This window comes from Medicago sativa, chromosome 1, assembly GCF_051527215.1.
Source record: "Medicago sativa cultivar Bolivia chromosome 1, Bolivia_mono, whole genome shotgun sequence".
Lineage (NCBI taxonomy): Eukaryota > Viridiplantae > Streptophyta > Magnoliopsida > Fabales > Fabaceae > Medicago > Medicago sativa.
Genome location: NC_140749.1, coordinates 94,787,652 through 94,908,883, shown reverse-complemented (window position 1 = coordinate 94,908,883; position 121,232 = coordinate 94,787,652). Strand labels below are relative to the sequence as shown.

The 121,232-nt window shown below is 34.3% G+C and overlaps 15 protein-coding genes, 2 long non-coding RNA genes and 2 pseudogenes across 26 annotated transcripts; 10 read left to right on the top strand and 9 right to left on the bottom strand.

Annotated features, from left to right (window-relative positions):
* Positions 1 to 5,725: 5,725 nt before the first annotated feature.
* Positions 5,726 to 6,435, bottom strand: LOC146959486 (uncharacterized; annotated as a pseudogene).
* Positions 6,436 to 21,820: 15,385 nt separating this feature from the next.
* On the top strand, positions 21,821 to 26,900 carry LOC146959485 (uncharacterized). Of its 4 annotated transcripts, none has more exons than XM_085741401.1 (4): positions 21,821 to 22,245; positions 22,363 to 23,235; positions 23,756 to 26,412; positions 26,498 to 26,900. In XM_085741401.1, the coding sequence occupies exons 1-3, from the start codon at positions 21,933 to 21,935 to the stop codon at positions 26,374 to 26,376; spliced, it is 3,807 nt and encodes a 1,268-aa protein (XP_085597527.1). In that variant the 5' UTR covers positions 21,821 to 21,932; the 3' UTR covers positions 26,377 to 26,412; positions 26,498 to 26,900. The 4 variants fall into 4 exon arrangements, with proteins under 4 accessions (XP_085597527.1, XP_085597525.1, XP_085597526.1 ...); XM_085741399.1 differs by having other exon boundaries at positions 21,821 to 23,235; positions 23,756 to 24,679; positions 24,716 to 26,412; XM_085741400.1 differs by having other exon boundaries at positions 21,821 to 23,235; positions 23,756 to 24,931; positions 24,968 to 26,412.
* A 1,819-nt stretch (positions 26,901 to 28,719) lies between these two features.
* Positions 28,720 to 31,219, top strand: LOC146959484 (zinc finger CCCH domain-containing protein 14-like). The gene is made up of 2 exons (XM_085741402.1): positions 28,720 to 28,877; positions 30,313 to 31,219. The coding sequence occupies exons 1-2, from the start codon at positions 28,792 to 28,794 to the stop codon at positions 30,923 to 30,925; spliced, it is 699 nt and encodes a 232-aa protein (XP_085597528.1). The 5' UTR covers positions 28,720 to 28,791; the 3' UTR covers positions 30,926 to 31,219.
* LOC146959483 (uncharacterized) lies at positions 30,102 to 31,829 on the bottom strand. Its single transcript, XR_015025018.1, has 2 exons — positions 31,605 to 31,829; positions 30,102 to 31,067 (listed from the first exon to the last, which is right to left on the bottom strand). It is a non-coding gene; the product is annotated as an uncharacterized LOC146959483 (long non-coding RNA).
* LOC146959482 (protein NRT1/ PTR FAMILY 7.1-like) lies at positions 31,082 to 36,018 on the top strand (annotated as a pseudogene). Its single transcript, XR_015025017.1, has 5 exons — positions 31,082 to 31,220; positions 32,548 to 32,659; positions 32,745 to 32,962; positions 33,062 to 33,618; positions 35,148 to 36,018. The product of XR_015025017.1 is annotated as a protein NRT1/ PTR FAMILY 7.1-like (transcript).
* A 5,512-nt stretch (positions 36,019 to 41,530) lies between these two features.
* LOC146959481 (AP2/ERF and B3 domain-containing transcription factor At1g51120-like) lies at positions 41,531 to 42,779 on the top strand. The gene is made up of 2 exons (XM_085741396.1): positions 41,531 to 42,384; positions 42,505 to 42,779. Exons 1-2 carry the CDS (start codon positions 41,531 to 41,533, stop codon positions 42,542 to 42,544), a joined length of 894 nt encoding a protein of 297 aa, XP_085597522.1. The 3' UTR covers positions 42,545 to 42,779.
* Positions 42,780 to 44,174: 1,395 nt separating this feature from the next.
* LOC146959480 (Nse4, component of Smc5/6 DNA repair complex) lies at positions 44,175 to 46,053 on the top strand. Its single transcript, XM_085741395.1, has 5 exons — positions 44,175 to 44,423; positions 44,513 to 44,928; positions 45,030 to 45,246; positions 45,325 to 45,416; positions 45,612 to 46,053. The coding sequence occupies exons 1-5, from the start codon at positions 44,240 to 44,242 to the stop codon at positions 45,870 to 45,872; spliced, it is 1,170 nt and encodes a 389-aa protein (XP_085597521.1). The 5' UTR covers positions 44,175 to 44,239; the 3' UTR covers positions 45,873 to 46,053.
* Positions 46,054 to 46,710: 657 nt separating this feature from the next.
* On the bottom strand, positions 46,711 to 48,826 carry LOC146959479 (cytochrome P450 76A1-like). Its single transcript, XM_085741394.1, has 2 exons — positions 47,884 to 48,826; positions 46,711 to 47,513 (listed from the first exon to the last, which is right to left on the bottom strand). Exons 1-2 carry the CDS (start codon positions 48,796 to 48,798, stop codon positions 46,869 to 46,871), a joined length of 1,560 nt encoding a protein of 519 aa, XP_085597520.1. The 5' UTR covers positions 48,799 to 48,826; the 3' UTR covers positions 46,711 to 46,868.
* Positions 48,827 to 51,957: 3,131 nt separating this feature from the next.
* Positions 51,958 to 53,941, bottom strand: LOC146959478 (uncharacterized). Its single transcript, XR_015025016.1, has 2 exons — positions 53,311 to 53,941; positions 51,958 to 52,652 (listed from the first exon to the last, which is right to left on the bottom strand). It is a non-coding gene; the product is annotated as an uncharacterized LOC146959478 (long non-coding RNA).
* Positions 53,942 to 59,341: 5,400 nt separating this feature from the next.
* On the top strand, positions 59,342 to 65,561 carry LOC146959477 (selenoprotein O). Its single transcript, XM_085741392.1, has 7 exons — positions 59,342 to 59,774; positions 59,879 to 59,988; positions 60,072 to 60,428; positions 60,693 to 60,943; positions 63,853 to 64,159; positions 64,239 to 64,512; positions 64,978 to 65,561. The coding sequence occupies exons 1-7, from the start codon at positions 59,457 to 59,459 to the stop codon at positions 65,230 to 65,232; spliced, it is 1,872 nt and encodes a 623-aa protein (XP_085597518.1). The 5' UTR covers positions 59,342 to 59,456; the 3' UTR covers positions 65,233 to 65,561.
* Positions 65,562 to 65,597: 36 nt separating this feature from the next.
* Positions 65,598 to 67,902, top strand: LOC146959476 (uncharacterized). Its single transcript, XM_085741393.1, has 3 exons — positions 65,598 to 66,254; positions 66,575 to 67,594; positions 67,691 to 67,902. The coding sequence occupies exons 1-3, from the start codon at positions 66,173 to 66,175 to the stop codon at positions 67,720 to 67,722; spliced, it is 1,134 nt and encodes a 377-aa protein (XP_085597519.1). The 5' UTR covers positions 65,598 to 66,172; the 3' UTR covers positions 67,723 to 67,902.
* Positions 67,903 to 71,137: 3,235 nt separating this feature from the next.
* LOC146959475 (inositol transporter 1-like) lies at positions 71,138 to 73,472 on the top strand. The gene is made up of 2 exons (XM_085741391.1): positions 71,138 to 71,705; positions 71,962 to 73,472. Exons 1-2 carry the CDS (start codon positions 71,552 to 71,554, stop codon positions 73,335 to 73,337), a joined length of 1,530 nt encoding a protein of 509 aa, XP_085597517.1. The 5' UTR covers positions 71,138 to 71,551; the 3' UTR covers positions 73,338 to 73,472.
* A 924-nt stretch (positions 73,473 to 74,396) lies between these two features.
* On the top strand, positions 74,397 to 77,560 carry LOC146959474 (inositol transporter 1-like). 2 transcript variants are annotated; one of them, XM_085741025.1, is made up of 6 exons: positions 74,397 to 74,569; positions 74,650 to 74,720; positions 75,303 to 75,624; positions 75,933 to 76,040; positions 76,111 to 76,296; positions 76,823 to 77,560. In XM_085741025.1, exons 2-6 carry the CDS (start codon positions 74,683 to 74,685, stop codon positions 77,483 to 77,485), a joined length of 1,317 nt encoding a protein of 438 aa, XP_085597151.1. In that variant the 5' UTR covers positions 74,397 to 74,569; positions 74,650 to 74,682; the 3' UTR covers positions 77,486 to 77,560. The 2 variants fall into 2 exon arrangements, with proteins under 2 accessions (XP_085597151.1, XP_085597150.1); XM_085741024.1 differs by having other exon boundaries at positions 75,289 to 75,624.
* Positions 77,561 to 85,967: 8,407 nt separating this feature from the next.
* Positions 85,968 to 87,623, top strand: LOC146959473 (uncharacterized). Of its 2 annotated transcripts, none has more exons than XM_085741021.1 (3): positions 85,968 to 86,569; positions 86,842 to 86,924; positions 87,066 to 87,623. In XM_085741021.1, the coding sequence occupies exon 1, from the start codon at positions 86,040 to 86,042 to the stop codon at positions 86,427 to 86,429; it is 390 nt and encodes a 129-aa protein (XP_085597147.1). In that variant the 5' UTR covers positions 85,968 to 86,039; the 3' UTR covers positions 86,430 to 86,569; positions 86,842 to 86,924; positions 87,066 to 87,623. The 2 variants fall into 2 exon arrangements, with proteins under 2 accessions (XP_085597147.1, XP_085597148.1); XM_085741022.1 differs by having other exon boundaries at positions 85,968 to 86,573.
* LOC146959472 (uncharacterized) lies at positions 87,562 to 89,452 on the bottom strand. The gene is made up of 2 exons (XM_085741020.1): positions 88,562 to 89,452; positions 87,562 to 87,988 (listed from the first exon to the last, which is right to left on the bottom strand). The coding sequence occupies exons 1-2, from the start codon at positions 89,002 to 89,004 to the stop codon at positions 87,706 to 87,708; spliced, it is 726 nt and encodes a 241-aa protein (XP_085597146.1). The 5' UTR covers positions 89,005 to 89,452; the 3' UTR covers positions 87,562 to 87,705.
* A 7,668-nt stretch (positions 89,453 to 97,120) lies between these two features.
* On the bottom strand, positions 97,121 to 101,979 carry LOC146959471 (CMP-sialic acid transporter 3-like). Its single transcript, XM_085741019.1, has 14 exons — positions 101,743 to 101,979; positions 101,242 to 101,627; positions 101,059 to 101,136; positions 100,851 to 100,895; positions 100,496 to 100,555; positions 100,207 to 100,329; positions 100,006 to 100,083; positions 99,382 to 99,451; positions 98,801 to 98,908; positions 98,540 to 98,673; positions 98,329 to 98,405; positions 97,970 to 98,015; positions 97,812 to 97,873; positions 97,121 to 97,556 (listed from the first exon to the last, which is right to left on the bottom strand). The coding sequence occupies exons 2-13, from the start codon at positions 101,602 to 101,604 to the stop codon at positions 97,823 to 97,825; spliced, it is 1,233 nt and encodes a 410-aa protein (XP_085597145.1). The 5' UTR covers positions 101,605 to 101,627; positions 101,743 to 101,979; the 3' UTR covers positions 97,121 to 97,556; positions 97,812 to 97,822.
* A 2,915-nt stretch (positions 101,980 to 104,894) lies between these two features.
* LOC146959470 (phosphoribosylformylglycinamidine synthase) lies at positions 104,895 to 109,297 on the bottom strand. 2 transcript variants are annotated; one of them, XM_085741389.1, is made up of 7 exons: positions 108,511 to 109,297; positions 108,051 to 108,106; positions 107,425 to 107,581; positions 107,205 to 107,341; positions 106,652 to 106,744; positions 105,827 to 105,958; positions 104,895 to 105,097 (listed from the first exon to the last, which is right to left on the bottom strand). In XM_085741389.1, exons 1-7 carry the CDS (start codon positions 109,217 to 109,219, stop codon positions 105,044 to 105,046), a joined length of 1,338 nt encoding a protein of 445 aa, XP_085597515.1. In that variant the 5' UTR covers positions 109,220 to 109,297; the 3' UTR covers positions 104,895 to 105,043. The 2 variants fall into 2 exon arrangements, with proteins under 2 accessions (XP_085597515.1, XP_085597516.1); XM_085741390.1 differs by having other exon boundaries at positions 107,205 to 107,364; positions 107,472 to 107,581.
* A 1,382-nt stretch (positions 109,298 to 110,679) lies between these two features.
* On the bottom strand, positions 110,680 to 113,496 carry LOC146959469 (uncharacterized). Its single transcript, XM_085741385.1, has 4 exons — positions 112,843 to 113,496; positions 111,854 to 112,121; positions 111,490 to 111,667; positions 110,680 to 111,380 (listed from the first exon to the last, which is right to left on the bottom strand). The coding sequence occupies exons 1-4, from the start codon at positions 113,417 to 113,419 to the stop codon at positions 110,838 to 110,840; spliced, it is 1,566 nt and encodes a 521-aa protein (XP_085597511.1). The 5' UTR covers positions 113,420 to 113,496; the 3' UTR covers positions 110,680 to 110,837.
* Positions 113,497 to 115,368: 1,872 nt separating this feature from the next.
* LOC146959468 (protein CYTOSOLIC ABA RECEPTOR KINASE 6-like) lies at positions 115,369 to 119,645 on the bottom strand. Of its 3 annotated transcripts, XM_085741388.1 has the most exons (9): positions 119,573 to 119,645; positions 119,321 to 119,346; positions 118,544 to 118,718; positions 117,783 to 118,036; positions 117,541 to 117,667; positions 117,187 to 117,460; positions 116,154 to 116,286; positions 115,964 to 116,050; positions 115,369 to 115,845 (listed from the first exon to the last, which is right to left on the bottom strand). In XM_085741388.1, the coding sequence occupies exons 3-9, from the start codon at positions 118,635 to 118,637 to the stop codon at positions 115,726 to 115,728; spliced, it is 1,089 nt and encodes a 362-aa protein (XP_085597514.1). In that variant the 5' UTR covers positions 118,638 to 118,718; positions 119,321 to 119,346; positions 119,573 to 119,645; the 3' UTR covers positions 115,369 to 115,725. The 3 variants fall into 3 exon arrangements, with proteins under 3 accessions (XP_085597514.1, XP_085597512.1, XP_085597513.1); XM_085741386.1 differs by having other exon boundaries at positions 119,321 to 119,645; XM_085741387.1 differs by lacking the exon at positions 119,321 to 119,346.
* Positions 119,646 to 121,232: the final 1,587 nt, after the last annotated feature.

The window sequence follows — 121,232 nt, the reverse complement described above, 5'->3', positions numbered from 1 at the left end:
TGGTATTATAAAGTGGCAATTATTTTTAGACATAGAAAAAATGTTAAAGAGAAAATTATTTTAAGACGGGGGGAGTAGCAAACTTGAAATTAAGAATAAGCTTGATTGTAGTATACACTTATTTTATTCTGTTTCATACAACATTGTAGGTCTAACAACTGTTCGATAAAATTTTCCCTTCAACCTGACTGGTTCCTTCGTATCATAAAACCCCTGAGATTCTTCTCCATTTTAAATACTCACACACTTTGCTAAAATTACACTCGCTACACTTGCCTAGCTTTTACTCAGACGGAAGTCATGCGCTTCGAAGACTTCTCTCCAACCTTTCATTTAATTCCTCCATAGACTCTCCAAGCACGACTATTTGAAAGAGAGAAAAAAACATGTATCCTTTTAGATGTGTTTCAAAATACATTCAAACCTAAAATAAAAAGATAAGGGCTTAAGGTTGATCCTATGTGTAATCATGTTGTTATGAGAAAATTGTCGGAGACCCCGTCCTGCGTCCTCTCACTAGTCAAAACTACCTCATAAATATATTTGATAGCTTGAATTAAGCATTCTGAACTTCTTTCTTCTATAGGACTTTTCACAAAATATCTCTTGTTACTCAATCACACGTCTTCTCTAAATCAATAAAAACTAAATGCAGGTAGTTTTTATCTATTTGATATCGCTCAATCATACTGCTTAATAAATATATTGTTTTCATGGTTGGTTGACTTCCCATGCATAAAATCAAATTGATGATCAATAACTCTAGTGTCTTTTCTTAGTGTCCATTTAATTACTCTTTATCATAACTTCATAATTTTAATTCCAACATAATTTGCTCAATTTTGTATATCCCTCTTGTTATAAACCATAATTAAAATATTTATTTTCCACTCATTTGGCATTTGCTTTGTCCTCATAGTTTCATTAATAAGGTTTGTGAGCCACCCAATGATCTATCTATAATACTTTTTCAAACTTCAATAAGTATATTGTCTGACCCAATTGTCTTGCCATTACTTATCCTTTTTTTTTGAAGAAGCAATACTCATCATTTTCATCTCTTATTTTACCTCGAATTCTTGGATTCGACGATAGTAATTAAGTTTTGATCATCCTCTATAATGTTTATCCTATTAGATTTCAGTAAGATTTCATATCCTTTGTTAAATAAGTTGTGAAGATACTTCTTTCATCCATCCTTTATATCTTCTTTCATTCACTTGATCCAAGTCTCATGTCTTTCTTTCATGTCTAAGGATTGGTAACCTATAAAAAGCTTGAGTTCTTTCTTGTTTCCCCACCTTCTTGGTCTGTCTTTGATCACTCTTGTAATTTTTTCAAGTTTCTAACATTTTTACATCTCTTCTTGATAAATCTTTAAAACATTCATTTTTCATTCTAACTTTACATTGAATACTTTCGTTCCACGACCAGAACTTTTTTACCTCCAGGTCCATAACCTCTTGATTCTTACATCTCTTTTGCTGCTTTTATACTCTCATGTGTCATCTTATCCCACATATAATTTGCGCTTCCTTGGGACTTCTTGAAATCTCCTTCTAAAATCTTGTGTTGGAAAATCATTTTATTTTCAACCTTTAAATTCCACCGCTTGATCCGTTGGAGTCCATTGCAGCTTCTGTTCTTGTCTCTCCTCTAAACAACCCTTACATCCATAACTAATAATTTATGTTGGGCAATCGAGTTTTCTCTCCATGTCTGACTTTCAGTCCAAAAAAATCTTTATGTGTCATTTCCAAATAAGAAAGAAATCTATCTGAGAAGAAGACATCATATTCTTGTATGTGATAAGATGATCATCTTTTTAATTCATTTTAAATCACGTATTAGTTGTAGTGAGATCAAAAGTTGGCGAAAACTCTAAGATGGGTTTATACTCCCACCCCACTCTCAATGAAATCCCTTAAAACCTCTTGATCACCTCATAGAAAAATATTTTCTCCTTGTGATATATCATCAATTAAGCCTTCTAAATCCTTTGAAAACATTATTTTAAGGTGTTTTTGTAACCCTGCTAGATGTAAGTAAGCAGTAACAACATTAAAGGTGTCTTATTCCAATATAAATTTTAAGGGCTATGACTTGATCTTCTATCATTTTTGCAACCACAATATCCTTCTTCCACTCCTTGCCCATAATAATGCCTACCTCATCTCCCGATCTAACTTTTCCAGTGTACCAAAGCTGAAATCATGAACTATATCTATTTTGTTTTTGTCTTTTCACCCACCCACTTAGCTTTTTGTAGGCACATATATAAAAATAATCTTTCTCCTAGTCATAGTGTTCATTATCTCCATAAATTTCTTCCAACGGTGCTTATATTCCAAAACAAATTGTACTCTCATAGACTAACTTCTTTATCCACATCCATTCATGAAGATGTGAAATCCTTGCTTATTTTCACTTCATCCACACATTGATGCATGGAATCTTCCTTATTTGACATTGTACCAAACTATACTTAGGGGTGTTCGTGGTGCGGTTTGGTTCGGTTTTGAGGTTAAAAGTCATCCGAACCTCAAGATAAATAAATATGTTGTTTGGTTTGGTTCGGTTCGCCTTTGAAATAAAATCCGAACCAAACCAAATCAATGTGGTTTGGATTGGATTGATTTGTGCGGTTTTTTTAGACAATAATTTTTTTTTTGTTTCCAACATTAAAATCAAATTAAAAAACTAAAACACAACATATTTTCAGCAATGTTTTAAATTTCATCCAACATTACAATTTTATTTTCATCCAACAATGTTTCCAACTACGTAGACCAAATTTAAATGCGGACAAAAAGTAATCATATTTCGTAAGAAATACAAAAGATTAAAATTTTTATCATTGTCTAAGAGTTTAAGTAGTACATAAATACATTTTTGAGAGAAAAAGTAAAGAAGAAACTTAACAAGAGAAAAAATATATCATTTTATTAAAGTTTCCATTGAGTTTCTATGAGTATTGGTTCAAGTGATATATATTTAATTAATGTTTTTCTTATATTGCAGTTTGGTTTGGTTTGGTTCAGTTGGTAAAATCAAAACCGTAAACCGAACAAACCATGCGGTTAAGTAAAAAATTGATCCGAATATATCTGAACCAAATGCGGTTTTTTGCGGTTTCGGTTTGGATTTGTCCGGTTTACGATTTCTCTATTGAATTAGTTCGGTTTTGAACACCCCTAACTATACTAGTTGTTGCTTCCGGACAAGGACCTAACGTTCATGTTATTACGTATTTAGTCAATGACATAGAAATTCAACAAAATTTTGCGGTGGCTATTGAGGCACAACATAACTCTCAGTTTATCCGAGCTTAAAATCAACCATGCATAACAAGGTCGACATATGCAAAATTCAGCTTTAATACGTTTAATATATAATTATAACAAATTTTATGATTAATTATTAAAAATATAATAATTAATTTATAATTACTATCCATTTCTGGGTTTCATGGTGAAGTTAAATTACCTAGTGCACAACAATTTCAAATTTATAGAAAAATGATCGAGCTGATCTAATTCAAACTTTGAAATATATATGCTGACACTTGTATATGTATATCTAAATATTATACTACTATTAGTATTAGTTCCTTAACCAGGACTTCTTAAATGGACCCACGTGACACATCACTTATTTATAAATTTTTAATAAAAGTATCTATTAAGGACTCAATGACTCCAATGGTAATACAATAATAAGGACTCAACGAAAAATACTTAAATATGTCTCACTATCTTTACATATTAAACAAAAATAATTTATATATTACTCATTTTTACAAGTGGGACCAAGTAGTACACATTTTATTATTCCTTTAAGCAAGTGAGATCAAGTAGTACACATTTTATTACTTTTTTAAACGTGGGACCCGTTAGTTACCCAGGAGAGAGAGGGTTCTTATATAGTTGCTCGTTCCTTAACGGGGACTCATTTTTTCTTCCTCCAATAGAGGGTCATTAACGGGGAGTGGTCCTTGTTAAGTAAGGACCCCCATTGGAGATGCTCTAAGGAAGTGGCAGGGCACGTGGGGGAAAGAGTAGTGAACACATGGGAAGGGAAGCTATACACATAAATATAAGAGAAATGATATCTGTACAACCACTTTATTACAATTTTTTGACAACTTTATCTCTCATACTCACATTATATTATTATTCCCACTCTTCCTTTTTCTCTCTCTATTGTTTTTGATCAGTAGAAAAAAAAAAAATTAAAGTTGTCAACAAAATTGTACCAAATGGATGTACATGTATCACTCCTCAAAATATAATGGAGGATTGAGGACCCATTGTGTTTGTGTAAGACATGGTCTTTAATAATATAATGAAATGCAAAAGATAAACCAAGTTGGCAATTGGTGGGCCAGGCGGCTCCAACCAAAGGAGAGACATATTAATATTATGTTCTTATTCATCTTGCATTGCATGTGGTCCATCACTCAAAATTACAATAATTATAAACAAAAGTTTCTAATTAACACAATTATTGACTGCCTATTTTGGCGTTTTCTACTCTCTCCTCCTCCCCATGTCTTGTCATTCTCATCTTCCAATCTGTTTGTCTTTTCATATAAATAAATATTACCAGATGACGAAATACCATGATTAATTAAACAGTGTAAAGCCTTTTTGTGTATTATTATGGATACAGTCTCATTTCTAAACACGATTCATCGAAAACCTTTATTTATGCATAATGATAAACTTAAAATAAAAAATTATGCATGTTTATTGTGATAAGAATTTTCCTTCAAAATTCTTGTGAAATCCCACTCCCCTACGCCGGAAAAAAGGCAATTCAATGATTAGAATAGATGACAATCGGATACTGCTTATGCAAATGCAAAGTGCGTATGTCACCTCTAATCAGCATTGATTTTAAGTCTCTAATTTTGACCAATCTATCAATTTTTCTTAAAATTAATCGAAATATGTAGTTAGAACATTCCTCAATGTTATGGATGTCTATCAAATCGATCTCTCCGTCAAATTTTGTCGTTGGAAGAGTTGTTGTGCGACATTAACCAACTTCATTGTATACAAGACGAATTTGATTGAAATTTTTTACACAGGGATTTTTTTATAGAAAATTTTGAATGTAATAAAAAAAAAATCATCATGTTACAAATTTATTCACACTCGGAAACTCTTCAATATTCATACATTTTACACCACCGTTTTTATCTGAAAACTCACTCTTTATACTATTGAACTCCCTTCCTCCATCAAAATCACCACAATGGGAATTTTTTTTACTGCCCTACTTTTTGCCAAAAAACACAAAATTGTCCTACTTTTTCGAAAAATTGCATAACTACCATATTTTTTTTCAGATGTCTCTGGTACAACTACACCCCAAGTTGCGTCGTACCCTAAAAAGTGACGAAAATTTTGTCCTTATTATACCACTCAACTCCAAGTTGCATGGTAGTTTCTTTTTTTATTTTCGAATTTTTCTAAATACCCCTCCATCTTGACTTGCGTTGTATTTACTGGTTTTTTTTTTTAAAATTTTTTTAAATACCATGCAACTTGGAGTTGAGTGGTATAATAAGGACAAATTTTCAGCTGCATAGATTTCCGTTCTTGCATGCATAATATATAAAAAAATAATTAAAAAGTAATTATAATAATTTAGGCATTAATAAAAAAGTAATTATAATAATAATCATAATATTTATAAAATAAAAAACATACCAAATACAATAAATATGAAATAAAGACTAGATTGCTACTGATGTCTAATATTAATGCAATCTTTGCGGGAATGACCAGGCATCCTACACACGCCGCATCTTCTCTCAGTTTCCACATCGTCCATCTTGGTCCTAATGCGAGTAATTGGTGGACGACCTTTCTTTGCCCTACGCATGGACTTGTTGGGAACCACCTTTAGTCCTACATAATCAGGCCAATATGTTTGGTGGTGAACCACGTCGAAGTGGATGTTGTATACGGCGTATACACACTCATTCGTGAACTTGTTATCGACAAAATTCTTGTAGTCGTGACAAAAGCTAGAACATACGGCAATGACCCAAACCAAGCTAGTACGTCCAACAACTACTTCTCCTATAATGACCCAAACCAAACTGGACCGTCCAACACCAATTACCCCTCTACAACAACCCACAATACCCAATGTACACCAACGAAAACTACAACCACCCGCCAACACCAACAAACCTACTATCTCACTTCTCTCCAGCTTCGTTTAACTCCAATGAACAATTTCTGGATATGGGATGGCCAGCAAGCGAACACGATGTGTCGTTGTCGTTGGGTTATGGTAGTCAGATACAATCAACTATAGATAACAACGACGAAGACCAACATGACCCTCAAGTAAATCATGGAAGAAATCATCGAAGACGAGGGTGTGGGACAACAGGGCATTTATAATAATTGTAGATTTTATGGTAATTTTATTTGTTATATAATTTTTATTAGTTTATTAAAATTAAGTTATTTTAATTATTTTTTTATATATTATGCATGCAAGAACGGAAATCTATGCAGCTGAAAATTTGTCCTTGTTATTATACCACTCAACTCCAAGTTGCATGGTATTTAAAAAAAATTTTAAAAAAAAACCAGTAAATACAACGCAAGTCAAGATGAAGGGGTATTTAAAAAAATTCAAAAATAAAAAAAGAAACTACCATGCAACTTGGATTTGAGTGGTATAACAAGGACAAAAATTTCGTCACTTTTTAGGGTACCACGCAACTTGGAGTGTAGTTGTACGAGACTTCTGAAAAAGTAGGGTAGTTATGCAATTTTTCAAAAAAATAGGGTAGTTTTGTGTTACAAATTTATTCACACTCGGAAACTCTTCAATGTTCATACATTTTACACCACCGTCTTTATCTGAAAACTCACTCTTTATACTATTGAACTCCATTCCTCCATCAAAATCACCACAATTCCCACATGCATCAACACCAGTTGAGATGAATTAAAATAATTCATTAAAAACTAAGAAACTTTTTTGATACATTACCATCGCTCTTCCCATTTTTACTCCGTAAAACAGGTTTTACATGCACCAATTTTCTCCCAATTTATGGCAGGAACTTTTGATTATCAGTATTCAAAACTAGACTTTTAGATTTGTTTCCTCTCTTCCTCCTTCTCATTACCACAACAAAGCCTTTAGAAAACCTTATTCTAGCGACATTGAGAGCTTGGAGTTAATCAAGAACAACAAAATGAAACAACAACAAAAACTATTGAGATAATTAACTACATATCAGCATGACAGCATGTGATTGCATATCACATTTACCTCCTAGAAGCTTTCCTGAACATATTTAGCTCCTGTAATATCTCTTGTACATAATTAGCTCCTAGAATATCTCATGTGCATAATTACCTCCTGATTCTTTGTAACGGTAGTATGTGTACACTGTGTATAAATGACTCTGCTCACTGTCAATGAAAAACACAACTTTGCCTTCTACCAATTTGTTATGGCATTAGAGCGGGTTACAAAAACCCCAAATTGATTTCTATCCAAAAAAAACCCCCAATTTTGTTTTCTTTTCCGCTGCTATATTTCTTTCTGCCGGTATCTAACAACATACCATGGCTGGGAATAAAGAGGAAAACGAGAACGAGAAGAACCATATCGATGATACAGAGAATGGGTCGAAGAAGCCAAATGATGATTCAAACGGAAAGAAGCATGTCGGTATCGATCCGACCTCACCATTCTATCTGCATCCTTCCGATCATCCTGGTATGAATATTTTTCCTGTTACATTGAAGGGTGATAATTATTAGGAATGGGAGACTAGTATGCGTAATGCTTTTCGTGCAAACCGCAAATTGGGCTTCTTGAATGGTACTGTGACACAACCAGATGCAAGCGAGATCGAGGATTGGTGGAGTGTTAACTCCATGCTCGTAGCTTGGATTTTTCAATCTATTGAATCTTCCCTTCGCTCTACTATTACATACTATGATACGGTAAAAGAGTTGTGGGATGACCTACAACAACACTTTTCTATTGGCAACGGGCCACGAATCCTTCAATTGAGGTCAAAATTGGCTCGTTGTAACCAAAGTGGTCATAGTGTTGCTGCTTACTATGGAAACCTAAAGAAGATTTGGGATGAGTTGTCTACATATATAACAAGTAGAGCTTGCACTTGTGGGAAGTGTACTTGCAACTGGGCTGCTGATTTGAGCAAGGAACGTCAAGACGAACGAGTTCATCAATTTTTGATGGGATTGGATGATGATTTGTATGGGACGCTTCGTTCCAGCATTATTGCTCAAGATCTGCTTCCTTCGCTGAACCGAATTTATGCATTGGTCGTTCAGGAGGAACATCACAAGAACATGACCAAAGAACGTGACGCACGAACTGAGGCGGTTGCTTTTGCTGTCTATGGCAGTCCTTCAACTTACAATGGAACGAAAGCAAGAAGCGATAAATCTATCTGCTCAAGTTGTGGAAGAACCGGACATGATGTAACTTCTTGCTTCAAGATCATTGGCTATCCGGAGTGGTGGAATAATGGACGAGGGAGTGGCAAAGGTAACAACAAAGGTAAAGGTGTTGATTCTAGTGCAGGACGTGGGTGTGGCAAAGGCTCCTTTTGGTGTTGCCAATGCTGCTCATTTTGCACCAAATTCGGTCTTGACACACCATGACAGAAATGTTGTTGGTCCGACCTTGACAGATGATCAACGGGGAACAATCATGAATATGTTCAAGAGTTTAAAAAATAATAACTTCACTTCAAATGAAAAGCTGACGGGTAAGTCTTTTTCTCCATGGATATTGGATACAGGGGCATCTTACCATATGACTGGTGACAAGAGATTGCTCAAAGATCTCTCAAATATTTTTCCTTCTCCTGTTGTGTTGCCTGATGGAACACATACAAATGTTGTCCAAGAAGGGACAATAGCTCTTGGTGAAAATATGACTATTAAGCATGTTTTATATGTTCCTCGATTGACTTGCAATTTAATATCTCTTGCACAACTGATCAAAGATTTAAATTGTGTAGTCACTTTAACTGACAAGTTGTGTGTGATACAGGACCGCACTTCAAGGATGGTGATTGGACTGGGTGAACAGAGGGATGGGCTCTATTGGTTTCGTGCAATGTTGCCGAATACTCACCTATGTCACATGACTGAAGTTGATTCCTATCAAGTGTGGCATCGACGACTTGGTCATCCGTCTCCACAAATAGTTAGTTTACTTCCTTTGGTTAGCATTAGTGATTGTCGAAAAAATAAAGATGAGTCATGTGATATTTGCTTTAAAGCAAAACAAACTCATGTATCATTTCCTGTTAGTTCAAGTAATGAAAAATGAATTATTTGAGTTGATTCATTGTGATGTGTAGGGTCCATATAGTGTGTCTTCTTCATCTGGTGCTTCTTATTTCTTAACTATTGTTGATGATTGCTCCAGAGGCATTTGGATTTACTTGATGGCTAATAAGTTAGAAGTTGCAAAATTAATTAAGAACTTTTGTGCAATGACTAAAACCCAATTCAATAAGATAGTAAAATGTATTCGAAGTGATAATGAGACAGAATTCACATGCCTCCAACATTATTTTGCTGAACAGGGTATTTTGTTTGAGACATCTTGTGTTGGAACCCCCCAACAAAATGGATGAGTAGAACGAAAACACCGACATATTCTCAATGTTGCTCGTGCCCTTCGGTTTCAAGCCAACTTACCTATTGAGTTTTGGGGTGAATGCATTCTTACAGCCGGTTATCTTATCAACTGTACTCCTACCACCATACTACAAGGTAAAACCCCATATGAAATTATCTTTGGTCACCCTCCTATCTATGATCATATTAAAACTTTTGGATGTCTCTGCCTTGCTTCCAAGATTCCTCGTGACCGAAACAAGTTTGCAGCTCGTAGTCGGAAGTGTATCTTTGTTGGGTACCCTCATGGCAAGAAGGGATGGAGATTATACGACATTGAAAATCGAGATTTCTTTGTTTCTCGAGATGTTGTTTTTTATGAGAATCATTTTCCCTATAGTGAGCCTTCTACATCTAACCCCAATGTTATAGATTCTATGAACCCTGCTATTTATGAAATGGATTCTGTAACTCCCACAACATCATTGGAAGCTCCTAATACACATGTTGAACCAACATCTCCTATGAACTCATCATCTAGGGGGACAAATGAGTTGTTAGCTTCTGCACCTATCAAAGAAAGAGGGAGTGATCCTATTACATTAGAAGCATCAACTACTATTTCTCTTGATGACACTAATCGTCCAGTTGCACCATCTGAAAGTGAAATTCGGCGTAGTTCACGAGAACGTCAACCATCAGTGCTTTTGAGAGATTTTGTTTGTCATACGACACGCTGCTTAGACCCCCCATCTGCTTCATCTGCTCAATCCATGTCCTCAGGTACACCTTATCCTATAGCTAATTATGTCACTTGCCAACATTTTTCTACTTCCCATGCTCGTTTTCTAGCTGTAGTAACTGTCGGACATGAGCCAACATGTTTTTCTGAAGCTGTCCAAGATCCTCAATGGCGTGGTGCCATGCGCAAGGAGATAGAAGCACTTTAAAATAATGGTACATGGACCATTGAAGATTTACCCCCTGGAAAGAAGGTTATCGGGTGTAAGTGGGTGTACAAAATCAAGTACAACTCTGATGGCACTATAGAACGTCATAAAGCATGACTCGTTGTTCTTGGTAACAATCAAGTTGAAGGTATCGATTACAATGAGATTTTTGCTCCTGTTGCTAAGATGGTTTCTATTCGAGCTTTCCTTGCAGTAGCTGTTGTGGGTGGATGGGAACTCCATCAAATGGATGTTCACAATGCTTTCCTACACGGTGATTTGGATGAGGAGGTTTACATGTCTCTTCCTCCTGGTTTTTCTGGTGCTTCTCACGGAAGAGGATGTCGTCTTCGAAAATCGCTTTATGGTCTTTGTCAAGCCCCTCGTAACTGGTTTTCTAAACTCTCTTCTGCCTTGAAGTCCTTTGGATTTGTTCAGTCTTATGCTAATTACTCGTTGTTCTCCTATGAAAGAGACAGTCACATTCTTCATATTCTGGTATATGTGGATGACTTGATCATTGCAGGAAATGATTCTGGCGTAATTTCTAATTTCAAGGCTTATTTGAGCACTTGCTTTCAGATGAAAGATCTTGGTGTGCTGAAGTACTTTCCTGGTATTGAGGTAGCTAGGGGACCAGATAGCTTGTTTCTTTCTCAGCGTAAATATGCGCTTGATATAATTTCTGAATCTGGTTTACTTGGAGCAAAACCTTGTGATTTTCCCATGGAACAGAACCATCAGCTGCCTCTTGCTGCATGCCCTATTTTTGCTCATCCTGATCGTTACAGACGACTTGTTGGTCGCTTGATTTATCTCACTATTTCTCGCCCAGAACTTTGTTATGATGTTCATACTCTTGCACAATTTATGCAAACGCCAAAAGAAGACCATTGGAATGTTGCACTTCATGTCCTTCGCTACTTAAAAAGCCATCCGAGCCAAGGTCTTGTTTTTTCTAAGGACATTGCTTTACGTCTTACTGCTTATTGTGATTCAGATTGGGCGACTTGTCCTTTGACTCGCCGCTCTCTTACCGGCTATTTTATTATGTTAGGGGCCTCTCCGGTTTCTTGGAAAACTAAGAAACAACCAACTGTTTCTCGGTCTTCTGCTGAGGCTGAATATCGCTCTGTGGCTACTGCTAGTTGTGGGCTTATTTGGCTCAAATCATTGTTAAAATCTCTTGGTGTTCATCATTCGATGCCAATGCGATTGTTCTGTGATAGTCAAGCGGCACTTCATATTGCTGCAAATCCTGTGTATCATGAACGTACCAAACACATAGAGGTTAATTGTCACTTTGTGCGAGATCAAATCCAAGCAGGCAACATTGTCACTTTTCATGTTCGCACACATGAGCAGCTAGCGGATATCTTCACAAAGGCCCTCGGGAAGCAACAATTTCAATTTCTTCTTCGCAAGTTGGGCATTCGAGATCCTCATGCTCCAACTTGAGGGGGAGTATTGAGATAATTAACTACATATCAGCATGACAGCATGTGATTGCATATCACATTTACCTCCTAGAAGCTTTCCTGAACATATTTAGCTCCTGTAATATCTCTTGTACATAATTAGCTCCTAGAATATCTCTTGTGCATAATTACCTCCTGATTCTTTGTAACGGTAGTATGTGTACACTGTGTGTAAATGACTCTGCTCACTGTCAATGAAAAACACAACTTTGCCTTCTACCAATTTGTTAAAAACAATCAAGCCTTATCCTACTAAACAGGATCGACTATATGGATCAAATTACGTCATAATGTTCTATCTAAAACCATATTTGGATTCAACTTATGAACCTCTAAATCTTTTCTAATAGTTTCTCTTATGGTTTTTCTAGGTATTCCTCTACCTATTCTAATATGACTCTCCTCCATCTTATCTACTCTTTGTACTACAACATCTATCGGTCTTCTCTCAACATGGTCAAACCACCTAACCCTATTTTGTATCATCTTTTCTACTGTAGCTACTACCCCAACTCTCTCTAACTACTGTAGCTACTACCCCAACTCTCTCTAATGGTGTCTATTCGAATCCTATCTCATTAAATCTTACCACTTATCCAACACAACATTCTCATCGCTGTAATTTTTTTGGTAGGTGTTGGTGTTGTTTTGAAAAAAAAGGGGGATATGTGTTACCCATTTTTTCCTTGTCCTTCCTCTCCTCTCTCTCTCCCTCTCATGGAAAAAAATAAAATAAAATCAGTCTCAATTAAAAATGGATTTTTCATCTACTCTTTTGCTATAAACTAGATATTATTCATAGATAATTTGCTATCAACATGTTATTTCCTCTTTTGAAAAATAATGATGACAATAGTATATATTGCTTTGGACCATGTTTTTAAAGAAGAACGAGATTGTGATTTGAGACCGTAAAAATGATGATCCAAATGACAATATTTTTTGAGTTTTTGACTCTTTAAAATTTATAATTAATTTTTTCTTTGTTAAAAAATTCTAATTTTATGTGAAAAGCCATATTTTAGCCATATTTAAAAAGATGTTTATGATGACCAGGAACAATGTTTCAGGAATTTTTCTTTAACACTGTTTAGGAATGATAGATTTTGCAAAATTAGGGTTTTTCAATTTAGACATTTGACTTCTCATATTTTTTTAAAAAAATTATAATTATTAAAATTGTCAATTTAATTTAGTATTAATGACGTGAAAATGAAAGTACTACCTCCGTCCCTAATTATAAGACCCTTTTGAGAAAATTTTTTGTCCCTTTTTATAAGACCCCTTTGATATTTCCAAGTACATTAATTAATTCTTTACCAACATACCTTTATTTATTTTGCATCTTTTTCTTCAATCAACAATAAATATTATGTTGAAAACATAAATTAACTCTCTCTCTTAAGGATAAAATTGTAAAAACAATAGTAATTATATACACATTTAATACTACAACCAATTTTCTTAATCTCCGTAATTTTTGCAAAAGGCTCCTATATTTAGGGACGGAGGTAGTATGATGATGGTTTCATATCAGCAATGCAATGCACGATTCTTATCATTAATGAGAGTGTCACATCTTCAAAGAGGAGGGAGACTAAAAAATTTCGTTGACTTTTTAAGTAGACGGACCAAAAAACTGGTTTTCGAAAGGAGAGTATCAAAAGTTAACAAAACTGAAAAATAGAGGAACCAAAATTACATTTTAGCCTGTATTTTTTAAAATAATTGTATTAATTTTATTTAGTAATAAGGTGATATTAAACTCTTAGAAATGGATAATTGTGTACATTTTTTTTATAACAAATGAGAATGTCAAAATATTGTTTTCATATTTCTAAAAATACATTGTCTAATTAGTATTTCATTCTTTTTTTTTTTCATTACAATTGTTTATTTCAAGAATCTCACATTTTTCATTAGCAAATTAAAATGAATACCTACTTGAAGAAAATGAGAGAGAGACTTTTTTATGTCGTTATATATGATCGCCAGCGGTACCGTGGTATAGTTGCTTGCTTACTAGTACTACGCTCTAATATATATATATAGAAATGATATTTGTACATCCACTTTATTACAACTTTTTGACAACTTTCTCTCTCATACTCACATTATATTCTTATTCCCACTATTCCTTTTTTTTTCTCTCTCTATTGTTTTGGACCAATGAGAAGAGAACAAATGAAAGTTGTCAACAAAGTTGTACCAAATGATTGTACATATATAGCTGCTCATATATATATATTCTAAGACATCCTTTGGGATGAAAGGTATCCTATCTCTAGCCACCAACCAGCTGACCATGCATGTAATACAATCAATGTACCTTAATTGTCCAAGCAACAAAAGATCAGAATATATACAATATACAATACAATACACTTCACCTATACCTTCCCAGACACGGCAAAATCGGTTAAAACATCCCTATTATTCTGTAAGCTATTGATATTATAAATAGCCATTTCTAACATTAATAATGGTGTGTCAACATTAACAAAATAAAGTACACGGGGAAAAACTAATAAAAGTTTATCCGTGACTTTATTTTTATTTTGAATATATTAAATACACTAGAAAAACTAAAGTAAAATACACTCTTCTTCCCCTCAAAGAGATAAATATTACACTCATCGTCCTTGTTGTTCCAAAACACGCATTCTCCTCCCGCAGCACATGAAATTTTTTAATACAACAGGATTTTTTTAAAATTTTCCTTCAACCTCTCTTAACATCTATGAAATGAATTTCTTTTATGACCAAAATACCCATTTCATTTCTTTTCTTATTGTTTCCTTCTTTTTTTCGACCGCGCCAGATCAATTTGTCGATTGATCAAACATAAATGTACAATGGAAAAACCTCATAATCGACAAGGTCTTTTTTTGTTCAGTATGAGGTATTAATTCTGTTTATAAGGTATTAATTCAAAACGGTAGATTGCAACGAAAACAATATATATTACATGTCGTTAAAAATGACGAATTTTTGAACAAAGAGTCACAACATTCAAGTTAATAGCATAAAAAGACAAAATTCAAATAAAATTGAAAAATTAAAAGTCACTGAAATACCATGTATCTATATATGTAGCATTGATGCCCAAGTCATTATTGGTTGAATCTAGGGGTGTTCAAAACCGAACCAATTCAATAGAAAAATCGCAAAAAACCGCATTTAGTTTGGATGTATTCGGATCATTTTTTACTCAACCGCATGGTTTGGTTCGGTTTGCAGTTTTTATTTTACCAACTGAACCAAACCGCAACATAAGAAAAATGTCAATTGTAGCTATGTCACATAAACCAATACTCATAGAAACTTTTAAAAATTGACATATTTTTTTCTCTTGTTAAGTTTCTTCTTTGTTTTTTTATCTCAAAAATATATTTATGTACTCCTTGAAATTTTATAAAATGATAAAATCTTAGTGTTTTACATTTCTTACATAATATAATTACTTTTCGTCCATATTTTTAATTTTGTCTATGTAGTTTGATGAAAATAAAATTGTAATGTTGGATGAAATTTAAAATATTGTCGGAAATATGTTGTGTTATAGCTTTTTAACTCGATTTTAATGTTGGAAACAAAAAAAAAAGTATTGTCTCGAAAAAAACCGCATCAACCGATTCAACTCAAACCGTATTGGTTTGGTTCAGATTTTATTTTAAAAGTCAACCGAACCAAACCAAACCACATGCTTTTTTATCTTGCGGTTCAGATGACTTTTAATCTTAAAACCGAACCAAACCACATTGCGAACACCCCTAGTTGAATCTATAATGAGTTAAAGCTGACTTGTCAATCTGAACATAACATGTATCACAACAAAACGAAAAATCAAACTACATCGCACCAATACAAGGAAAATCAAACAACAACGCATTCAAACGATGAAACAACAACAACAACAACAAAATCATGTGTATGTGAATATTAACTTATTTAGACAAGAGATAAAAACGATGCATACGAGTCATTCGTAAAAGCGACACAAAACCAAAGATTAGAGAGAGAGTGAAACTTCTCTGTGGAAGAAAAAAAAAACAAGGGTTGGCTTAAATGACTGTAAACAATGTATTTTAAGCTTAAATGCACTTTTGATCCATTATTTTTAAAAAAAAAGAAGTATAAGGCCATATTTTAAAAACATTTTTTTTGTCCTCAATTGCACTATTTTTACTTTTCACTTCTCATCTCATTTTTTAGGTCATTATTGTGTTATTTGACGATGCTTATACGACCACACAGACTTTCCTTGTCAACAAAAATATCTATTAAACATTGTCGCATCTATAAATTTACAGTTACAATATAAACAGTTTTACATTATCGATAAATTACAATTATTTATATGATTGATTTTAAAAGTAGTTACGACTAAAGTCAATCAATTTTATGATCAAATGATTATTATGACTATTTGCTCAAAAAAAATTATTATTATGACTAAAATCTTTACCTACTGTGTGTAGGCACGTGTAACACCGGTGCAAAATGCTTCGAATTATGCGAAATCTTGAATTATAAGAGCATCTTCAATGACATCTTGAACTAACTCATTTGTTTTCAACTCCAATGGTAAACTCTAAAAAACTCATATCGGTCCCACAACTTTATCTCAAATATTAATATTATTTTCATATTTAATTTTATTACAACTTAAAATATTAATTTAATTATATTGAATTAATATCAATACGAAAAAATGCAGTAAAAAAAAATTCAATACGAAAAAATAAAAATAAAGCAAAACTTAAATTTTAAAAATAATAATTAAAAATTAACATTAAAATCATCACATACATAATTAAAAACAATTAAAAATAGACTACCATCACAATTTATAAACATTACAAACAATGAAATGATAAAAAAAAACATTATAAACAATGAAAGAATTAATAAAAACATGGATGTGTACTTAAATGGCAGAGCAGCTACTTTTTAATTGATTTTATAATCAAAATAACCGTTACCTTCTACGGTTATTCCAAAGTGGCGTACTCCAGCCAAAAAATACCCAATTTGTAATATTCCAGCTGGCGGACAATTGATTTATGTCAGCTGGAGATGCTCTAAGGAACTTCGGTTAAAATTTTACTTAATAGGTAATTTTGACATTTTGCATTGGAATACATTATCAATAAATTTAATTTTTAAATGAAATAATATTTTATCAGATTTATTTACAGTTCAATCGAATTTAGGATTATGAGGACGCTTCTCTTAAAAAATGAAGGTTAACACAATTGTTTTTTTTTATCAATTTAATCTTAAAACTGTATTGTCTTTTTGATTTAACTTCTAAAATATATAAATATAAAAATTAAGCTTTAAATTATATAAAATCGATCAATTTAGCCGCTGTTATAAATATATTATAGACCAAAATTGATAAATTTTCAAATATTTTAAAAATTAAATTGACGAATTTATCATACGTTAACTAATTATTATATAATAATTGAAATATAACCAGCTTCCTATCATAAGAAAAAAACCAGGCACGTTAGGAACACTGGAAATTTCCGGGAACAGATAAGATTTTGTTTTGCTGCATAATTAAAATGTGGCATATGCCTCAAATCTCCGTTTCTATAATTTTTATCAAGTTCCCTTGAATAAATGTGAAAAGAGACAAAGTGTGTAGGCTGTTGTAGCTACTTTTCGTTTTTTTCCCTCAAACAGAAGATACATAATTCAAGGAGTCAATAGAGTGCAGAGGGAAAAAGAAGGCAAGTAATTGTTCTTCTAAGGAATCACATTGACAACAACAAAGAAATCACATGTAAAAGGCTAAATTATACTTTTTATAAGTTATATTTTTGTGTAAGTTATACCAAATATTATGATTAAAAATAAAATAATTTCCTTTCTTAAATGATAAATTTATAACTCAATATTACTTACCAATAAATATAAATTAAATATACTGAAATTTTTTTTAGTACATTATTTTATATATAATATTATATTCCCTATGTTTTAAAATGATTGTCGTTTTAGCCAAAAAATTATCTTAAAATGAATGCCACTTTCATTTTCCAATACAATAATAACTTTTTCTTTTCGACTGTACCCTTCAATTAATCTTATACACACTACCTGTGACAAAAAACCATGACTTTCTTCTCTCTCACTAGCAAGCATTTTTTGTCATTTTGCACACTTATGATATTGTAGTTGACTAATATCACATATCACATGGCATTGACACCACAATGTCACTAAAGTGCTACCCCTGATGCTTCCATATACTAGCAGCAGCCTTATGCTCATTGAGCTTATGTAACACTTGAATGGATAAAGGATATGATATGAGTATTATTACTACATTTTCACGAGAATTTATGTAAGGGGATGTTGGAAAGGATCACCGGTAATATGAGTTGTAACAACCACCCACTACACCTAATTACATGAGAATGTAAGAACCAAAAGTGGTCCTCCAAATGACTTTAACACGAGAATTAGCTGCTAAAAAGAAAAGTCGTTATTATTTGATTTGATGATTGTCTTTGTGATTTAATCTTACTCTTATCATTCATACATTATTATTAATTTATAAACATTGAAAGGGACTCACGTTTATAATAAATATTGGGAGATTAGTCACTTTAGTCCCTGAAAAGAAAAATGAGTCGTCACTTTAGTACCCGAATGCTGATAAATTGCAGAATAGTCCTTGAATGTAGACTCTGTTAGTCAATTTAGTCCTTGAATGCAAACTCCGTTAGTCAATTTAGTCCCTGAATTTATACTCCATTAATCACTTTAGTCCATGAAATTAACTAACAGAGTCTACATTCAGGGATTGTTTTGCAATTTCTCTACATTCAGGGACTAAAGTGATTACTCATTTTCCATTCAGGGACTAAAGTGACTAATTTCCCAATAAATATTCCATTCCAAACTCTCTGCCATTCCTTGACTGTTTCTAGCTTTTTCACCCCACTATTGTCTATTGCTACCGCGCGCTCTTCCTCTTCCTTGTGGAACCACAACCATTATCCATCTAATTTATCTCTCAAATTTACCTAATCAAATTTGTGTTTGAAACGAAGATTATTTGTTTATGGGAAATGTTAACTTGTGTCAATAAGACACAAGTTTAGAAGTCAAATGTAGAAATAATGTATTGGAATGCGTGCATTAAATTTAATCTTTAATGTTTTAATGAATTGAATGCACAAAATTTAAGAAAATGTTTCTTTTTTTTTGAATTTCTTAACATGTACCCTAAGGGCACAAGTTAACACTATCCTTTGTTTATTTATTTATGTTCTCTTCTTAGATTCAACTACCATCAATAATTTGATGTTCTATTTGCACTATAATTAAGAGACTTTCTATTACACGCCATTGACTAGCATAAACAATGATGAATAAGAGAAAGAGAGAGGTGCACGTTGCTACTAAAATTTAAGTATTATTAGTAGGTTCACATGGAAACACAGTTAAGTTAAGACACACATTCTATGAAATTTCTGATTGATGATCAGGCACACATACATTAAAATAACTAAAATGACGCACACACTGCCAGCTTTATTTTTTTGACAAAACACTGCCAGCTTATTATTAACCTTAAAACAGCAGTAAACAAAACCAAAAAGTTACTATGTTTCCTTAAAAAGTAAAGGGCGCATCGAATACGATGAGGACCTTTTTCTTTTTTTCATTGCCAGATAAAGACAGATATTTGTTCAAAACATCTATCATATTATAGAGAAAGAACTGTTTGTATGTATGTACCCGATTCCTCCACCACTTGGTCAGTGGGGGCACTAATATTTTTATTTTAATTGGAAAAAACATAATTGAACAGAACCAATAAATAATGTGCACATTTCATTTGTTTATTGACGTCATTATTTTATCTTAGGGCCTACAATGATCAGTTGCTAAAAACTATGTGCTGAGCAAAAAGTACTACTAGTATTATTACTAGAAAATTCATTCATTAGGAAGGTACAGTATATACAGAACAAATAAATCAAACCAATTCCCAGTTAAGTTAATATACCACATGACATGATATTAACACAATTTCACATATAAGTCGTGTGTTATGATTAAAAATAAATAAATATATATTAACGTTAGCGTTGGCATTCGAATATTTCTATTCTGTGTGCAAAATTCACTTTCTGAAATAATTCAGCTCTGTGTTACCAAAATAATTCAAGCAATTGATATTGAAATGTTTTCATTATGAATATGAATGAACATTTCATTTTCTAGAATGATTTCTTCCTTAATTAGTTGGCGAAATAATCCATCCTAAAACGAGACAAGTAGATAGCAAATTGATTTGTGTCCAAACACAAACCGAGAAACATTAATTAGAAAGGTTTTATATAGTTTTCTTTTCTGCAAAATTTGTCCTCGTCTAGAGACTAAGACATTACTAGAGTTCAATGCCGAAGAAAACAATACTCCCTCCGTCCCATATTACTTGACCTAGTTGACTCTGTCACGTATGCCAATGCACAATTTTAAACTTAAATTTCTTTAATAATCTAGTAGAAAAAATTACGAAAATTTGATATTTTGAAAATATTAATCGAGACGAATCTAACAACATCTTATATGCTATATTTTGTTTTTATATATTAGTAAAAAAATAGAGTCAAAGCATGGTATATGAATAGTGCAAATATTCTAAATAGGTCAAGTAATATGGGACGGAGGGAGTAATTATTATTTCATTCACAAAATTTGATTAAGAATAATTTTGTCCTGCTTTTTCTCCCTCTAAAGTTTGTGTGTCTCGAATAACCTGCAAAAGCTCCAAGGTGCACTTTGGAATTCATGCATGTGTTGACAACAATCACGTGTTAATATCATTATTGAAAGATCACATGGCTGAGAAAATTCAAAAAGAAAAAGTGAAAGTAATAGCAGGTGAACTAAAGTGGAAATGAATTTGTACACTTCCTGTATAGGCCATTATACGTATTTCCTGGGAGAGGGATACATACATGTGGAATAAATAAAATAAATGATGATTTTGTAATATTATACTAATATTGGTTTTAGATTATCATGATGATCTATATCGTACCTAACGGACACGTGGACGTGTAGCAAATATATGAGGCATATTTGGGTTATTCTGTATTACAAACTGCCAAAAGCTTGTGTTCAAAACTTGCAAAAAGAAATAAAGAAAAGTCAAATATCTTCCCATTATTATTAACCAAAAATAAAATATATGCGATCCAAAACTTGTAATAGCTGCCACCCATTAAGGACTTGAACAAAAATAACGAATCAGTGATGCAAATTATATCTCTGCTAAATAGTAGAAAAGAAAAGGAAAGTAAAGCATTTTGGAGTTACTACTACTTTATCGACAAGTCAAGATAGGCAACTCAGCAAGGCAGCCAGGAGGGATAAAAAAATAGGAAGTTACGGTAACTTTTGTGTGTTGGATACTACTATACTGAGAAGTAGAGATGCTCTAATTATTAGTAGTACTAGTAGTTGTTGGAATTTTGATTGTGACTGCTTCTATTGTATGGCCATTTGGGGGAAAACTAATTGGAAAGAGATCGTTTGAAAAACAGTCCTTAAAAAAAGTCACAAGGCCAGCTGGGTAAACTTAGTTTAAAGCATTAAAATCAAACAAAAGCCAAATGAATATTTTGAATTAGTCCCTCATGACAGCTCCCCTTTAACGACTCATTACTCTCACTATAAAGTATACTTATTCCATGTAGCTTTTATCAGTCATCACTAACACCAAACCTCTTTCTCCTCTCTATCTCAATCTTGATCCACCTCTAATAATTTTGGTGACTATCTGATCCCAAACATTGGCCAGCAATTGCCTTCTGCCCATGACTGCTAGGGGCAGTGACCCCATAAGGGGTCGTTTTCGGCCGGAAATGGCCATGGCATTGGCCATTGTTCTGATTTCTACTACAGTGGTTTCTGTTGCTGCTGATGGTTACCCATACAATTCTCCTCCACCACCAACTTATGAGTACAAGTCACCCCCTCCACCGTCTCCTTCACCGCCACCTCCTTACATTTACAAATCACCCCCTCCACCACCTTATGAACATAAAGCTCCACCTTACGAGTACAAGTCACCACCGCCACCGTCACCTTCACCACCACCGCCTTACGAGTACAAGTCTCCACCTCCACCTTCCCCATCCCCTCCACCTCCTTATGTATACAAGTCACCACCTCCCCCACCGTATGAGCACAAAGCTCCACCATATGAGTACAAGTCTCCACCTCCACCTTCCCCATCCCCTCCACCTCCTTATGTATACAAGTCACCACCTCCCCCACCGTATGAGCACAAAGCGCCACCATATGAGTACAAGTCACCCCCACCACCATCTCCCTCACCCCCACCTCCTTACTACTATAAATCTCCACCACCACCCTCTCCCTCACCTCCACCACCTTACTACTACAAGTCACCTCCACCACCCTCTCCCTCACCTCCACCTCCTTACTACTACAAGTCACCTCCACCACCTTCACCTTCACCTCCTCCACCTTACTACTATAAATCTCCTCCTCCACCCTCTCCCTCCCCTCCACCTTACTATTACAAGTCTCCCCCACCACCATATGAGCACAAAGCTCCGCCATACTATTACAAGTCTCCCCCTCCACCTTCTCCCTCACCTCCACCACCTTACTACTACAAGTCTCCTCCACCACCCTCTCCCTCACCTCCACCTCCTTACTACTACAAGTCTCCCCCACCACCCTCACTCTCCCCTCCTCCATATTATTACAAGTCCCCACCACCTCCTTCACCGTCCCCTCCACCACCATATTATTATAAATCTCCTCCACCACCTTCACCATCTCCTCCACCACCCTATTATTACAAGTCTCCTCCTCCTCCATCTCCGGTACCTCATCCACCTTACTACTACAATTCACCACCACCTCCTGTAAAATCTCCACCTCCACCAACACCGTACTACTATCAGTCTCCACCACCACCCAAGTACACTCCACCTCCATACTACTATAATTCTCCTCCTCCACCAGTTGTATATCCCCCTCCTTACCACCACCCATTGATTGTGAAGGTAGTGGGTAAAGTCTACAGCTACAAGTGCTATAATTGGGAGTATCCCGAAAAGTCTCATGACAAGAAACATCTCAAAGGTATATTACATTCATTTCTTAATTGATACATTTTAATCTCTCTTCTCTACATCAATATTCAATATTGTTTTATAGTCAAATTTTTGGCGGTTAATTTTAAATTTTTGGATGAGGTTCATATGTTCGATATATCAAGTTTAGCTATTCATTTTTCAAACAACATATACAAAGCATTTTATCTTCTGCATATACCCGTCACCTTTGAGAACCTATATCTATTAATAAAAACCAACTTATTTTTGACTCATTAATAAAACCAACTTAATTCCTACACAACATACAATATTTATTTAGAACCAAATGCATGATGCAATAAAGAAAATGGACATGGCAGATAATTTGACTCGAACTTCAGAACTGGTTAATGCCTAGTAAAAATTAACATGCTTAGGACACATATAGCTAAACTTGCCCTTCTTTTAGTAAGATTTTGTAACGTTTTTTATATTCTATCATTATTTATATTTCACTTTGTTGTATCACATGTGTGACTTATGAATTTTAAATGATTATGGGATAGGTGCTGTTGTTGAGGTCAAATGCAAAGCTGGAAGGAACATCATCAAGGCGTATGGTAAAACTAAGAGTAATGGAAAGTATGCCATCACAATTCCTAACTTTAACTATGTCAAATATGGTTCCGTGGTGTGCAAAGCCAAGCTATATGCTCCACCTAAAGACTCTCCCTTCAACATACCTACTAAGCTCAATGAGGGAACTGACTTGAAGGTAAAATCTAAAGACAAGTATGAAGTTGTGCTCAAGGCTAAGCCATTCGCGTATGCTTCTAAGAAGCATTATGAAGAATGTGAAAAACCTAAGCCTTCACCAACTCCTTACTACTACAAGTCACCTCCTCCTCCTTCACCAGTTTATATATACAAGTCACCACCTCCACCATCACCTACTTATAAGTACACGTCACCACCTCCACCTGTCCATCAATATTCTCCTCCATATTATTACAAGTCACCACCCCCACCATCACCTGTTTACAAACCCCCATACTACTACAAGTCACCTCCTCCTCCCACACCAATTTACAAGTACAATTCACCACCTCCACCATCACCAACTTACGTGTACAAGTCTCCACCCCCACCATCACCTGTATATAAACCCCCATACTATTACAAGTCACCTCCTCCACCATCACCTGTATACCAGCCCCCATACTACTACAAGTCACCTCCTCCTCCATCACCAGTTTACTACTACAAGTCACCACCCCCACCATCACCTGCATACAAACCCCCGTACTACTACAAGTCACCTCCTCCTCCGACACCAATTTACAAGTACAATTCACCACCTCCACCATCACCAACTTACGTGTACAAGTCTCCACCCCCACCATCACCTGTGTATAAACCCCCATACTATTACAAGTCACCTCCTCCACCATCACCTGCATACAAGCCCCCATACTACTACAAGTCACCACCTCCTCCAACCCCAGTTTACTACTACAAGTCACCACCTCCACCATCACCTGTATACAAACCCCCATACTACTACAAGTCACCTCCTCCTCCAACACCGATTTACAAGTACAATTCACCACCTCCACCTTCACCAACTTACGTGTACAAGTCTCCACCCCCACCATCACCTGTGTATAAACCACCATACTATTACAAGTCACCTCCTCCACCATCACCTGCATACAAGCCCCCATACTACTACAAGTCACCACCTCCTCCAACACCAGTTTACTACTACAAGTCACCACCTCCACCATCACCTGTATACAAACCCCCGTACTACTACAAGTCACCTCCTCCTCCAACACCGGTTTACAAGTACAATTCACCACCTCCACCTTCACCAACATACGTGTACAAGTCTCCACCCCCACCATCACCTGTGTATAAACCACCATACTATTACAAGTCACCTCCTCCACCATCACCTGTATACAAGCCCCCATACTACTACAAGTCACCTCCTCCTCGAACACCAGTTTACTACTATAAGTCTCCACCTCCACCATCACCTGCATACAAACCCCCGTACTACTACAAGTCACCTCCTCCTCCAACACCAGTTTACAAATACAATTCACCACCTCCACCATCACCAACTTATGTGTACAAGTCACCACCCCCACCATCACCTGTATACAAACCACCGTATTACTACAAGTCACCTCCTCCTCCAACACCAGTTTACAAGTACAATTCACCACCTCCGCCATCACCTACTTACGTGTACAAATCTCCTCCTCCTCCAACACCAGTTTACAAGTACAAGTCACCACCTCCACCTGTCCATTATTATTCTCCACCATACTACTATAAGTCACCACCTCCACCATCCCCATCACCTCCCCCTCCATACTATTACAAATCTCCCCCACCGCCATCACCATCCCCGCCTCCACCATACTATTATCATTCTCCACCCCCACCTAAAGAATTACCAAATCCTCCATACTACTATAAGTCACCACCACCACCATCACCATCCCCTCCTCCACCATACTATTATAAGTCACCACCTCCACCATCACCATCCCCTCCCCCTCCATACTATTATAAATCTCCTCCACCACCCTCACCATCCCCACCTCCACCATACTATTACCAATCCCCTCCACCACCATCTCCACCACCTCCATACTACTACAAAAGTCCCCCTCCACCCTCTCCCTCTCCTCCATCTCCATACTATTACAAGAGTCCCCCTCCACCCTCTCCCTCCCCCCCTCCTCCATACTACTATCATTCCCCACCACCACCATCGCCTTCTTCACCACCTCCCTACTACTACAAATCCCCTCCACCACCATCCCCGTCACCTCCACCTCCTTACTATTACAAGTCACCTCCACCACCATCTCCATCTCCACCACCTCCTTATCACTATCAAAGTCCTCCTCCACCATCTCCCACTCCTCATACTCCCTACTACTACAAATCCCCTCCACCACCAACGGCATCTCCTCCACCTCCTTACCATTATGTGAGTCCTCCCCCACCTACATCATCTCCTCCACCACCATACCACTACACATCACCACCTCCTCCCTCCCCAGCTCCCGCTCCCACATACATATACAAATCACCTCCCCCACCAGTGAAATCACCTCCCCCGCCAGTTTACATTTATGCTTCCCCACCACCACCTATCTACAAGTAAGCTCAGAATGCAACAACAGTGTTCCTTATAAATCATGTAAGTTTATAATCTTACATCCATAAATATACATATATTACAGCTGCATGCATAAATCTTAATAATGCAAATTATTTCTTTTCAGGTTTTAGTTTTCATCAAGGAATAAATGCAACCTCCATTGGGAACAAAGTGCAACATTTATCTTCCTATCGAAGTTCTTTGAATAAAAGTCTGAAAGCGTCATCTCTAAGCAACAATATTTGTGATTCAGACGTGGTCGAGTCAATTTCTTTGGTGGCCATCTTGCACGTCCTGGTCTTGTTGTACTCAAGTGACATACAAATCAAAATGAGGAAGCAATATTTGAATGTAAATGTCAAGTGAAAGTCATAAGTACAGTCCACTTTTAGTGATCTCTTTAATTTATTTGTGCATAGATGAATATGGTCGTGTATGATTGCTTTTATATTTATTGTGGCATTTTTGTATTGTGTTTGAAATAAGAGTGTTAGTAACCAAGGAGAACATTAGATTTCTATCCACAACTTAATTTGTGTTTATTTCCAATAGCATTTGCATGATTGTCGCAATTTCAAATAGCTTCAATGATTCAAAAAAAACATGGTTCACATTTCTCCCAAAGAAAAAGTAACTCGTTTTAAACTTTTCCACTATTGACGTTTGAAGAGTTATGTCAGTGGCTATGTGTATATAGACACACTCGTGCGTGCTCAATCAATTCTGCTTGATTCGTATAAAAATTCTAAACACTTGGCAGATGTTTTTTGGGAACAAGATATTATTTTAATAATTAAACAAGCTCCCCCATTCAATTTAGCCGCATTACCAACTAATTTCCTCAACCGATGGTGGTTAAAAATGCCGGCATGAATATTTGGGTTACATACCCGCCAAAAACAAATTGTATAACTAGCAATGTTATAGTTTTAAAAGATAAAAGATGAGTTCACCTCAAGGGAGGTTGGATGTAAATCAGCCAGTGCTGATAATCTATGTGGTGGTGGTTCAGTCTGAGGGGAGGAATCTACAGAGGCAGTCTAATGTCCAAGTCAGAATTAATATCTAGTAATAGTAAATAGTGAATGGGAGGTAACTTCTACCTTGTATATAGTTGTTAAATGGGCTCCATAGAGGGCTTTATACTTTGGACTCATATAGGTAGTTCATTGGGCAAAGGCCGACTCCAGCATGGATGATCGAATGACATCTGCAGACTGATAGCTCATGAGTGTATGCCCTCAATATTTATGATCGATCTCTTTTGAAGTCAGCTTAGTACCCCAAATATAACCATAAAGTCCACAGCTAGATGCTATAATAATATGGAGAGTGTGCGGGTAAGTTAACCTCAACTCATCTTTATCTAGCTCGATTATCTGCACATCTAAACAACAGAGTATTTAATGCTAAAAACTTTTGTAGTTACTACATAAAATTATAACCTCCTTTGTTTTTCATCTTGAGGTAATGAAATATGTCCAATTTAGTTACTCTAGATATTTTAATTAAATTTATTTTAAAATCGTAACCTATATACTATGATAAAATTTGTGTTTTATGTCCTAGTGAACTTAACTCAGTTGGTATGGACAAATGAAAATATGCAAGGTCCGGGGTTCGAACTCCGACCACCACAAAAAAAAAATTTGTGTTTTATACTTTAAAAAGAGTTGAGTATTAACTGTGATATTTTTGGTAACTCTGATTTTGTCCCTAATAATAACTCTAGACTAGGGCTTCAATTTTTTAAAACAAGGGTCATGTCATGGTCACGATCTAGAATGCAATGCAGCATCACTATTTGATTATGATTCTCTTAATTATAAAATATCTACCTAACTAACAAGTGTGTGTGCGAGCGCGTCGGAATAGATATAATAAATGTTTGCAAGGAAGTAAAAAGAGGTTAATTGAATCTCATGTTAGAAGCAGCAAGCAGAAAAGTATTACTACTATTGGACTTTGAATCAAACACCTTACAGACGCCGCGATAAAAAAACAAATTAGAATGGTTGAAAATGCATACCTACGGCTACGGGCAGTGCAATAACGTTTAATTACTTACAGCCACCAACATCACTCACTCACACTCAGTGAGTTTGTAGAATCAACAACACTGCATGCATGTTTCGAATGAGAATGAAAGTTATGGGTGGGGTGATAGTTGCTCAGAATAAATGAAAAGGTTCAAACTCACTCAACGGGTGTTTGTTATGCGGTGTTTAATTGAGTTAAGTACACAAGGGAGAATTATAAGGAGTTTGAAGTGGTTTTATTTAAACTTAACCCGAAAAATGAAGATTAGTAAATAAATAAATAAATAAAGGTGAAGTGACTAATGAGCGTCGCACGCACGCACGCACGCGTGTCTTCACTCCGCACATTAATTAACATATAAAAGCAAATCAATCGGTAATGTATGTAGTTGGAAGAAGCTTTTTGAATGGATCGTCATCATCATCGCAAGAGGGGAACCACCTTCAATGGCAATGCTTCCCCGGGTTTGTCTTTTTCCTTCTTATTACTCTTCGTTTTAGCTTTATCACTTTCTTCTTTTTGCGTTTGCCAATTAACAATCATTAATTAATTAATTAATAATAAAAAACATTCAATTCAATATTCTTTCTTACTTAAAACTCACATCAAATCAAAGATACCATACATTCAATTTTAATAATGTTAGTGCAACAGAAATGGCAATGAAGTCTTTTCAACATGCTTTAGGGTTTAGGGTTCAGGTTCAAATCTTCTTTTACTTTTCTAAAATCAATTCGGTAATTAAATGCTACACCTTTACTGCTAATCACTTCTCTTAAGGTCAATATATATATTGGTTATGTACAAATTTCTCCAATCAATTAAATATCACTGATGCTCGGAAGCGTTATTCATAACGTACTTTGTTCAGGATTATGTTTTGAAATTTTGACACTATCTGGCATTCAAAATATATACATTACATGATCTGTGAGGATAATATTAACGTGTGTTGACTATTAGATTATATCGTTTATTTCTTATATGTGCTCTTGATATGCCTGTTGTTTATATTGTGAGTATTTTTGCCAAATGAATTATCTTGTCTTGTATCGAAGACTGTCATGAATTATCCCGTCCCCACCCCGCCCCATTGCCATGCCTAGGGTTAAGGCTTGGTTGTTTTTGTTGCAGGTTTAAGACAGTGTAGTGAATGTTGATATTAGGGTTTTACTTTTAGGTTGTGAATATAATGGTTTGAGCTGAAATAAACCATTGGCACTCTTCTACTGAGCAAACCCATCTTATGTTGATGCTGAATCTTATCTTGATTGTTGCAATATCTTTAACCTTTCTTTGCTAGGAAGTTTCCCTTGCAGGCCGAGGGCCAAATATATGATACTAATACTATTTTCACAATCTTTTACGATTCATATTCTGTGACCACTTTTCTGTTCAATTGGTCACTTTCTGTATTGTTCTTTATCATTTTTATCTGCATATGTTCTGATTTTCAACAAGCTATTTCTATTGTTATTAGGATTTTGGGATACACACTGCACATTTATACATCACCGAGAATTACTATAAGTTGAGATACCTAATTTGCATTAATTCACATTTTCATACTCCTCGTCCATCTTCTTGTCGCTTCTGTTTATATTGGGGATAATCTTTACTTTTTGTGGATGAAATAATGCTGATATTAGAATATATTGACGGATTATAAGTTGCACTGGGGCCATCTCTTTGTAACCATCTTGTACGTTAGAAGACACTGATGTATTATGCATCATGTGTTCGATAACTGTTTTTGTTACACCCCTGCACTCATCTGGTTTCGATCAAAAATGATTTGTGAATTGCAGAGACCATTCAAATATTTACTAATTTTTTAGTCTGAACAGATGGTTTATATGTATGTTAGTTTAATATTATATGCTTTCATCTATTATGCAGCACCTCTGGATGTCCATTTGGCGAGGGATGCCATTTCCTGCATTATGTTCCTGGGGGCTTTAAAGCTGTCTCTCAGATGATCAATGTCGGTAGCAGTCCTGCTATTCCACCAATTGGTAGAAATCCAAATGTTCCACCATCCTTCCCAGACGGTTCTTCTCCACCAGTTGCTAAGACCCGGTTGTGCAACAAGTTCAATACAGCTGAAGGTCGCAAATTTGGGGATAAATGTCACTTTGCCCATGGTGAGTGGGAGCGTGGCAGGCCCACGGTCCCTGCATATGAAGATACTCGCGCCATGGGACAAATGCAAAGCAGCAGTGTTGATGGGAGAATTGAGCCCCCACCTCCAGCTCATGGAGCTGCTGCCGGTTTTGGAGTGTCGGCCACTGCAAAAGTTAATATTAATGCTACCCTTGCTAGAGCTATCATTGGAAAAAATGGTGTTAACTCCAAGCAAATCTATCACATAACAGGTGCTAAACTTTCCATTAGGGAACATGACTCAGATCCTAACCTTAGAAATATTGAGCTTGAAGGCAGTTTTGATCAGATCAAACAAGCCAGTGCCATGGTCCATGACCTTATTCTAAATGTGAGTTCGGTCTCTTGACCTCCAGGAAAAAACATTACTTCACAGACTTCTGCCCCTGCAAACAACTTCAAGACCAAGCTGTGTGAAAACTTTACCAAAGGATCCTGCACTTTTGGGGAAAGGTGCCACTTCGCGCATGGAACAGATGAATTATGCAAGCCTGGAATGTGATAGAAATTTTAGTTTGCATTGTTTTTAGTGAGGATTGAACTGTGCAGAATTTTGTAGTTATCTATAATTTTGCCAACCACCTTTTCTATTTTGCGATATGGTAACTAATGGGTATTGGAGAGCTTTACCCCAGCTTCAAAAGGTCAGTTGCTTTCCTTTGTCACCATTTTTTAATTTTTATTGTTTCCGAAGAATCGAGCCAAGATGTGGTTTCAGTTTTGATTTTCATGTTTCTGTTATTTTTGTATTTTTAGTTTGAATATATTGGTTGTTCGCCAACATGATTAATGCAAGAGTCTCATGTCTATATATAAGGGTAGGATTCGAGGTTGCACAATTCATAAATTCAAATCGAAAGTGGAATTAAAAAAAAAAAAAAAAACTAGCTTCTATTAACTAACTTGACAGGGATTGGGTAGATTGAAAAGTTCACTGAAAGAGAAGACACGACAATGGGCATAATATATGTAATGTCATGGTTAAGATCATGAATGAAATATCAGATACAGAAATGACGAATACTTACCACAAAAGTGAAAATGGAATCAAATAATTAAAGAAACAGAAAGCTTGAAAATGACTATAGAAGATGTTAAGATTCATTTAATTAGGTGGCTGAAGTGACAAATTTATATGATTGAACTAAGCAGAGACTCATGTAGTACCGTTTCTTGTTCAGTATTCAGCATGCGCTATTTTTTTCCTATTTGTTTCTTGTTTGGTATATACTCTCTTTTTATAAAATAGTCTTTGGTAATTCTACAAGTCATCCTATAAAGCTTATAAAAATAAATCGAAAAAACCTTTAAACATACAAATCAGTTTTTTTTTAAGGAAATGATACATAAAAGTATAATTGACAAAGACATTGTTATTAGCGAGAGTTTTATTTTAGGAAGAAGTTGTTTTTTTATTTTTGAAAGTTTAGGAAGAAGTTGTTATTAAAAATTCCTTTTTCTTTAAAAAAAATAAATAAAAATTCCTTTAAAAAAAATTGAAATTTGAGAAGAATATTTATAATAAATGAAAAATGGACGATTAAGAATGAACGAAGGAGAATATTTTTTATGATAGTGAGTACAATATTGACTCCAAAGCTCTGGTCTAGTTGCAAAAATACAGCTTTGAATTTAAAAGATAATTACACCCCTAACAAACGCTACGCACCTTTGGAACAATGGCAGGGCAGGGTCTCTCATTTATCTATGCCCATTTGCAATTGCCTATGAGTCATACTCAACTATTATAAAAAATGAAAAATAGTTTTGAATGTAATTACGTATCTCCATTTAGCTGCACCGTAAACCTTTCGCATCAACTAGCATTTTTATAATAAAATTTAATTTATTTTCCCTTCTTTTGCTTTAAAAGTTTTAAGACATGGTGAAAAGGCAAATGATTACAAATATGTGGCAAGATGTTAAGTAAGCATATAGTAAATAATATAGATTTGCTTTACAAACAAATAGGTAGGTAAAATGGAAGGAAATGAGAATTACAGAGAAGAGGCTGTTATGGAAGAAAGTGGCAGAGCGAATGAGAATAGAAAAGGAGGAACCAAAGTTGCAACCCTCTTGTTAGGTACTACTACTACTTAACAAATGATTGTTAACTCTTTTTATTTGTTAGTTTTATTGATGAGTTTTTGAAGAATGAATGAATGCAGTGAATCAAGCACTGGCCACTTTAGCTTTTTTCGGAGTTGGAGTGAACTTGGTTCTGTTCCTAACTAGAGTTCTTGGTCAAGACAATGCCGAAGCTGCTAATAATGTGAGCAAGTGGACAGGAACCGTTTACATGTTCTCATTGGTTGGAGCATTTCTTAGTGACTCTTATTGGGGTCGATACTTAACCTGCACAATCTTTCAACTTTTCTTTGTTCTCGTATGTATACTATTAATTCATTGTAACTAACAATATTTTGAATTTTCTATATATCTTGTCCATTTCATATATGTGTATTTTTCTTATCAAATTGAATAGGGATTGGCACTGTCCTGTTTGTCATCATGGCGTTTCTTGATCAACCCAAGTGGATGTGGTAATGGACATATTCCTTGTAAGCCATCATCAATTGGAGTTAGCATTTTCTACTTTTCAATATATCTAGTTGCATTTGGTTATGGAGGACACCAACCAACCTTAGCAACCTTTGGAGCAGACCAATATGATGAGAAGAATCCAAAAGAGAGGAGTTTAAAAGTAGCTTTCTTCTGTTATTTTTACTTTTCCCTCAACGTTGGATCTTTGTTCTCCAATACTGTATTGGTGTATTATGAGGACACAGGGAAGTGGACAATGGGTTTCTTTATATCATTGATCTCTGCTATCATTGCCCTTTTGACCTTCTTATCGGGATCTCCTAAATATAGATACTTGAAGCCATCAGGAAACCCTGTGGTAAGGGTTGCTCAGGTTTTTACTGCTGCTGCTAGGAAATGGGCTGTTGCTCCAGCCAAGGCAGACAAACTTTTTGAGGTTGAGGGTTCTAGATCTGCCATCAAAGGTTGTAGAAAGATTCTGCACAGTGATGATTTACGGTAAGCTAGCTCTCAGATAAAACATTATTAACTTGAACCAAACAATGGGATATATATATATATATATATATATATATATATATATATATATATATAGGACATATCCTATGAGAATGCATTTCTTATATGAGAATGGTGAGAATAATTATGGACCCTTGGATCAAAAACAGATGACTGAGATTAAAAGCCTCATATGTGCCTCTCCTTATTCTATTCCTTCTCATAAACCCATTCAACTTCATCTTCTCCATATGAAGATGAAGATGAAGTTTGTTGGAGAAGATGAAGTTGAATGGGTTTATGAGAAGGAATAGAATAAGGAGAGGCACATATGAGGCTTTTAATCTCAGTCATCTGTTTTTGATCCAAGGGTCCATAATTATTCTCACCATTCTCATATAAGAAATGCATTCTCATAGGATATGTCCTCTATATATATAGGGTTATGTTACAAGACACCTTCATAAAAAGTAGTGTGGTGTCTTTTATCAAGTCACACCTTAAGGTGTGATTTTCACTTTTTTAGTTATAACTTTGATAAAAGACACCTTCATAAAAAGTAGTTGGTGTCTTTTAACAAATGCTCATAGAGTAACTTGATAAAAGACACCTTCACAAAAGGTGTCTTCTATCATAACCCATATATATATATATATATATATATATATATATATATATATAGGGATTTGCTAGAACACACCCACTAGTTTTTATGTGGGAGTGTTTTAGCAAGCTACACCTTAGGGTGTATTTAACTATTTTTTAGTTATAACTTGCTAAAACACACCTTCTAAAAAATAAGTGGGTGTATTTTAGCAAATGCCTATAGGAGTTGCTAACATACACCCACTTATTTATTAGAAGGAGTGTTTTAGCATCATTCACCTTAAGGTGTATTTAACAACTTTTTAGTTATATCTTTGCTAAAACACACCTTAATAAAAACTAGTGGGTGTATCCTAGCAAACCCCATATATATATATATATAGCAAGCAAGCTATATTAATTTCTAAAAAAGATGGAAGAAAGAACCAAACATTAGATGAATTTAATTAATAATATTAGGCAAATGTTAACATGTGCCCCAAGGGCACACGTTAAGAAATTTAAAATAGAAATAAATATCTTAAAAGTTGTGCATTCAACTTTATTCAACTTTTTAAAGTCAGCATTTTGTTCTTTTCTATGAAAAACTTCTAATTTTAGATTTCTTAACTTGTGCCCTTAGGGCACAAGATAACAAGACCCATAATATTATGACCTTCAACTCATTGGTAAGAGTTTTACCCTTTAACCCATTTCAAGAAACGTAGTATACATCTCCTATGTTACAATTGTAAAATGATTATATTATGACCTTATGCTCATTGGTAAGGGTTTTACCCTTCAACCTATCCCAAGAGACGAAGTTCAAATCTCCTCAATTACAATTGTAAAATGATTATTACTGCTACTTTAATTAATTAAAATATTATGAAACTTGAAACTAATTATATATGTGATTGTTGATGTTGACCATGGGGGTGCAGATTGATGGACAAAGCTGCAACCATTACACAGAATGATGATGAGCAGATTGGAAACAATCCATGGAGGCTTTGCACAGTGACTCAAGTTGAGGAAACAAAATGTGTGTTAAGAATGCTTCCAATTTGGCTATGCACCATTTGTTACTCTGTTGTATTTACACAAATGGCATCACTGTTTGTTGAGCAAGGGGATGTGATGAACTCTAACATTGGAGAATTTCGTTTGCCAGCAGCCAGCATGTCTGTGTTTGACATCTGTAGTGTGCTAGTATGCACTGTAATTTATCGCACAATCCTTGTTCCGTTAGTCGGAAGATTGATTGGTAATCCAAGGGGAATTAGTGAACTTCAAAGAATGGGAATTGGGTTAATAATTGCAATGCTGTCAATGGTTGCATCAGGAATCACAGAGATTGTAAGGCTGAGAAATATTATTCATGGGCAGAAAAGAAGTTCAATGAGTATATTCTATCAAATTCCACAGTATGTTCTGATTGGTGCTTCAGAGGTTTTCATGTATGTGGGTCAATTGGAGTTCTTTAATGGTCAAGCTCCAGATGGCATAAAAAGTTTTGGGAGTTCACTTTGTATGGCTTCAATTTCTCTTGGAAACTATGTGAGTAGCATGCTTGTTCACGTTGTCATGAAAATCACTGCAAGAGGGAATGACAAAGGTTGGATTCCAGAGAACCTAAACAAAGGGCACATGGATAGGTTTTTCTTTCTTCTAGCAGGGCTAGTTGTTTTTGATTTTGTGATTTACTTGTTCTGTGCTAAGTGGTACAAGAGTATCAATGTTCAAGGTGACCAAGAGGAGTTGGAGTTGGATGATGCTGATAACATTAATAGTAAAGTTATAATTTAGTCGGCATCCAAAGACCAATCTTTAACACTGCAACAGGATTGGAGCTGAGTAAAGCTTGTTTTTTCAATAATCGAGTTACAAGAGAGGAGAATAATATCCCAAAAACTTATTTGAATTACATTTAAAAATATACTTTTTTTTTTTGAAGAGGTTTCATTTGAAAATAAATGTATCATATACTTTCATTCATGGAGGGAGTGTATATTATGAAATATATGACGGTGTAACTGTAAGCTTCAAAGTGTTGTCATGATGGGGCCACCCACGGATGCAACGACATGCATCAAGTAGGCAGTAAAATTATCACTACATCTACATGTGATAGTTTCAAGTGAAGGGAATCGGAAACAGTTGGTAAGCTTCAGATTTCTAAGGGAATCATTCAATATTCACTTCATTCGTGATTAGAGAATTTATCTCTCATAATCTTTATATAATACAAAAGGATACTTCTATGAGCATAAGTACACGTGGCGCCTCATTTTGCTTCTACCATTTAATGCTCCTTAAACAAATTTTTTGCAATGCATTAGACATTTGATCAAGAAAGTTGACTTAATTGTGTATTATGTATTATGTATCCATTGCATTTAATATTTTTATCAACCAATTAGAATGGATCATGACTCATAATTTTTTTTTCTTAACCAATCAAAATAGATCATGACTCATTTATATTTTATGAGCCAATCAAAATTGATCTTGACATGATTTTTTTCCTATATATAGACAATTTGTTTTCATTATCTTCATCTACCATCTTCCTCTCATAAAATAAAAGACATTTTGTGTCCATAATTTAGGTTTCGAGTATACTTTTTATGATTGTTTTTCATTGTGGTTGTATTTATGTGCTTTTTGTTATAGCATGTAGGTGTGAAAATTCTGTATTTAGTTTTCCTTCATTTTTTTTATCCAGTTCCTTTTTTTTTTCTTCTTCTAATTAACTATTTGCATTTTCAGGGTAACAAAATTCATGCTATTGTATGAAGAAATATGATCTATAAATTCGAGAAGGATTTGAAAGAAGGAAAGGTCTACTTTGGTGTTGCGCTACAAATCTTGGATCTTATCAAACAATGAAACATGACTACAAACAAAATTTTTAGTTTAACACAAAAATGTGTACCTTCAGATATTTCAGTTCAGATATTGATTTGGTGTTTCTTATTATGTCATTTATATGTATAATACTTTTATTTTGTTCGGATTAGTTTTTTCATCGCAACATTATTTTCGATCTTAAAGAGGTAGTACAATCTATTTGGAGGCTTTGATAAACTTTTTTTTTTAAAGAATGATGTTTTGATAAACTTGATCATTTGTTATTTACACAAGTACAAAAAAGCAACCATTTTTAGAAAACTCCAATATTGTTTTAAACAATTGTAAATTTGAAACAATTAATTGGACTCAAAGTGGTTAATGAGTTCTACTAAAAGATGAATTATTTAAGAAAAATAATTTTTGTTAAGACTTTAATTTCCTCTTTGCTCGAATTACCCGGGTCCTTTTCCTCTGGGACCGGAGGGTTAACCCCAACAACAAAAAAACATATTAGATTTTTTCCAGTATATTTTTAAACAATTATATGAATAACAAGATAAATGATACACATAAATGTATCAATCATGCAAGATAAATGTCTTTTGTTACTAAATAATTAATGATACACATAAATGCATCAATCATGCAAGATAAATATGGAAGCTTGACCAAATAAATGAAGGATATTATTATGAATGTGTTATGAATAATTGAAAAAGACATTTGTACACCCCCCGGTCACTAATATAAGCAAAAGTTTGATTTTTAGATTCATTCATTAAATGACGTATGTAGTCTTTATTATAGACTACATACGTCATTTAATGAATGAATCTAAAAATTATATTAATTAATATAATTATAGAAAAAATAATTGCCCAAAAATCTCAAACTCCTTCGACCAACCCATAAAATAACCAGCAACTCACACTATTCTCTATACTCTCACAAAAAAAATGCACAATAAAGACTCAACAATAAAAAATTCAACATATGGCATTGAATTATATAATTAATATATTTTAATTTTTTATAACAATAAAAAATAGCTCAAGAAAAAAGCGCACCATACAAATATGTTCCTTTTTTTACTCATATAAAGATACTATCTTTTCCATTTATACATATGTTGAAAATGTGAGTTGCTTTTTTCTATAATAAAGACTACATAATTATATAATTAATATGTTGAAAAGTTTGATTTTTAGATTCATTCATTAAATGACGTATGTAGTCTTTATTATAGACTTTTTTTTTTTTTTTGAAGAAAAGTCTTTATTATAGACTACATACGTCATTTAATGAATGAATCTAAAAATTATATTAATTATATTAATTATATAATTATAATTACTTTAATTATACATAAAAAGGAACATATTTATATGGTGCGATTTTTTCTTGTGCTATTTTTTATTGTTATAAAAAATTAAAATATATTAATTATATAATTCAATGCCATATGTTGAATTTTTTATTGTTGAGTCTTTATTGTGCATTTTTTTTGTGAGAGTATAGAGAATAGTGTGAGTTACTGGTTGTTTTATGGGGTGGTCGAAGGAGTCCGAGATTTTTGGGTAATTATTTTACCAAAAAATTAGATTCAATTAAACAAACGTCACATGATTTTTTTTAAGGAAAACGTTACATGATTTTAAATTGTCTAATAAATATATATTTTTGTCAACTCAACATAACACATCGACAATTTACCATTTTCACCTGCCACAAAAGTCCAAAAGTGAATAAATTGAAATAATAGACGTTGAATGAAAAAAAAAACATATGGAAGAGAATGCCATATAAAAACTAAACTTTAAGATGAAAATAAACAAATGACATCGAAAAACTAAAAAACCGGTTGATAACAATATTGTGATTTTCGCATAATCCTACATTGAGTTTGATCATCTCAACATACAAAGATAATCCACACACGTGAGTTTGACACCACATCTTAACCTAAACCTTAAGAAATTATGTATATGGATCATATCACTTATATGTTGCTCAACATCTACTCTCACATCCAATGTGAAACTTTAGCTCACAGTCAACACATCAACATATCTCACTTAAGTATAAGACTCTCCGCAGCCGACATTTGTCACTGGGATTCACCCATGCTTCATTCGCAAAGTTGAACCGAGTTATAATATCATCATTGGACCTTATGGAAAGAGTCAACACTGGTGTTAATCTACTCATTAGACATAGAGCAACCACATAAATGAGAAAAATACATCTTCATCCAATGTTTTAATTACGACGAAATTCTAGCCCGTGCTTGGCACGGGTGTCCATACTAGTAAAGATCAATGTAATTGAGGGGGATGCTTGTCTGCTCCTCTCTCGAAATTCCTCATTTATTTTCAATGTTATGTTATAGGGTGATCTTGTCCAAACAAAAATGTTATAGGGTGTGATTGGTCATGTTTTTTTTTTCTTTTCGTAAATAGGCAATTACCCCCGAAATTGTAAGTTTCGTCAATTACACCTCTGAAATTAACAAAATTTCAATTACCTCCCTGAAATTGTACAACGTTGATCAATTTACCCACTCCGTCAAATTCTTCTGTTAGTCAACATAACGTTTTGCAAATATCTCCCTGAAGTTTTGCATTTATGTGCAAAATGCCCCTTGAACTTGAAAATTTATATATTTTTATTCTTATCCTTAAAAGTGATTGCATTATCACTGAATTGTGGATCATATTAGCTAAGTTTTGACGGTATACAACCATATATGTTCCCTGAAACGATCAAACATTAACCATGTATTAGAGCCTAATTATATGAAAGTCAGCATAACAAAGTACAACCACACCTGTCAAATGAAAAACTAATGCATAGGATACATAATGAAGCACGTAAATGACATATGATTGGCATAACCAAGAATTACCAAGATGTCAAAATATATGGCTTTGCTATTGCTAATTTTAACCACACCAAAAATTTCCACTTAATTTATATTGTGAGCATTGCACACTCTACACCAACACACTTCTCTCACTTTCAAGAAAAAAATACATAAACTTGTTAGTTCTCTCACTTTTTAAAAGATCTTGAAGGAATCATAGTCTCTTTCCAGAAGAAAAAAAAAAAACATGATAGCTACCATCCTTTTGATCTCTAATGGGGTGAAGAACAACTTGAAAAAAGAAAAAACAACATATGATGTTGGAACAAATAAATGTTTTTATGTTTGTTTTGTAAATATTCTTGAGTTTTGAACATTATTGTAGGGTTTAGCAAATACTGTCAATATATGGTTGTATTCCGTCAAAATTTAGCTAATATGCTCCGCAATTTAGTGATAATGCAGTCACTTTTAAGGATATGAAAAAAAAAATATATATAAATTTTGAAGTTCAGGGGATGTTTTGCACATAAGTGCAAAACTTCAGGGGGCAATTTCGGGGGTAATTGAAGATTTGTTAATTTCAGGGGAGGTAATTGACTAAACTTACAATTTCAGAGGGTAATTGTCTATTTACTTTTTTTGTTTTGTTTTGATAGAGGTGAATTAAAAGATCTAAACTTTGTTTGTGTGTTTGAGTTGACAACACTTATCAATGATTCATCGAACAACTAATATCCTTAATGAATCCTTAAATTTACTAACCATAATTAATATGGTAATTCTTTCAACAACAAAAAAAACTATTTTATATCGGAAAATATTGAATGACTCTAATTTTCACATGTCATATTATCCCACAAGGCAATCGTGACATAAATGAACTATAACTTTTCAAACCAAATGAATTTATATGATGAAAATACAAGTTCAAAAGCGATGCGTTAATGCAAAGACTAAAAAGCAGTATATGTAAATCGATTGCATTACAAAATAATCTTATACTATATAGGACGATTAAGCTAATTAAGCCCCCATACTATGAGGTCAATTTGAGTGAATATGAGGTCAAGTGATATTTGTTTCTTGTTAATGATTATGATTGAAAACTTGCGAGATATTTTATGTAGGAGAACAAATGTCAAGACAATAAAATGACACTACATATAATCACAACGTGGAAAACAAGATTCTGAGCTAAATAGATTTTGTTTTTCTAAATTAAGCTCAGCCAGTTTCAGATTTGTCCCATAGGTAGTAACTTAAACTTTGTTTGTAACTTGTTGTTTAGTTTCTTAACTAACCGATAGAGTTGTTAATTAGTACACCCAAACATAGTTAATAAGGTGATTAATTACCATTTCGCACCACAACAAAATACCATAATTGCCAGGTTTCATCCATAAACCAATTATGCAAGTATTTGTTTGTCTTCTGCTATAACACCAATCAAACATCCTTCACACATTATTATCTTTTTGTTACATTTTGCACATGTTTCGTTATCTGTTTTTCTTCTTTTGAATTTTGAATCACAAACACATAAATAAATTAATTAGAAACACATTAAAAAAATAATTTTTGAAGAAAAAATAGATGTTATATAGCATGATTTCAAATTGGAGGATGAATGGAAGCTATGAAACTTCACAATCTACTAAGATAAATTATGGTGCAAAACGTACGAGGTATGAAGTAGAGGATGTTGCAGGGTGTCAAAAGTTCAAAGGGGTTGTGCCTCAACAAAATGGACATTGGGGTGCACAAATATATGCAAATCACCAAAGAATATGGTTAGGAACATTCAAATCTGAAAGAGATGCTGCCATGGCTTACGACAGCGCCACCATCAAGCTCAGAAGCGGAGAAAGCCATAGAAACTTTGCATGGAATAACCAAACAGTTCAAGAACCTATGTTTCAAAGTCAATATAGCATGGAAACAATTATGATCATGATTAGAAATGGAACATACCCCTCTAATTTTGCAACATTTCTTAGAAATCAAAGCCAAGGTGCAGGCAAAGAATGTGTTATTATTGGGGTGAAGGGTGAGGAACAATTTTCTTGCACACAACTTTTTCAAAAAGAATTAACACCAAGTGATGTTGGTAAACTCAATAGGCTTGTCGTCCCCAAAAAACATGCAGTTACCTATTTTCCTTTGGTTTGTGGCAATATATGTAATGACGTAGAAGTTGTGTTTTATGACAAACTCATGCGATTGTGGAAGTTTCGATATTGTTATTGGAAGAGCAGCCAAAGCTATGTGTTCACTAGAGGATGGAATCGGTTTGTGAAGGATAAGAAATTGAAGGCCAAAGACGCCATTGTATTTTATAGGTGTGAACCTATAAATTTGACAAATAGTAAGGGAAAGAGACGACCATTTTCATTAATTGATGTAATCTACAATGATATTGATGGTAATAAGAAAATACATTATTCTTTTGAAGATGAGGAGGATGGAGATGCCAAACAAATGTTGGGAAGAAGGTTAGTTTGCAATGAAGTGGATGATAAAGATACTAGAATAATAGATTTGAATGAGTTTCAATATTCCACGTATAATAATAATAATGCGCATGGAGGCTTAAGGCTCTTTGGCGTAAGTATCAGCTGAAGAAATATTAGTTTATTTAGTTTGTTGTTCTTTTACTTTTCTCTATAGTCCAGTCCATTCTTGTTTAGTCTTAGGAAGATTGTATAAGAAACATGTATTTGAGACAAAACTAGGATTTGAGAGATCGGAATGAAAGTGAAACTAGTGTTTGGGACTTTACTAGTTGAACCACCTTAAGGAACTGTACAATGCATTGGCATACATGATCATTATTTATCGTATATGAACAACTGTAATCAACATCATGCAAAAAATATTATCTAATTAACATACTGTTTTAAAATGTACAAGCGTGTATGACCAAAAAATATATGTACAAGCGTGCATATGTCAATGTAAATTGTATAGAAAATTTATTTTATTTTTAGAGAAATGATAGATCCAGCGAAAAATTAATTGGTGAACTGTTCCCGAATGTGTTGGCAGATTAAAGGCCATTAGATTACATTTTTATTTGACTACTTAATAAAAAAAAAAAATTAAGAACCTCACTTCCCATGTTTTGCAGCTAGTAAACATTTACATTGGTTGGAATGTAATTCGGGACACTTTCGCTATAAAATCCTTCGGGATATATAGTAATCCTCTTGTTTTTATACTATTTTTTTTTAAATAAGAGAAGGGCAAGGTGGAATTCAAAATTCTTTGAGATTACAAAGTAGCTCTAACTATTAAATAGACACCTCTTACACAAGAATATACCTCACCCTGTTAAAGCTTACTGTAGTTTTATTTTTTGTTAAAGCTTACTGTAGTTTTATTTTTTCTAAAAAAAATTGTTGTGGTTCATATAAAATAGTTTTTCAAACGACGTTACTTAAATATTCATTTACTTTGACAATAAAAGGTGACAAGAGATTATGATTCTATTTTTTGTTTTGTTTAACTAATTAGACACTTAAACATAAATCTTTAAATTATTAGACACCGATGAAACGTTTGTTTCACATATTCAAAAATTATTTCTAGGAACAACATATTCGGAAACAGGGATGGTCCTGAGGGTAGGCGGGAGGAGCGGTAGCCTATGACACCATTTTTTTTAGGGGGTATCAAAATTATTATTTTTATTTAGTAGTTTTCTTTTTTAGCAATTTTATTTACTAGTTAGTACTATATAGATATATATTTTTTTAATTCCCTTTAATTAATTTTATTGAAAATATATTTTTAGAGAACTTTGATTATAAATAATCTTTTTCACAAAAAAAATCTAAGGACCGAGCATGAGAATATAAAGATTGGAGTTTTATTCTCAGGTATTAAAAAAATTGTTTGCCACACTCCGAAGATTGTGTTATTTAGAAGTAAAAACTTGCAACAAAAAAGAAATGAAATACTCATATTTACTTATGTATTGGTTTATTGGTGTATGTTTTTTTAAAAAATAAAATAAAATAAAAGAAAAAAAAAACAGAGTTAGTGATGGTAGTTTCCTTTGGACGTGGGCCAGATGAGAAATCAGAATCCTATTCCTATTTTGAGATGAAAAGTCAAAAATGAAAAATGAAAATGTTAACTAGAATGGAGCGGCGGGAAAAGTAACCTCCATTTATTTTGATAAAAAAAAATTGGGGGAAAAAAAAACCCTTTTTATTCTTTAAAATTGATTTGAATTGATTTGATCTGTGATTGAATAGAATAGAATTGAAAACCCTCGGTGAGTGAGTGGTTTAGGGTTGAAAGAAAGGAGCAATGGCTCAACGCAGAGGAGAAGAAGAAGAAGAAGAAGAACAAGTGTTTCGTCGCGTTAAGAGAGAACGCCTTAACGCCGCCGCCACGGAGGAGGAGGAGGATGAAGAAGTTGAGGAGGATCAGGACTCCAACGATCGAAGAATCATCCGCTCCGAGTTCTTCAAACTCAAGTCTCTTATCAATGGTATTTTCTCTTTCTTTTTTTATTTATTTATTTATTTAGCATAATAAAATGAAGTAACAACCCTAATCTAATTAATGGAATTTGGACAGAGGAAAAAGATGAATTGATGAACGGTGATTCAGAGAAGTTCGATTCAATCCTTCATGAGTTCGATAAGTTACACGAGCAAGTGAAGAAACCTCGAGAACAGGTTGCTGACGCTGAAGCACTTCTAGATCTGACACGCACTCTTGTTGGATCCGTTAAATCTCTTGTCAACGAAGGTGTTACTCCTTCTCAGTTTGTTTCATCTCTTCTTAAGCACTATGCTCACCCACCCAACAACACTACCATTGACATTGACTGGCATAAACTCGGCATTTCTGTTTCCCCCATTTTCCTCACTGTTCATGGCTCTTCTACCATGCTTGGTCCCATGGAAAATCAATTGAAACAACGCAGCAAAACCATTCTTTCTAGAAAGAGAAATCCTCCTCGCTCTACTACTACTGCTAGACCTCAACAGGTTATGCTTATCTACTAATGCTTCTCTTTTTTAGGGTTTTATTCATTTCATTCTTTCACTTTTGTTGCTTAATGCTACTACTTATTGTTTCTTTCAAACAGCTGGAAGATACTGAGGGAGACGAAAAAACTGATACTGACAAAAACATGTCAACCATGTTCAACATATTAAGGGAATACAAAAAGGTCCAACTTGAACACCTCATTTTGAACAGATTTTCTTTTGCTCAGACAGTCGAAAACTTGTTTGCCCTCTCATTCTTGGTCAAAGATGGTCGCGCTCAAATCAATATGGATGACAAACGTTCACACTATGTTTGTAAGACTTGCTTCTGTCACAATTTCATTTCTTTTTGCACTCTCTGTACTTAAATTCAACATATGCTATCTTTTTCAGCACCAAAGAATGCTCCTGCTGCCAACTCTATAATGTCAAAACAAGTTTCTTACACTCATTTTGTCTTCAGATACGATTACAAGGATTGGAAGGTATAAACAACCATGCCTACTTTTTGTTAAGTTGGAAATTCAAATCATGAATATCAATGGAATTGTCTTACACATTTTGTTTTTATGGAACTTATGCTGACAAATAATACATATACATTACTCTGTTCATTTGAAGTCCAGTACATTGAATTATGATTCTTGTTGTAACTCTGTTGACATTGTTTTCAAATTCAGATAATGAAGGATATTGTGCCTGATGGAAAAGAGCTAATGCCACATAGGATTCAGTACAGTACTGCGGCTGACCCATCACAGGAAGAGATGGGTGGTGACAGTTCCACGCAAGCTTTGGCTGTGACTCCTATCAGGAAGATATCTAGGAATCGAGGGCGTGTTCTGCAGGAGGAGAGTGTTGTAGAAGAATCTCCTGAATGTGATGATGAAAATGCTTCCAGAGCTGCTGCAATCCGAAGGTGTAAGCGTAAACTTCATTAGGAAATTGCATATTAGGCACCAGATCAACTTAGAATGTACCTTGTTATATTTTGCTCAGCATATCTGAGTTTTTTTCTTCTTTCTAATGTATGCTAGAGGATGTAAATAATTGTAGATCCGTGGAAAGTACAATGTCTTTTTGACTTTGTTAGAATGCATCGCACATTCTCCCTTTTTTGGATTTTGGAATGTTCCTTTTACTGCCATATCTTTTAAGTACCCCGTCTTTAAATTGGTTAAATGCGTAAACTTCTTAAGGTATTGGTGGTTGCCTTGTTAATATACCTCATCTGGACTACTCACAACCTCTCAACAAGTAAATGATTTATATGCATGTTTCAGGGGGTGGGGTGAAGGCAAAATTCAAACTGAAGGATTATGTTGGCACTTTTATGGCTTACGTAGGTGAAACTTGTGTGAAAAATAAGAAATTATAAAGAAAATGACTTAAGATTGAATGACTTGATGCAAATTGCCCTTGAACATTTTCTTAGTTATAATTGAATTCCTTAGATCTGTGTGTGACTTTAGGTAAATTTTCTGTATGTATTTTACCAACTCTGGTTGAATGTGGCAACATTAAGATAAAAAAAAGTGATACAGAGGATTAGAGCTCATCAACAGAAATGATAAACTCCATACATTACATGTATTTTTTTTTTGGTATGTTAAGACTTCTGTGCTGTTAAACGTAAAAAGAGCCAATCTAGTGTGAATGATTGGATGTAGTTGGTAGTTACTAGTTGGTATATCTTCACCTGTTCGGCTGAGGAAAGGATTTAGTTTACACTCAATATGTTCGGTTGGTAATGGCATCACAACACTGATCAAGCCCTGCTTTTTAATAAACAGTATTCAAATCAGACAAACCGTTCAACACTAATTTACATAGGAAAGCATGGGATCGCCTGTGCACGATGATAAGAGTCTTGAATAGAAACAAATATTATTTATACATTTTTGTTTGCTTGTAGCTGACACTTCGATGCCAACATTTCATTCCCCTGCAACAGCAGCAGCAACAGGACTTCCTTTGTAAGGTACAGGTATGACTTTCAAAGGAACAGCTTTTCTCAAAGTTATCCCCATTCCCTCTGTCATGTCCATCTCCTCTGGCTTAAGACCATCAAACAAAATCCAATCAAAGGAGTTGAGGAGGGAGCCTAGGGCCAGTGGAAGCACACGCGAGGCAAGCGGCAATGCCGGGCACATTCTCCGACCCGAACCAAAAGGTATATACTCAAAATGGTGTCCTTTGTAATCTACCATGTTTGGCTGCATAAACCTTTCTGGCCAGAACAATAACGGAGCATCCCACACTTTTGGATCCCTCCCAATTGCCCAAACATTCACTAAAATTTGTGTCTCTTTTGGAATGAAGTAGTCTCCAATCATGCAAGAGTCCATGGCCATGTGAGGAACCAAAAAAGGAAGAGGTGGGTGAAGTCTCAACGTCTCCTTGATCACTGCTTTGAGGTATGGAAGACTCTTTATGTCCTTTTCTTCCATTTTCCTATCAGAGCCTATTTTGCTCCTTAGTTCCATTTGCACTTTCGTTAGGGTTCTTGGGTTGTGCAGAAGCTCCGCCATCGCCCATTCTAGTGTGCTTGTCGTCGTGTCTGTCCCTGCAGTGAACATTTCCTACAACACAATAATATTACTATCAATGTCACAAACTGCCATGTTTCTTCTCTCTATCAATCTTTGTTTATTCTCTCCATGATTTGACATAAATTAACTTTTTGTGATGGTTATCATTCTTTAGAAGCATCTCCCCTATATTTCTAACATGCCCAGTTCCAACTAATACCTAAAGCAATTAAAAATGGATTTTTTTTTCCTTCCATTTTTACAATATTTTAATCTTGCTTTTGCACTTATTCCAAGTACTTAAAATTCGAATCTTATCTTATAAAAGACAAATTCAAAAAGAGAACTGATGTAAAAAATTAGCATACATATATCTTTTCTATATACCAAATATGAAGTAAATGTGAAGTTGACTACTTACAAAGACAACAACGTTAATAGTTCTTGAAGTAAAACTGTAGGGCCCGCTGACACCATCCCCACGAAACTGCAAGAGCACATCCAAGAAGTCTTTACTGTTTCCATTTCCAACAATATCATTTTCCATCCTTTGTTTGATGAACCATTCTGCTATCTCAAAAGCTCTTTCAACATGGAACTGTGTGTTTCTCCTTATACCTTGAGGGTCAAGCCACTTCAATATGGGGAAGAAATCTGCAACGTTGGGTTTCCCAGCATATTTCATAACCTTAATCGCATGATAATAGAATCTAGACCCTCTCTCCATTCCAGGGTCTAACAAATCCTTTGAAAAAATAAGGTTCCCAATGAGGTTAAAAGCCATCAAGAAAAAGAATTTGCCAACATCAACGGCACAATTACTAGACTCCACAGCAGCTTCATCTATCAAGTGAACCATGCGGTCTATGCATTTTGCACGCACACCTCGCATAGCGTCTAAGCGACTAGTCACAAAGAACTCAGTGGTGCTCAAGCGCCTAAGCATGCGCCAGTGTGCATCATATTGAGAAGTTATGAGTGAACCTTCACTACCATGGTTATGATTCCCTTTCATGGCTTCATAAACCTTCCTTCCTGCAAGAGCTGCGTCGTTGTTTTTGAACATGTCACGGGCTGCTTCACAAGAAGAGACAACCACGGTGCACATGGAACCTAGCCAAAGGGTCATGATAGGACCATGTTTACGAGACAGTATTGTAAAGGACTCGTGTGGTGGTGACAAACCTAGCTGGAAAATGTTGCCAACCACTGGCCAACATCTTGGTCCAGGTGGAAGCTGATGACCAAGTTTCACTCTTCTATGTTCCATCACCATTGCCAGCCACATCCATACCAAAATAGCCAATACCAAACCCACAACCCCGTAATATTCCATATTTACTTCGTCTGCTAATGATAATATTGATTTAGCTATAGGTGCACCTTTCCTTCTTATATAATTGCTTCCTGGCTCCACCAAACAAAATCATCTATATCAGCCAATGGAGAATATTATTATTTTCTATGTATAATATTTACCCAAAAAATGATTTTTTATACTCTAAAATATGTGCGTATCTTGCAAAATTTAACCAAACCTCAATTATCTTATCAATCAATGTTGACTACATGGATCAAATGCTGTCAAAATATTATAATATATACTGAAATAAGTAAGATTAATGATGAAAAAAATGAAGTTCCTCTCTAATTCATGTCACAAAATTTTATAAAGTTCTCTCTTACTGATGTAATTTTTTTAGAATGAATCATATATTCTAAATAGTTGTCAATATCGGTCCCTACAAATAAAGATGGTACAAATTTTATTATTCCCTATCTCTCTTTACCTTTAATATTTAGGGTTATTAATTAAACATCTAAAAGTTGACAACATATATGACATCGTATAAAAATATGTCAGTGTTATAAGAGAAAGAAAAAAAACTAATAGAAAAAGTGAAATTGCATCTACACCATATATAAATACGGTATTGGACAACACAAATGTCGTCCAAGTAACATTTCTCAATATTAAATTATCTATTGAATTAATGCCATTTACTGTGTTAAAAAAAAGGATTTAAAAGCTTTTTTTTTAACAGAAGCTTTTAAAAGTTGAAATACCATTTGAGAGTAAATGTGTTTCAAAATAGTAGATCAAATGAATTTATTCATGTCACCCGATAAGAATAAAATGTTAGAATAATTGATTATAAAACTTTGGTTGATAATTATACAACTCAAAAGATTAGAAGAATAAAATCTAGATAAAAGAATTATACATTTTTTTGAGGACTGATAAAGAAAACTAAATAAAATAGGTCTTAAGCAAAGAAAATTTGTCCGAGATTTCAAATGTTTTTAGATACGGCCATGCGTGTTACACTATGGTCCCCCTAATCTTGATGACTGGTGAGCTTGAATTGAACAATGGTAATGGTCCCAGATCCAACATAATTAATGGTTACCCTATACACTCCGTACCAATTAAAAATGCCAGTAATCAAATGCCCCTGCTGTCTTATACGTCGTTTGTGCATGACCATATATACAAACTTGTGTTTCGTGATCAATTTTGTAATATTTCTGAACAATATGGTTTACAATTCAAACAAAAAGGGACAGAATTATTGGGCTTATTTATGTTATTATTGATCAAATCCATATCTTTCTGCAGGATATACTCTGTCTGTCTCGTAAGAAAACAACACCCATAACATAAACAATATTGTTAGAGACAATGCAACCTAAAACTTTACACAATAAATTAAGATATCTCATTTTAGTTTATGTTTGAACTTTGAACCTTTTGGCCCCCAGGTAAGACAATGACTTGAATAAAAAATAAAGATAATATTAGTTTTATTTTTTTATATTTTAAATACACACTTGGTCCTTTATTTTTGGTGATTCACGAGTTCCTCCGGATTCTCTGATGGATTAATTGTTTTGTTTTAGGTCCATATGAATCTGAGACCTTCTCAATTTAGTATCTTTTAAATTTAATTGAATTTTGGTCCTTCAGAATAGACTCCGCCAATGTTTTTGATTTGGCTAGTGCAACAAGGATTCTCATTACGCCACTGTTTGATTCAATTTATAATGACAGTTGTGTTTGGAGTGATGATAGGATAGGTAAGGGGACTAAACTGTGAGGTGAGGGCCAGTACTGACCATTTTTGCACTCAAGAACTCATTGATACCGACCTCCTCAAAGTCCCGGGTGAATGGCATATATAATATTTGGAGAATTCAAGTTCATCTCAAGTTTAAAAATATTTTATGGCTCATTTGTAGGAATTTCATTCATACTAGAAAAGAATTCGACTTAATGTTCTTCAGTTGTAGCAGGAAGTTTATAGCTGAACAGTTGTTCAAAATGCATCACTGCATCATCACAATCCTGTTGCTGCAACCGTGTGGACGTAGCCATCTAGAGGGAAATTCAAATGTAATATTAAAGTATCATTTAAATCCAACAATAAGAAGATTGATATTGGTGTACGTATTAGAGACGAAGATGATGGATTTGTTTAAGCCAAAACTGAATGGAAGTCGCCAAAATGTGTTGTTTATGTTGATGAAACGCTTGAATTACTATAGCTGCTCAAATGGGTTCGTAAGTTAAACTTTTGACCAATAGATTTTGACTTAGACTCGAAAATAGTTATTGACATTTTTCCTCTTCCTTGATAATTTATCCTCATCTTAAATTTTGAGTTTAGATTTCGATAGTTCAATTTCACTTAATACTTAACTCTAAGTACATGTTTTGCAGCAATGGATGCGATTGTTTTCCTCCAAGGTTGGTACACCAAGTTTCAAAAGTGTTTTGTGTAGTGGTTTTTTTGTTATTGAAGAAAGCCACGCATGCGGTTTATTTAATTAATGATCATTAATTATTTAATTTTGAAATTTTTGTTTATTAGTGCAACTTATGTTTGATTTTAGGGTGGGCTTCCCAGATCACAGAGCTAGTTCTTCAGCCAAAACCAAACTTCAATTCGAAAAGGATAGTGGTAAGTATATTTGATATGATTATTTTTTAATTAATTACTTAATACTCTTTACATTCTCTTTTGCAAACAAATTTCATAAACATATTTTGATTCAATAAAAAACGTACAAACATTTACAAAAATAACACTTCTTGTATCATATAATTGAGTCAACCTATGTACCAAATGATCCGAACTGTACATACTAGATCATCCACCCGTGCTGCCGCACGGGTCATATCGATTGGAAACAAAACATGCAAATAGATAGAAAATAACGTGCTTTTGGTGCCAAAACAATGCTAATAATAAAAATACAATTAAAAATAAAAGGAGTTCGTGTTGGTACATTGCGAAAAATTTCTTTGTAAACAACAATCGAAGTGCTATCCATGCTAACACCATTCCTTGTTGTAACTCTGGATATTGCAAGATAATTACATCCTTCACTCTTACAATGAAAATTTTATACATTATAGTAGTCAACTAAACAACATTATAATCATGGTCCTTTGACCCTCTTTGTAATACTAAAAAAAAAAAAAAAAAGAACATTGTTTTTTTGAATCGGCAAATATTATTAAGAAAGGCTAGCACAAGGAGCATTAAACCCGCAAAGGAGGAAAAAGAGTACACTTAAAGAGTTCCTTAAAAAAGACGGCACCTCTCCACCAAACTAAGAATAAAAAAAAACCCTATAATCCTATTACAGTACATAACAGGAACTAAAAATTGTACAAAATACAATTAGAAGCATCACCAACAGAACTGCCAAAACACCTAACAACAAACCAGAGCCGCACCTGCTAAAACAACCCAGCAACAGCATTAAAACAAACACCAAAGGCATGCCTGCTGTCAATCGCGCACCAGAAGCAGCAGCAGGTATGACAGAACCCAGAAAAACAGTCCCCTCATCCGCGTAAAACTCCAAGGCACCACTTCGGATTCCACCGCCATTCATAGAACAAACACGGTTGAATTTTCAGCCTCGATAAACTCAAACTCCACGATAACATTTTTAATGTCCTCCACCACATCTTCCACCTCTATACCGCCATTGTTAAAGATAACATTATTTGTAGCACTCCAAATAGCCCACATTACAGTATGCCAAATAAGCCTCATTCCTCTTTTTAGTTATTTCCTATTTGGTACCATGCCGTCTCAACACCTCCAATGACCGAAAATACCATTCTACTCCAGTTTCAATTTCACATATAGTGGCAAGCACAAAACCATGTCAAACCTATATATTTTGATCGCAATACAAAGAACCAAAAAACAAATTAAAAAACAAAAAAAGGAACATGTCAAGATGAACGTGATATAGTTTCTTATACTAAAGGCAAACATCATAGTTTCTAAATTACGACATCATTGCAAGGGTAACAACATGCTTTTTAAATTGTGGCATAATATAACAAATCTTCCACCAACAATATGTGAATCAAAAACACGCCCAGCTTGCAAATCAACTAACATTCTATTTTCAAAATATTAGTTATTACTACTGATCTCGTAGTTTTATCTCAATGACCTTGACACATGGCTAATAACAACCGTGTATTACAAAGAAACAAAGAACCAAAAATGAAATAAAAAGAACATGTCAGTATTGTTTCTGCTAATAAAGGCAAACAAATCTAACTACACAAAAAGTGAATCACCATTCTAGTTATAATAATACATGTCAGTATTTGCTTTCTAAATTACGGCATAATATAACAAATCTTCAACTAACATTCTATTTTAAAACTATTTTTTATCAATAATGGTCTATTTGTTTAATCTCATCCCTGGCTCATAAATATGATACGCATCAATACTCACAACCATGCATTATTCGTCAGTATGTGAACTTAATTAGCGACCATGTCAGTATCATTGATAAACAAAACAATTACCTCACTTGACTCAATCATATTTTCAATCATCATCCTCTTTGTTTTGAGCAGATCATCCGACAACGACATAGAGCTGTGCGTGGAAACTTGACTCACACCTTGAGTTAACTGAACTGCAGCACTCTTCATTCTAACAAATCACAAATAAACAAAATTTAAATGACGCAACAACTGTAAATGAACTACAATATTTGGACAAAACCACAAAGTCATACTTCTTATACTCGTCGATCTATGGTAAATTTTCATTCAATATGACTTTTGTTCCATAAAAGGAATTAGAAACACCCATGACACCTAACAAATAAATATATCAGCATGTATCATAACTGATCTGAAGTTATAAAAAAATATCACAACGAAGTCAATCATTAGCTTTTATACCCATATACTTTCTTTGCTTGCAAAATTGCAATATCAATATCACCGTGGATGAGTGGTCGACTGTAGCTAAGGATTCAGCCATCTTTTCAGCATATTCTCCCTACAATGAGCAGTGAATTCGATTGTTTCTGCATAAAAGAATGACCAAGCACCGCAATCAAGTATTAGTCTAAACCGCAGTTATAGGGGAAACTTCAAAATGAGTTAAAATGGAAGAAACTTACTCTAAATCCTCTAAAGTAAGATCAATCACCCTACTCTTCCAGCCATTCTTATCAGTTTCCCTGATGTTACCCCTCTCAATCACGTGACCACTCACATCTGACATAACAAAACAAATATTAAACACAAACATTTACCTAATCAATAACAAAAACAAAATGATAATATAATTGCACAAAATCAAATTGCAGAAACTAAAAACATAAGTGAATAAGCTAAAGAGAAGAATAAAAGTACCTTAGTAAACCACAACGTGATTCAAGAAATATGCCCAATTGCTAAACTAAGTTACACACCATCCATATTCAGCTAAAAACTCTTTCATCTCATAAGCAGACTCAAAAATAATTGTGGATCCAATCCTATAAGCTCTTTAATTAACCCTGCACTTTCATAATGAAAATGTTGCTACATCAACAACAATAACTGCAATGGAAATTCACATCTGTTTTTGCTTTGGAGTAACTTTAGAACTATTGTCATGACAAATGGTATTAACAACCATAAATGAAGAAGAAAAGGAACTTACTTAGCAAGCTACATAAGAGGAATTTTATTTTTCTCTTCAATATTGTTACAATAGCCATTATGACGTGCTGGCAGTTACTTACTCTAGGTTGTTAGCATCTACATATATAAATACCATTGTATTTTCTCTTTCACAGTTTAATGAGAATTAGAGATATTCATTCATTCATGGCACTGTTCCCAATTTTACTCATAGGTATTTCACTTTCTATTCCATGGATGCAAGATTAAAATCATGTGGAATTAGGCATGACATAAACAAAGAGATACACTAAAAATAAGTCACACGCTGAAAATGTATCTAAAAAAATAACACACATTTTCGTCACTTGTTATGTCATCATAATTATAAGTCACATATATAAAATGCAGCTATGAGAGGTTAGTGTATCTTTAATGAGAATTAGAGATATTCATTCATTCATGGCACTATTCCCAATTTTACTCATAGGTATTCCACTTTCTATTCCATGGATGCGAGATTAAAATCATGTGGAATTAGGCATGACATAAACAAAGAGATACACTAAAAATAAGTCACAAGCTGAAAATGTATCTAAAAAAATAACACACATTTTCGTCACTTGTTATGTCATCATGATTATAAGTCACATATATAAAATGCAGCTATGAGAGGTTAGTGTTAAGGACTTAATACACAGATAACAAAAATTAATTTACGAATTGGATATAAAAAACTGCTCTGAAAAGTAGCTCAAGAAATAGGAGCAACAACTAAAAAAATCCATCAAATAAGTAATTGCAATAACAATTAACAGGTATTAGACTATATAGGATGAATTGATTGCAATACTAAAGTAGGGCCTGTTTTTATTTCACAATAATAATCCGTTGTTGCTCAAGTGATAATCATAGATAGATGAAACTAAGTAACACTACAGATAAAGTATGATTGATGATGATGAACACAAAAACTATAGATAAAGTATGATCGATGATGATGAAAACAAAAAGATTGATAATATCATACTTGAATAATCAGCGATAGAAATTAACAGATAGTAAAAAAAGAATATGAAATTTAAACCCAAAATTGAAACAGATCTGAGACTAAGTAAATCTATAAACATTAAATAATTTTATTGAAAGGCATTGGAGAAAGCGCTCTGAAAGGGAGAACATGAAAGTAAAATGAAAAAGAAGAAGAACCCTAGAAAAGAGAGAAAGTATACCCTTTTTGTTGATCTGAGAATTGGTGCTGCACTTCACTCTGAAGCAGTTCGGAAAATGTTGGATTGAATCATATGGTTGTGGAACTGTGATTAGTAAGAGAGTGGAGGGAAATCCTTAAAATGACGATAATGAAGAAGAGGATTGAAAATTGAAATTGAGATTCATATACAAAATCAAATGTGCCTTTTTGATTCAGAACGATGTATTATCTGGTGTTTTTACTCATAGATTTTGAGAGATATTGAATTGAATTTACGGAGCCTTTTGATTTTTTAGCAGGGAAACTGGAGTGAGAGAGAAGAGGGACTGAAATGGAAGATCCCTTAATCTCATCAGAGAAAAATGGGTGTGAGAGGAGAGGAGAGAGAGAGGACAAAAGGTAAGGAAATAACATTGAGAAGAGTGGGTAACATTGAAGCCAATTTTTGAGCCATGTGCATGCCTTGGAAAGAAGCGAGCATTGAATGTTTGATGGAATACCAATGTTTGATGGGTAACAGTGAAGGGATTTGAAATTCGAATTTTACATTAAGTGTAGTTAAGGCAGAATTTTCCCGTTCTAAATCAAGGATTAGGGTTTTAGATGAGTTGTGTGCATTGTACTTTAGGATTAGATAATAGGGATATCTAAATATAAAGTTTAACTCGTTTTGTTAACAAAAGTAATTTTCAACTCATGTTTAACTCATTTGATTCATGAATCAAGTTCATCGAGTCAATTATGGACTTGAATTCCAAACTTTGTTTGAGTTGACTTTGCATGCTTTAAACATTTATTTGTCTATCAAATCCATATGGTGTGCTTTTATCCTTTGTGTTTGTTTATTGATAAAACATAGTTCATCAAACAATGTAAGAAGACAATAGCTTTATTATCTTTGTTGTTCTCTATTTATGAAATTAGTTTATTGTTATATTTTAAAAACACACACACATGCACATACATATGCATATACATATAATCGAGTTGACCTACGAACATAATTAACGATCATTTTATGGATTGAGCTAGATATGAATTCTTTATATATTTAATGCATTATTATTATTATTATTATTATTATTATTATTATTATTATTATTATTATATATTAACTAGAAAATCAATCAATTCCATTGCAAAATCAAAATCCAAATTATATGAATATCAAAACAAATTAAAACAAACAATATTATATTATATAAATTTAAAAATTAAATTTTTATATGATATATGGTGTGAGACAAGTGGCTTGGTTTGTATTTAGTCAAATAATGAGTTTTTTTAAGGATAGTCAAATAATGAGTTCTTTCTTCTTCTTTGATTTTATGTTTAAATAAGAAGAACGGGGCATGCATCTTTCTATGGTGTTTTTAAAGATATTTTGATATTGTAGATTTTGTATTGTTTTAATGACCTTCTCATATTTGATATTATTGATGTCTTAATATTGTTTGGTTCAGGTGAGGTGATGAATTATCATTGCAGTTTTATTAAAAGTGTCAATCCTTTTTTTTTTTAACGAGTTCATATATAATGTTGATTTTGTATGCTTTAAACATTTATTTGTCGATCGATTTCATATAGTTTTTTTGCTTTCCCTTTTTGTTTGTTTATTGATAAAATGTGATTTTAGTTGTTATTATTGATGTTCTTTGTTTTTGAAATTAGTTTACTCTTATGCTTCTTGATGCAAATACTACATGAATGCTTTATGATTATTGACTGGTTTAATTAGCTAAGACTTGACAATCCTTTCAAAGGAATTAGGTTTCTTAAGTCATAGTTACTTCAACTAGTTTAAGTTGAACCGTTAAATATAGGTGATGTTGAATAGTTTGGTTGATAAATTTTGGATCCCTTAGTCATATTCACTCCAATTATTTGAGACTTACTGATAATTGACATGCTCTTGGGACTAGGGACATAATTTTCTCATTTTGTCTTGTCTTCAAAATCTTTTAAAACATCCATTGTTCTTCATTCTTTATCTTATGTAACTTCCATTAGATGTCTTGTTTCTCCGAATTACATGATTTAAATCATGAAAGACTCGAAACACCTATGTTGTTATAAGATTAGAGAAGAAACAAAATTGCAACGACTTAAACTAAACCGTTACAAAACATTCCCAAAACCATGAACAACTTACTATAAAACTTCTAAATAGTCTACAAATATATAAAAGAGCCATGTAGAACTAGTGATTAGTGAACCACCAAATCATGATTTTGTTCAAGAAATATTACAAGGGAATCCCACTTGATGTTATGAGATGGTTCGAATGAAAAAACATATCTTTCATAAACTTCGCAATTAATTGGGGTTGAAGAAATGGTTGGCAATGAACTAATAGGTAATGAATAAATAGAATGATTATAGAAAGGTTTCAACACTCGACGAGATTGTAAGTAGACATTTCCATCATATGTTAAGTTATCATTTAAATATATTAGACCCGAAGATCCTATGTTTTGTGATTGTAATGCCAAAATTTAAAATGATCAACTTTGTTGGTCATTTTTAAGAATGCTATAAGAACAATTTATGGTACACATGTGTCATGTGTAGTCAGTGCTAGTGAGTAAACAAGGTTTGTTTGAAGAAAAAGATACCCAACACAAAATATAGTGGACGTATGTGATTGGAATATGTGTTTGACTTTTGTATTAGTTGGTTGAGAAGGTACTGTACACGATGCCCGTGTTTTTGACCGAAATCTTACAAATACAAACAATAATTATTGCTTTTTACATGGGCATCCAAAATCATTTTTTAAATACAAATTACGGGCATTTTGATACAAATCATCCAAACAATATCAAATGTTAATAATCACTTTTAAATTATTGCATCCAAACATGAACCAATTCATATTCAACCCACTTTTAATCAAAATCAACCGTGTCAAACTTAATTATGTAAAAATTAATTTTTGCCGCAGCAGAGCAAAAAACATACCAAATGGTTTATCATTAGACATGATTCGTGATACCAAGCACTATTAACCGCTTCTATATAATTATTAAATGTATTCATTTTTTTTAGGATTCAGTACACATATGATACCAAGCTTTAAATGGCTTTAAGTAGAGACTCAAGACCAAAAATGAGGTGAAAATCATGATTATAGATAGGGTTAACTTATGTTTTTTTAGGAAAGGGTAACATACCTAAATGAACCTATTTTATTTTTGTTTCTTGATCAAACCAATAACACGAGTAAATCTAAGAGGTAGCGAGGAACCAACAATATATTATTGAAACACCTCATCCAATCCTCACTTTCATCGTAACCATGTTATCAATTAAAATACCTTATCCAACATCTCAAGAAAAAAGTTCAGAATGTCATGATATCCGCAAACAATTAATTTACATTAATACTAACACAACCCAAAAAGGCTTATGATGTACATGCTCATGTATGGTACTAGTTTGTGTATGAAATACGACAAATCTTAAAAATCGAAATACATTAATATAAAAAATTATTTTGAAACATGTTTTGAAGTGTTTTTTTAATGTTTAATGTCAAGATTCAAACTCTAGACTTTTTAGAAATATGTTTTTGAAAATGTTGGAGTATTTAATTTGATTATGGATTATTTTTGACAAGATGAATAGGAGGTTACGTGTATAGTTATGAGCAACAAAAAAAAAAAAAATAGAGTGACACCACAGAAAAGAATATGAAAATAAATGGAATGCAAGAATTTATTTAGTCGAAAATAAAAAAATAGCAGTACTACGTGTTTGTGTTGACCCACCCACCCGACCGAAGATTTGATGAAATCGATAACAACAACATATTAATTAAAAAGAAGAGAAGAGAAAGATGGTATTAACAACAACTACTTGTACTTCTTTCCCTCGTCTGTTGTCGTTGTATCCAAACTCACTCCTCCGACGCGGCGGCGGTGGCATAAGGAAATTCCATTTATACCCTCGTAGTGGCATCGTTGGATGCAGAATGATGGATTCAGCAGAGAAGGGATTATCAGCACCGTTGCTTGACTCTGTAACTCAAGAATTTAAGAATCAAAGCCTTGTTCATCAGAAGAAGAAACATAATAAAGTTGAAGATCTGAATTGGGATAATTCCTTTGTGAGAGACTTACCCTCTGATCCAAGAACCGATCCCCTTCCAAGAGAGGTGAGAGTCATTCATTTAAGACACGACGACGATTTGCTTTGCTTGCGATCTCATATCATATCATCTCATCTCGCAAATAAAATAATAATTTAATTTGCTTGCAGGTGTTGCATGCTTGCTATACAAAAGTATCACCATCAGTTGCAGTAGATGATCCACAACTCGTTGTATGGTCTGAATCCGTTGCCGACTTACTTGACTTGGATAATAATGAGTTAGTCTCTCTCTCTCTCTCATCTTTCTTTACTATCATATCATCTACTTACTAACTATATTATATTCATCCCTCCATTTCAGATTTCAAAGACCTGATTTTCCCCTTTTCTTCTCTGGTGCATCACCTTTGCTTGGAGCGTTGCCTTATGCTCAATGCTATGGCGGACATCAATTTGGTATGTGGGCTGGCCAGTTGGGTGATGGTAGAGCAATCACTCTTGGGGAGATACTCAATTCTAACTCTCAAAGGTGGGAGCTACAGCTTAAAGGTGCTGGGAAGACTCCTTACAGTCGCTTTGCCGATGGTCTTGCAGTGCTACGTAGCAGCATCAGGGAGTTCCTTTGCAGTGAAGCAATGCATCACCTTGGGATTCCAACAACCCGTGCTCTTTCTCTTGTCACCACCGGAAAGTTGGTTACTCGAGATATGTTCTACGAGTATGCTCACTTCACTTGCCTTTTCCTACTATGTGTCACAACTTACACTATTCTTAATTGTCTTGCAAATGAAGAAACTTTTCTGTATCTTAGCATATTCAATATCAAACTTTCTTTAAATTCATTTCTCATATTCCATCCATAGTAGAACTTAGCCATTACTTCACCAAACAAACAAACAAGTAAAAGTTGTATAGTGTGTCTCTATTCTGCACAGATAAAAAATGAATTACTTTAATATTTTTGTTAATATCACACATGCAGTGGGAATCCAAAGGAAGAACAGGGTGCAATCGTTTGCAGAGTTGCTCAATCTTTTCTGCGTTTTGGGTCATACCAACTACATGCCTCCAGAGGTAGTAATGAGGACCTGGAAATTGTTCGTGTTTTGGCAGACTATGCTATTAAGCACCACTTTCCTCATATTGAGAACATGAGTAAGAGTGAGAGCTTATCTTTCAGCACGGGTGAAGAAGATCATTCTGTCGTCGATCTTACATCAAACAAGTATGCAGGTAAAATAATTCTTTTAGGAGGGGTTACCTTTTCACCTCAATTTTTGTTAGGACTAAATAGCCACCAAACATTGTCACTCACTCTCAGTTTAAAGTTCATGAACTGAATAAACACTTTTGATTGGTTATTTCACTTATTTGAAACCTTCAGCTTAAATATCAGTCAGCCTAATGCCCTAATTTCCTCATTCATTCTTGTCTGTGTAAATTGATTACATGAATTCAGTAGCTGAAACACGGGTACCAAGTAATCCCGAGCTTAATGCAAACTAAAATTTCAACTGTTACAGACATATATAAGAGCCCAGATAACTAAAAAATTAAGAAAAGAAGTTCACAAGACTAAAAATCCCTTGCCTAGACAATGGCAGTACTAGTACCCAATGTTATGAATGACGGATTAGCAGTTTTTGGCAGAGGGAAACAATTCAGCCATATAAGCGTGGGATTGCAACCTGTGGCACCGTAATGGCAGGTGATGCTCTCATAAATTGCCTATGGGGATTGACACAAAATGTGTGACACCATTCCGTCACGATTGCTATTTAACAACGCTGGTAGTTCTGTTGTCAATAGCGGCTGCTACCGGCGCTATCGTGGCGCGGAGTGGCCAAAAATGACAAAACGCGACGCAGCGCTACAAGGCGGAGCGTTTGGAGAAAGTGGGTGAAGCGGCCGATATTCAGTGGAGCAGGGTGGCCAAATTCGGGTCAAAGCGGCCGTTATTCACTTAAAACCTTTTTTTAGGTCAAAATCGTACGATCGGAACAGCTGGATCTGAGTTTACGCGGGTCAAATTGTACCCTTCATCCTTTTTCACGGTTAAGAGAAGAAGAATGAGAAGAAATAAAAGAAATCTTTTATTGTACTGTGAAAAAACTGAGAAGTGAATGAAAGGAGATTGTTTATGCGGCGGCTCCATGCACAAAATTAGGTCTGGGGTTTATTTGTTAGTCAAGATTTATGTGGGCTGGCCATATTTAAACAACCCGAGAGTATAATGGGCTTAAAAAAGATGTTTTCTTTTATTACTTTCACTGCATGGCCTCTTCTGACCTTTTATTTAAGAAAAAAACCAATAGTAGTTTTTTTTTTTTCCTTCAAAAAAAATAGTAGTTTTTTTTTTTATATCCATAAAAAAACAGTAGCATATTTAAATAAAAATAGTATTATTTATTAATAATAGATCAATAATGATTATAAAAAATAATGGACCACTACTTGAGTAATAAACTAATAGTAGTAATATAAGGTATTTTAGTATTTTTCATGAATTTTGTAATGTTTAAGGTATTTAGTATTTTTTTTATTAGCATGGTATTTTAGAATTAAATTTATTTGTGGCCGCACCGCCAAAATAGCGCCCGCTACGCACCCGCTCCCGCGCCGCGCCAATTTTTGGGTTGGCCGCGCTGCATTTTCGCATTGACAACAGACGCTGGTAGTACCTGATTTTGTGAGCCTAATTAGAGATTAGTAACATAACTGTAGGACGGAAAATATGGCATTAATTAAGTTAATTCTGACCGCATATAAGCATAAATGTTCTAATTGTAAGGCAATAAGATAGATTTTGTTGTCTGCTTTCTTCCTTGCACACCTTGTGCTTGGATGTGGTTATTGAATTTCTCTTTGCATTTGCAAAAAAATAAAATAAAAAATAACATGCTACAGTCTAACCCAACACACAAACTAGTGAAACTTTTTTTATCTTGGAGTGGTCAAGTTTATGTTTTCTGGATTAGACTGCTGCCTTCATCATACTATGATATGATATTGAATTTTGTATAAACCTACCGTGTGCAGGTATGGCTGTTATTTTCTGCTTAATTGTTTGGTATCTCCTTCTGGGTCTTCACGGCCTCCTGTTTTTGTCATTAGTGTTGAGGCTATACAGCTTCCAACTTGGGTTGACTGGGAATAATGATAATGTGCACCTTCCATTTCAGTGTTTGGTTTACTTTAACATCTAGAAAAAAGAAAATAAACTTCATTTTCTTTAGTAAAAAAACTTTTGAGCTTTTGTCTTGTTATATCTTCTAGATCATTTATACTCACGTGCCGTAAAGAAGGGTCATTTGGCTCCTTTAAAACTCAGACAGCAGATTTTTTTTTATATTTTCAACAAGATGATGCTGTTATCTACGTTATGAACCACGACATTCAGTTACTTTTCCTGCCTAAGACTATGAAGGCTCCATAAGGGAAACAACGCCCAAAACAGGGAGACTGAGAAATCGGTGTGTTTAGACTATGGAGTGAACATCTTACCTTTATATGTGAAGAGTTGGGGTGGCATTGTTCCCCTTGTTGCATGGTAGTGCAGATAACACCCAGAATCATCTCTGTCATGGTCAGGAAGAGAAATTTCTTTACCCACCAAGTCCATCTTATTTTTACAGTTGTCCAAGTGTATCTCTGCATTAAGTCCAGTCAATTAAGTTAGCCAGGCCAGTTATTCTTAGTGTTGGATACGGGTAACCTGGATGGGGTCCAAGCAATAGGGTTGGTTTGGTGGCAGGATGTTGGGCTTGGTCAAGTAGGCCTATATGGTCCAGTTAGTAATTTCTTAAATTGCTTTCCAGCACTTTTTGAAAGTAGTGAATGAGGATCTGTATTGTGTATGATTTTGTAATGTGGCAGTAAGGATTATTTATTTGTCAACATTTCCAATCACTTCAAAAATACCAAACTCTGTCTTATGTAGTTACAGTTGCTAGAGTACACTCAACCTCTCGATTATAACTTACGCAATGGAAGCTATGCAACCATTTATTATTTTACTAGTGACTTTATTCTGTTATCTTCATTTTTATGGGTTATTCAGTTGCTTTTGTGAATTTTTATTTCAATATAACTACAATGCTGACTATAAATCCTTTGTTCTTTTTAATGGTATTCTATATCAGCATGGGCGGTAGAGATTGCTGAGCGTACTGCTTCCATGATTGCTAGATGGCAGGGGGTTGGTTTCACTCATGGTGTGATGAACACAGATAATATGAGCATTTTGGGTCTTACTATTGATTATGGTCCATTTGGGTTTTTGGATGCTTTTGATCCTAAATTTACCCCAAATACCACAGACCTTCCAGGTAGAAGGTACTGTTTTGCAAACCAACCTGACATTGGTTTGTGGAATCTTGCACAGTTTACAACAACACTGTCAGCTGCTCATTTGATAAATGACAAAGAGGCTAACTATGCATTGGAAAGGTAATATTAACATTTCTAATAGCCTTCCCCCACTCCTCTTTATAGGAGAAAAATTCACCTTATGGTTGGTCTGTTTCAGATATGGAACAAAATTTATGGATGATTATCAAGATATAATGACCAAAAAGCTTGGCCTCCCTAAGTATAATAAACAGCTGATTGGTAAACTTCTTACTAATATGGCTGTTGACAAAGTTGATTATACAAACTTCTTTCGCACACTCTCAAATATTAAAGCGGACACAAGCATTCCAGATGATGAATTGTTAGTGCCATTAAAGTCAGTGCTATTAGATATTGGTCAAGAGCGTAAAGAAGCGTGGACAAGTTGGTTGAAAACCTATATATACGAGGTATAATTGTTTGTGTTTTTCTTTAGTCGTCCAAGGCACTTGTAGAAAATAATTCTTAATTTTCAAGTGGCATAATCGGTGTCATAAAGTTTTTGGTTCATTTATCTTTATTTAACAAGCAGTTTTGAAGATGCATACTATCATTGGCACATTTCTATTCAGATTATAGATGAGCAAGTACTCATAGTTTAACTAGCTGAAGGCTTTGAATATTACTGGTCTTTCCAAGTAGTGACATGGATTGGTCATTTGGATACCTTTTGAAATTTTGCTTGGTTGGGTCTCATCATATCCATGTGATATATCAGTGTCTGTACCTTTTCCCTTTTCACAAATTGTTGATTTGATAAGATGTTGACCCTTTTGATGCATAAGTTGCAGTGATACTTTATGTGTGATTAAATCAATTGTGACCAAGATGGCCTGTGCTTTTGACATCTCTATCATTGCTTTGGGTTTTTGCAGCTCTCTACAAGTGGCATTTCTGATGATCAGAGGAAGACCACCATGAATATGGTAAATCCTAAATATATTCTCAGGAACTATCTTTGCCAGACTGCAATTGATGCTGCAGAAATCGGTGATTTTGGAGAAGTTCGTAGGTTACTTAAATTAGTGGAACATCCTTTTGATGAGCAGCCAGGAATGGAAAAGTATGCTCGCTTACCCCCAGCATGGGCATATCGACCAGGTGTATGCATGCTTTCTTGTTCCTCATGAGTTGCCTGCTTAGGTAGGCGTATTCCAAATAGCAGCAGAAATAGGAGAGAAGGATTTACAAAGTTGAAGATTCAGAAACTAGGAATTAAACAAAACAAAAAATAGTGTGTATTTATTTGTATTGTACTAGTATAGATGAGTTGGAAAACGATACTCGAAGAACCATCTCCAGTTAGACACAATTGGATGCACTTTATATTAAGTTATGTTACAATTGTTCATTTTTTTAATTTTTAGTTCTCTTCTTTTTCTTCTTAACCATGAGAGAACTTCTATGCATGTAATCTATTTGAGATTTATGACACCGATATATTTATTTTCATATATAATTGGCGACCCGTTTGTATCTACTGTGACTAATCCCTCTTTCTCACGCCACAATAAGGGAAGTTCTAGTCTTTCCATGAGGAAAAGGAGAGCAAGCGAACTTTGAGTAGAAAGCAAGCAAAAAAAAGGGGGGGTCTTAAAAAACCAGACTTTCAACTTTTCCAAAGGTTGAAGTAAGCATATATGCCACCATGAAATGAGCTCATGCAAACACAAAAGGATATTTGTTTAAACGGTGCACTAATACCCATAAAATACACATTTATGATTGCACTTTTACCATTCCTTCATACATACAAAACTTCTCCAACCAAAGATAGTAGTGCATCGAAGTTGTCACCCAAAGAATCAATCTTTATCCCGAACAGAACCGCTTGTCTACTCTTCCCCCAAAGAATCAATCTTTATCCCAAACAGGACCACTTGTCTACTCTTCTTCCTTTACTCTTGACGATTCTAGGGGTTACCAAATTGCTTGTGTATTAAACCTCGCATTGTTCTAACTTTAGGTCTTTCAGTGCACTGAAATTAGAGTGCAAAAGTGAAGCAAAACACACAACCGGAAGCCTCGTGTATCTGGTGGCATTGCACCAACAGAAATTGCAAGTGGATCATGGCAACAAGCAAAGAAAGAAGGAGTGCAAGAATGCTTCTTTTCTGCCTGACTTTAGCTACTATTTCTCTCACTCATTGTGGTAAGCCAAGCCCGGTAAATCGGTTCATCCCACATGCATTTTTTCTTATCAATCAATTTTTCTAAATTAAAAAAGGAGAAGAGTTGTACTAACCGTGTTACCCCAACTTTTTAATTTCTAGCTAAAAGTATTATCCATGAATCTATGATCTTGCATAGATAGGTTATATATGGAAGTTGTTTGCATGTCATATTTATATGTCTAATAACTCGTGTGTGTAATAAGTCATAGCCAAGCAACAAAGGGCACCAAAATATAGTTGCAACTGCATTATGTTATTCAGTTCACAACTCAAAAGCCTCTTACTTTCCCCTTTGCAGATGCAAATAGATCAATAAGACTATTGAAAGCCCCTAAACACAGAAGAAATGTAATCAACAAGAACCCAAAGAAGTTGAAAATAATGAAGCATTTTGATTTTGATCCATCTATATATTCATCAAATGCACAACCCTATAGTATTAGCTCTCCATTATCTTTGCCTCCTTATGAATCACTAGCTCCAGGAAAAAGCCCTCCATACTGTGTATACCCACCGCCAAGTAGCAGTACTCCTTCTACCACTATTCCAACACCCACAAGCTCACAACCTACCCAACCATCACCTCCTTACACCTCACCTGATCTTCCAGCCCAAAGCCCACCTCCAGCCCCCACAACCATAACTCCAAGCCCACCAGAAAACTTTCCGACACCAACACCTGAAATTGTTCCAAGCCCACCAGATAACTTTCCAACACCAACACCTGAAATTGTTCCAAGTCCACCCAGTAACTTTCCAACACCAACACCTGAATTTGTTCCAAGCCCACCCAGTAACATACCAGGCTCACCAGAGCCTATACTGAATCCCCCCATCATTTTTCCTGGCCCACCTGGGCCATCGATGAGCCCACCTTATTTTGAGCCCGCTCCACCATACTACGAGCCAACACCACCATTCATACCTTCCCCTACTGGTGGCAGTGGCACTATTCCCAGCCCACCAAGTACTTTTCAATCCCCTAGTGGAGGCACTATCCCAAGCCCAACTGTATATCAGCCACCTGTGGTCTACCCCCCACCAAGTGTGCCGCCGCGGTCCAACACTGCCCCACAGGCCACCTTGTGGTGTGTAGCTAAGGCATCAGTTCCAGATCCAATCATCGAAGAGGCCATGAATTATGCTTGTTGGTCAGGAGCAGACTGCACTTCGATTCAGCCGAATGGGCCTTGCTTTCAGCCCGACAGTGTATTTGCACATGCTTCCTATGCCTTCAATAGTTACTGGCAAAGGACTAAAGCTTCTGGTGGCACTTGCGAGTTTGGAGGGACAGCCGTATTGGTTTCGGTTGACCCTAGTGAGTATCCATTTCCATTTTAATTAAGTAAACTTCTTTGGTTCATTTTATGCCAAAGTAACAAACTCATAATTGCTACCTTTTACTTCTCAACAGGCTACGATGGATGTCACTTCATCTATAACTAACTGATCAAGGGGCTAACAAAGCCACTCTTGGAACCAACCAATGTTTGAAGAGTGAAGACAATCTTTATTTCATAACTCCCTCTTTTTCTTGTGGCAATATGTTATCTCATCGACACAAGCAGATTTTGTATTTTGAAATGTAGTGTAGAATAATAATACAGTTGATTGATTTCTAGCTTATTATTGCCTTTATCTAGCTAAATTAACTCCTTTATAGTACCCAAGGAGGAAACGGAAAAGAGAAGTCACAAATATTCAATTAATCTCCTCTCCTATAGCTGATACATCTAATATGCCACTTTAAAAAATTTACGATGATAAATGCAGAAATTAAAAACCAGCGTGATGCAGTAATGCAAGCACCAATATACGAGCTCCTGTCAAGAACATGGGCATTTTACTACTTTGTGTGGCAAGTGAGAATTTGTTTGGTTATATGCTGACATTTTTATGTACCTTTTGTCATTTTTTGTTTGAAAATGCCCGTTGTTGCGGAAAATGATTGGTTCTTATCAGATATCACTTATGCCTTGTGTGATTTCCGACAAGGACCGAATTACACACAGTTTCTCCCTTTAATAATATAACGCATATTGTTTGGCATCACTTATGCCTTGTGTGATTTCCGACAAGGACCGAATTACACACAGTTTCTCCCTTTAATAATATAACGCATATTGTTTGGCGTATTTCATGACGAGGTTTGTTCATACCAAATAGCAGTATTGTTTTTGTTTAGCTGCTATGAAGCAGGAAAAGGAACTGTGTTAAAATGTAAATTTAGGTTGTTTCTTTATATAAATAGATTTATTTATAACTGTACTATTACTAAACACAAATTGATAAATCTCAGAGTTATTTAACACAAAGTTAGGTTGTTTCTTCATATAAATATATTTGGTGTATATAAACAAATTTATTTATAACTGTATACTAAACACAAAGTTCCAAGACTTACAAGAAAAATATTAAAGACTTGGAGCATGGACGGACCGCTCTCCGCCTCTGGCTCACCACAGTGAGCATAGAAGAAGCTTCACATATATAGTGAATGATCCACTTCTTCAAACGTCAATCCTTTAGTCTCTGGCATACAGAATATCACAAAACCAACAGCAATGACAGAAACAGCCAGCAGAACCATGAAACTCTGACCAAGCCCAATAGCATCAACAATAGAAAGGAAGCTGGTAGACATAATAATGACACTGCACATTCCACCACACATACCTCTATACTCTTGAGGATAAATCTCAGAGTTAACAGTCCAAGGTACAGGACCCAATCACACCAGATAAACTACCAAGAGCAAGCTTTTTCCTACCCAAGTGGTCAATAAGGGAAAGAAAAAGAGCCGCTTCATTTGATTTGAATCCAGCCATCTGGATAATCTTAGGGCTATAATACATGACAATGCTAATACCAGCAAATTAATTTCTGGAAAGCCTGAAGTCCAGCACCACAAATGAATGCCAATCTGATTTCCTTAAACTTGAAAACATAGCTGTATTTAACTTTAACCACACTCATGTGTTCTTTCTCCAAAGTATCTTCTAAAATTTGAATAATCTCGTCTTCCAAACGAGGCGACGGGTAAATCTTCGAAAGCACACAAGTTGCTTCTTGTTTCTTATTTCTTATTCTTCATGTAAAGCCATCTTGGTGATTTAGGGAGAAAAGGCATGAGAATAAGCTGAACAACAGCAGGTGTGGCAGCAAGACCAAGCATCCATCGCCATGTACCAGGAACTCTTTAGGCATATCATTAATTTATGGCTTAATGGTGTGTTTCGCCCCTGCAAATAGGCGGCGTTTAAAAATTGGTCCCTGTAATCGCTAATCCTGGCATTTTACCCCTGCAATTGTTAATCATTTAAAATTTGGTCCTTTGACCAACTTAATCACTACCACGTCACCAGATTAGCAAAAATGACATGGGAAATGACGAAATTACCCCTGGCTTATTTTTTTTGTTTTTTTTTTCCTTAAAAAAAAAAATTCAGTTTTTTCCCGAATTTTTTTTACGATTTTTTCCCGAAAATTTTTCAGTTTTAATTTTAACAATTTTTTTTCGAAATTTTTTTTGACTTTTAATTATTTTTTCAGATTTTTTTAATTTAAAAAAGAATTTTCAAAATTTTGAAAAAAAAAATTTTTTGAAGGAAAAAAAAAATTAGCCCAAGGGTATTTTGGTCAATTCCCATGCCATTTTTGTCAATCTGGTGACGTGGCAGTGATTAAGTTGGTCAAAGGACCAAATTTTAAATGATTAACAATTGCAGGGGTAAAATGCCAGGATTAGCGATTACAGGGACCAATTTTTAAACGCCGCCTATTTGCAGGGACTAAAGACATCATTAAGCCTTAATTTATATTATATATGAAATTACCAAAACGGTTTATAATTTAGGATGAAAGAGTAAATTACCAAAATTCATGTAATCTCTTTAGGCGTATAAAACAAATACAAATACTATACTTGCTATATTTCTGCATATTGGCTTGCTTGAAAAAGTTATACATACATAAATTCTAAAGCTTCTGTTCACAAAAATAAAATAAAATAAATTCTAAAGCTTAATCCTTCCGTTATTTAAAAAAAAAAAAAAGTTTCCTTGCGTTTAATTTTGGGCTAAATATGTTTTTAGTCCCTATAAATATATCAACTTTTCGTTTTAGTCCCTTTAAAATTTTCCTTCAACTTTTAGTCCCTATAAAATTTTCAATCTTCACTTTTGGTCCCTCCTTTAAAGTAAACTCATATGTAGAATTTATATTTTTGAATAAAATTTTGCAGAAAAATTCATAATATTATAATAATATCTCCCAAAAAAATTAGAATTTTTTAACAAAACATGATTTTAATATGAATTTTTATATTTTTTATGGTTAAAAATTCATATTAAATTTATGTTATGTTAAAAAATTCTATTTTTTATTTTGGAAGATTTTTATAATATTCTACACATTTATGCACAATTTCATAAAAAAATACAAAAATTAACTTAAAAATAGGGACCAAAAGTAGTGATTGATAATTTTATAGGAACTAAAAGTTGAAGGAAAATTTTAGAGGGACTAAAATGAAAAGTTGATATATTTATAGGGACCAAAAACATATTTAACCCTTTAATTTATTTATTTTTTGACAAACATTTTTAAATTATTGAAACGCAAAACTCCCTGTCTCCTTGGGTTTAAATCCTCTCAGAAGAGGAAGAAAAAAAAAAGTTCCTTGCGTTTAAATCCTCATTACTTACAAGCAAAATGAAACGTGTTTGATTTAAATTTGGATTACGCGAGGAGATATGTTGTTGGAAAAGACAATAAAAAAATAGAAAAAGAAGGCACGTGTGACGTTTGTATTGGTCCGGATGGGACAGGCAATAAAATCGTAGTATCTTGGTCTCTTCTTGTGTCTGAGTGCAGTGCATATGCAGAACGAGTTCGATCGCGGACGGACGGTGCCTCCTGTTTCTAAGGATATATTCTAATTGTTTGTTTGTGACTTTTTCATACAAATTTCTTTTTATTCCCAAATTCTTGCATTGCATTCTTGTTCTGTTCTTTATCGCGTTTGGAAAATAATAATAACGACTTTGGATGTTCGTTATTAATGCTAATAACCATCTTCCAAATTAATCCTAATCCTAATCCTAACTAGTAAGCAGAAAAGGAAAGAAAAATAATAGGATCTTCAAAATTAAATTTCCCATTCCTCATTCTCATCTGAATCTCATCATTCAGTATCAGAATTTGCCATATCTTATAGGTGTGGCTAGCAATTAGCATTTGCGACTATCGATTTATTTAGATCATATAAATTGAGATGACCAATACTACTATGGTACAATCTACCCCAGGTAGCTCAGGGTATTTGGATTTGTACCCTGAACGCAAAATGTCTTTTTTTAAGAATCCTTATATTCTCGGTCTCGCTGCTGTCGCTGGTATTGGTGGCTTGCTTTTTGGCTACGACACAGGTACGGTCCTACTATTTTATTTCCAAGACTCGCACAAATTAACTTCATACATGACATCATGTTCTATGTTTGATCCATCCATCTACTGAAATACTACTACTAATTAAGATCTTGTTGTCTTGTTGTATCATATGTTAACTAACGTGGTTATATATAATTATTAACAGTGAATGACACAGTACTGGTCTACTGGAAGACCAATAGTTTGATGTGAAAATAATTAAATAAAAATTGGCACTTGGATGCATGCATGCAGGTGTGATATCAGGAGCTCTTCTATACATAAAAGATGATTTTGAATCGGTTAGAGAAAGTAACATTCTGCAGGAAACAATAGTCAGCATGGCAATAGCTGGTGCAATAGTTGGAGCAGCAACAGGTGGTTGGATTAATGATGCTTACGGACGAAAGAAGGCAACTCTGATCGCAGATGTCATCTTCATTATTGGAGCAATTGGTATGGCTGCCGCACCTGATCCTTACATTCTCATAATCGGACGCCTTCTTGTTGGTTTAGGTGTCGGCATTGCCTCTGTCACCGCTCCCGTCTACATTGCCGAAGCATCACCTTCCGAAATCAGAGGTTCATTAGTCAGTACTAATTCCCTCATGATCACCAGTGGACAACTCCTTTCCTACATAGTTAACCTCGCCTTTACGCGTGTCCCTGGTACTTGGCGTTGGATGTTGGGTGTTTCAGCTGTCCCTGCACTTGTTCAATTCATTCTCATGCTTTTCCTCCCTGAATCACCTAGATGGCTTTTTATGAAGAATAGAAAGAATGAAGCTGTTGATGTCATTTCCAACATCTATGACTTGGCTCGTCTTGAAGACGAAGTTGATTTTCTAACAGCTGAGGCAGAACAAGACAGACAGAAAAATATGAATGTCAAATTTGGAGATGTTTTTAAATCTAAAGAAATCAGACTAGCATTCATGGTTGGAGCAGGATTGATGGTGTTCCAACAGTTTACTGGCATTAACACAGTGATGTACTACAGTCCAACCATTGTTCAAATGGCTGGATTTCAATCTAATGAGTTGGCTCTTCAAATCTCACTCTTCGTTGCAGCAATGAATGCTGTCGGAACTGTTCTTGGTATTTACCTCATTGATCATGCAGGGAGGAAGATATTAGCTCTTTGTAGCTTAGGAGGAGTGTTTACATCTTTGGTTCTCTTGTCTGTGGCATTCTCAAATCAATCCTCAGCAGCAGCAGCATCAGCATCAAATACTACTGGATGGCTTGCAGTTTTGGGTTTGATATTGTATATTGCTTTTTTCTCCCCCGGGATGGGACCAGTGCCTTGGGCAATGAACTCAGAGATATATCCTAAAGAATATAGAGGAATTTGTGGTGGTATGTCAGCTACTGTGTGTTGGGTTTCCAATCTCATTGTGTCTCAGACATTTCTTTCCATTGCTGAAGCTTTAGGGACTGGTCCTACTTTCTTGATTCTTGCTGTCATAACCGTGCTTGCCTTTTTGTTTGTGCTTCTTTATGTTCCGGAGACTAAAGGATTGACCTTTGAAGAGGTTGAACTAATATGGAAAGAGAGAGCTTGGGGCAGCACCAACATTAACAACAACTCTGACTCGCGAAACCTTCTTGGGACGGACATTGATCAATAATCTAGATAGCTAAATTCTTTACTGTCCTATCAAAATAACACAAAGTACATGAGAAAATTTGTAAGGAATTTTTGTAGTTTTGAGCATTGGGGATGCTGAGGAAGAACATGCTGGATTTGGCCTTTTGTTTCTTTATGTGTTGTTATATTGGTAAAATTATTTTGAAGCAATGCAAATTAGATTACTAAAACTGAGTAAATGTCAACAATAATAAGATAGAAAACTTAGATCAAAACTAGAAAATTTATTTATTCATATTTACAGTAGTGTCAATCTTACACATGACATTTTCAATCAAAATTCTCTAAATTTTAGTATTCCAAACTTTACTAGCAACTTTGTAATTCACTAGTGGGAAGGTATCGTATTCTTTATTGTTGACTTATTGGAACATGAAAGGAACCATAGGAAAGGTATCACTGTGACGTTGACAATAACTGAGTAAGGTACGTGTAAAAGCACTATGATGTGAATTGTTAGAGTCATGATTCCATACTATAGTAAGGCATATTATCCTCGGTCCACGTCGACAGAAAATTTGAATGTATGCAGTTGGTCTTAATGAGATTAAAAAATGGACAAGCAAGAAAAACAGTAGTTAGAATGTCTTGATCATGTTGTATGTACCACAAGAATTAGAAAAATGAGAAGAAAACCAAGTTTCACATTCCTTCACATTAATATAAAAAATATTGTTTGAATTAATTAATGTTGTTGTTGTTGTTACGAAAGAAATTGTAAATAAATAAAAGGATAATTTGATAAAATTATTAGTATATATTTTATTATATATATATATATATATATATATATATATATATATATATATATAAACAAATTGAATAAAATTGATGAATATTTTAAGTTAATATTAATATAGAATAGTAATTATTTTGGAATGAATATTGTGGTGTGAATGATAGACAAAAGTGTTGGTTGATAAATGGAATGAGATGGCGATGCGGTTATCTGGAGCTGAGTCAGCTGATAGTGATGCGGATAACGATAAGCACGTTGTCTTTGACTGACATTGGGACTTAACACAACACAACACATTTAGTTCTGTTCTGTTTTGTTTTGTTTTGTTTTTACAATGACGATACCATTACCAGGAAGCTCTGGGTATTTGGATATACACCCTGAAAGGAAAGTCTCTGTGTTTAAGAATCCTTACATTTTGGGTCTCACTTCTGTAGCTAGCATTGCTGGATTGCTCTTTGGCTACGACACTGGTACGTACGTACGTACGTACGTTTCTTTCTATTATTATATTATATATATTCTCACTTCTGTAGCTTTGATTCTTGTTCAGGTGTTATATCAGGTGCTCTCCTCTATATTAAAGATGACTTTCAGGCCGTCAGATACAGTCATTTTCTTCAGGTAGATAGATTACATATCTTGCTTGCTCTTACAAATTACTACAATACAATCATTGTTGAATGAATGTAAATGAATTGATTTGGGAATGGAATTAGATGCGCTATCCCCCCTCGCTTACTGTTTTCCAAAATGTTTGCTAAGATCATATTTCAATATTTTCTGCAAAACAAACAAACATACTTAGCAATCTCTTCAATGCCTGTCATTTGTCTCTACTTGTATCACATTCACAAAAATGTCCTTCTTCAATATTTTTATACTAGTAATTTATATCTTTTCTATCTTCTTTTACTTTTTACCATAAACTCTAAAATATCCTCAGATTATTTTTAGCTGCCGTTAACATTTCCATCCTGTATCCGTCCGTCACTCGGTTCATTCAAATTGAATGCATAGTAATTATCTATTCAACACAACCTAAAATGGAATTTAGGAAGGGAGCTCCCTCCCTCACATGGGCAAAGAGCGTTGAAGTTGATAGAAATCACAAGTTTCAGCTCTGAACCAAACTCTGGGAGGATAATTTGTATTTCTCACTATATCTTCTAATTATTAATTAATTTTTCAGGAAACAATTGTCAGCATGGCAGTGGCTGGTGCAATTGTTGGAGCTGCAGTAGGTGGTTGGATTAATGATCGTTATGGAAGAAAGAAGGCAACCATCATTGCAGATTTTATCTTTATTCTGGGAGCAATTGTCATGGCTGCTGCACCAGATCCTTATATTCTCATATTTGGCCGTGTTTTGGTTGGTTTGGGTGTGGGTATAGCTTCAGTTACTGCTCCTGTGTATATTGCAGAATTGTCACCATCAGAAATAAGGGGAGGACTTGTAGCCACAAACGTCCTTATGATAACTGGTGGACAGTTTATTTCTTATCTAGTTAATCTTTCTTTTACCCAGGTTAATTTTCCACGCATGTCTCTTTCATCGATTTTCATTAAAATATCTTTGACATTGTATCCCATTTAATTGGTTCCTGCACACTAAATCCCTCTTCTTATTAGAAGTACTAAAGTCAATTTCTCCCTTGTCGATTTGATTTTTCCTTGTTACTCTTTCTTCTTTACATGATTATTGTTTCTTTTTGACTTGTTCCAATTTATATAAAGAGGAACAAAAACGGAAAAGCAGAGTTCTGTATGAGGGGAAATACTTAAGCTCGAAATGTTATATTCCAGTTTTAAAACAATTTATTCTTAATCAAGCAGGTCCCCGGGACATGGCGATGGATGCTGGGAGTTTCGGGTGTGCCAGCAGTAATTCAGTTTTTTCTCATGCTCTTCCTGCCTGAATCGCCCAGATGGCTCTACATAAATGTAAAATAATTTTTATATGCTTACATTCAAAAATAAATTCTTTAATATAATGATTTTCCTTGATACGCAGAATAGGGAAAATGAAGCCATTATTGTGCTTGGTAAGATATATGACTTTGATCGGTTAGAGGATGAAGTTGCTTTACTTACAGCTCAGTCAGAGCAAGACCGCCAAAAAAGGGCTGATGTCAGATACGGGCATGTTTTTAAATCAAAAGAGATCAGACTTGCATTCCTTGCCGGAGCTGGACTACAGGTAAAAGTTAATTCAGAGATACTATTGTTGCAAAATATAACTTTCCTTGTACTGAAATTAGTTAGGCTTAGGCGGCATAAACCTTTTTCTACACATTTGATTCAATGAATTTTTAAGAGATTTAAAGAGTAAGAGTCTGATCTCTCTTTTGATTACACTAGTGATCTTTAACTTCTGAACGATAGTTTTTGCAATTTTTCTGATAACAATGTTTGTAAATGTACACATATTCTATGTTATGACCTTAAAGGTCCTTAACTAATAATAATTTTTTAAAAAAAGAACCATAGAAACTAGTGATTATGATGAAGCAACATCTTCAGCCTCATTGCAAGAATTGTGTCGCGACATGAGATGATCATCATCTTATTTGTTCAGTTTCACATTATTTCCTAGTTGCTGAATGCAATATATACGTGATCAGCCATGCTTAGATTCTGGTAGCATATCGGTGTATTCAGTTTTGAACTTTTTAAAAGTATCCGAGTTAGTTACTTATAGGATCCCATATTTAATGGTTGTGCAGGCTTTTCAGCAATTTACAGGTATAAACACAGTGATGTACTACAGTCCAACAATTGTCCAAATGGCTGGCTTTCACTCTAATGAGTTGGCTCTTCAACTCTCTCTCATAGTTGCTGGCTTGAATGCTGCCGGAACAGTTCTTGGTATTTACCTTATTGACCATGCAGGACGGAAAAAATTAGCCCTATATAGCTTAGGAGGAGTAATAGCATCGCTAATAATCTTATCCGTCTCATTTTTTAACCAATCATCTACCACTACTACAAATCAAAATGATTTGTATGGATGGCTTGCAGTTGTTGGTTTGGCCCTATATATTGCATTTTTCTCGCCAGGGATGGGGCCTGTGCCGTGGGCAGTAAACTCTGAAGTATATCCGCAGGAGTACCGAGGAATGTGTGGAGGCATGTCAGCTACTGTGAATTGGATTTCAAATTTGATTGTGGCTCAGTCATTTCTTTCCATTGCAGAAGCTGCAGGGACTGGTCCTACATTCTTGCTTCTTGCTATTATAGCCGTTATAGCGTTTTTGTTTGTGGTTTTTTTGGTTCCAGAAACTAAAGGGTTGACATTTGATGAAGTGGAGTTGTTGTGGAGGGAGAGAGCTTGGGGTAAGAATCCTCATACTAAAACCCTTCTTGAACGTGGAAATCAGTCCTACTAGCTAGTATTAGGAATTTGTTGTTGTTATTCTATGAATGAATTTTGATTTATGAGAGGCAAAGTGATTTTTTGGCCACTGATTGCTTTCAATTGCACGTCTTCAAATCTTCAAGCGGGCCCAGTTCAAATTCCACATGAATTAATAACAATTTTTCTCTTTCCCAACTTTGTTAATTTTAAAAATTGCATGCTTTCAAAATCTTTGACAGATAATAGTATGAACGAACATGAACGTACCTTTTTGTATCCGTTTATATTAAATAACGTGACTACATTACAATGAGTTTCATCAATTTGAAGAGCATTCTTACCATACGTTGTCATCTAAAATGTTTTATATTTGAGGGTCACGCTAACGAGGGCGGTGTTTAAGGATTCTATTAAAAGAAATTATTTTATCTTAAGAATACAAGTTATAATTTTGTCAAATTGTTAGCATTCTCCTATTGGCACACTTAAAACACATTTATCATCTCGGATGTAAAAAAAAAAAAACCACTCACCTTCCCTCTTTATTAAAGATATTAGATGTGTTAACTTGAATAACAAAAATTCTTTAGTCCACCGTCTCTTTTTTTTGTGTGGTGGTTAGGGTTCAAACCCCAAAACTTACATATATTATGCATTGTCCATACTAACTGAGCTAAGTTGACGATGACGTAGTTGTTAGAAATGATTAATGTGTTACCAATTAAACAAATTAAATGACTTATCTGCATTTTGTTTTTAATAAAGGACCAATATAAACCATAAAATAAAGATAAAGACAAAAAAAAGTGTTTTTGTGTTACATTTTTTTTTTGTTGCATGTCAAAAAGGTGTTTTAGCCCATATTTAAACTTCCACTTTTATTTTTCTTTTCCCATTATGATAATACTTTTGAAGATGATGTTTTTTTTTTTTTACAAACTTTTGAAGATGATGTTAGTGGTCCATTTGAATATCAATATTGTTTTTTCTTTTTTAAGGGAATGTCAATATTGTTGGATTGTTAATGTACCACACCGATAGAACTTCGCTTCTAATTTTGTTTTAAAAACATCATTTGTCTTCAAATAAGAAAAATGCTAAACAATGTTCTTAAGACATTGTTTAATTATTCAAAAGTAGTAATTTTAATATTGAAAATTGTGTAGTTATGACGTTTGCATGTGTTTGATTTATATTTTTAAGACATTTTTTGTGTGGATTCCTTAAACAATGCCCTTGAAACACTTGTTAGCAAGACATTTTAAATAATACCAATATCTCTAATTTTATTAGTAAGGCTGCTATCGAAACTAATACCTCATCTTAAACCATCTTTTTGTTGTTACATCAACTCACGTCGGAATTTGCACATTGTATGGCAGCCCTTTTTGGAACATTTAGAAACACCACAACTTCGAATCATGGCAAGACCAATGGCGAAGTTAGAAAAAAAAAAGTTTGGGTGGGCCACTAAAATAAATTACACACACATAATTCATGTTTTAATAAACATAAAGTTGGCCATAAAAAAATTACATACCTTCAAAATTCAAAATAATTATCTATGACATTTTGAATGACTTGAAAGTGCGATAATAACGTCTATTGAAATGAAGAAAAGGGTTGACCACATGGTAATTTTATTTAAAAGTAAATAACTTTTTTTTAGTATTTTTCCTATAAAAAAGTATTATTTTTTGCTTGGGCCCCGCCCGAGCCCTAGTGTGGCTCCACCACTAGGTAAGACCTGACAGAACTCTACGCAAGTGGTAGAGAGCATATCATTTGATGGAGGATTGGACGCCAGCTAGTGCTACAACATGTGCTCGTTGGAACGAAACTCACGCCAACTTGATTCCGAATTCGTAGCACACAACAACTGTTAGAGAGTAGCCTTCCACTTATGGGTCAACATGTCAGAACCTTCGCGCGACAACAATCGAGTTAGCTCAAGTTTGTTGGCAACGCCCATAACGTGGTCACCGCAAATGCAATGCATATCCCCTTTTTCTAGTGAGTTAAACAAAACATGAATTGGTGTGTTCTTACGAGATGAGGAAGGTGCTTTTGTTTTGGCTAAAACTATGTGTTTCAATCCTTTGTGCACCGTGGATGTGGGTGAAGCACTAAACTTGCTTACATACTTTTCAATGGGTTAGCGATATGCAATTTGATAATGTTGATTTCATGCTTGATTCAAAAACTACAACAAACATTGTTCACAAGAACCGGGTCGATGCTATGGAATTTGGTCATGTTATAACAACTTGCAAAAATACTTTTGCCTCTCAATTTACAAACTATCGGGTTGAATTTAATAAGAGACAAACACATGATATCGCTCATGCTTTAGCATGAGTAACCACATTGTGAACTGGATTCATTGCTTATTTTGATGTAGCACCTTGTATTAATACTCTTATATTATTTTTTATTTTTTTTTGGTTAAATAGTCCAGTGGGTAGATCACACACTTTTTAAAGTGTGGAGAAGTGGGGAATCTGGGTTCGAACCCCAGCCCCTGTAAATATTGTACCTAGTAGCTACACCAACTGAGTTTCACTTATAATGAAATGTATAATACATTTTCTTAAAAAAATATTGATACATAATTTAGGCTTGATTTATTATCCATCATCAATATATTTTTCTTGAGAGGATCATTCAAAAATTAACGGAAATGTTTTATAGTGCGATAGTTTATTTTTTTTTTAATTGTATAGTGCGATAGTTGGTATTCGTGGAATATGCAAATGACATGGCTGCTAAGTTAAAATCAAAAAAATGTGGTTAACTTTAACTGATCCATTCGTTTATTAAAAATTTCAACAAGTTGAATTCTTTACATTATCAATAACTCGTTCAGTTGATAGAAATATCACATATTATATATATGGGTTTAACCGATGTTCCTGAGGCACTAGTTAAGCAGTTAAAAGTAGAACGAAAAAACTAAGTTAACATTAAAAGCAACACTTTTTCAAGTTTCAAAAAGTAAAAAACACAATTATTTAAAAAAAAATCCTTTTATAATTCCTTAACTAGTACTTCGGAGACAGTGATTAACATTTTCCTATACATATGGAAAATGTTAACGAGTGCCCCGGGCACTGGTTAAGGAAGCCAAAATAAGAAAGTCAAAGTCAAAAAAGACACTTTTTAATCTTTTAATGCATTGATTACACACTGTGAAGCCCAGATACGAGATACGATACGGATACGATACTGCACCGATACGCCGATACGGAAAAATTTCAAAAATCAAGATACGATACGGCTGGGATACGTTAGTAAAAAAATTTATATAATTAAATGTACAATATAATTATAACCATTTTTTTAATATGCAAATATATTAACAAACACAAGAAACCAGGCTCGTAGCACATTAACATAAATATAAATAATATTGACGATTAAGAGAGTGGTCATTAGTCAATTACATATGCAATATATACCAAAAAGAGCATCATTAGTGTTATACATCAATGCTACACTATATCCAAAAGGAACATTGTTAGTGCTATACTATATCGATCCAAAAAAGAAGCACTATATCCAAAAAAGAACCCATCGGTGCTAAGAGTTAACACTAACATGTAACTAACTTTTACATCTCCTCTCCTCCATTCCCATCATCAAGATACAAATCAGCTTCCAAATCCGGTTCATCCAAAGACAACTCTGTAACTTAATTCCAACATCATCAAGCGGTTCATGCGCATCTCTACTAATATCCCACATTCTTGATTGTCCTTTCTTATATCCATCTTCTTTCCTTGACAAGAAAATGGCCGAGCAGTTCAACGGTGGCCAAAGTGGACGGCGACCACTTTGGAAGAAAAAGTTGAAACCCTAACTTTTTAGAAAGGGGAAGATGCAATTGTTTGTGTGGTGTGGTGTGGGTCGTACTGGCACCAAAGAAAGATAAATGAAATGTATATTTATTATAGTAATATAATGATTTTATTCTTATTTTTTTTATAAAAAAACAGAAATCAAAATAATATAAAAAACACAAGTATCCATGCGTATCGGGATGTATCGGGAAGTATCGGATAATTAATTTTTTAAAAAATAAAATTTAATATTTGGATACTCTCTGGATACGTATCGGGAAGTATCGGGCAGGTATCGGTGCAGGATACGCAGGGGATACGATACGTCATCCATTTTGAAGTATCGGGGCTTCACAGATTACACAGCTTTCAAGGTAAATATTATTATATTTGCTTCCTTAACCGATGCCCCAGGAGCACCGGTTAACAAGACCCTCAAGATTAAGGTTTGAACTCCGATTAATTTCTAATCCTTTAGATTAATTGAAGAAAAAGGCCAACTCGATTTTTCTTTGGTCTACAAAACAAGCATAACTGTGTGTATTATTGGGACAGGCCACGTGGGTTGTTGGCCAGCCCTTGTCCTATTGATTATCACCAATAATGCACTTCCACATTCACCATCGTATGCATGTTTAAGCATGACATGGCCTGTCACAAATTTCTTTTGGTGAATACCAAACAGTGCCACAGTATATTGATTAATCAATCAAAACAAGTAACTTTTTACTCCCTCTCCCTCTGTTCCTTTTTAATTGTCACATTTTGACTTTTTACACAAACCAAGACAACAAATACTTTTACTACTTTTGATACAACAATTTATCTTTTTCCTATAATAACCTTAATCATTTAATACTCCATTTCATACATTTCTCTCTTTGCAATAAATATATAGGGGTAATATAAGTAAAGCCACATTTAATGATACTTTGAACTTTGAAAACGACAGTTATTTAGAAACAAAAATTTTATGCAAAAGTGACAATTATAAAGGAACGGAGGGAGTATAAAAGTTATATAATTATGGAGTATTTGATTAAAAGTCAAAATTTATATATTTATAAGATAAAATTTCTATTTATAAATATCTTAGTCATTGTCTATGTGACACCAGTTAGCTAGAACTTTTTTTTTTCTTCAGGGAAGCCACAGATTTGGTGTTACACTCCTAAAATATATGGAAAAAAACTTTGTGTATTTTCTAACGTGATTTTAGTATGATTCTTAACTAAACTAACAAATGATTTTTTTTAAAATTGATGATTTTTTTCTTCAAAGTTCGTTAATTAATAATTATAAGAAATGCACTTTTAATTAAGAATCTTTCAAAAAACATTCAAGAAAATGCACATAAATTTTGTTCATAATTTAATAATAATAACAACAACAATAAAAAAAATTATGGTGCTTTTTTAAAGGGCAAAATATATTTTTTTTAACAAAAAAAGGATAAAATATGTTTTTTTGTCTCTATAAAATTAACAAGTTTTATTTTTCCTCTTTATATAAAAATTGCATTTTTTATCACAAGTCCTAACTTAATTGATAAAATACCAAAATTACTAGTTGAACGTCGTGATCTGAGTTCGAACCCCAACTCATCTACTTATTTGTGTAAGTTTTCAATGGTTTTTGTGATTTCGTCTGTCTATAAAAAAAAATTGTGTCTACAAAATTATTCAATTTAAAATTAACATCTAACTTAAAGAACTTTTTTCAACCAAAAAAAAAATCTAACCTAAAGAACCAAAAAGAAGTATTTGGCATATATTTTTTGATGGTGACCGGGGTTTGAATTATAGATCTTGCTTATATTATGCATTGTCTATACTAACTGAGTTAAACTCACGTGGACAAGGATTTGACAAATTAACAAAATTTAATAAAGATATCATATTTAATGACAATATCTTTAAACTACCTTGTCAACAAAAATCTCTAAACCACCTTTCATTTAATTCAACTTTTTATATTTTTAATGACCCAATTTATTAGTCCATGATGTATTTCAAAGAACATAATTACAACACTATAATGAGGAGGTAATCGACACATTTATTAGCTTTCGTGATGAACATAAACATTAAAGTCATTATGATGAAATAAATCATACTCCTTTTGTTCCAAAACAAGTGAAAGAAAGAAAAATGGTTTTAAGTGTACCCTAAAAAAAATGGTTTTAATTAAGTGTTAGTATTTTTTTGAAGGAGGTTTTAAGTGCTATTGTCAAGTAGAATTGTTGATGTAACAAAAAAAACTATTGACGCATTCATAATTATCATAAAAACTATTGATGCGGAAGATTCATAATTAACAAAAAAAAACTATTGACGCATTCATAATTATCATAATTATCATAAAAACTATTGACGCATTCATAATTATCATAAATTAATACTCGATAAATTAATAAACTCTCTAAAATAATAAATTTGTCCGGTCCCGACTTGGGCCAATGTAAAAAATTGAAAAACTCGATAAAATAATAAGATAATAATTTTTCGGGAGATCCCTTTATAATTTTCGGTTCCAAGAAAATCATAAATTAATAATTCATAGAAACTGAAAAAAAAATATTACACTCTATTGAAATATGCCAAACTTGCTTAAGAATACATTGAACACATTTGTTCCTCTTGTTTAATTTACTGTACTTCAAAAGTCATTATTGATTTCCAATGCATATGAACACAGTAGTTACTAATTTACGTTGAGTCCCAAGGTTCGCTGCAACGTAATTCTAAGAGGCATAGACTAATTTGCCTTTTCGTTTGGTATGTACAGTATAATTACGTAAAAACTCTTTAAATTAATAATTATTAATTTATCGATAAATTAATAACTCTCTAAATTAATAAATTTCTCCGGTCCTGACATTATTAATTTATAGAGTTTTAACTGTAGTTAGTATTTGTTTGGAGTAAATATTAAATATAAATCAATTATTAAATTTAATTTGCAAAACTTTATTAACATATTTTTCATAAGAATAAAATCAACTTGTTAATTCATCTTTAAAGGTGAATTAATAAGATGTCCAAAGTTCAAATCCAATCTCTCTATATATCATGCCATGACACCAACAACTCAACTAAGTTTTTTAATTTAATAATGGACAGGTTTGTATTCTGTTTCAATAATTTCCCTAGTTTGTATCGTTTTTATTTTGCATCAGATTCTTATTTACTTGGATTGGATTGGATTTCATTGATGCCAACTTAACAAACCCCGAACATGCACTACCCTACAATACATACCCTACAATACATAGTACAAAATTTATGGGACCCACTTACTTCTACTCCACCCACCAATGACCAATCCATTGCCCTTTTCTTGAATCTGTGACCAATTCTACCACTACGTGTCCAGTTGTCTAATTTTTATGGTTGATACATAAATAATTTTTTTTTTTGAGGGAGATACATAAATAATTTAATTATGTCCCAAAAAATTAATTATTGAAATACAATAATTTATAAGTGGAAATAAAAACATAGAAGCCAAACTTGTACAGAAATATAATTGTACAATACCATACGCTGTATATCAGAAAATATAATTATTGTAGCGTGGCGTTGTAATGAGATATAACTAAATTTTTGCACAAAATTATTTATAAAAAAATACAACTACTTGGATAATTGTAACAAATAAAACAATGCAGATAAAAAATATTTTGGAGCGGAGCGGTCCAAAGTCCAACATTATTTCAAGACCCATTTCACAGACTCAATTCATCATAATCATTACCCACCCTCGAATCCTCTTGAACTTGTAACGTCTCAACGGTTAGTAATACCTCCCAACAACCACCAGATTCAGACACTAATAAAAGTTGTATGTAACGATTCCTCCATCATTCTCCAACGACTACTCTTTAGTGCTCATAAATACACCATCATTCAGGTATTTTAAGGCACCTGAAACCTATTACTCTTTCCTTTCCTATTGAGTTAAGGGAGCATTTGCAAGTATCATCCTTTAGATAAAAAAAAAAAATTCTAGAATAAATGAATTCAATATATACTTTTATAATAGAGCGTGTCGTATCTTTGAAATAATTGAAATCGAAGTTGTATGTATACGGATAGTCTTGCATAAAAGATTACTCCATCCGTTCTGGAATAACTGACCCATTTTCTAAAAAAAAGTGTCCTAAAATAACTGACACATTTCAATTTTCAATACAACTTTCATCATTCCCAATACAATATAACACTAAATAATACTACTTTATCATTCCCAATACAATATATTCCATTTTTCCTTTTATTTATACATTTTTCTTAATATGTGTGAAAAACTAAATTGTGTCAATTAAATTGGGATGGAGGGAGTAGTATAGAATGGAATTTACAATAATTTTAGTAATCGAAATCCATGAGGGATATAATAATAATAATAATAATATAAGATCTAGTAAAACAAAAGAAGGACAGTGACAGAAATCAATTTACAGCTGTCAGTGATGAGTAATGCATTAAGACCACATAAAATAAAATTAGTATTATTCAAACAAAAAAGACAAGACAAAATTATTGTCATTGATGAGAAAAAGACAGCATAAAATTAACGAACCATACATACATACATGATACATGGCATGGTAGATAGACAAGATGCATAAATAAATGATGAGGTTGGGTTGGGTTGGGTTGGGTTGGGTAGAGAGAGAGAGAGAGAGATAAAGTCACACCAAATAAATAGCGGTGGAGCTGGAGAGGAGAAAATAGAAGAAAAATGGAAGGTGGAGGAGGTGTTGTTGGAAGAAGTGGAAGTGGGAAGATGAAGAGTAAGAATAAGAATAACAATAACAAAGGAGTAGTGTTGTTGGAAGGGTATGTTGATGATAATGAGGAGGATCTTTGTAGGACGAAAAGCCTAACAGATGAGGATCTTGATGAGTTGAAGGGATGTTTGGATCTTGGTTTTGGGTTCAGTTATGATGAGATTCCTGAACTATGCAACACCCTTCCAGCTTTAGAGTTGTGTTATTCAATGTCAAACACTTCTCCTGATTCATTTGCCAATTGGAAGATATCAAGTCCAGGTGATCATCCTGAAGATGTTAAAGCAAGATTGAAATATTGGGCACAGGCTGTTGCGTGTACTGTTAAACTCTGCAGCTAACTAAATGTCATGTGATGTGATTGGTGTGTTCACACTTCCAATATGCACATGAATGAATTCTTTACTTGGAGATCTGATATGATGATGGAGTGTCAGTGGTCGAGACAGAAGAGGGTGTTGTGTTGTGTTGTTACCTTCAGGTAGGTAGGTAGGTAATTTGAGTTGAAAACAAACTACCCATTTCTGTCTTTGAATTAAGCTACCTACCTAGCTTCGCTCCCTAACTTCAATTAATTCCATGTTCATATTATTATTATTCTTGTATTATCTGTGTTATTAATTCATCTAATAAACTCTTGTCATTATGAGCTTATTTATTTATTTATTTTATGTTTCTTTGAGATTTGGCCGCAATGAATACCAAATCCAAACATTATTCATGGCTATGATATGATTGTTCATTATTATACAGTGGTGATTTCAGAGCTAGCCAAGCTTCCATTCCATTATTAGACCACACAACTCAATCTAACCTCTGCATTTGTATTTGCTGAGGTAACTAACCTAACCTAACTGCGCTTATATACTTTTTTTCCATTTTTTCTTCCAAAACAAATTAATCTTATTATGAGTGTGTGTGTGTGTGTGTGTGTGTGAATTTGAATGCTAACTTGTGTCAATTAACATATCCTCCAGACCCAACTGGAATCCTCCGCCAGTCAGAGTTTGAGAATATCTTTTCTTCAAATCAAACAAATTGTTCCTATTGAGTAGGATTGATGATTACTTTGGATTGCAGAAAGAATTGATCCAAGTTTTGGATCCGGGTTGTTTAAAGGACAAATTATTTCTCATTTGTACTTTTTATGTTTCAACACTACTGCGAAACTGGTTGTTTTTAAGCTAGTACACTTGTACACATTCCATTGTGTAAGTGTAAGCCGCTGAAAATGATTGATAGATAGATAGATTGTGCGATTCAAATAACCGAATCTTAGCAATGCTTGAGATTGGAAGATAAGATTGGATGATCCCTCAGCAAGCAAGCAAGCAAGCATCATTGAGGAATCATATTAACAAAGACACTCCAAATGTCTTTACGCTGATCACACATTTAAATGACCAGAGGAAACTCAACATAAAGCAAGCTAGCCAATGCACTTCACATTACCACAAAAGTAAACCAAACTCATAATATGAAATCTATTTCACCAATTTTATTAAACCCGGCAACTTTTTATTCAATCATTTCAATTTATTTTCTAAAATTAAAACAAGTTTATTCTGTCATTGGCACAACAGAGAGTATTATTGTTTATGTCTGTATTATCCTTCCTCAGCCCTCAGATGTACCATCTTCCTTCTTAAACACACTCTTACATTCCTCTTCCGTCCGTACCTTTCTTCTTTTTGCCTGAATTTGACGAACAAATTCAGCAATTAAGTGATGGAGTTGAGGTTGGACTTGGCTTGCGGAGGAAATGTTCAGACCCTCCCCCTGCAAGGCTCTAGTGAGATGCATCTGACCCAATTGCATGTGGACATTGCAGTAAGCTGGAACCCTGGTACTCAATATCGGTTTCCTGCATGTTACAGGACCAGCCTGTCCAGCCTGTGCACTGCAAACAAAAGGGCGTGTTATGTTACATATATATATATATTTATATGTGAAACACAGTGATGCATATATAAACCTAAACAAAATAATGAAAAAACAAGTATAGGCTAATGAAACACACATGCGATAAGGAATCAGCAACAAACAAAATAATATTGTGCCGTGCAAATCAGCATGCAACATTTCACTAAAATTGATTGTGAAGACACCGTAGGGTCTACTGGTCCAGGTCCATGTCACTAGTAAAATAAGCAAAATAAACACAAATCTTTCAAACATGAATTTTAGAACAAGCCAAAATGTTTATAAATGCTAATGGCTAAAAGAACAAATCGTAAGCAATGTGAAAAAATTCAAGGAAAAAAATCTGTTATGGATCCATAAGATTTTCATAATGAGCAACATAAATACTTATTAATACCAAATAAACAGTGGATCCAATCGAATCCAATGATGATGTGAATGTTTTCATTATTAATTGTTAGATTCAGATCAAATAGTGTGCATGATGATTAACAAGCAGATTTAGTTTAATGAAATTTAAAGAAGCGCATGAAAATAATATAAAAGATACCTGGCGATGACGAACTCGCAAGGCTTGTAAAGCACCTGCCTCGGATCAGAGAGAATGTGAGCAAAGCAAAATGGGGTTAAAGGCATTGGTCTGGTTTGGCAGCCTTCGAAAGCACAGATACTGTTGTCAGGCTCAGGCTCAGGCGCAGGCTCGGGCTGAGGCTCCTCCTCCTCCTCGACCTCAAGCTCAGGCTCAGGCTCAGGCTCCTCCTCCTCCTCCTCATGGAAAGGATTCAGGCCAATGGCCACATACTCTCTGTGAGCGTTCCTGAGTTCGCCCATGAGGTGCCAGTACTCATCTTTGTAGATGTTGGACAGGCGACGGAAGTTGTTAACACGACGCGTCAGCATCTCAGGGCGTGTCAGGCAGGTGGCAGTGGAGAGTGGATTGGATTGGTCAGTAGGAGCAGCATTTTGTTGGTTTGGATTGTTGGGAGGACTCATCTTCACTCACTGACTGACTGACAGAGAAGGATGCGCCGCAGCAGCTTCACAAGAGACAAGGGCACGAAACTATAGGGGGATATTACAACCCTTTATATACTCCATTCCCTTTTTTTTATAATCCCTCTTGTCCCCCATTATTTTATTTTATTTTATTTCTTACCCTTTTCAATATATTCAAAATGGGTTGGATCATTGGGCCATATGGGTTCCACCATACAAAATCATGTTATATTACTTTTTTCACCTTATGCTTTTCTCACACGCCCTTATATTTTTATTACAAAAATGTTTGTGAGGTTTCAAATTTATAATCCGAACATAGTTCAGATGTGTTTGAATTATATAATTTCAAATATGTTGATATATAAACAACAATCAAAATCTATTCCAATTAAATAGTTGCTAATTTTTGCTTTTAAGAAAAATAAAAAAATAAAATAAAAAATGATAAAAATATGTCAAATAAAATAAAAAAAATACCACAAAAAAATCTTAAAAATCAAATAAAAACAAAGGCAAATTTTTTCAGATTTTTCTTAGATATGATAAATTGAAAAAAGAAAAAATTAATCTAAACGATGGAATTTTGGATTTTTAGGTCTTGGAAGCTTAATTCATATGATTTTTTTTTTCGGTTCGTTCTGCTTATGGTTACCTCTATGAGACCTACTTTGGATCGGGAAGTACGGTGCTCGAGTTGTTTAACACTTTTCCCATGATTTGGAAGAGTTTAACTCCTTTAAAGGTGCAAGTGTTTTCTTGATAACCCGTCCTTGATAGGATTCCAACTAGAGTAAATCTTTTGAGGCACAGAGTGTTGCATGACCATGCGACTACTTTGTGTGCCTTGTGTGAGATGGAGGCGCAATTTGCTAATAACTTGTGTGTGACTTGTGCGGTTGTGTCTAGGCTTTGGTATAATATTTTTTGGTGGTTAGGCTGGGAGTTGATTCTTTCAAAGGAGTTGTTATGTATTTTTTAGAGGTATTGTGTGTTTCTTGGGTGAGAGAAAGCTAAGTGTGGCTTCTTGTTGATCTTCTGACATTCGGTTGTGTGGTCTATTTGGTCTCCTACAATGATTTTTTGTTCTATGGTAGGACAATGAATGTAGAGCAATTGGTAATAAAATTCAATTTACCTCTTGATATTGATTTTTTGAGAGACATTATGACCATTCTTGTTCCCATTATGAGTAGGTGGTGGAACCAAATATCTGTTGGGACTAGTAGTATGTCAGAGGATGGACTGTGTTTGGGTGCCTTTGATAGGGGTCTGCTTCTGATCCATGTGTCTCTACTCTTGAGGTAATAGGTTTGGTTCATCTCCCTTTCGTTTTGACTCCTTTGATGGACGATTTCTAGGTTGGCCTTGCTGTAGGTATTGGGTGTTCTCTTTTCATTTGTTGTTTTTGGGGTTTTGGTGTTTTTAGTCCTTTTTAATTTGTCTCTAGGTATATTTTTTATTTGGTGGAGTGGCAGAGTACTTATGGTTCTATACCTACTTTGTACTAATGACATGCTTTGGTGTTTTTGGCATATCTATACTATATATAAAGAAAATAGTTTGTTTGGTTCTTTTGAGTTGACTTTTTTTCTTTTCAAAATTACCCAAACCTTTTAATACAAATAGCACATATAACAAATAGATAAGAATAAATTCAAATATTAAGATAAAAGCGTAACAAATACAATATGAGTATATATAAGTCTAATTTTTTTCATTTATCATTTAAAAAGTAGAACAAACTAGATGAATATATTTATACTTACTTTTTCATTATCACAAGTATATCCTTAAATAATTTTTTCTATAATAAAGATTGTTGTTTGTGTCATTAAAAAAATAAAAATTTAGATTATATATTTTTTGTTATATTGTCGGTGTCATTGAAATGAATAATCATGATTAGTATGATTTGTTATAATTTGAAAGAAAAAAGTATTTATATTTTTACTTTTAATCAAAATCAAAATTTAATAAAAAAAACACCGTTTATAATTTTCAAATGTTAGCTTGTTAGTAAATATAAATATTTTGCTAAAAAAAAATGAAATGCTAACGAGTGTCTCTAAAGCACTCTTTAAAAGGCTTAAAAAGCATGTTTTGATAAAAATTTATATAATCAGTGCATTAAAAATTATAATAGTTGACTTTTTAAAGGACTTAAAAAATGTGTGATTGAGATTTTCAATTGAAATGCAACATTTTGTAGTGCATCGCGTGTGTGACGCTAGCTTGCATATGTGATGTGACACACAACAGACACAAAAGAACCGGTCTTTATGCGTTTATCATACTATTTCCATTTATTTGTCATTCAATATTCAATCATACTATTTCCATTTATTTGTCATTCAATATTCAATATATGTATTATGGATGTAAAATCATTATGATGATGAGTTATGTTTAAAAACTTATTTAAGGATTATTACTATGTTGGTTTTTATGAGTTGTTATTGCATATGTTGATGTTTTTTAATAGGGACCAATGTGAATTTTTATTGTCAATTTCATGGTGCATTTTGCACATAAGTGACAAGTTTTAAGGGGGATTTTGTATAAATTTCATCCTCGCAAAAACTAACATATCAGCACACAATTTACCCCATACATTTATTTTCATTCAATGATACACAATCATTTCAGACCAAATATGGATGGGAATAGGCCAGACCGGCCTACAGGGCCTATGGCCTAGCCTACGATAGACCAGACCAGACCAGACTTTTTTCTTAAACAGAGAAGACCTAGACTTTTTTAGAAGCCTATTTAGCTTAAAAGGTCAGGCCACAGGCCATTCAAAAAGACTCTTAGGCATATTAGGCTGAACTATTTAAGTAAATATGAATAATATTAATTATTATTATATTATATTTTGTACTTTGAATTAGAATAATAATTTGTTAATTTTTTTAATAATTTAAGCTTTTTTTTTTAAGACATCAAAATGGAATATATTACTACTTGATGTGAAGCCACTATAGTACAAGGTGTACTACATGGTCACACCATAAAAGAAGAGAACCGTCTCAAAATATTTACAAAGAATCAGTCAGTCGATACCCAGACATAACATAGGGTCCGACCACCACATCTGAGTACCATGTACAAACGAGGCATTATTAGCCTTTAACCACCAAAAAGAATGAAATTTAACCTTTTCTAATAATTCTTCTATGGTGGTTTGGATATTATTAAATATACTATTATTGCGTGCATTCCAAACCACCCAGACACAAAGTAACCACACTAGCTGAAGGAAAGACCTGTGCTTCCTTGAGTAACCTGTACAATGAATGAATTGAAAGAAATGCTCACAGATATCATTAGGTTCGACACCTGAAGCACCAATCCACTTTCTGATATGCCCCCACAAAGGCCCGAACCTATCACAATGGAGAAATAGGTGTGATGCCGTTTCATCGTTACCACACATAGCACCACACACCGCTGCCTCTGCCGGAAGCACCCCTCGACGAACAAGATTAGTCTTGGTGGGAAGCCTGTCCTGAATCAAACGCCACGCGAAAATGGAAACTTTCAATGGAACCTAATGATGCCAAACAAGATCACTCAATCCACCTACTATAGGATCAGCTGGAGTTGTCAGAATGTGATAAACACCACTCACAGTGTAACCCCCTTGGATGTCCGGGTTCCACTGCCACCTGTCAGGAATGTCAGTCTGCAAAACAATATTGTTAAGAAGAAACCTACACTCCGCTAACAACTCCTCCTCCCAAGCCCACAACCTCCTCCTCCAGTTCCACGCCTCTCCCCCTTCCTCCCAGCCTAAAGTACACATGTCAGCGACCGTACAGAGTTTATTATTAGATAAATCAAATAGGCGTCGAAACCGAGTACGTAACGGAATATCTCCTAACCATCTGTCATGCCAAAAATAGGTACTAGATCCATCCCCCACCCGTTTTGACACCCTCTCCGCAAACCAACCCCCTTCAACATCACCTATCCCATCCCTAATCTTCGCTATCTCTCTCCACCAAAAAGAACCACTCCTGCCCCCTACCTCCAACCTCCCCGCCTCCTCACCATACCGCGCCACCAACACCTTATACCAAAACCCCTCTCTATCCACCAACATCCTCCAACACCACTTCCCTAATAAAGCACTATTAAACTCCTTCAACTGCCTCACCTCCAACCCTCCACACTCCTTTCTTAAACAAACTGAGCTCCAAGCAATCCAGGATATTGTCCTGTTATCCTCACACCCTCCCCAAATTTTTTTATTAAAAATAGATTCAATGATAGAGAGTATACCTGACGGAGCTTTAAAGAAAGAAAGAGCATAGACAGGAAGCGAGGTCAAGACAGATTTTAATAGAACCAACCGGCCACCAAAAGAGAGAAATCGACTCTGCCACCCCGACAATCTAGATTTTATAGTATGCAACACTGGATCCCAAAAAGCTAACCGATTCGGATTACCTCCAACAGAAAGACCCAAATACACAAACGGAACCTTGCCCACTTTACAATTTAAAATTGAGGCCGCTTCATTCAACCAAGACTCCGCAATATTAATACCGACCAGCATACTTTTGCTAAAATTAACTTTCAAACCAGACATGTCTTCAAACAAAGTCAACACTGCTCTCAAAGCACGCACATTGGCCCAACTTTTTGTACCCAATAACAATGTATCATCTGCGAATTGTAAATGAGACACAACAACAGAATTAGAAGTCCCAACCTTGTATCCTTTAAACAAATTATTCTCCACCACCGAAGACATCAAAACATTCATCCCTTCTGCGGCTAACAAAAACAAAAATGGAGAGAGAGGATCCCCTTGACGTAAACCCCGTTGCATAGGAAACTCTTCTGTAGGGCTGCCATTTACTAAAATAGAAGCGATCGCCGTTGACACACATTCCTTTATCCACTTTCGTCATAGAACTGGAAATGCCATTTTTTTCATTACCTCATCCAAGTAACCCCAGTCAACTGAATCATAACATTTTTCAAAGTCAACTTTAAAAAGCATCAACTCCTTCTTCGACTTCCGAGCCTCATCAACCACCTCATTAGCAATCAAGATGGCATCAAGAATCTGTCTATTTTTTACAAACGATGTCTGGCAATCTGAAACAACCGTTCCCACAACCTTTTTAAGTCTATTTGCTAAGACCTTAGCCAAAATTTTATAAAGAGAGCCAACCAACGAAATAGGCCTAAAGTCATTAAGACGTTGCGGACTATCAATTTTAGGAATCAAAGCTATGAAAGTATTGTTGATACCTCGAGACAGTTTTCCATTCCGATGAAACTCCGATATGAATCGCATTACCTCATCCTTCAAGTCATCCCAGAACTGCTTTATGAAACCAAAATTGACCCCATCAGGTCCCGGACTCTTATAACTATCACATCCCCATATTGCTTCTTTAACTTCACTTACTGAAAAAGGCTTAATAAGACCGCCAACCTCCGCGTGAGACAACTTTTTGAATGGCAAGTTATCAACCCCCGGTCGCCTAATAGAGGCCGCCGCATAATGGTCCTTAAAATGCGAGAACACCGCATTCCTAATAGGCTGAACTCCTTCCACTAAGATACCATTCACCATTAGCGCCACAATAGCATTTCGACTCCGCCGACCAGAAATGACCGAATGGAAATACCTAGAATTAGCATCTCCATCCTTCAACCAATATAACCGAGACTGTTGCCAAAGAATGCTTGAATTCACACGAGACAAGGAATGTAAATCATGAACAACCTCTCTGAGTTCGTGAATCTCTGCCTCTGATAAGTCATCATCCTCCCCTTTTGCATCAATATCTGCTTGTCAAACTTTTAAGGAATCAATTTTACCAGGAATATTTTTTGCTTGTAGAAGATGCCACTCCTTCAGCGCCCCTTTAATCAATTTCAATTTTTCACGGAGCACAAAGCCACCCCACCCTTCAACTTGAAAAGAGTTCCATTTTTCTTTCACAAACTGCTGATAACCCGGCATATCTTGCCAACATTTTAACATTTTAAGCGGCCGCGGCCCCCAATTCTCCTCATCAACAGAGAGCTGAACTGGACAGTGATCGGATAGACCCCTAAGGAGAGCCACCTGAATACAATTAGGCCACTGCAAACACCACTCTTCAGATAACAAGAAGCGATCAATCCTACTCATCGACAAACCATCACCTTTGAACCACGTGTATCGTCTACCACAAAGAGGTAAATCCAATAACTCATTATCATCAATGAACTGGGAAAATTGTTGATTATCAAGAACATTTCCGCCTCCCCTTAGAGGCCTTCTTTCGTCCACATTTCTAACCGAGTTAAAATCTCCACAAACACAAACCTTTTTACCCCGAACTGCCTGTAACCGTACTGACAAAGCCGCCCACAACTCTTGTTTAGCTCTCGTTTCACAAGGTGCATAAATATTGAATAAATAAAATTCTTCATCTGTTTTTAGAAATCGACCATGAACTTGTAACATATGATTTTGACTAACCGATGACCACACCTCCACTTCACCTGAATCCCACATTATTAGCAAACCTCCCGAAGCACCAACAGAAGGACGATACGAGTATGCAAAGGTAGAATCTCGCTACAAAGAATTACCCAAAAATTAATGTATACTAATAATTTTTTGTATATTTAAATGTATTATTATAAACTAGAATTGAAATATGATACAATATATATAGTCAAATTCCCTAAAAACTCATGTTGATTATCAAAAAAGAGTTTAATCTAATTGATATACTAGTTCGCTAGTCTATTTAAACTTAGATCGCAATGCTCATTTAAAGATGTTCATATGAAATAGGCTTTTAAACAGGCTAGCATGTCGTATCAGACTTTCACAAGGCCAGACTCAAGCCTATAAAGTAAACCTATGACAGGCCGCAGGCCAGACTTAGATCTTCAAAAAATTTGGCAGGCCAGGTTCAGGCCTTGCAAAGCCTAGCTCGACTGAGCCTATTCCCACCCCTAAGACCAACAATACATACATACCTAGTGTGAATAAACTAATTTGTTCAAAAGAAAGAAAACACACTACAATCATATTATACACTTCAAATAATCTGCATGCATAATCATTTTAGTCCAACAATACATTCATACTCATTTTTATGAGTTATGTGGTTGGGAAAAAGTATCCATTGCAAAATCTGATTCCATAAAAAAAATGAAAAAAATGGTGAATTCAAAAAATGAGCAAATATTTCTCGGGAATTTCAAAAAAATGGGCAAATACCCCATAGATTTTTGAGCAAATACCCTTTGTGACGTTTCCACATCCATTTGGCACGTGTCTGTGCCACGTGGTCATTTAACGGACATGTCATCAACTTTAACGAAGGAAATAAATGGAGGGACTAACTTCTTGACGATTTACAATTTGAGGGGGCTATTTGTCGTTTCTCAAATTTCAGGAGGTAATTACAAGATTTTACAATTCCGGTGGGTATTTGCCTATTTACTCAAAAATGATACATATATATACACACAGATACATGACGGATGCAAGGAAAGATTTATAGGTTAATGAGTTGAATCCAGATATGATTTATGATTTATGGATAGAACATATTTGATCCATGTAGCCGACTCCACTTAGTGACATAAAGCTTGATTGTTATTCTTGTTGTTGTTGATGTCTTTTTTCTTGGCCTTGTTTATTGCTATTTTTTCGTGTTGTTTGAACTCAAATAAAGATGTCTAACCTAACAATTTTGACATGGTCGGTTGAGTTAGAATTTGGCGATTATGCATAATCTAAAGAGGTTTTATATGTTGGCATTGCTCGGATACTAGAATCCAAAATGGGGATAAAATGGATAAAACATATAGCGAGCGAGAAGGGTGGAGAGGAAGTAAAAAAATTCTCAAATAAATTGGCATGATTTGAACCTAATGATTGATGCCTCAAGGTTTCCAATTCTTTGAACGCCCTATATTTTCTAGTATCATAAAAATATTTATCACTAAAAAAATAATAATACTACGTATCCCTATTATATATAAAATAAAAATATACCTCTATATAAGAACATTTTCGAATGGATGTCTAAAATAGATGAACAAGAAAGAACGGAATCCTAATGTTCGTTATCAACCATTATTGTCATAAAGACGAAATGAACACATTATGTAATAAATGTAAAGAATAACAATATTAGTTTTTGACAGAATAACACAATATAGATAGAATGGGTTGAGGTAAATATACCAGGAAAACAAATATAATAAGGAGAAATCGAATGTTCAAGATATAAAGAATAAATGTAGTACAAGTAAATCCACATTGATATCCAAAAGCTCATACGAATCCATTTTCTATGCTCTATCAAAATCTTCAGCAACGGAAAGCATTGGTTTGTTCACCAGCTCACGATGCCCATAATTCATGCCTGCCTTTATGAAACCTTTTAAAGAAATACTTTCTGCGGAAAGGTATCCCAGAAAGGCAGCAAAATATTTTTTTTTACTTTATTACGACTTTAAACTGTGCGGACCATAGCTATGAGATATCACCAAAAAACATTCTTCGAAAATTCCTGCAATAATATGCACACATATAAAAAACCAGTGGCCTACTCAAGGTATACAATGGGTCATAAATCATTAGAAAGTGGGGTATTCAAAAAGTGCGTGATATTTCTTCTGCACTGAACAAAAGGAACTGCTTAGGCTATAAATACTAAAAATCATTTAGCATGTTAACATAATATCTTGTTAAATATATAAAAATAGATAACCAGGATTTCGTCAAAGCAACTTAATTCAAATAAAAAGAAGGAAAAAAAAATTACAGTAGGTTGATCTAGGTGGGGAGAAGTGGCTGTCTCTCATCGTGTCCCACTCGATGACTGGCCTGGAAATGTGCATATTAATCACAAAAACAAGGGCAATCAGTTAAACGCATAAGAGACACCCGAAAAATAAAACAATCTATAATGACAATTTGTACCTCTTCATTTGCTCCAGCTGCCATATTTAAAAACGAATCCTTTGACCTGAAATTAACACAAGGAATTGTTATTGTAGAGGAAGAAGGAAAAGGGTTTCTTTCAGAAGTTTTCATGTCATATATATACAGAATATCCAACAACTAAAACTCTTAGAAACATCAATATGTAAAAGAATTGTTTTCTTTCTTACTCCTCACATCGATCATGTGGTTAGTCAACATGTCATAAAGTCGGGCTATCAAATATATAAACCATAATTTTCTGGGGGCCCAAAATTAAGTAGACGCATATGTCAATGATAACATTTTAAATGAACAAAAAGAAAAAAATTGAGATCAGTAATGCAATTAGTTATCACCTTTGCTTCTCCTGAACATCATGCAGTTCCAGTGCACCATTCTGTTCATCTCTGACTTTTGACAATGGCGAAAAAAACTGAAGAGGAAATGCACAGTGTTATAACAAAATGGTATGACTAAACTGTCCCCCCCACCCCACTTGGGGAAAAAACAAACAAGTGGATTATTTTTTACAGTATCATCAACCAGAATCTTTCGAATTCCATTTACCTGGTGCATTGAGATGAATACGATAGAAATGCCAATAAGAAAGTTCATTGTTAATTTATGTCCAAATAGTACTGCAGATGCTATGCCCGTAAAGATTGTGGCAACTGTTGATGAATACTTCTTCAAAATTGTATCTGCAACATATTGAATAGGTTATTGAGAGAAGAGGAAAATAACATGGCCATCTACAATATAGAAGGCAATGCGATGGAAAAAATATAAATATGAAAGAAAAAGAAAATGTGAATCTGAATTATTGACCTGCATATTTGAAGAAGAAAGAGGATAATATCCCTTGTGCAGCATTGTTTGCAATCAATAACATGGTGGCTTTTGAATGGCCTTCAAGGATATCAAAGCTGCTGGGACCTGGAACATTTGAATCCACATTATTAAATATTTTAATAATTTGAGCATCAGAAAAAAGAAATGTATACACCGCCGGTGAAAACTGAAAAGCGTGGAATAACTTTTTTATCAATAGATGACTCGGTGTACAGAATTAAACCATCTAATAAAAAATTTAGTTTATATGAATCCCTTGGAAGTTGTGTGTATAGAAAAGACTCTTTGCAGCCTTGCTACGAAAACACATCGATTTATGACATTGATTTGTCTGTGTTGGTAGGGGGGGTAACTCATGTGGTTGAGGTAAGGGATTAAAGAAGTTAAAGATCCAAGACAAGGGAGAAAAAATTCACATAATAATTAACATATTAACATTTGTCATTAAAAAAAAGAAGCAAATTCCTGATTTTGGGCATTCTATTGTTTTAGTTCATGAGTAAAATGGATTAAAATTGAATTTAAGAGTTCATCTTTTAAGGGATTCATTTTGTTACCTTTGAAAATAGCAGTCACAACTATTCCGAGAAAATTGAACATAGCTCCATACCCATACAAGAATAAGTTCTGCAAATAAAAAAAATAGAGAATTAGCATCTATAATATAAATATTAAAGCAGTTAAAAGTGTCCTAGCAGTCTGGCACCACTAAAGTACAGTTCTTGAAACTACCCATTTATTTTTATTTTACTTCACTTTTGACTTCCAGGATATAAAGATGATTCTTCTAGTTAGTTTCAGTTGTCAGGCATAACTATTAGTTTCAGTCTCTTAAGTACCGTCCATTACAATTAAATCATGTTAGTTGCTTTTCAGAGACATAGTGACCAAGGTTATATTTCCATTGATACATTTCTCTCTTATACAATGTAAGAGAGAGTGTCTCCAGACATGGGCATGCACGTGGGCACAAACTGGACCTAATTAAATTGTTGACCAAAATACATGAAAAGGCATAACTGGAACAAATTAATATAGTAGTCTGTCCAACATTATAAGGACATGATAATTTAAATTCCTTGCAGAAACATGATTTTGAACTCGTTCAAACAATTTCAGGACTTAATAAAAATGTGATCCATTTATGATTTTTTTTTTCTTTTCAATTTTGCATACTTCACCTGCAGATATATGCTTGTATCATACTGGCTCTTCAAAGCATATTCATTATAAACAGAGGCCATCGATGGAACAGTGACCTGCAAAATAATTCAAAAGTTTAAGTAAAGCAAATAAAAAAGAATCTTTATAGTTGAATATGTACTGATTGCATAATAATACTAATCAATATACGGAAGGAACAAATAACAAACATCACTTACGAAAATAAACGTATATAGATATGCACCCATTGTGACAGGAAGACCTAAAGCTGTAGTTCCCTCGGGTAAAGATCGTAGCTGATTAACACTTATACCAATGAGCAAGAGAGCAAGAGCTTCCCACTGTAGAAAAGAATAAACCAATTTTTCAGCTAGATTAAAGGCATAGAAGCAATTAAGATTTATGTGAGGATTTCAATTTGTTAAACTCGGTAGTACAGAGCCAAATATGGCCAGTGTACCTCTTAAATCCCTTATCCTATATACATGACGGATCTTATGCACTGACCTGAATGATAGAAAAACGGCGCTTCATAACCACCTTTAACAAAAGTGCTATTACTAAAACCTGCAACAAGCACAGTCAACAGCCAACCATTAAAAACAGGTTCAACTTCAGCAAACTATCAAGTGAAGAATATTTCCAATTGTCCCAAGGAACCATTGTAAGAAAACAGCATAAAAGAATAAAAATTAAAGGAGAAAAGGAAGTAAGAAGAAAATTTTGGTAAAACAATGGCTCAAAATTGAAGAAGTATCCATCAGCTGTCACAAGCTATATCATATGCAATGCCTAAGCAAGCCATTATTTGGCTAGCGAAAAAACTGAAATTAATCATACAGCACAGTGAGCGAGAAATTACCTTCAAATTGCTTAACATCTTCACAGTAGCAGGATTAAAATATAGCTGCATGAAATGTGAAATCAACCCATAAGTTACGTCAGTGAAACCCAGCCAAGTCAACATATCATGCATCACTATAAGGTTATCAATAAATAAGACTCATGAATAATCCTAATACTCTAACAAGCATAAAAGGATATATATGGGATAATTGTATATTATATACCTGCATGACAAACTTGAGATAGTTGTTTATAGCATAAAGAAATGCTGGAACGGCGAGAAGGACATTGTTGCGAGCTGCCTACAAGAGATGAAGGATGAATATGAAGAAGGTTGAATCTAGCTAGTGTTATGGAATTGTTAAAGATAAATAAATGATAGTAGAGTAGAGTAGAGTGTCACCTACCTGCATGAATGTAGAAATAGAGAGAAGAGGTTTCTCCCCAACCTTTTGATTCCTAGCCTGGAGAAGAAGCATAACAATAGCAAAGAAAACCTTGGTAATCTCAGTTAAAAAATTAACACTGATGGGGCTGAAATTGAATTTGCCATCGACTTTGGACATATAGACTAGAATAGGCTGGAAACCAACAAGCATACAATCACCACCAACCAACAAGATGTTAAGAACACGTTGTTTAGAAGTAATCCTATTTTTATGGCGATCATAAGCCCTTGATACAGTTTTTGATGATGCAGCAGCGGGTGATACCAATTTTGAATGACAGACACTGCATTCTATCATCCCATTATTCGTTGGTATTTGCATCCTATCCTATTAATGAACTCGATCTGCAACATCAATGAAAATTAATAAAAAAGAAAATAGAATAGAGATCCATTGAATAAGATAGATATGCAGAGATGTGAGAGAGATCTTGGAAATCACCGACAAAGAGAAACCTACCTAGATCGAGTCCAACTGGAGCATTGACGGTTGTTTGTGATCTGGAACGAGCTGCCGGAACTCAATTCAGATTTGAGGTTCCGAGGAATTCTTTTCTTTGGTTCAATCTAATCAACGGAAACTGAAATTGAATGATTTTCAGATATGCTGCGATGCCAGACAAGACAAGAGAAAGAAAGCAAGAGTATTGTATTTTTATTTTTTTTGTAAGAGCGACGATATGATATGTTATGTTATGCTATGTTAAGTTAAATATTTTTTTTATATATTTTATTATTTGGTTGATCGATCGCTTTGAACTCACACAATATTTGTTATGTGTTTGTGTGGAAAAGAAAGAAAAAGGAAAAGGAAAGAAAATTAATAATATTGTGAGTGATGACACGTGATGGACCAATGAGGTGCGAGAAATGAAATGAAATGAAACAAAGTAAAGTGGAGTCAAACCAAACTGGAATGAATAATCTTCTGTCTAATCCATACATACATTTGGTGAGACTCAACTCACACATACAATGCTTTGGTTCGTTCCGTTGGTGGAATACAATCATCGCTCACTTCATTATCATTATCATTATCATTAACATAACACATTAAATTAAATTAAATTACCCATTTTATTTTTCAGCTTACACGTTTCTTTCACTTCACTTTGCAGTCTTCTTCTGAGGCGTGGGGTGCATGCACCAAATATTCTAATTTACTTTACCTCGCTTATAATGGAATGCGAGTGATTTATATACCAAAACTTATCATCATCACAATATTCTTCTTCTTCTAAAAATGCCCACACTTTCCATCACTCTTTACATTTACTATTACTATTGCTATTACATTTACTATTACTATTGTTTACTCATCTTTCTTTCTACGGAAATATTAACGAGTGCCCCGAGGCACTCTTTAAGATCTTAGAATAATAAATTTTTTATGAAAACTTGTGTATTTAATACATTGGAAATTGAACTGTTTGACTTTTTTTTAAAAATAACTTCTTAATTTAGCATGCCTAAAGAGTGCCCCGGGGGCACTCGTTAACAAGACCCTTCTTTATATAATAACAATATCTTTACTGTTTAATCTTTACTCTTACTGTTTACTCATTTTTTACATTAAACCACCCATCTTTTACCTAAATTTTAATTTCAAACAAATTATTTATTTTCACTCAAAATGAACCAAAGTTCCATCCACTAGTATTATAAATTTGTATACATGTTCATTGATTCATATACAGTAAAAAATGTTCTCAATACCACAATTAATGCCCTATGCAATAGCAACAATGTCTAAGACTTCTTGTTCAAAACAATGTCTAAGACTTAAATAAAACCTAAAAAAAGACCATGCTCATTTTCATGGATTACATATATCTCGTTAAAAGTCATTGTAATATAATTTAGATGTTATCTTCATAAATTTAAGATATAATTTATCTTTTTAATGAATAATCGAGACTTTTAAGAGCATGGGTAGTTTAAATTCACATTTTAAAGCCTAAAGTATTAAAAAATAACTAACTTAATATGGGGGAAAAACGGTTGATATCTTTAAATCCAGTTTTAAATTTGGGAATGGTAAATGAGATGTATCTCTCTGATATGATAACTAACTTAATTATAGTTGTATCTGGAACGTTGTTCCTTACGTCCATGTTAATGAGACTCGCTTTTATCGTAGGATATATACATTTAGGGTAATTGGTTGTTCAACTCTTTAACTTCATAAATTTCGGACAATCTCAAGTTACATATCCAAATCATTTTTATTGACAATGACTCACTAGACATTCTCATACGAGGACATTCAAATTCTAGATCTTATTCAAACAAGGCAAGTTATCGTTGATTTTCTTAAGATTATGTTATATCATCTTCCTTATCTCATCCACATGGGTGGATCTAGATATAAGACGAAGATTCCAGAGAATATTAAACATTTTTGTCGTCTAATTACGTGTGAGAGTCTTTCCAAGAATGATTTTCGTCCTTGACATCATTTGACTTCTTACTCAAATAGTAAAAGGTGACATGCACCTATGGAGAATTTGATTAATCTTTTTAGATATCGCCTTTTGTCTGTAACTATTTGGGATGTTGTTCTCTTCCATACAAGAAATTTCATGTCAACCACATAATTTCTAGATTGGTTTTTTAACCTGCTACATATTCCATGGAATTATGTTTATAGTCACTTGTTGGATCATCTGGTTGACTTGAATTGATATGGTGTTCAACAATGGTAAATGATTTATCATGAAGATCGGGCTATGGCGGCATCTTACGCAACAACAATGGCGACTAGTTACTCGGGTTCTCTACTGCCTTATGTGTTGAACCTCATGCAATTTTAAATGGTATCAAAACTGCTCAAGCAAAAGGATTTGAAAATATTATCATCAAATCAAACTCCACTTTAGCAATTGATTTCACTTCCAATGGAACTTCTCAACTCCACCTCTTTTCGCATGGGGGATTGAAACATGTCTTTTCAACAATAAAAAAGGGTCTTGCTAACAAGTGCCCTAAGAGCATTGTTTAAGGAACCCACAAAAAGAAATTATGTCTTGAAAATACAAGTCAAATACATGTTAGAGTCATAACCGTACAATTTCCAATGCAAAAGTTGCTACTTTTAGATGCTTAAACAATGCCCTTAGGGCACCTGTTAGCATTTTTCATAAAAAAATGGCGATTATTTGTTGTAAGAAAAATTTAATTATTTTTCTGTAGTTCTACTTGAATATTGGATCTGACCGTCCGAGTGTCTACGACCTATTAATCCTGTGCAAGGTACACAAATTACGAACTTTTATGGCATATTAAGACAATTTTCTCCTTACTTTTCAACAATTGTAAGAAAACAAATTTGAGAAACTAGTACTCCCTCCGTCCCGGAATATCTAACCCATTTTCTAAAAAAAAGTGTCCCAAAATAATTGAGTCATTTCAATTTTCAATACAACTTTCATCATTTCCAATACAATATAACTCTAATTAATATTACTTTCATCATTCCCAATACAATATATCCACTTTCCCCTTTATTTATACATTTTTCTTATTCTGTGTGAAAAACCAAACTGGCTCAGATAAAACGGGACGGAGGGAGTATCTGTTTAGTTTTGAACAAGTCAAACGCAAAAGACACCCTTTTTCTAGAGAACAAAATATACCTTTTTAGTGATTATTATCAGTATTATTATACATATACATGTTACTATTATACATTAGTGATAAAATTAAACATAAATATTCTAAAAGAATAGTACATTCTGCAGTTTACAGCCAGATATTATCTTTCATGGTACTATGTTGTCTTCAAGTTGACCGGTACAATAATTTTGAGAATGCGTCTACACAAATAAAGGAGGATTAGATTAAAGAATTGGGAAAAATTCAAACATCAAAGAAGGAAGCTAAACCAAGAAATAACACAAGACAACTCACATGCAATCTTTGGAAGAAAATGCAAAAATTCAACACTACAGTAGAGAACAGTGTTCTAAAACCATGTAAAGAATTGCTCTTTACCATTGTACTAAAGCATTTTTACGTTAGAGTTGAGAAGAATAAATAAAATCTTGATCGTTGGGTTTGACCCATGAACATCAAAATTATAACATAAATCAAGCGACTTCTGAAATAGTCGCAAGTATAAATTGTTATATGACTGTTAAAACTTTCAAACTTGACTATTTAAGTAATGGTTACATGTCAAGATTTACCCCTCATTCAGAACTTCATAGTATCATCACATCCAATGTTCAAATACTCTTTCAGAAAGATAAAACTTTCAATCTTGACGATTTAAGCATGGTCACGTGTCAAGATTTACCCCTCATAAAAACCTTGATAGTATCATCACATCTAATGTGGAAATTTTCTTTTTCAGGAGGGTTAGTTACGGCTGAATCTTTAACAATGATCTAAACAACTCATGCAAGTTCCAGCTACAATTATCTTTCAATTAATCTAAACAACTCATGCAAGTTCCAGCTACAATTATCTTTCAATTAAACTGTAAGAAGCTAGCGAACATTCAATAGTGCAAGATCTGCAAAATAGGGTTAGCAGGTTCGTACCAAACCAAGAGCTTCTCTTGCAATCCCGTGACTGTCCTCACTGCAAACTTTACCAAAGAGAAACATAAGGTGCTTTCTTTGTTCTAGTTTCAAGTGTTTCTCTAGACCCCGACTAACCATCTCCATTTCAGGCTGCAAGGAGACACCCCAAATAAGTACAATTAGAGAGCAACAAGTCAATTCATAAATCATAAATCAGCAGACAAGGTAAGCACAAAAGTCCCTCTACCTACTCATCCAAAACAACATCTAATGCTTATCTCTATGGAGTGGCCATTTCAAACATGTATAGCAATCGAGCAGATTAGTTGCACTTTTTAACTTTTTTTTTTTATCCCAATGTGTTTTGTTCTCTATACTACAGAGGATTTCTTATCCGTCACTTCCCCGAAATTTCAAACGTTTTCTTTCTAAAAAAAGTTCTTTTCTACTACAAAAGCAAAAATTAAATTGAGAAACTTTAATGAGTGGTTATATAGATGGTACGTTTGTCCTTATCTAAATTTCCCCACAAAGTATTTTCTCCTCATTTATGCATAAAGAATTATTAATTACGAGTGAATTTACGTTTACCGGAGTGAAAGACAAATCATTAAAATATCTAAAATGGATAAATATGACTATCCAAATATCTAATAGCCAAGAACACTGACATAAATGGTAACTCCGTTGTTAATAATAAAGGATAACTATGAGGAGACAACTGCAACCAAATCCTATCATACCGAGTAAGGAATAAAGAGAACAGCAAATAAATATTCATATAAGAAAAGTGGGAAGATTTAATAGAAAAAGTAGTTGCAAATTATTGTTTAAGGAACAGACCGAAGATTCCTCGGGAGGAAATATCCGTAGAAGAAGGCATATCTTTGACAGTTCTCCTAAAGCATCAACATGTTTGCCTTGCATTTCCAATGCCTATAATTGAAAAAACCAAAAACCCATGAATTTTAATGGAGTATTCACGTGGGATTCACATGAACTTCCTAGAAAAAGAGTTATCGGAGGCATAAAATTCAAGCATTTAAGTTACACACTTTCAGGTGCTCATTCTTAAGAACCCTGATCAATTTAGAGAGCTTACAATTGGCAAGACATAAACTAGCACCCATCTAGTTCTTTCATTTGAGTGACCATCATAGAAAATATAACCTTGAAAATATTCATATTTAACAGAATGATGTTACAGTTATACAACATTTAAGAAAGATTTAGGACATATTTCGAGTAACAGAAACAAATACAGATAGCCAACAGTATTCCGAGTGAAAATATAACTGCCTTTAGAATGCTAGTAGTTACAGTAATACAATCTAGTAGAAACCCAAAGGCTAAAAGACAGATTACCAGATCATAAGATTAAGAGTAAGAAAATTACCCAAGCCTGCAAAAGACAAGAGCGTGTGCGGGCAGCTATAGCTGCAGACACAATTGTTGCGGCACGAACATTTTCAAGGCCAATGTTTTCAGCAAACCCAGCAAGGAATTGTTGAGAATCCTCGCCATTAATATGAACTGAAGTAGAGTAAGTTGGTGCACTGAATATAAACAAAATAATCATTAAAACAGAAGTATACAGTATGATTAACAGCTGCTACCTAGCAGTAAAGAAAGGGACACAGACGCAGGACTATGAAGATCACACCTGCTGCAAGCATCTAAAACAAAATTAACTGATGCTCGATACAAGGAGTCCCGAATAGTTGTAGGTTCAACAGACACTTGCACACCAGAATTTCTGCATAATTGACGTAACTGTTCATGTGCACAGCCAAAAAAACTTTCACATCAGTAAAAGAATACAAGTCCATTTATTATAGAAAATGATTTATTATCTGCACACTTCAATAAAAGAATCAGAAACTATCTGTATTGTATTAAACTTTAATTATTCAATGCTCATTAACTAGACAAATGCTTAACATGCATTCTATATCTACACAAAACCACGGTAGCACGTATCTTTATGCCAATTAGTATATTTATTAAAAGGAATTAAGTTTTGGTGTTTATTAGCTATGCAGTTGCACTAACTCAGGCAGGTAGCACATTATCTTCTATGCTGTAGCTGTGGTAGAGTATAGTAAAGGACCAAAGGGCGTGAAAGATATCTCAGATAAGCAATATGAAGCTGAGCAATGTAAAAACTAATACTAATTTTGTTTGTTTTTTCAATAGCTAATTAATCTAAGGATGAAGTAAATGAATGGGGAAAAAGACTAACTTGAATGATATCATGGTCGGATATGTCTTTTGCGGCCATTCTACTGTCGATAATTGCTGGAAATGAAGTGAGTAAGTTGCAACTTGAATTAAAGGATGAGAAAACAGTAGATAAATCATGAGAGTGAGAAGATTATACTTACCTATAATACAACACAAGAAAGAAAGAAAGTGCATAAATAAACTCATAATAACAATTGAGTTAGTAAATGAATGACATGAGAGTTGAAAGTAAGAGGAAAGCATTAGTTTAGTATCTAAAGTATGAATCTCTCATCTGAATTGCATCGCTTATGAAAATTTCTCATGTTAGTTGGTAACATAACATATCTAAGAGAGTAAATTGGAGGAAGAATGATAGTTAGAAACTAAATTGATCCTTCAGTCAATCAACATCAAAGTAAACATGAGGAGTAAATGAATGAATGAATGAATGAAGGGAGTAAGTAAGAAAGACAGACCTCGAACGAGTCTGTAAGCATCCCTCTTGTATTCATCTTGTTCATTTAGGTCCATATCAAAAGCATTGGCATTGGGATTATTAATAGTTGGCCACCATTTGGGCAATTTCCTTTGAGACACAATTTCCTTAATATTATTATTATTATTCTTCAAAGACCGCTTAATTGACGGCGCAGAGGTGGTGCTGTGAATGGGGGGACTCAATCCAACAACCACCTCTTTTCCACCAAGACTCCTGTCTCTCCGCACCATAATAATACCCTTATTATTGTTATTGTAGGTAGATGCGTTTCGACGCCATGACGCAAACCTAGAAACCAATTCAAACAATACCCTCAAAACAGAAAAGGCAATGATGGTTAAAACAGCTGAAGTTCCTATGAAGTGCAAGGTGGAAGGACGACATGAAATGATGACTCTTTTGTTATGGTCAAGAGTGAATAGGGTCTGTAAATCGCGGTATGCCTCTTTGCCGGATGAAACGAATTGACGAATATTGGAATGAAAGGAAGGGAAGATTGTGAGGTCTATGACGGTTTCGAGCTTGGGTTCAGAGAAGGTGGTGATGATGGTGGTAGGGTCAGAGAGTTTGAGTTTATTGTGGCGTTTGGTGCGGCGGCGACTGCGACGTACAAAGGAAGAAGCGGAGACGAGGCGGGATAAGCATGGTTGTGGAAATGGAAGAGTGAAAGAAGAAGAAGAAAACATTTAGAGAGATATCAAATCACTCTAAATGTGTCGTGTACTTTCTGTGCCAACTAACAAAGCCTCCTCCATTACATACATAGCATAAGAAAGAACAAGCAAGCAAGATATACCGGCCTCAATTTTGTCTTATTTCTCTCCAAAATCATTCATCCATTTCTCTTTTTATTTTCTTTTATTTAAATTTAAAACACTAATCAAATTTTATATTACATTATATTATATATTACTAGCGAGCGAAAAGACGGACACTTTTCCGCTCTTTTTATTGCGCTAACGTTTGAAAATTATTAACGGTTTTTTTTTTATGAAGTTTTGATTTTGATTAAAACTAAAAATATAAATGTTTGTTGTTTTTAAGTTATAACAAATCAAACTAATCATGATTATTTATTTCAATGACACCAACAATATAAAAAAAAATATAATCTAATTTTTTTTAATGACACGAACAACAATCTTTATTATAGAAAAAATTGTTTAAGGGTATAATTCGGATAATGAAAAAGTAAGTATAAAATATACTCATCTAGTTTGTTACACTTTTTTAATAATAAAGGAAAAAAATTCATACATAAATATATTCATATTGTGTTTGTTATATTTTTTTTAATATTTAAATCTATTCTTATCTATTTGTTAGTTATCTGTATTCAAAATTGAGAGCATTTTCGAAAAGAAAAAGTCAACCCAGAAAAATTGAAAGATGTTTTTTTTATTTTATTTATAGTATAGAAACACGAACAATCAATCATACATAACACAAAGAGACCTAACATCACAAGGTTACAAAGAAAGGAAGAAAAAAAAAACTGAAGATGGCTCAAGTCAACTTCAAGGACACTCAAAACACTATGGCTCAGTAACTACGACTAAAACAATTGTTTGTAAAAAAGAGTAATAATTATTGAGCCAGCTTTACTTGCATGTAATAATTCATTTGCATTTTAACTACTTTACAATGGTGAATTTTTTTAATCAATAGTTTATATAACAATTCAAATTCTATTTATGAATTATTATTATTATTATTATTATTATTATTATTATTATTATCTTATATTAAATTTTCACTGTCAATTCAATAGTCTATATTTAATCAATAATTTCATTGTCAAATTTTCGTATGTATAGTGTTCAAGCGCACCCACAAAGAGACAGCTTGTGCCAATAATATATAACTTTTGAGAGACAGCTTGTGCCAATAATATACAAGTTTTGGTATAAGTGTCTTTTTGTATGTGCCTAAAGAGTAAACACTATATTTGGTCATGTTAGCGAAGCAAAGACTAATCATTCGAGATATTAGGATCAATTTTAAGGGGTTCATATCTTCCAATTGTCATTCCATTTGCACCAGTAATGGATCAAACACATGAATTGTCAAATACTTATCATTATCAATTGTGCCGCGCCTGATATGTTGCTATTGTCAAGTACTTAAATTGTAAAGCAATAATGACTTGTTCAAAATACTAAAGAATAACATAACAATGCATTTAAAAATTCTTACAACCATACATTAGACATTATGCATCATCTGAAAATATATAACCATACATGTTCTTGCCTCCATACCAATTCTAAAACATAAATTGTCATTAAGTTGCAAACTGGGAATTCAATTTTCAGATTGTCCAAAATATCTCCCCGAAATTGTAGCCAATATATTCAACATTACAACCTCATCATCCAGTTCAGCTTTACCAGCACGGATGCTAGCACACTTCCGCAGCAGACTCCGGAGTGCAGCACAAGTGTCTGCATCTAGTGGAGCATCTACTGCTGCACAGAGAGCAAAAAGCCACATGCAATCAATTCTTGTGATGGTGTTTTCAGGCTCTAGCAAACGAATTCGTTTCAGCAACATTGAGACTCGGGCTACAGAGTCCATCCCTAGGATTGTTGAAAGCAGGGGAGTGGAACAGCTGCTACTAGTTTGATCCACGGATGTTTTCAATACAGGATTCTCCGGAGGCACGGTGCTATCCTCATCTTTAGCAGTCAAGTTAGTAGGTTGATCAGCCTTACCAATGCTCGTGTTATTATGAAGTAGCACATCTCTGTTCATCACTCCAAAATTATTTCCAGGTAACTTTGAGGAAATAAGAGATTGTAGATTGCCAGAATGCGTGGCACTTGAACCTTCAATACGTGACAGATTCTGGAATAACAAAATTGGGAAACAAGGGTCAGTCCTCAGTATATACTATTAAACAAAAATCAGCACACTCCACTCCCAAAAGACAGAGATGAGTTCTAGAACACTATACCTCTCTTAGTACTGAAAATTCTGAAAGAAATATATCCTCCCATTGTTTCAATGGCAACAGATGCTCAGGACACTTGGCAATATCAGGAATCTGGGGCATATAAGCACTTTGCTCCTTGTTAAGTTTACTTCTATCAAGTTTGGATACCTTCACTTTAGGAATTTGATGTGCCTCCCACCTAGGCAAGTAAAGAGTTTAAGAAACGTGTTATTTCTACTACTAGGAAGGAAACAGTGAAGTTTTATCTACTCACCGTCATTTAACAAACCAGAATCCTAGATAAAGTTATCATGAAGAAAATAAAATTTTAAAGCATAAATTGATCAAAGGACCAGCAATTGGCAGCTGACAGTTACAACAATACCTGACACGCCTAAGATATTCCCATCCGTCTTCTGGTGGACCAGAATCAAAATTAGGTTCTCCGTCTACCTGAAACGCAGGCCTCTGGATGCTAGCATAATCATCCTCACTATCATCATCATCGTCATCATTTTCAATGCACTCTTCTGAAACTGAGCACCCATGCTTACTCATAAGACTATGAGTATAAGAAGGGTCAACATGGCTCACACTTCCACCAATTTCCATGAATTGTCGTTCATTATTCATATTTCCACAATACACTGCACCTGAAAGCAATAACAAGACTTTCAGCTTATGAAAATGGGTTGAAGCTGGAATAAAAATATAGTTCACAAACAAGCAATAACATGAAAACTCAATAATAATCAAGCAAAAAGTGTACTCATTCAAACACAATGTAGACAGGAAAAATGAACTTTTTATTGAAAAATGAACAATATACAAGTGTAAACAACAAAGCAATCCTCATGGGTGCTACTGTATGACCTAAGTAGTGTTTCAAATTTACAAAGAAGCCTACAACACATGGCTTTTCATGTACAGTGACTTTATACAAGTAGCTATGCAACTGAAATCAGTGCCTAAGTACAAAAAAGAAAGAAAAAAAATGGAACATAGTGAAGTAATGTTGCAGTTAGATGTTTTTCCAGGTTCCCTTTGCTGATTCATTCTTGAAAGTTCAATGGACAAAGACATTGACATATCTGCATCTTCCATTGGCAGCACCCACACCTGTCCAATTGAAAACATCAAATTGACACAATATGAGCTAACAAGCAGGAGACTGTTGGGCACACAAAAAAAAATCAGAGCAATTAAGTTTTACACAGTTTCATTACAAAGAAAAGAATGATCAAGATTCACGATTCTAGATAGGCTTAAATTAATAATACAAACACACACACATATGGAATCAAGAATTCAAAAGAATCGAATATGATTATGCAAGAAATAAGAAAGAAAGAAAGAAAAGAAAAGAGTACTAACCAGTGAGAATTGGTTTCTTGTTGGGAAGGAACGGAAGAGGAGTGTGACGGTGGTTGTTGTGAGCAGCGGCGGCAACGACCAATGTATCATACTCATCAGCAAAAGCAGATTGAAGCGCGGTGTAGATTGTTTTCCAGAATTTGTGCTGCTGAGAGACATTCACAAACCTCATAGACTCCATCATCTCGCGAGAGTACTTCTTCTTCTTCTTCATCATCATCATCTTGTCAGTGCTGCTACTTCCGGTGGTGTTGTTCTTCATCTTGGAAGGCTTTCTTCTTGGTTTGGGAATGCAATCGAGCAAAGCAGTTTCATCAATGACCTCAATGTTTGAAAACCCTAAGGAGTTAGGTTTGGGAGTAGCGATGGTGGTGAAAACAGATTCGAGTTCTTCCAAGAGACGTTTCTTCTTGCCTTCGAGTTGTTGTTGTTGTTGCTGAGCAGCAATCTTGTTGTTTCCGGTGACGGTGGCGGCATCATCATCATCATCATCAATTTGAATCTTGTTGACGACGAGTTCTTCTTCTTCTTCTTCTTCTTGTTGTTCGTTACACTTTGAAACGGTTAATTCAGCCATGAATGAATGATTACTCTTTCACTTCAACTTTCTCTTTCTAATCGTTGTGTTGTGTTGTGTTGTGTTGTAGTTCTAATAAAGAATGAGCGTTGGTTGATTCCCAATTTATAGTATAATTCTAGATAGATTCCATTCCACCCTAATGGGCCTAAAATCTAACTATAACCTCCATAGGCCCGCGCCCTTTTTTTTTAATTTATGTATTGCGGACATATTAAATATGATTAAATAAACAAAACTTATATCTCCAATCACCAACATATTATTTCACCCCAAAACCACTTTCAGCTCAAACAAAAAAAAACAAAAAAAATATTGTGTCCTTCAACTGAATATTTTTTTTTTTGGATAAAAACGATTTTTTCTCAGCTTAAATCTGTATATTTTGTAAATCATATACATTGTTTATGCAATGCTGAATTTGTGTAAGAGAATAAAGAGCATTAAACTACATGTTAAACACTTGATCAAAGATCAGTCTCATTGTTCGTTTAAAGAAACAAAACTTGTAATGAGATACTATAGACCCACTATAACACCAAATACCATAATTATGGTGGTCTCAAACCAAAAAGCAGAATGTTTAAACAATATAGTCTCTAAAATCTGTCAAATCATAAGTCTCTAAAATCTTGCCACATCGTCTATCAACTCAAAAAAAATGGTTCTTAAAATCAAACAATATAGTCTCTAAAATTTGTCAAATCATAATTCAATTCCTTGCATTAAAGAACTATAGTTGAATGTTAATTGGATGCAACATAAGACTATTTGAGTCAATATATACGTTGTTCACTAATTTTGTTGGATTTTTTCTAAAGAGAAATTTTGATGGAGATATCATATTGACTCTTTTATTTGAAGGACCAAATCATTTTACGTTTTGTTGAAGATATCTACTTGGCTACTTTATGTTTGAGTTTGTCCTCTAGACGCAATTTCTTAAAAATGAGATGGCAAACGAGTTGTAATAATCATGTGATTCATGTCATATATAATATAAAACATCAACCCACCTTTCAAAAGTGAAAATCCTTCAGCAAATCACTTTTTTTAATCGAAAGTTGCCTTCCAACACCGATTGGTCATATAATTAGGTTCATATACAATGTTGAACCGCCTTTCAAATATAGAGTATTAACAACTAGTGAGTGACAAATCAAAGATAGATATTATAAGTTCATTATAAACCGATCATGACTTCATCATCCTCCTAGTTAACATTTGTTGCACGTATTATTGGCCAAAAGAATAATTAAAAATATTTTCCTAAAAAAATTGTTCAGATAAATTTTAAGTGGGGATAGCTCCACTATTTTAAGCCAAAGGTTAAAGAAGTCGAGATTCACCGGTTAAGGATAAAAATATTAACCCAACTACTAATTACAAACTTTAGCCATATCAAAAACAAAGAAAAAACTCTAGACAATCTGCAACCATTTAAAAAAAAAAAAAAACACTTCTATTACAATTTTAACCAAGAATAAAGTATATATTGACTCAAATATAACCTAACTCGTTAAGACTCACTTCCATTACAAATTGTGAGTCTTGACGAGAACAAAGAAACCCAAAATGTTTGATCATAATAAATTTTATAAATTAATGAGATGATTAAAAATATAATAAAAGTGAAAAACCTGCTGAACACAGCATAAGAAGTCGAGCCCCCACCATAAAAAAATGTTTAAACTTTAGACTCGAGTAAGTGGCATAAGCATGCCACCAATCTGATGACTATATAAAATAACATCAAAACCATGCCGCGTAAGTGAACCCTAAAATACTTCGACTCTTCTAACACCATAGAGTCGGGAACATCATCAGCCACCTCTCTTTTCAAAAGTGATTGAACGTGTCCCTCCAATCCAAGTAAAGGTACGAAAATTACAACAACATACTACACAACCCAGTAAGATATGATAGAAAAGAACAGACAAACAAAAAGGTCCAACAAATATAAGTCTTTCAATCCAAGTATCATCAGCTCAGTCAACAAACAAATAAAGAATATGGGGGGGATTAGCGTTGAGTGACAAACAACATTTATCAAACAAACCACGCAACCCAGTCCCAATGTTGCAGTATGGCTCTATAATCCTCTGCACTAAAGTGCAATACCAGAAATACATGGAAATTAAAAATGACATGAAACCACCCAATCCAATCCTACACATCCAATCTCAAACAAAAGTAAAAATATATGTTATAAGTATTATTATTTGCAGTATTTGATAATATCTGACTCAAACTGTGCAGAAGATGCAGAAACAAAAGAGAAGTATTTTAACTTCAATTCATCTGCTTCAAGTTTCTGGTGCAGGAGCGGGAGCCTTCAGAAGTGGCTGGAGTGCTTTAACAACAATGCTCATATTGGGCCTAAACTCAGCTTCATACTGCACACAAAGTGCTGCTACAGCTGCAAGCTGCACAGTCAACGATATTCATTGTTACAACCAAGCTCAGAATAGAAGATCTAAGGATCATGAGTCTGTGCGCCTAAAGGGAGGGGGAGGGAGAGGGAGAGAGGCAGAAAATAGTTACCTTAGCAACTCCTTTTGGGGGATATTCTCCTTTCAGTTTTGGGTCCACGCATTGTTTCACTTTATCTTCACTTAGTCTTGGGGTAGCCTACAAAAATATCTCTGTCATTGAAATATCTACAGCAGGAACCCATTGGTAAATAACTGAAATGGGGCAGAGGTGAGGCATAAGTTTAAGAAGGTAAACTGACCCATGTGACAAGACTTTGCTGTCCTCGAGGCATGGTATGATCAACAGGTTTCCTACCTGTAAGGAGCTCAAGAAGAACAACACCAAAACTGTAAACATCACTTTTTTGAGTCAACTGCCCAGTCATGGCATATCTGCAAAGTTTGACAACAAAACATAAGCTAAGAACCAATAAACAAAGATACCAATTTAAAAGGAAATTAAAAAAGAAACATAAGCTGAGATGAGAAACAAAATATATTCTAAATTAAAACAGAAAAACTCAGCAGGGGAAAAGACACCAATACAGTTTTCGTAAAGTTCTAGTGAAATTGCATGCCTCCGTGACTGGATCCTAGAGCATATTACCAAAATGACATGAACCGTATAACCTAACAGCAACTATAAACAAAAAAGCTTCTTGTTCAACGACGTTTAGTTAGATTGATTGGGTATACTTCTCGGGAACATACATACTTAAATAACTGACAGTAAAGAACTAACTTCATACGGTAAATTGAATTAGACAACCAGATACAAGAGGTACTGTTTTGTATTTCCTACTTATCAATTGAATTAACTTCAATTGAAATTGAGGCATACACAGGGACTGCAAGGAAAAGGGCAACATCAGAAGCCACTAATGGTACTACTAAATCTCATTTGTTCTTCGTGACAAAAACATACCAGTCAACAGTCACTGCTTCATTATAAATTATAGCAGAAATATTTACACATTTGAATTCAATTAACTAACATTAACGTGAATTGAATAAAAGAGAAGTTGTGAAGGGAAACGTCGCTTACTAGATGACAATGATACTATAATAAAAATGACTCATGGTCAAATGATATTTAATAGACCTAAGGAATAAAACATGAATTGCAGTTGTATGTAAAAAGACAACACACACAGACAGCACTGAACAGTCTAAGCATTTTGAGAGAAAACAAAAAAATCTAAAAACACAGGACAGTGACATATTTATGAATTCTAAGGAAAAAATATACATATAGATATATAAAATCAAAGCTATAAGATTATGGAAGCTTACTCTGGAGCATGATACCCAAAGGTTCCCAATACACGGGTAGAATGAAGGCGTGCAGCCATGTCAGGGGCCTGATTAGAGAGGTTAAAATCAGCTACCTTAGCTTTGTAATCTTCAAAGATAAGCACATTGCTTGACCTGATATCCCTGTGTATGATTGATGGTTGAACTTTCTCATGTAAATATTCTAATCCCCTTGCTGCATCAACTGCAATTCTAACTCGCTGCATCCAGTTAAGAGTTGGCCCTGGTTGTGCCCCTTGAACTCCCTTTCTACCTGAAATGGAAAGTCGCCAAAATCATCAATGGAACTTCTTATATGAAATGTAAGTAAAGAAAGGATATGAAGCTACATACCGTGCAAAATGTCATGAAGAGAGCCCATAGTAGCAAACTCATATGCAAGTACACGGAGATTTCCTTCAACACAGTATCCATGCAACTCAACAAAATTTTCATTCTTCAATCTTGAGACCATGGAAACCTGAAATAGGAAACACTGAATGAGAAAGCTAAAAAACTAAAAGTAACCATGCAAGAACCAACACACTTCCCGTGTAAAAATAAAATAGTTTGTTTAGTTGATAGAAGAAAAATGCCTGGGTCAGAAACTCATTATTTGATTCGGGTTCAGTAGAAACGTCAAGCTTTTTCACAGCCACGGCCTTTCCATCGTTTAATGTTGCATAATACACCCTCCCATACGACCCTTCACCAATCAATGCCTTTGATCCAAAGTTGTCAGTTTTTTCCTTCAGCTCATCTAAGGATAATGCTGGAACTTCGATAGGTGGTGGTGCCTTTTGTGTTTCAGGTTTGACGGGTGCCGGAGCCCTTGAGCCTTTTGGGTTGCCTAAAGCAAATAAAATGCAAAATGTGAGGAATCTTTATCATGAAAGGACCTAGCCCATCCATCCATCTGATATACTGAACTATGAGGACGGTGAAATTTTGATCTCGGGATAGTTCAAGTTTTTGGAAGAAGAAGAAAAAAAATGTTCTATACATATAAGATAAAATGAAATATAAATGTTCAATCAACCAGCTTGTAGCTATAAACAGAAGGCATCAATATTGTCAATCGCAAATTGCGGAAAATAGCACTCTGTTCAAATTCCGCTATGTTACAATGCCATAGCGCCGCTAAAGTGCTGTTTGACAACACTTTGTCCTAAATAGAGTACCGCAGAACAATACCAATTTGTTTAAATTCAACTACACTTGAGAACAGTGGAAGGCATGCTGGTATATAAAAATTATATGAAATGCCTCACAATTAACAGTTCTGCTGATACTTTTGTGGTTTATTTTTGATTCTTTGTCAAGTAATAGACTACAGCTAGAAGAAGGAAAAACTCACCATCTCCATAACTTCTTGGGCTTTTCAGGTGTTCATTTTCATTTGATGGATAAGACTCTTCCACCTGACAAGTGCAGCATAGCCAACGACGCATCCTTGTACTCTTCCTTGGATATAAATCGTCCTTGTAAGTTGAGTTCCCCAGAACAAAGTAATCAGGAGGAGTCGTATGCGCCTGCATAATGTCACCAGACATATAAATATCCAAATTATAACGTTATTCGAAAATCAAACTGATCTCAAAACCCCTCAAATAGGTAAGATTAATGTATCTCTATAATAAATGTCCATTTCCCAAATAACGAATGAATCATTGGCCGTTATTATATCATAAATCTTATTTATTGAAGGTAATAATTAATGGCTAATAAATCCAAATGGTAAAAGCCTCGCGCCGCAAATCCAAAAGTCGCGCCAAATCCTAGAATAACTATATGGAAGAAATAGTGCGAGACATGCACACACCCTATATTTTGGTATGATCTTTGACCACATACATAAACACAATATTGTTGTTTAAAAATTCATGCAATCTTTTGTAATTCTGAATCGGATTTACAAAAGTAGGTGAATTGCAGAATTATAATAAAATTTATTTGCAGGTAATAGGCCATGGAACATGAGATTGATTGATTGATTGATTGATGTTAAATAAATAGCCGATGAATCAATCAAGTTGTTGATTTAACAATACAATCAAGGAAATGCAACAGAAAAGAAAAGCAAAATAACATAAGAAATCGAAACTCCATTGATATTGATATGGAAAATACATACGAAACGACCAGGACGATGGTGATTGTCTGCGCGGTGGTCCATGAAATGAAACGAAGCACGAATCCAACCAAAAAAAGGATATGGCGAAATTGAAGCAAAATCGGATTCGGTAAAATGCAGAACACCCAAATAAGCCCAAAAATTGAAACAGAGAAAAGCAAATGGAAAAAAAAAAAAAAAGAATGAAAGAAATAATAGATAGAATGAATAACCAAAATTAGAAGCGAAATAATCGATAGAGAAAATTAGTACCTTGTACGCGCACTAGGGTTTCGTTTCGTTGAGAGAGAAAAGAGAATGAAGCTAAATAGAGAGAAAGCCAGGTCAGGTGTGTTTGTTGTGCGTTGTGCTTTTTGGATTTGCCCTTTTATATCATCATTCACTCACTCGGTCAACAAGACAACAACTCTACAAGCTACGCTGCCCAACACAACACCTATTCTTTATGTTAGTATGTACTAGCATGGAAACCCGTGTCAAGCACGGGCTAGAATTCCGTCAAACTTAAGAGATATATTGTGATGTAGCAAAAGTCAGTTAAAGTTCAACATTAGATGAAAGAGTGCAGGTTGAACATCAAAAGAGTGAAAAACTCATACTTAAGCCTTGAATTTTTGGATGAAACTGTAGTCTCATTTTCACTGTGTGGTTGCCCTTTCTCCGATGAGTTAATCCACATTATTGTTGGCTTCTCCATAAAGTCCAACTGTGGTATGATATCATGGTTCAACGTTGTAGGGGAGCGGGAGTGTTCTAGATGGTGGATCACGAACACGGAGAGTCTGACACTTAATGGAGAGATGTTAATGTGTTAAGTGTAAGTTAAAATTTCACATTGTATGCAAGAGTAGATGTGACCAACATGTAAATAATATGATCCATGCCGTAATGTCTTGAGACATTGGATGAAGGTGTGATGTTAAGCTCACTTGTGTGATTGCTCTTAGCCTAATGTGATCATACAACTCAATTTAGACTCTCACAGAAGTTCCAACGTTGTGATATTTTTATTTGTTAGTTTTTAAATGTCGTTTTGTTTAATTTTTTATCTTAAATGTCAAAAAATTATTCAACCTCTGTTATATCTAATTCATTCACTTTTGATCTTTGGTAAGATCTGACAATAGTAAAATGTATATGTGTTTTGTTGAGATAAAAAATACATACATGTTTATTAGAAATTTTAAATTGTCGTGGCATTTTTTTTAATGAGTCAAATATTTTGGTAAGATAATTACAGATTAATTCTTATCTCCTTCAATAAATGTATAATATTACCAGCAGTAACTCGTTGTATACTTTATTCTCATAGAGAAAAACAATCACTCCTTACTTGTTTCTCTTTTCATTTCTCTCGTGTTCAAATTCCTTTTTCGTCTTCTTTATTTTTCTAATATACTTTCTCATTTCTCATAAAATAAAGGAACAAAAACATTTCTCTATAAAACCACTACCAACCCACATTTTTTAACATGTTATGCCTCTGATCTTATTTGGCTCTCTCACCAGATCAGAAATACGGACTGTCTCACACATAATAGAGATATGTTTATGTGTCATGTGTGATTTAAACTTCTACCTTGGAAGCAAAATTATATATTGAGAAACATGAATGTGAGATGACCAATATACATAATGTCTTTCAGGTTTTGTGTGAAGATTTGGTGTCAATCTCATTTTTGGGGTTTCTCTTAGTCAAATGTGATGATCAATCCAATATAAGCTCGCTCAAAACTCCAAACACTATGATGAACTATTTTTTTTAGTTTTTGGATGTCATTAGTTTAATTTTATTATATTAAATATAAGTTTTTAGATGTTCACTCTCATGAAAGAAAAAAAATATCCAATCTCTACCATTTTAAATACTTTCACTTTTGGTCTTTGGTGGGATCTAGTAATAGAAAAATGT

Coding starts and splice junctions, on each gene's coding strand:
- LOC146959485 (XM_085741397.1), top strand. CDS start 21,933: ATGACTGCTAGGGGCAGTGACCCCATAAGGGGTCGTTTTCGGCCGGAA. Junction 23,236..23,755: donor TGACAAGAAACATCTCAAAG/GTATATTACATT, acceptor ATTATGGGATAG/GTGCTGTTGTTGAGGTCAAA.
- LOC146959484 (XM_085741402.1), top strand. CDS start 28,792: ATGTATGTAGTTGGAAGAAGCTTTTTGAATGGATCGTCATCATCATCG. Junction 28,878..30,312: donor CAATGGCAATGCTTCCCCGG/GTTTGTCTTTTT, acceptor TCTATTATGCAG/CACCTCTGGATGTCCATTTG.
- LOC146959481 (XM_085741396.1), top strand. CDS start 41,531: ATGATTTCAAATTGGAGGATGAATGGAAGCTATGAAACTTCACAATCT. Junction 42,385..42,504: donor TATTCTTTTGAAGATGAGGA/GGATGGAGATGC, acceptor TAATAATAATGC/GCATGGAGGCTTAAGGCTCT.
- LOC146959480 (XM_085741395.1), top strand. CDS start 44,240: ATGGCTCAACGCAGAGGAGAAGAAGAAGAAGAAGAAGAACAAGTGTTT. Junction 44,929..45,029: donor CTACTGCTAGACCTCAACAG/GTTATGCTTATC, acceptor TCTTTCAAACAG/CTGGAAGATACTGAGGGAGA. Junction 45,417..45,611: donor ACGATTACAAGGATTGGAAG/GTATAAACAACC, acceptor TTTCAAATTCAG/ATAATGAAGGATATTGTGCC.
- LOC146959479 (XM_085741394.1), bottom strand. CDS start 48,798: ATGGAATATTACGGGGTTGTGGGTTTGGTATTGGCTATTTTGGTATGG. Junction 47,514..47,883: donor CTATTAACGTTGTTGTCTTT/GTAAGTAGTCAA, acceptor ATTGTGTTGTAG/GAAATGTTCACTGCAGGGAC.
- LOC146959477 (XM_085741392.1), top strand. CDS start 59,457: ATGGTATTAACAACAACTACTTGTACTTCTTTCCCTCGTCTGTTGTCG. Junction 59,989..60,071: donor CTTGACTTGGATAATAATGA/GTTAGTCTCTCT, acceptor CCTCCATTTCAG/ATTTCAAAGACCTGATTTTC. Junction 64,160..64,238: donor GCTAACTATGCATTGGAAAG/GTAATATTAACA, acceptor GGTCTGTTTCAG/ATATGGAACAAAATTTATGG.
- LOC146959476 (XM_085741393.1), top strand. CDS start 66,173: ATGGCAACAAGCAAAGAAAGAAGGAGTGCAAGAATGCTTCTTTTCTGC. Junction 66,255..66,574: donor TATTTCTCTCACTCATTGTG/GTAAGCCAAGCC, acceptor TCCCCTTTGCAG/ATGCAAATAGATCAATAAGA. Junction 67,595..67,690: donor ATTGGTTTCGGTTGACCCTA/GTGAGTATCCAT, acceptor ACTTCTCAACAG/GCTACGATGGATGTCACTTC.
- LOC146959475 (XM_085741391.1), top strand. CDS start 71,552: ATGACCAATACTACTATGGTACAATCTACCCCAGGTAGCTCAGGGTAT. Junction 71,706..71,961: donor GCTTTTTGGCTACGACACAG/GTACGGTCCTAC, acceptor GCATGCATGCAG/GTGTGATATCAGGAGCTCTT.
- LOC146959474 (XM_085741024.1), top strand. CDS start 74,431: ATGACGATACCATTACCAGGAAGCTCTGGGTATTTGGATATACACCCT. Junction 74,570..74,649: donor GCTCTTTGGCTACGACACTG/GTACGTACGTAC, acceptor ATTCTTGTTCAG/GTGTTATATCAGGTGCTCTC. Junction 76,041..76,110: donor CCAGATGGCTCTACATAAAT/GTAAAATAATTT, acceptor CTTGATACGCAG/AATAGGGAAAATGAAGCCAT.
- LOC146959473 (XM_085741021.1), top strand. CDS start 86,040: ATGGAAGGTGGAGGAGGTGTTGTTGGAAGAAGTGGAAGTGGGAAGATG.
- LOC146959472 (XM_085741020.1), bottom strand. CDS start 89,004: ATGAGTCCTCCCAACAATCCAAACCAACAAAATGCTGCTCCTACTGAC. Junction 87,989..88,561: donor TGCGAGTTCGTCATCGCCAG/GTATCTTTTATA, acceptor TTTTGTTTGCAG/TGCACAGGCTGGACAGGCTG.
- LOC146959471 (XM_085741019.1), bottom strand. CDS start 101,604: ATGCAAATACCAACGAATAATGGGATGATAGAATGCAGTGTCTGTCAT. Junction 98,909..99,381: donor TGTGACTGCTATTTTCAAAG/GTAACAAAATGA, acceptor CAAATGTTCCAG/GTCCCAGCAGCTTTGATATC. Junction 98,406..98,539: donor TATTCATCTCAATGCACCAG/GTAAATGGAATT, acceptor TTTCCTCTTCAG/TTTTTTTCGCCATTGTCAAA.
- LOC146959470 (XM_085741389.1), bottom strand. CDS start 109,219: ATGTTTTCTTCTTCTTCTTTCACTCTTCCATTTCCACAACCATGCTTA. Junction 106,745..107,204: donor CTTGTCTTTTGCAGGCTTGG/GTAATTTTCTTA, acceptor TTTCAATTATAG/GCATTGGAAATGCAAGGCAA. Junction 105,098..105,826: donor CAAGAGAAGCTCTTGGTTTG/GTACGAACCTGC, acceptor TTATTTGTGTAG/ACGCATTCTCAAAATTATTG.
- LOC146959469 (XM_085741385.1), bottom strand. CDS start 113,419: ATGGCTGAATTAACCGTTTCAAAGTGTAACGAACAACAAGAAGAAGAA. Junction 111,668..111,853: donor GAATATCTTAGGCGTGTCAG/GTATTGTTGTAA, acceptor TTACTTGCCTAG/GTGGGAGGCACATCAAATTC. Junction 111,381..111,489: donor AATTTTCAGTACTAAGAGAG/GTATAGTGTTCT, acceptor TTGTTATTCCAG/AATCTGTCACGTATTGAAGG.
- LOC146959468 (XM_085741386.1), bottom strand. CDS start 119,362: ATGGACCACCGCGCAGACAATCACCATCGTCCTGGTCGTTTC. Junction 117,461..117,540: donor TCTTCATGACATTTTGCACG/GTATGTAGCTTC, acceptor TTTCCATTTCAG/GTAGAAAGGGAGTTCAAGGG. Junction 116,051..116,153: donor AGCAAAGTCTTGTCACATGG/GTCAGTTTACCT, acceptor ATATTTTTGTAG/GCTACCCCAAGACTAAGTGA.